Source organism: Paramisgurnus dabryanus, chromosome 23 (genome assembly GCF_030506205.2).
Source record: "Paramisgurnus dabryanus chromosome 23, PD_genome_1.1, whole genome shotgun sequence".
NCBI lineage: Eukaryota > Metazoa > Chordata > Actinopteri > Cypriniformes > Cobitidae > Paramisgurnus > Paramisgurnus dabryanus.
The window spans coordinates 28,654,416-28,798,594 of record NC_133359.1 but is presented as its reverse complement, the minus strand read 5'-3'; the positions used below and the strand labels follow the sequence as shown (position 1 = coordinate 28,798,594).

General features: G+C 38.8%; 2 protein-coding genes, 2 non-coding genes and 1 pseudogene across 4 annotated transcripts; all 5 read left to right on the top strand.

Moving 5' to 3' along the window:
- The first annotated feature begins 1,059 nt into the window (after positions 1-1,059).
- Positions 1,060-19,159, top strand: cd44b (CD44 molecule (IN blood group) b). Its single transcript, XM_065291172.2, has 7 exons — positions 1,060-1,242; positions 9,384-9,549; positions 9,677-9,810; positions 9,894-9,986; positions 10,559-10,822; positions 10,971-11,049; positions 18,381-19,159. Exons 1-7 carry the CDS (start codon positions 1,176-1,178, stop codon positions 18,511-18,513), a joined length of 936 nt encoding a protein of 311 aa, XP_065147244.1. The 5' UTR covers positions 1,060-1,175; the 3' UTR covers positions 18,514-19,159.
- Positions 19,160-40,403: 21,244 nt separating this feature from the next.
- LOC135781650 (C-type mannose receptor 2-like) lies at positions 40,404-41,983 on the top strand (annotated as a pseudogene).
- Positions 41,984-46,345: 4,362 nt separating this feature from the next.
- On the top strand, positions 46,346-94,662 carry slc1a2b (solute carrier family 1 member 2b). The gene is made up of 11 exons (XM_065297957.2): positions 46,346-46,531; positions 79,740-79,879; positions 80,940-81,092; positions 81,860-82,110; positions 82,193-82,343; positions 82,438-82,564; positions 82,644-82,877; positions 83,778-83,972; positions 88,297-88,431; positions 88,522-88,753; positions 91,309-94,662. The coding sequence occupies exons 2-11, from the start codon at positions 79,750-79,752 to the stop codon at positions 91,369-91,371; spliced, it is 1,671 nt and encodes a 556-aa protein (XP_065154029.1). The 5' UTR covers positions 46,346-46,531; positions 79,740-79,749; the 3' UTR covers positions 91,372-94,662.
- Positions 94,663-96,840: 2,178 nt separating this feature from the next.
- Positions 96,841-96,981, top strand: LOC135781957 (U4 spliceosomal RNA). Its single transcript, XR_010545361.1, has one exon. It is a non-coding gene; the product is annotated as a U4 spliceosomal RNA (small nuclear RNA).
- A 592-nt stretch (positions 96,982-97,573) lies between these two features.
- trnak-uuu (transfer RNA lysine (anticodon UUU)) lies at positions 97,574-97,646 on the top strand. Its single transcript has one exon. It is a non-coding gene; the product is annotated as a tRNA-Lys (tRNA).
- The last annotated feature ends 46,533 nt before the right edge of the window (positions 97,647-144,179 follow it).

Below are 144,179 nucleotides of genomic sequence, written 5' to 3'. Positions count from 1 at the left end.
AAAGATTTTAAAAAAGAAATTATTAACTATTGCAAAGGTCCTGTGCAATCTGTTTGCTCAGAAAACACCCACAGTTTGTCCCATGACACTGTTGAGGTTTCATATTAGGGGAAACCTTAAGGTGAATTTCTCATATTAGGTGACCTTTAATCTCAATATATTACAGTACAACTATAAAGACATTTAAGAAAATAATAGTGTAAACATTTTTTGACTAATACTCATCCAAATACATCTATTCATTCTCCAAAAACCAAATTATCCTCTGCAGGGGTGAGGGAGGGCTGATGTTTACCTCAGTAGACAGAATACATCCCAAACTGATGACCCATCGCTGCGAGAGAAAAACAAACTTTAGTATGTCTCATTTAAATCATGAGTCATCTGTGCTTCTTTTTTAATGTAGTCATGTTTAAAGTGTTCAAAAACGATTTTGTATTTTAGTATACAAACAATTCTGAGATACTCTATCAGTACAGTATCAATCACATCCAAGGGTCAGGGATATACTGACCAGAGGTGGACAGCAGTGAAGTGTTTTTACTTTCTACTTAAGTAAATTTTTTAAATATCCGTACTTTATCTATGAAAACGTGTACTTCACTACAATACAAAGCATATTATCATACTTATAACTCCACTAATAATAAATAATAATAAACTAAAAAAGCTTATAATGAAAAAGCTTATAAATACAAGTTTTTTTGTTTTATATTTAATAGTTTAATATATTAAAAATCTAGTACTTCCTTACTGAAATAAAACTTTTACTTATTTTACTTGAGATAAAGTAAAAGGGCACTAGATTTTTTAGAGAGTATTAAATGAAATTGTAGTGTAAAAATGTAGCGAAATAAAAATAGTGTGATATTATAAAGTTTTCAAGTATCTATTTACTGTACTGTACTTGATTAGAGTAAAAATACCTCTGATACGGATTAATGTAATTATAATATACAGAGTCGCTCTATAAACACAACAGACAACATCGAGAGTGAAAAAGGGGAAGTGTACTGTAGGTTAAATTGAAGTGGATTATGAAGAAGGAAGGGAGGTTTAGAAGGGTGGGACCATACATACCATCATCTCCACTGATCTACATTCATTCTCTCTCTATTAATGCTCTGAAGTTTCAAGCCTGTCGTGAACTCTACATTCAAACACACACAATCAGGATGTGTATGATATTTTTGGGAATCGTCTTTGGGTTGCTGTCCCTCTCCAGTTCAGACAATCTAACAGGTAAGAAAAATATTTTGATTGAAAATATAAAGTGTAGACTGTGTGTAGACTTGTGTTAGAAGTTAATAGAGTGTTGCAGTGGTACTTATCTGTGTCACTGTATGATGTATAAATACAGTACATGTTGATTTTTTAGTTATGTACCTGGACCAGTTGGCAGCTATTACTAAAAATGGTGTTATGGTCCCTTGCTCAGGGGCACCACAGTCGCAACCCGCCAGTTGAGGTTCACCATCACGGTTTACATGTGGCTAAACTACATTTTAAAATAAAGTGATAGGAGAGACTGCAGCAATGAAATGAAACTTGTATCAAATTGTTTCTTTTTAACCCCCTAAAACTTTTCTCTTTTACATTGATTTACCTCTGTGGGGGATTTTGAGGTTATTTTCAGAAAATGAAAGTGAATGTAAGAGATGTATGCATGTTTTGAGGGGATGGTGTTAAATGCTTGGTTGGTTTACTGCCCATGAGTTTTAACTAAACATCCTCATATTTCCTCACACATATCCCTACAGACTCACAGAAACACAGAAAGTTGTGCTCCACTGAACAGTTTCTCTATAGAGACTCTTACATTAAATTCTTCCATCATACAGTAGGAGAGAAAAGAAAGAAAACAATTTTAAAAGTCAAAGTGTTATAAAAGTTGAATAAAATACTTTCTGGCGAAAAGTTGAATGTGAATAAGGGAAGATTGTGGTCACTGGATGTTTTTTGCATTATGGCAATGAAAGCTGCTCCACAGATTTATCATGCTGTAGTGACTGTATGAAGATCAATATAATTATAAATATTTTCCTGCTATTGAGAAATATTTAAAAATGGAAAAAGTGTAAAACGTCTATTTTTTGAGGAAAATTAAGTCAAATTGTTAGTAGTGAATAAATCTGATGTCACCTCCATTTTAGACTCTACTACAATATCCTCATATGAGCTTTAGTCATTTATACTTGACGTGCTCCCCATTGTACCACTGTCTTTAAAACAACAGGGGGCGATGAAGAGCAATGTCCTCTAAAGACTACTTGGGGATGCGTAGGTATCATTTCAAAACTTTGGGGAGGATGAAATGGCTAGTGTTATATCTGTTTTTTACCCTTGTGTAAATCTTAATTTTTTTTTGCTTTATATGCTTTAAAAATACAACAGCTTGCCACTGGGACAGTACCCTGTAGTTAAGATTAGGTATTAGGTAGGATTATGGGATGCAGAATATGGTCAGGAAGAATAAGGAATTAATAATGTGCTTTCTAAGTAGCCTACTATTAAACAGCCAATATACAAGCTAATAAACGATAGCTAAGAAGTTGTTCTTCTATTACTAATTACACCTTTTTATGATTGGCCCAAGTAACGGCTGAAGGCCTTTATTCACAATACAGGACTTGCCTCGAGTACCTTATTGCTTTTATTAAACGGTTACCACACAATATTAAAGTAAAAAAATGTATTAGTGCAACTTTCTTGAAGTTAAATCAATAAAGGCATTCCTTCTGCTAGAAATAATTAGTCCTTGACCGTGAACAACAACGTTCTTATGTGTAATATGCATGAAATCTCAAATAAAAATAACAAACCATTTACAAACTTTGCTAAGGGCGCAGTGATAAATAGAACCGTTGGGTGAAGCGGTCTAAGTGTTTTATCGTGAATAAAGCACAGCTATTGACCAATCAGAATCAAGGATCGGAACTAACCGTTTTATAAAATCCTACAAACACTTATGTATTAGTAGATTTTATACAAGGTATAAAAATGCAATAGCAGACAGGTGTTAAAAGCCACATCTGACAAACCTAGGGTGTCTGTTTCTTGCTCATTCTTGACAACATATAAAAACGTAAAATTAGTGCAATAATGAAAGAACACCCCATAAATTAAGATCATTCCTATCAGCATACTTGATTGAATTATATTATGTAGAATTGGCAGAGTTAAACATGCTGTAAACGCTGTTAAGGAAAATACACAGAAAATCGGTGAATGTTTGTCCAAGCAGCTTTTGTTTCCCTATATTTTACATCAAAACTTGCTAATTAGTAAACAAGAGCAAAAGGGGAAGTTACTTAACACTGGGCAACACAATTCAGATACCACATGCTTACGCTGCTTGACTTTTTCGTAAAAAAAGGAGTGAAGAGTTTTTTGCTGCTTTGAACTCATCGCAACCTCTATAAATGTTGAATACAGTGCGGACCACGGATGCTAGCTATGGCATGTGATCTTCTTCTTCTTCGATGAGTTTTACTGGCAGTTTGCATGCAATCAATGTGCATTACCACCATCTACTGGACTGAGATGACCGCCATCATTGGGGTGGGAATAATACTAAAAAGAATAAATTTAAAACTAAAAAACTAAATTCTACTTGCTAATTGGAGCGTTGATGACGTAACCTCCTTGAAATTCTGGCTCCTGAGCATCCTCCATGACATTGAGAAAAACCTCAGGTGTTTCTCAATGTCAAGGATACTTTCTTGGCAGGACTGGTCTTTCCATGTCACTTCCTTCAGAGGCTAGGAACAGGGTAGCAAGTGCACGTCATTGCGTCATTACGTCAGTGAAAAGGTCTGCTTTCAGTGCTGCGCGCATAGGATTGTGGGTGATTTGAGAGCGCGAAGAGCGGGAAGGATACACATATGCATCCTTTCCTGTATATGGGAAATTTTTCCGAACAAAGGACTCAGTCCTTGATTTACATTCTGAGGATCCTAAACATTGGATCAGCCCTTCTTCAGATGCCGATGACATAGCATCTTCGAAATTCTGGCTGCAGAGTATCCTTCCTTGACATTGAGAAACACCTCTCATGTTTCCTAGTGCTTGAACGTCATGTATAGACTATCTTCATTTTAAATCATTTTGCATTTATATACATTGCTCCATTAAAACCTCAACATGTCGTGAACACAACTTTCCAATAAAAAAAGTGTGGGGGACAAATGCACTTTTTTATAAATGGGAGCGGGACAGGTCCCCCGCGTAATCTACACCCCTGGTGTGATCGTGTGCAAACCAGTGTGAGATCATCATTCGATCAGAGCTCACCAAATCTGTAAAAAAGCCCAGGATACATCAAAGAGGCTCACAGATGCCTCACCGACCCAAGACAAATATCTAACATGCTAAATATCTGGAGCTGTTTTCTGACTTGACATCCTGAGCGGCAGCCAATGAGAGCATGGGTTTATGTTATGTGAAGATAAATAGCTGAAGCAACATACTGTCGCCCTTTTGAATCGATGTTGAACATTTAGAAGTTATTTTGTAGGAGGGAATTAGAAAACAGAAAAAAAGATGTTCTTTTCTTTTATGGAGAAAATTGCTTACTGAAAAGTCATATTTTCCTTTTAAATCATATTATTTTATATATTAAGTTTCCAGTTGATTAATGAAAGTGGTCTCAGATTAAGTCCAATATTACCAGTTTTTATTTAAATTTAAATTTATTTTGAAACACTAAAAAGGCTTTCAAATCCTAAAGATCAGGACTATGGACTATCACAATGCTTTAAAATCATCTTATAAAAGAACTGTATTAAGGATATGCAAAAATAGTGAAATATTCAAAAATTCGATCTGCAATAATTATTCTAAAAGAAAAAATGCTATTGACATGATGTGTTCATTTGTTCATTTGAATGTTCAGGTTTTTATGCGTCACCGTAGGGTTTAGGAATACTGTCACAAGTCCTGTCTAAGTCTCCCCTTTTAGGGCGTTTTCACATCAGCACTTTTGGTGCGCACCCGGGTTCAATTGATGTCAGAGTTCGGTACATTTGGATGATGTGAATGCTGTCTTACGAATTCGGGTGCGTACCCGCGAAACGTACTCGAGTCCGCTTAAAAAGGGTGGTCTGGGGTCCGGTTCATGTGAACTCCAGAACATTTAGCTGCTGATGTGAGCGCAATCGTACCAAATTGCGGAAGTGACCCGCTGTTAATTACGTATTATGTGGAATGTCCCCAAGATACCAAAACAGACGTGTGTTTGTGCGTGCACTTACCTTGACAACAAAATGCATAGAATGCTTGCTTGACTTTTGTTCTTATTTTTTAAACGTTTGGTTTTGTTTTCAAAGAAATAATACAGAAACACACTTGTGTCTGTCTGCTGCAAATATACTAAAGTCGTTTCGACGACAACGGGCTGTCCGCCGACGTCAATTTTTGCGGAGGCATTAAGAAATCATCTCTCTGCTTGCAGTTCATCAATCACGCTTGTCGTCTTCTTGTTTACAGCGGTTGCCAAGCAACATGAGTCCACGCCGTCTGCAGCTTGCAAGCGCCCTGCGGTTCAGATGCAAAAATAATATGTGAACACAGTCCATGGGGGGCATGGGGAGGGGGGAGCAATCGAACTTTGGTTCGGACCAGGCAATCGCACCAAATGTGAAACCGCCCTCAGTGTGCCTTGTTCCTTTGTTGCTCTGCCCCCTTGTTTGTTGCCATGGACATTAGCCATTTCTCAATGTCAAGGAAGGATCCTCGGAAGCCAGAATTTCGAGGATGCTACATCATCGACGTCCGTCGAAGGACTGTTCCAATGTCGAGGATCCTCGAAATTTCAGCCAAGGACTGAGTCCTTTGTTCGAGAAATATCCCATGTACAGGAAAGGATGCATATGTGTATCCTTCGTGCTCTTCCGGCGCTGAAATCACCCACAATCCTATGCGCGCAGCACCGAAAGCACACCTATCATTGACGCAATGACGTAATGAAGTGCACTTGTTAGCCTGTTTCATTTAACATGTTCTTCTAATGCTTAAGAGGAGCCTCACCTAGCCTCTGTAGGAAGTGACCTGTAAGGACTAGTCCTGCCAAGGAAGTATCCTTGACATTGAGAAACGACCATTCACTGATTCTCTACTCCCTCCTTGTTTTCTGTCATAGTTATTCATTGTCTCTGCTTTGTGATTGGTTCTTGTAAATACCCTGTCTATTCATTGCATGTTTATCAGTTGTTGTTAATGTTTGCTGTTTTGTGTTCCTGTCTTGTGTTCCTGCCCGTATACCTGTGCCCTATTTGGATTTTAAATAAAACTCTAAGCTGCATTTGGATTCGCCACCTTGTCTTGCCTTCCTGTGACAAATACAGTACTTCTATAGAGTGCTCATTAATGCTTTTTCACTTCATTTGTACTGTCTTTTACAGAGTGTAATGTAAAATATGCATGGAAATGTTGGCAATTCAGATTGCAGACTAATTTAAGTATTTGAAGTTTTAACACTGCCGGGTTTTCTGATTTTTTTCTGGCTCGTGTGTTATTTAGACGTGCTCCACATCACCACATCATGAGAGATTTGTTAGCTTGCTGCTATAGTTATTTAAGTTAATACAATATAGAGCTAAACGAGAAGGACACTGAGAACAACATTTATTATATGCTGTGTGGTTAGAATGAACCAGATTAAGTTAAACTTTTTTATTACAGTCACAGTCTTTTCAAGAACCAGAATTTTTAAAATGAAAATACAGTATAGGGTAAATATACACATTTGTTCTCTTTTAATAGAAAATAGTCTTTTTGTCTTTTGTCATTGCATGACTAAAATATAAGTTTAATTGCAGTTGAAAGCCATATTCTTATTATAAACAACAATTGAGTGGATAACCATCAGAAACAAAAGCTAAATCAAAGCTAATCAATAGTAAAATAGTAATCCACAGTTTAGAAAGTACTGAAATGCTCTGAGTAGGTTGCCAGAACAACACTTTTTACAAAAGAGCAAAATACATCAATATGAGAATATCTATCTAAAATGTTCCAGTTACATATGAACAGCTCAGAACCAAAAGCCAAAGCAGTTTTTATCAGACTCTTAAAGGTCCCGTTCTTTTTTGTGTTTTTGAAGCTTTGATTGTGTTTACAGTGCGCAATATAACATGTGTTCATGGTTCACGTGTAAAAAACGCTATATTGTATAGCGCCGTTTTCACTGTCCTCAAAACGGGCTGATGTCTTCCTTGTTCGATGAAATCCCTCCTTCAGAAATACGTTTCGAGTTCTCATTGTGTAGTTTGTTTAGTGTGTTGTGAGCATCTTAGCGTGCCGTTAGCTTAGCTGGTGACTGACGGATTTCTGTGGGCGGAGTTTAGTCAAAAAACTGTTTGCCTGACGTCATTAAAGCAGGAAGTAGAGTTCTGTAGTCCAAACCGGCCATTCGCTGTAGGCTTTGAAAGACGAATTCTTTTAAAGAAAATATATTGCCTGGCAGTGAACTTTGAGCTTTATCATTTTGCAGGTATTATTTATGCTACTATAGCAACATTACACACTAACTAGGGTTTAAAAATGGGATCATGAAGAACATGACCTTTGATTGATTCTCCCAACATGTTTTTGAATGGACTAAGGCTGGGATTAAGCGAACTGAACTTTGCAGCAAAAGTTTTTTATGAACGTATAGTATCTACCATCAAGAGAATTGTGACGAGAGCATTCAGTTAATATTCTGTGGGTTCTAGAAGCTTTTGCATCTGAGTTCCTCATATGTAACCTCCTTCCCTTATAAAAACACTGTGGCGAGAAATGACAATAAGGGTTTGTTCTTGTGAGTCCCAATTGCCTGCGATATGTATTTAGAAAAGGCCAATAAAATTTGAATATTATATAAGTAAAACAGAATATTATGGTATAAATAATGCTATGCGATAGTCTAAACATATAGCAGTGACAATACAAAAAGACAAACCTGCTTAATCAACAAAACCGCAATCAAAATGTAACATTGCAGACTCCTCTTACAAATAAAATAGTTAACATTTTACAGTAGTAAGATAATACACTTTACGCCTAAAGACTAAAACACATGTTTGAGCTGTCTCAACTGAAAATAACTTGCACTGACAGATCTTAAAATATGACAGCGGCATTGATTTGTCTCAAGATACACATTAGTAATGTTTTTATCTAAGGTATGTTAATGCTTAAACATCTTAATGTAACTAAGGCATAGTCCTGGTTTTATCTAGGCCTTGACTGTGAAACCAGACCTTGGCAGATGTAATTTCTAAATAGCATATTTAATGATTACAATCTCTACTCACATTCATCCTGATCTGAAGGGGCTGGACAGTCCCAGTAAACTCGCCAGTGTTGCCCACTTTGTTAACAAATCAACAGTTTCTCTCACTGTTTTATGGTTATATGTGGTTTATTGTTACAAGTCATGGGCTGGGACCTCAATATTTAACCAAGCTTTTAATTCCATATACTTCAAACGGTGATGTTATGGTTTGAAGGATGAACCCAAATGCAGACCGAGATGAAGAACACTTAAGACTTTATTTGTACAATAAACAGAAAACAAAACCCACGAGGGGGCAAAACAACATAAACAAGATACTAAATGAACACTAAACTAGACAAGACTGGACTGTGACATTAAACACTAAACTTGACAAAACACTATATGACTCACACTTGACTATGACTAGATTAACTGAGACAGCGTACTCACAGGTATCTGGAAACACAGAAACAATGCACAAGCACAGGACAATGAATACAAGAGGATTAAATAGGGTAACAAATCAAGAGGGGAACAGGTGATATAAATCAAACAATAATGAGGAGGATGACAAGGGAGCGGGGTAAAAGAGACAAGACACTGGGAACACGTGGTCCAGTAAATCAATACTAAGACCACGTGAACCCACACAAAACATGGGTCTGTCATGATTCTGCCACAAGACTAGATTAAATAAAGGACAAGATGGCAGAACCATGACAGGTGATCTTCTGAAATCATCTGGTCTCCTAATTGTTCCCTCAACTTGTTTAAGATTGATGGGAGACTGGGCTTTTTCTTCATAAGCTCCAAAACTTTGGATTTCTTTACCGATTGACATTAGGCAAGCTATATCTCTTGGTATTTTAAAATCTTAGCTTAAAAATGATTTCTTTAGGTTAGCTTTTAATTGATTTATGGTCTTTTTCTGTTTATTTTACAGTGTGTCTCTTTAATTTTAATCTGTTTTTGTGCTGTATCTTTGTTGTTTTAATTGTTTCTGTACAGCACTTTGAGATGTACATTTAAGGGCGCTATAAAAAACAAAGGTTATAATTATATTATTATTATTATTATTATATAATAGAAAAGCATTATTTTTAATATGTTTGTCTGCCGGTAGTGACGTCACGTAGCTGCAGTTATATGGGAGTGTTTCATGTGGAGGGAAGAGCTCGCTACAATCTGACGTATGAAGATGCCAAGAGGTTGTGTGAACACCTGTCAGCTACAATAGCACCAATGGACCAGCTGCAGAGAGCTTATAATGCAGGACTGCAGACGTGCAGGTTAGACATTAGTTATTCATCTACAAGTCCATCCAATCATATCTAGAGCCTTTTTATTTAGTATTATCATGTACAGTATACTGTGAGCATTGATTTTATTGTCATATTTGAAAACTTTTCTCTGTAGGTACGGCTGGATAAATAACAGTCAGCCGGTGATCCTCCGTCACAGGCCATATAAACTCTGCGCCGGCAACCAAATCGGCATTGTAACTTGGGAAAACACTCGTCGTGCTGACGCCTTCTGTTACGATAAAAACGGTCTGATTTGTGTGACTAACCATGTGATGAACCTTGTAAATGTTCAGTTAACATTTTATTAATGAAACCAGTTTTATTTACAGATTCATCAGTGAAAGACTGTTCAGCTAGGTCTGGGATTTATTTACCTGGATCTGCGAGTTCAAATACATCAGATGGTGACTCTGCATCTGCAGGTATGTTATTTCACAATAACATTTAAAGTTCACATCTAGCAAGCTTTTGAAAATCGAGCCATGTCATGGATGGTTTGTTATTATGAGTGTATTGTTGTTGTTTTTTTAAATATAATTTAAAATTCAATATTTATCTCTTCAGGTGCAGGTGTTGATAGGGGCATATAGAAATATATATAAATAGATAACAGCATTGGTATTTGATTTTTGATTACGTATGTGGTCGAAAGATTTATACAAAGGGACTCATAGTACCATCAAGCTATGCATTATGCAGTACTTACATTCACTGGGAATTAAACCTAGCTATAGCACCATGAACTACAAGCAACTAATTTTTTACTGACAGAAAGCTAAAACATATTTAATGTTTAAATAATCATTTAATACATTTCTTCTTTTAAGCTTTAATAGGAATAAAAAACACAATAATATGTTTCATTGAGGTGGAGATTACACTATAAAATAAATGTTTTTATCTAAAACACACTGGACACAATTAATGGCACCCTTACAGATTTTTATGAGCAAAATAGGTTACACTTAAGGCTTTTTTCCCTCTGATTTCACAGAAGACCATTCGAGTGTTGAAAGGACCGACCATGAAAATGCAACTGAAGTTACACATCTGGAGAACGCAACAACTTCTGAGCCGACTACTGCAGTCCATTGGCCCACTAATGGTTCTGCGTCTGTAAACACCTCACAGGGTTTTGCAAAGAATGATGTGACTGATGAAACAGATTACACAAAACATCCACAGTCTACACCTATAAAGCCTGATACAGATGCCACAAGACCGAATATGCATCAGGCACCCATCAAAAATAACTTAGGTGAAGGCAATAAATCAGTTCACATTTATTTTAGTGGCTTACTTCTTTTACTTTACATTTTACAGAACATTTGGTTGTACTCACTACTTCCACAACTGCATTAATTACTACTTGATCTGAAAATATAATGTCATTTTTTATATTACAGATTGGCTGGTCATTTTACTTGTAATTTTGGCTGTTCTACTCATTCTCCTTGTATGTGCTCTGGTAGCAACCAGAAAAAGGTATGTTTTATGAAATACAAGTACATGAAATGGTATTGAAGGCCATGAAACAGCAATAATTTTTATGGATTTTTATCTTGAAATTAACATTGAACACCACAGGATTTCAGTGTAGAAGTGATTCTTAACCAGAGGTGTAAATAGAAAACTGCTGGCAGCACATTCTTACTCTCAACTCATCAGCAAGTTAACAGCAACTGCTACATGCACATTGACCTCATTTTTAACATAAAAATCACAGAAACTTTGATAAATGGCTGATTGATGGACCATAGACAGTGTAACCGACACTCGGACAGTTTGCAGTCATTGTTTGGATGCCACACATCCAGAGTGCACACTCAGAAATATGTATTTCAGGCTATGCGCAATTAATTAACTTAATTCTTGTTCACGTGTTGCATTTCCTATAAAATGATGTCAAAATGAGTAACATCATACATTTGCCCTGTTATGTCTTAAGTGAATGTAAACAGCTAAGAAAAAAACACACGTAGAACAGTATAATGCATGCATGCATTAGGTCTTTAAGCGACCAATGTATGTGAGCGAAGAGGGAGAGATTTGAGTAAGCGCTGTGACCTGAGCAGTGTTGTGGGGTTATGTGCATTACGTAATATTATTACTTTTCTGAAATAACAAGTAAAGTAACACATGATTTTATAAATGTACACATTCATATTTTTATATGTTTTTTAAGTAATGCAAGTTACTTTTCAGTTTAATTAATTCAATAAAAAATACATGTATACTGAATTAAACTGAACATAGTCACGTAGAATTACACACTCTATGTTTGCGCGCCTGAGCGGGAACAGTTTGAGTCAGAAAAGGAGATGGCAGGCCAGAGCTTAACAATACTTTCTAAAACAGCTTTGTAAAACAGCATTATGACATACAGATGTAATCTATGTAAGAAGTACAGTCGTTGCTCTAGACGAGTACAAACCAATTCAATATGTGTATTCCATGTAAGTGAACTCTCTATATACACACCCAGATACTTGTAGGTCTGTGACTGAGTAATATAATGTTTGTGTATAACCACTGGTTGATGGTCACCAATACATTTTGGATTAAATACAATCCCCTTTGTCTTTTTTGTGTTAATTACTAACTCATTTTTATCACACCACTCAACAAACATGCTTATTTCTACCTGATAAATGGTGCTAATATGATCATCCCCGAGGAGTAAACTTTAAATGGCTGTGTTGTCTTAATATTAAGTAGTAGGGGAGAACTGGGCCAAAGTAACGCAGGACGAAAGTAACAAAGTGATTTTCTCCGGGCCCTGATTACATTTACATTCTAAACTATGACAGCATCTTTAGCACCCTTGACGGAACTGACAAATATCACATTATTTCGCCACTGTGTTGTGAAAGATGTTTTTGACCATGATAAGTAAATTCCTAAAGTGGTCAGCGTTTTTGTAATAGATGTGCTGAGTGATTGACACATTTAGCCACTCCCATTTGTTTTATACGGGGTTTCCCCGCACACCCGGAAGCTTTCAGTAAAGAACTTAGTAACATTGCAATAAGCAATGTCTGTCTACTTTCTTCTTTAAAATATCACAGTATATCACAGTGGCAACGAGGATGGGATACTTGTAAGAACTGTAAGCTGCCAAGAAACACTTTGTTGCACTTGTCGTAAAGAAATCTTAAGAGAAGGAACAAGGCACGAGTGAAAAGGTGCTAATAACCATGGCAACGATGCAGTTTGGCCGTGTGTATGAATATAAGGAATCAAAGGAGGATTTTGAATCATAAAAAAGGTCAGTGTGTGAATTAACGTACAAGGAGCTGAAAGACGCGCTGTTAGCGCATTACAGACCCCAAACATTACTGATCGCGGAGCGTTTTAGGTTACAAAAACGTAACCAAAAGGAAGGGGAATCAGTGGCTGACTATATCGTGGCTTTGAAACAACTGATAGTGAACTGCGAATTCGGGCAGTATTTGAATGATGCGCTCACAGATTTGTGAGCGGACTAAATTCAGAGTCGATGCAACGCAAATTACTGAGTCAAAAGGATCTGACTTTCAACCAGGCTTGCGAAATAGCGTCATCCATAGAGCTGACATCAAAGAACACACTGGAAATCGCGTGTAAGACCAAGGAATTATAGTCAGTGAATGCAGTGAATGAAGCAAAACTTTTTCATAGAAGAGAAAATGGGAAGTTTAAGAGAAGAGATGTTCAGACAAAGGAAAATACCAAAAGAAAGAACAAAGAAAAGAAGAAAGTTATAAATGTTAGAGATGTGCTAGAAAGCATTCAGCTCGAGACTGCGGGTGTAAGAATGAAAAATGTCATGTGTGTAACAAAATATGACACATTGCAAGAGACTGTAGAAATAAGAGATCAGCTGGACGGACACAATATTTGGAAGCAGAAAGTGGTAATGAAGGAAAAGATGATGAATTTGAGTTATTTGGCATATATACAGTCTACACAACCTCTATTGGACAGAAAGGAATTGTGGTGAATGTGAAATTGGATGGAAAGGGCATGGATATGCAGCTGGACACAGGAGCAGCAGTGTCACTGATATCGGAACTGACATACAAAGAGTCCCTGTCATACATACCTATAAACAAAACAATCATACAGCTAACTGCATATTCAGGTGAGAAAATTCCATTACTGGGATCCATAAATGTACCAGTGCAATATGGAAGCCAAAATGAGACTCTGCCATTGGTTATTGTCAAGGGAGAAAGACCAGCCCTGCTGGGCCAAAATTGGCTGGAGAAGATTCAGTTAGATTGGCAAAGCATTTTCATGGTGGAGAAAGCTGAAGCGATCTCGGATCCAGAGTAAATGCAGTGCTGAGACAACACTCAGAGGTGTTTTCTGATAAGCCAAGTGCAATTAAGGATTTTGAAGCTACCATACGAGTCCGTCCTGATGCAACTTTAATTTTTCGGAGAGACAGACCGGTCCCTTATGCATTACGAGAAGCAGTGAAAGAGGAACTTAAAAGACTGGAAAAAGCAGGTATAATATCCAAGACAGAAAGAAGTGAGTAGGGAGCGCCTATTGTGGTCGTGCCTAAGAGTGATAAGTCCATCTGCATCTGCAGTGACTATAAAGTCACAATAAACCAGAACCTGGAAGAGGAAACATATCCACTCCCGAACACAGAGGATTCCGCACTCAGAAAAATACCTGACCATTAATACCCATCCGAGGCCTGTACAGATATCATTGTCTCGGACTTACGGAGTGGCCAGTGCTCCTTCAATCTTTCAGGTTGTCATGGACCAAATTATACAAGGGCTAGATCAGATCACCTGTTTCCTTGATGACATTCTTATCACTGCCAGCTCAAAAGATGAGCATATTAAAAGACTGGACGAAGTTCTTTCTAGACTGGAGAGATATGGAATCAGAGTAAAACTTTCAAAGTGTCGGTTCATGCAAAGCAGCCTTGAGTATTTGGGGCACTGCATTGACAAAGAGGGTCTGCATCCAACTGAGGAAAAAGTGGCAGAAATTGTTAATGCCCCAAAACCAAACAATATGACGGAGCTTCGTTCTTTTCTGGGCTTATTACATTACCATGGAAATGGACAGCTGCTTGTGAGAACTCTTTTGAGGGAGCTAAACAGCTTCTGCTCAGTAATACACTACTGGTGCATTATGATGGCAGCCGACCTTTGAAGCTAGCATGTGACGCCTCACCTTAAGGGGTCAGTGCTGTAATTTCCCACATTATGGAAAATGAGGAAGAGCGCCCCATAGGTTTTGCATCCCGGACATTGACCGAGACAGAAAAGAAATATACTCAGATAGAACGGGAAGCCCTGTCCATCATATATGGAGTAAAAAAGTTTCATAAGTATATCTATGGGCGTAAGTTCACTCTCATAACTGACCACAAGCCTCTACTGGCAATAATGGGTCCAAAGGCAGCGATACCAACTCTGGCAGCCCTTCGAATGCAGCGTTGGGCTTTGGTGCTAATGGCTTATAATTATGACATTGAGTACCGCAAGTTGGCTGACCATATGAATGCAGATGCAATGTCCAGACTACCAACCGTGGGCAAAGACTGTATAGGAGAGGAAGGGAATGTTTTCTACTTTCTAAATGGTTTGAGGTGGTTCCAATGTCATCAATCACCTCTTCACTGACCACTGATGCACTCCGAGGATTCTTCGCAGCTTACGGGTTACCTGAGGAGGTGGTGTCTGATAATGGACCACAAATCATTTATTTTGAGTTCACTGAGTTCCTAAAGAGAAATGGTATAAAGCATACCAGAGTGCCTGCCTATCATCCAGCCTCAAACGGTGCTGTGGAAAGGTCTGTTCAAATACTGAAACAATCACTTAGAAAAAGAACACGGTTTTCACTTTTGAAGCCTGATCTTGCTAAGCATGTTCAAGAGAAACAAAAACAACAGAAACTAAAGAAACAGCATGACGGAGGAAAAAAGGTTTTAAGATCTTTTGTGGAGGAAGAACTGGTACGAGGACAGGAAAAATGTAACAGTGCAACAGTGATTGAGCGGAAGGGCCCTGTGAGTTATTGTGTGCAGGAGGGTCAGAGAAGGCGTACTGTACATGTGGACCAGATGTTGCCAAGAAACTTTGCAGAAGGATTTCCTGTGCATGAGAAGCCAGAGAACCCAAATCCAAGTGTCACTGATGACAATAGGGTACCTATGAACTTTCCTATAGTCAGAGACAGTTCTATGCAAATCAATGAGCCTGAGATATCTGAGAACCCAGAGCCTTTGAAACACCCTCTGCTAAGGCAGTTCGTAGATATCCACAGAGGGTTCGTACTGCTCCAAAGAAGCTAGACTTATAAGTTATGGTAATATACGTGTTCGAATGCTGGTGTTTTATGCCTAAGGAAAACAAACCAAAAAGTAAAGTAAATGTTACCTAAACAAGGCTAATTGTAACAGTGGGGGTATTGTTCTTGCACTCAGAGCCGATCGGCCCCATAAGCGTACTACGCAGACTGCATAGGGCCCCGCAAATTACGTAAGGCCCCCCCTCCTCCTGTTTTACAGCGCGTGTTAATGTTTACTGAGATGACAATATGAACCGGAGCTATCCATCTGACCATTAAAAAAGAAAAAGGAAATAAAATGAGAGTTAAACGCGAGAACGGCAATCAGGTAAACTTGTGTTCTCTTCAAGTTTGATGTCATGTCAGCAAGAGCAAACAGTAAAGTTAAGTTGATGTGATTCTGTCTCTCTCTATCTGACTTGCTAAATTAGCTGTGTAGTGTTGCCAGTGCATCTCTTAGCCTGTCTGTTACACAACAATTTATTGCGTGAATATTCGCGTGAATAAATGCCAAAGGGCAACTGTGTTTATAAACGAAAGCGCGATAACCGCGCCACGCGTGAATTTGCGTTCATATGCGCGTGCAATCGTGCACGAAATGACATGCGCGCTTTCCAGCAGTAACATCTGTGTGGAGACCATAACAAAAATAGCGTGATAACACTCCTAAATGACAACGTTAATGCAATATGGAAACCAATGGATTTACATTGGAATGAGTATAATACCAATGATAAGGTCAAAATGAATGCACATCCCTCAGTAAATAATAACCATCAGGGATCAAGTATTGCTCTTATGCATACTATAAACAGTTATACGGTATGGCAAGCCATTTTAGATTTTATACATTCACATGATATGGATTTTTGAAATCAAGAAGTCAGTTTTCACTACTTAAAATATAAATATTAAGAGTGTGATTTATAGTAGTAACCATATTTTGTATGTAGTACAGAGGTGGGCACAAATTCATCAAAAACTATTTTGTTACAAACTACAAATACTGGCTCATGAAATGTAATAAAATAAAATACAAAATACTGATGTGAAAACTGTATTTAAATAAAATACAAGTAATAAGTATTTTGAAAATACAAAAATACTCCCACAATAATCTTTTAAGTCTTTTTTATAAAGTTACTGCAGAAAATGTTGGAGAAAGGCTAATTCAAGGGGAAAAATAACAGACCGAGAATTTGTCACAAAATCAAAATTCCATTTTAATCATAATATATATGATTAATTATATTAATCATAATATGTTTGGGTTTGTTTTACACACAAGACTCTACTGCCCTGACCTTAGTACTGCCTTTTCCATAGTAGAATCACGCTGCTGAATTGAAATAGTGCCCATGTCTGTGTAGTTTTTAAATTACGTTTTCTGAAAAATTTTACTTTCGCCCCTGCTCTCCCTTATCCTTAGCATTAAAATTATGCTGATGGGCAATGACTAAAAGTCAATGGGGCAGTTTCCCGGACAGGGATTAGACTAGTCCTAAACTAAAATAAATGTAAAATCTGTCCAAACTGAAAACAACTTGCAATGACTTATGTTAAAATACATCATTGCCCTTTGTTTTGCCTCAAAATGCACACAAGCAATGTTTAATGTAAGGCCTGTTTGTTAAAACTAGTTAAATTTCATAATTAAACTAAGGCCTAGTATTGGCTTAAACTAATCCCTGTGCGGGAAACCACTCCAATATGTGACGTGTTGAGAGTGAGAACGTGTTGGTCTACACTGTCAGAAAAAAGTTACATAGTGTTCTTTTTTCTGTCGCTGGGGTAGTACCCTAAAAGGTACCTTTTTGAATCTTTATGGGTATAAAACACATTGAAATGTTGTACCTTATGGGGTACAATATTATACCCTAAGGACCAATTGTGTACCTTAAGGAACAATTTTGTACCAGTTAAATTTTAGGGGTATTTTTTGATGAACAGAATTATGCTGAACCCCACTGGAGTCATGTGGATACAGTAACTTAATAATACATCTTTGGGGGGGGTGGAGTTTGTAAGCAAATAAAAAATCAAAATGTTTGTGATCAGCTAAAGAAAGTTAGAATTTGAGAAAGTGAGAATTTGTGTTTTTTTATGTTTTTTTTTTTTAGTTTTTTACAGACAGCAACAGTTTACAAAAATTTATTGTTTTGGCAACTCTTCTCAGCATCATGTCTCTTTCATAGATTAAATAATATTTCCTTTAAATGATAGATGTCAATGATCACAATTGTTGAAAGAGAGACAAAAAGTTTTTAAAATTGGCAATTTTTTAAAATAACATCTTGTGAAATCTGGACTTCCTGTGTAAATGGAGATGTCTGGTAAATGAATAAGGCTACTTTAAATATGTCTGTGCTCTAAAAGAAGAAATCTGATACCTCAGGCCAGGAAATTAATGATAACTCTTGAAAAATGTTATATGAAAATAGTTGCTTTTATTTTTCTTGCATGTCAAAGTTGTTAATGGGCTTTAGTAAATGTGCGTCTTTTTCCTTCTACAGATGGTGTGGTAAAAAAAGAACTTTGATTATCACAAAAAAGAGCAGCAGTGACCAAAACGCTAGATCAGCATCATTTACTCAACAGCAGGAGATGACCACGCTCATGAACACTGAAAAAAAAACCAGCGAATAACTTCAGAGTTTATTAACATCAATCTTGATAAGCCAACAGAGGAAATCCAGCAGCGATAAGAATTAAAGCTAGAGAAGATCAAAGTGACAGTCAATAAATACACTGGAAGGACCAAAGAGGAAATCAGAAGCCGGAGTAGCTAAGAAATTGAGTCATACGCTGGTTTTAAGAGTTTTGGGAATTATGTAGTTTAGAAATTTTGTATTGAACTTTTAGAAATTTTGCTTACTTACATTGCATGATATTATTGTTTTGAGGATTGTATTTTGTATGTGGTAACACTTCACAACAGATAATATAAAATCTTTTTCATTACCATTAGTTAAGAATAACAGTGATTTTTTTTACTTTTTTAATCAGTGTTAATGTAAATACATTTGTTCATTGTTTCTTCATGTGCATTAACTAATGTTAAAAGGCACTTTTAGTAGATTAATATTTCAACCAAGAATGAGCTCTAGTAGCTCTAATTGTCAAACCATCTTGACTTTGTACACCTGTTTACCAACACCCCTACTACAGTTTCAGTGTCCTTTGCAGCACATTTACACGTCAGTACACAGTTTTCTCCAACTGTTACATGCAGTCTGGCTATTCTTATTTTAATGTATTTTTATAATAAAATTAAAAATATAAAATGCAAAAACCCTACTTGTTTTCATTTTGAAAATATGAAAATGTGGTTCAGGCAACACATGCATATGCTGATTAGCTTTAATGTATTTATTACAAAATGAAATATGATATAAAACACAACCATTTATTTTAATACTACAAAATATTTCTACCTGAAATAAACACAAGAAAAAAATCCAGTCAAAGGAAAAAAGACATTTACTACAGAGTTAAGATTATATAGAAAATATATAATATATGGTACTGCTCAAGGCTGCCCATTATGCCCAGCGTTGTTTGCGATGGCTATCAAACCCTTGGCTGATAAAATAAGATGGACAGATAACATAACTGGTATCACTTTAGGTAAAAATGAATATAACTTAAGCTTATTTGCTGATGATATGTTATTGTACTAAAGTGATATGGATATTTAAATACTGAGTGTAATCAATATATTTCAAAAATTTAAAAGTGGCAAAACAGAAATTTTGACTTCAGAAGTATTTAAACAACTTAAAGTACAAAGCTGTGAAATTAAATATTTAGGTTATTATATCAGTGCAAACAAAAAACAGTTGTATAAGAGTATTTTTTAACATTGAAAAATGATTTAAAACATATGTGATTTAAGTTATGAAACATCACTTTAACATCAGTTAAAAAACATCTCTTAGCTTCAAGAGTGGTCACTCCAACGAGACTGCACTGATCTAAGTCATTGAAGCCCTAAGGCAGGCAAGAGCAGCCTCCATATCATCTGTACTGATCCTACTGGATCTATCTGCTGCTTTTGACACTGTCAATCCCCACATCCTCCTGTCAACCCTATGAGTGTCTCTGGAATGGCGCTACTATGGTTCAAGTCTTACCTCTTAGGCAGGTTATTTAGAGTATCGTGGAGAGGTGACGTCTCTGAACCCCAACATCTTAATACCGCAGGCCTTTACGGCTAAGTGCTTGGACCACTGCTATTTTCTATATACATGACATCCCTGTGTCTGCAATTTGGAAACATGGCTTTTCCTACCACTGCTATGCGGCTGACACACACTTCCACTTGCCGTTCCAACCCGATGATCTAATGGTTTCTGCCCGCATCTCAGCATGCCTGAGTAACGTCTTACTCTGGATGCAAGATCATCTTCTCCAGGCTGAACCTTGCAAAGAGAGAACTGCTTGTCATGTCTTCTGACCCTAAGATTCATCACAATCTTTCCATTCAACTAGGTTCTTCGACCATTACGCCTTCCAGGACAGTCAAAAACCTGGGAGTGGTCATTGATGATCGGCTCAGTTTCACAGAGCATGTTCAGGCCCCACCCACTCCTGTAAATTCATCCTCTACAACATTAGAAAAATTTGAAATTTCCTATCTGAGCAAGTCCTAGTCCCGGCCCTTGTCCTATCCATACGGACTATTGCAATGTGTTACTGGCTGGACTCCCAGCAACTTTTTTTTGCATTCTCTCAGATTTGGTTAGGTAATTATATTATTTGTTATTTGTGCATCGAGTATTGAAAACATGTTTGAATGCGCTCTTGCATTTACTTTCACTTTCCATTCGCGTTTGCTCGAACTGTACAGGGAGAGGCAGTACTGATTTGTCATTGATGCTCTGGACCTGTTGCGCACAATTTCCTCGAACCAATTATTAGGATATATATGTTTAATTTTTCAACACACACACACACACACACACACACACACACACACACACACACACACACACACACACACAAACACACACACACACACACACACACACACACACACACACAAGCTGATATTATATGATTGTGGTTTGGACTTAGTATTTATTTCGAGACTGTACAGACAAACTTATATAAATTATTTGAATGTTTACACAGCTCAAGGATTCATTTAAGAACGAGTTGATTCACTGAACCACTCACTTGCATTGAGCTATTCGTTTTTAGCTTAGGGCTGGCACGGTGGCTAGCACTGTTGCCTCACAGCAAGAAGGTTCCTGGTTTGAGCCCTGGCTAGGGCAGGTGGCTTTTCTGTGTGAAGTTTGCACAGAAAAGAATGACCCAAGAAGACCTCTACCTTGTACTAAACATCTACACTTTAGAAAAGCCGCAGTTTCAACATACTTACCTGATGCCCACATTTGCTGTGTGTCTATAATATAATATATCATACAATAGAGTAAGATAAAAAGTATATACATACATTAAGCCTTAAAATACTGAGGTGGGGGACAAAGATCCTTTCCTCCTATAAGTCTTCCAGGGTAAAGTTGTAATAAGCTGGTTTTAACTGCCCCCCACACATGGAATTGGTGTGTTTTGAACCAGAGCTGATAGAAGTTATCACTTTATTTCACCCACTTTGAATGCCCCAGTTAGGACATTAATACTTGAAAGATGGCCACTCTTGCAGGGCCTCATTCTCATGTTAAAGGCAAAATTTCCCAATAAGAGTCTTCAGATAAAAGATGATGAATGTAATATCTTGTAGAGCAGCTGATTGCGGTCCCAAGACACCGAAGGCCCCAAGGATATCCAGATCATGAATGTAAAGGTATGTTTTCAGGCCAGCTATATAAGGGTGGACAACCTACGATGCATGACAGCTTATAAAACTTATTTCTGGGTTTTTTGGCTTGTTAGCTGTACAACTTTTCACACAGCAGCTTTTAGGCATTATTCTGTTTATTTGTTATAAGCCAGAAATGACAAGGAGGCGGCCTCTTGCAATACAAAGTCAACAGAGACGGTTGGATTGTTTTCCCCCAGTGGGCGTGGTTTTTAAATTAGCATAACTGCGCTTGGTCTCTATACCTTACACAGGAACCTCAATTAAAAAAGGCTGCTGTTTAGTATTGGTCAGACATGCAAAGTATGCTGATTTCAGCGCATTAAACAGATCTTAATAAATAAATACATTTAGCACACCTGCTCCATTACATGTAGAAGTTGACATGTGCTTTTGACAGATTTTCGTCTGGAAGGTAAACATCTGCCACAAATCTGTGTTTTTTCTGTGCTTATAAACAATAATAGCATTTTTGTGAAGGAATTTTGTTAGAGATCAGATTCAGAACGATTATCAAAACATACACAGAGATTAAAATAAGTAAAAAAAAATTTTTTGCTTCAGTTTTTTTATAATTTGGGTAAGTGCGCAACTAGTGGATAATCACGGTATTACAGATGAACGTAAAACCTCATCAGAAACATGTTTTTTTATGCAAATGTTTTCTCTTAATTGACGAGATAACTCGTCAATGAGTGTGAAAGAGTTAAAAGAATCAAATTACTGCACATTATTACCTCAGATATAATTAATTGTGAATGAGAAGAAGAAAACGACAATGTAATTAAATTACTATTACATTTTAAAGTTACTGCCTTGAGTGTTGCTGTATGATTTGCACTGTTTCTGAAATATAAATAAAGTTCTTGATGTTCATCCCAGAAAGTGGCCATGTTTCTTACAGTACATCATTTGATGAGTCCTTGCAGGCAAGGGCTAATCTGTGGGCAACACAAGCCACAGCCACAATTTTTGGGAAGCTGCACTGTAAACATAAATGCTGTCTTTACTTAAACAGTCAAGTAAATATAACTTAAAGTTTGTGTTTTGGAAAATTAACTTAACATTTAAATTCATTCAACTTTTTAATCTACAAAATCCATAAACTTACAAAAAGTACAAAGTAATGTGAGAAATACATATAATGTCTTGAATAAGAAATGATTGGGCACTTAGATAGTTGTTAAAAAGAAGTTGTGGTATTAGAGCTATAGGTGATCTATTGGAGGACGACATATTTATGTCATATGATGATATCAAAAGGAAATTTAACTTGGAGGGTAGTGACCATTTTTGGAAGTACTTACAAATCAGAGACTGTTTAAAAGAGACCTATAGACAGTGGTTAAATTGGGCCGGAGCTCACCGGAGCGCAGCTCCGCCTCCTCAGGTCCACAACACACCCTGCCGGAGCTCAGCTCCGTCTCCTTCAGCAATAGGGTTTAAATTGGGCCGGGCCAAATATTTGTTTTGACAATCGGGTTGTGGTCGGTCGGGTCATTTGAAATAAAGATGCCATTTAAACCTTTGTAATTTTGGATGGGATTAGTTTTACAGGGGGACCTCTGAGCAAATCAAGCTTCTCAGAGGTCCACTGTGATTTTAATTCCGTCCGAATCGGCCATGTCTGTGTTTTTCTCTGCAACCTCTTTAAAAATTCCAAAGCAATTTACTTACTGTTTTTCGCCAAACTCAGAGGTCTTTTGATAAATGTAATCCCGCCCGGATGCAAATGTCTGTGTCTGCTCGCAATATCTTTTGAAAACGCGGTTCTTTTGGTGTTTTGGCCAACGCAATCTGTCGTATAGGTCTTGAGTCCCATTCATTCAGCAGATATGGATGTTTTTTTTCCATTTTGCGGAATAAAATAATTAAATCAAGACGAGCTGAATATCATACACTGTCAAGACAAACACTGTAATATCAGTAACGTTATAAGGTATGAACTCAACCTTATTTTGTTTCACTCTGGGCCGGGTTTCCCAAAAGCATCGTAAGGCTAAGTAGATCGCAAAAACGATCGTACGAATCATCTTAGAATTACGGGCCGTTTCCCAAAAGCTTTGTAACTTAAGTAGCACTTGAAAATCATCGTAGATCTACGAGTGCTCTGGAGTAATCGTTAATTCATAAGTGCATCGTAAGACAACAGAGTTACAAGGTCACCTGCAGGACAACCAGCAAATTGCACTCCTGCAATGACGATAATGTAATGTTTTAAATGTATGCTATATTTATTTATTGGGTTCTTCTTTCTTTATTTTATATTAAATATATAATATAATATATAAAAAAATTCAAATGGGAAATCAAATTTAAACGACTAAACATAAATTAATAAAAAAGAAAAACGTATTTGGTACAAGTTGGTAAAAGTTTTTTTTTTGTATTTTGGTAAAAGTTGGTACTAGCAAATTGATAAATGGTTCCTACCGATTGCTGCCATAATTCATCTAAAAAAATTTTGAAGGGAAATGGCATCTAATTAAAGAAACCAAATAAATATTTACAGTACAATGCAATAATCCATAATAATAAATAAACATAGATAATAAAAACAAATAATAATAATAATTATATAATATACAAGGCAGAAGGCATTTCGCGGTGGGACCTAACTAAATACGGAAAATAATATTTCATTATGCACAAATTATTAAAACATTTCATAAAACAAGTCACTGAACAATTATGAATAATAATATTAAAAATGTTAGTGCACATCGGCTAAAGATGTCATGGTTCTCCTTTATTTAATCTAGTCTTGTGGAAGAATCATGACAGACCCATGTTTTGTGTGGGTTCACGTGGTCTTAGTATTGGTTTACTGGACCACGTGTTCCCTGTGTCTTGTCTCTTTTACCCCGCTCCCTTGTCATCCTCCTCATTATTGTTTGATTTATATCACCTGTTCCCCTCTTGATTTGTTACCCTATTTAATCCTCTTGTATTCATTGTCCTGTGCTTGTGCATTGTTGTCTCATGCCTGTGTATACTCTGTCTCAGTTAAGTATAGTGATATTCAGTGTTTTGTAGAAAAGTGCTGTCAGTTTATTGAAAAGTGTTAACCAGTTTAGTGTCTTAGTCTAGTCCTGTTTCCAGTTGTGTGTTTATTCTGTCTTATTAGTTATCCGGTTTATGTTGTTTTGCTCCCTCGTGGGCCTTTGATTTCTGCTTAATAAAGTGTTCGTGTTGGGTTACCTCCAGGGGCGCCGTTAGGGGGGGTTCAGAGTATGACAGGCATATGGGCCCATAAGTACGCTAGAGGGCCCCACCGTCATCACTTTTCCTTTTTTTTTTTTTTTTTTTTTATTGTACACGTAAATAATAACACTGTAGTAAAATGTAAAGTAAATTAATATAAAACTTATGGGAATGACGTTGTGTTAAGTAAAAGTGAGACACTTTTAAAAAAACAGCGTGCAAGCATGACGATGCAATTACATATTTGGCGGGTCTGGTGGTTTTTAATTTGATTGTGCGGGTATGGATATGGGTGAGTAGGCAACATTTTGGTTTGGGATCAGTTTGGTGGGTTTGCTATGCAAAGTTACCAGAAATAGTCGACAGCCCTACAGTTTGACATTTCAAGGTAAGATCTCACATGCCACTAAAAAGCGTTCATGCTGATCCCAAACTGTAGGCTATGTTTCATGAAAAATAAAAAATATTTGTGTTAATACAATATTAGCATAGCGACTGCTGATAACTATTGCATTTTAAAGACGGACAATAACTTAATAGGCGTAGTTAAAAATTGTATTTTCTAAATAAACATGAAATGGGAGAATTGTCTAAGCCATAATTGAGTTAAATTTTAAATGACTAAAAGCTGGTTTTAATGTGACAGCGAATCATTTTCAAAGTGAAAGTGATTCATTTTTATTCAGGTTTGCAACGGAGGTTTTGCCCAAAATAGTAAGTGCAGCTATTATAAACGCTATATCAGATTGTTTTTAACATGTATCCTAATAAAGAATGTCTGTTTTATATTTATGTTTGAGTTTTGTTGTGTTTAAATATTGTTGTAATGTTGTTAATGTTTTGTTTTAATTTAATTCCATTATTAAGACTCTAATATTAAACGCCATTGGGCGTTGCAATGGTTTGAAGGCATAATATGACGATACAAAGGGGGTTGTAAGACATCATTTTAAGTTTAAATTAACTTTTGTTTGCTTCAAATATTTGCTTCAAATGAATTTCGTTTAATATAATTTGTCTCTTAATTTTAATCAATGTTTTGTTGATAAGTGTTGTGAATATTAAAGAAAAAGAACATTAAAAAACACCGTGCATCTCATTACGTAACAAATATAAACTACTGCAATATACTACGAAATGCCAAAACATGCAGTATTATCTTTAATCGCTTTTCAAAAAACAGCCTTCAGTGCACAGAAATTAAATTTTCATGCCCATCAGCAGCACATTTGATTGCGGCATGCTTTTGACTTTTAAAAATCAACGTCATATTTAAAACTTTAGACGATTGTGCTTTTTGCAATTTCTGTGTCACAGGCAAATGGCGTGCGCGTGCGAAGCGCATACTCTTAAATTTCAAGGTAATATTAATTTTAATTTTGCCGGCCACGCTTTATTGTCATGAGCAGAGGACGGAATACCACACATACATACAGAGAACAGCAACATAAAGAGAATTTAAGTTATTTTGTGTTTTTCTGACGAATACAGTCAGTTCGTAAGACAATTTTAAATGGACTATATAAGATCATCAATATGAACTCTGAAGAATGAACTAGCCTATTATAGGCTAAACATAATTGTACACATTTAGCTTCTAAAACTAGCTTCCATAGATTTCCATAAATTCAGAAATGCCTCTCCATTCATTATTCTTCTTTTAGTGACCTATTTAAAATCAATTGAATGTTTTCTGCCTTTCCAGATTAAAATGGTATTCGTTTTTCGAATAAATCTTTTTTTTTTGCTTCATTCATTTATTTTTAGTTGCAAATGCGACCTGTAAAACTAAATAAACGCACTCAACTGAGTAATTTTATATAGCTACACATTATGGTATAAAAATCAAACATTCATCTAAAGGAAGGGGCCCAAAATTCTGTCTTGCATACCCCCATTGAAACTGTTCATTGCGCCCCTGGTTACCTCTGTCTGCATTTGGGTTCGTCCTTCACCATCATAACAAAAGATCATTAGTCTAAACAAGCTTCTGCTACAAATTTGAGTCATTTTATTGGTGACATTTCAGCACTTGACAAACGGATAGCGACTCGTAAGTAGCACTTAAAACCCAGCTGCGAACGATCGTTATACGTGCATCTTTGGGAAACGCACGTAAATGAACAACGAATGTTCGTTAAGTAGCTCGTAGAAAGCGCTCTTTAGTTCAATCGTTATCGGGAAACCCAGCCCTGGAATGGTAATGTTAATTAATAAAGATAATAAATTGTTATTAATCATTATTTCTTAATTTCTTTAGGTTTTTTATAAGCAGCAGTTATATAAAACACGTAGGCTACTTTATATGATTTGTATAAGTTATTTTGATTTGTTAAAATGAAATTAATAAATTACATGTTCTGTAGGCTAATAATTTTACATTTAAAGCAAAATATCAAACATTAGGCTGCAAACACGCATATCCAGAGCACGTGATCTGTTGCAACGCCAAAACGCATGAAACAGACGCTCCTTTCTCAGGAATAGCATGAGAATTTTTATCCCGTCCGAATCGGCCAAAATCACAGACGTCTTTTTTGCGGTCCAAGTTGCGGGCGGGTGCCGGTTGTTAATACATTGACCCGCGCATCACTGGTACGCAGCCCCGCGTCTCACTCAGATCATCAAGAATGCGCATTCTCACATGATGACATTAGACATTGTAGAGATGAGAGATAGAGAGGTAAGAGTGGTGCACACGTCGAGAAAACTTAATAGAAGTCTAGAAACAAATTATCAAAGTATGTATAGCCATATCACTCATCTCATTACAATATGTTAAAAGATAACACTGAACTTATTGTATAGTTTAATAAAATAATGTATTTTGATACAAATCAATTACAACCTAACTATAGTGATTGTTTTACTAACTGCTGACCAGCTTATCTCTATGGCTAATTTATAAGACATATTGATGCTGATTCAGTAAGTCGTTTTTCTTGTTAATTTAATCTTTTGGGTTATCTTATGCTTAGAATTAGTCAAGGAGGTTGAGTCTTATACCTTCTTTCAAAGTTTGATCAATTGTGCATAATAACATGTGCAACAAGCATATAGGGTGTCAGACTCATAGATTAGCATAATTTAAAGTTCAGGTTTTAAAGTTTGGATCAACCTCTGGCACAGCTTTAAAGCTGAAACTTGTAAGTGAATTTTAAAGTATTTATCTTTGTTTGAATAGCTACTCAACCTTACCTTACACATAAATACTGGAAAAAGAGCCCCTTTAGTGTAAAACACATTAAGTAATTTTACGGCGTAATTTTGAATGATGACTATTTACCGTAAATAAGGGCTCCCCCTCCCTACAAAAGCCAATTTAACCACTGCCTATAGAGGCCTTTCTGCTACTACCCCCACGATTGTGCAAAGCATCAAAATGGTATAATATTTGCCCTGGATTAAAAACAATACAAGTAAAAGTCTGAAAATAATATGGGAAAGAGATTTAGGATGTACAATGGATGATGAGACATGGGATTCAATTCTGTCAAACAGTGGGTTGCACATTAGAGAAGCTAGGGGTAAGTTTATTCAATACAAAATTCTTAACAGATATTATTATACGCCTTCTAGGCTTTAAGATAGGTATTGGCAGAAACGATCTTTGTTGGAAATGCCAAATAGCTAAAGGCACTTTGATACATGCTCTTTGGGATTGTCCTGCGATTTCTGTCTTTTGGAGCAATGTTTTAAGTTACATGCAGGGTTGGTTATCCTGTAATCTGCCCAAATCACCTAGACTGTGTTTACTCGGAGACAAAAGAGAAGTGCCAATGTTAAATAAACATACTTTAAGAGTGTTAAATACTGCTTTGGTAACATGTTCTCGACTAATTTTGACTCTGGAAGGACTCTCATGCCCCAACACTTAGAATGTGGAAAGAAAGAATGACTGAAAATGCTGAATGTGAAAAGATGTTGGGAAGACTATATTGTACGAAGGAAACCATGAAGGAACAATTGGACAGTTTTTGCACATACATTTCTACAATGTAATTTGAACTGTTTATAGAGATTTGCATTGATCCTCACTGTTTTTTTATATAAAATAAGAAAACTCAATAAATATTTGAATTATAAAAAAAAGAAGTTGTGAAGGTTTAATCTCTTAGTTACATAACAATATTACTGTCTCTGACCTGTAATGTGTTACATTACTTTTGTTTTACTTTTGAGTTACTTTCATCAAATAACAAAAGTATGACTAATCATTTTAAAATGTTAAAATGTAGTTTATTGCTGCTTATAAATCCAGAATGGTTATGTGTACACCATTGAGCCTACTAAAACATAACCTAATATTCACAGTGAAGACTTACAGCATAATACAGTAACAATCACTGTCAGAATCATAAAAATAGACAAATGATCCAAGTCTGGTAAATTTTGGTACACATACTGATTCTGCCATCTTGTCCTTTGTTTAATCTAGTCTTGTGGCAGGATAATGACAGACCCATGTTTTGTGTGGGATCACGTGGTCTTAGTATTGGTTTTCCTAGACCACGTGTTCCCTGTGTCTTGTCACTTTTACCCCGCTCCCTTGTCATCCTCATTGTTTAACCCATGTCACCGGTTGTCCTTATTAGTTCTCCTCTATTTAAGGTCCTTGTGTTTGTTACTCTGTGCTTGTTCATTTGTTTCCATTCCTGTGAGTATTCTGTCGAGTCGAGTCGAGTCTAGTTTATTGTATATTTAGTGTTTGGTCAAGTTTATTGTTAAGTGTGATCCTGTTTAGTGTTATAGTGTAGTCTTGTGTCTTTTACAGTTTAGTGTTCATTTAATTATCCTGTTTATGTTGTTTTGCCCCCTCGTGGGTTTTGTTTTCTGTTTTCTTTATATAATAAAAGTCTTTTCGTTAGTACCTGCTGTCTGCATTTGGGTTCTGTGCTACCACTTCACACCACACCATAACAGAACCATAACACATACCAAACACAATAGACCTCAAGCCCACTGTTATGCAATCTATAGCCTAATAACATGGCAAAACACACAACCTCTTTTCTTTTTATTTCTATTCATTAAATAGCTCTTATTAGAGAAGGGGTTTTAACATTAAGCGGCATGGCATCTTATGCACAGAAGCCAGTGGCACGTGCCACTATGTTTTGTGGCACTTCCGGTTTCAATTGGCTCGTACCAGTGGCTCGTCGAGTGGCACTTCCGGTGTCCAGTGGCTCATGCCACTCCGTTTAGTGGCTCGTCGAGTGGCACTTCCGGTGTCCAGTGGCTCATGTCACTGTTTAGTGGTGGCTCGTCGAGTGGCACTTCCGATGTCCAGTGGGTCATACCATTCCGTTTGTGGCTTGTCTACTGACACATGTCAGTAAAACTTAGGTCTGTTGGATCGAGGCATGTGGCACTGATATTCACCGATCGATCATTACAGAACCGAGAGTAACTTACGCGTGCTGCTGCTATGTTCATTCAGTTGTGACACAATGATTTTGTGTGTCCTTTTTGACTGTCTGGTGTTTCAGGTAACCGAATGCGTGAAATGCATCGAGAGCTAAATAGGACATCTTGATGATCGTATGATCATAATTCACAATTTAAGTATTAAAAATGTAAATATTTAAAATGGGAAGGCAAATATTTTATATATTTAATAAAGCACAACATTTGTCTGAGCTATATTGTATATTGTATAATAGTTTTAAATATAAATTTTCTAATTGTATTATTTGTGAAAATGTAGTCTGTGAGTGGCATGTTTTTATTTGTAACCAGTGCCAATGTGTTGTATTTAATAAAAAGTGTAATTTATAAGAATCTCGCAGAATATTATAATATTTTTTTTCTGCAAAGTACCGCATTTACACACATGCACGCCAAAACAGTAGGTGTCAGTCTAACCATGTTTATGTTTAAAAACAATGTCCTATTACATATTTTACAACTTGATATTTATTTTATTTTTTACAACTTGATATTTACACGGTGTTGACAGTGCAGATACGTCACGTGGCCTTTAAAATTACATTTTATATAGTCTATATAGATTGTTGTCTATAAGAAATAAGGGTTTGAACAAATTATTATTTCACAACATTTATGAGATAGTAATTATTTTAAATAAATTGTTGGATTATTTCAAAGCAAAACAGATTTACAAAACACTTAGCAAAACACTTTACAAATGATTAAATCAAACACAGTTTTTTCCTTTATTTTATGCATTTCATTGGATCTAAATGTTGCCGACAGTATGCTTTAAGAAGGAGTCAGTTTTTTTCTTCGATCTCGTCTTTCATTTAAAGGGTATCTAGTAGACTCACTTAAATTAGGCATACTACTTAAAAAAAAAAAAAAGATTTACAAAAACTGATTAAATATTAAGAAAAGGCACAATGTTCACACGACCATGGCTCAGACAAATACTGTGCTTTATTAAATGAAAACACTCAAAATATTATGCATTTCCATTTTAAATATTGTGATCATACAATTCCTTTATGAACGAGCGTCAAGATGATATATTTAGCTCTCGACTCAATTTACGCATTCGGTTACCTGAAACATCAGAGTCAGAAAGGACACACAAAATCATTGTGTCACAATTAAATGAACATAGCAGCAGAACGCGTAAGTTACGCTCGAATCTGTAATGATCGATCGGTGACTATCAGTGCCACATGCCTCAATCAAACAGACCTAAGTTTTACTGACATGTGTCAGTGTACGAGCAACCAAATGGAGTGGTATGAGCCACTGAACATCGGAAGTGCCACTCGACGAGCCACTAAAAAGTGGCATGAGCCACTGGACACCGGAAGTGCCACTCGACGAGCCACTGGTACGAGCCAATGGAAACAGGAAGTGCCACTAAACATAGTGGCACGTGCCAGTGGCTTCTGTGCGTAAGATGCCATGCCACTTTATGTTAAAACTGCTACTGCCTTATTACGTTGCTAAGAGGGATGTTACTGTATTTGTGTATCTGTTGTAAAGCAATGTGTTTACGTGGTTTATGGTTCAAAAACCACAATATTTTCCACATACTGTACATTATTGTTGCTTCCCTATGCCTCAACTTTCTGAAATGCATCGATTTCTACAAAGTTCATTGTTCTGGCCAGCTATCCAGTAAATTCTTTAAATATTAAAACATAAGTTACTTACAAAAGCAGGAGGAATTATGAAAATGTGCATCTGGTCCACGTCAACTCGCTGTGGAAATAAACACTGTATATAGGCTACCATACAAAGGCTGGTCAAATTTTAAATCACAAATTGTTTAAATCGGATTAATTATACTTAGATAATCATGTTGTAGTTTAGGTTGCTTTTCTTATTAGCATCATAGTTCTCGTGTTAATGCAGTGTTATGCAACTATCAAGCACAGGTTTACCCAATTTCCACTGACTGCGGAAAGGCTGCGGATCCGCTGCGGAACGGCCGCGGAGTCATTCGGTTTCCATTCAAATCTATGGGCCCTATTTTCACGATCTAAGCGCATTACAAACGGCTCTCCGAACGTTTCAGCACTTGGACAGCGGTTTTTTAAGCAAAGAGTTTTTTTAAGCATTACTTAAAAATGTTTCTCATCTCACCATATCCACAGGTACAGAGGTATTATATACAATAAATCTGTGAGGTAGCATTTTTAAAAAAACATTTAAAAACAGATGCATTTGTTTAAGCATTTATTTACTTACCAGGCTGCAGGTGAAGCAGCTCTTTGCGCCTTCTAACATCTCATAATTTGTCCTCATTTATTTCCAAGAGACTCAATAATAATCTTTTACGTTTTAATTCTTTAATCTTTTTATATTTGAATAGCGTTTTTGTGCTGCTGAGCATTCATATGTGATAAGCAAACCTGCGTTTTCGTCCCGTTTATATAGCGCATATTTCTAACGCGCTCTTTAAATAACAAAAAACATATTGCTAGTGACCAGGTTTTTGTTGGTCAATGGCGTAGTCTATTTTAGTTGCCTCAAAATAGCAACACGCCAACAATGCGCCTGAACACACCTTGTTTTTAGATCAGAACACCCATGGGCGCAAACATGGGCGCAAATGCATTTGCTATTTAAACAACGTGGCGCTAAACGTGAAAATTATAATTGCGCCGGGTCGAAACTAGCAAAATACACTTGCGTCACGCTTTGCGCTGCATTGCGCCGGGTGTAAGATAGAGCCCTATGTGTGTATTTCCACTGACTGCGTTCCGAATCCATCACAGCTCCGGCCATCTGCAGCCCTCCGGCACAAATACGCAGAGCTTCTATTTTTGACGGATGCCAGACAGCTCCGCAGGGCGGAGCAGAGCCATGACTTTATAGCATGATCATACCTGAATTTGCGAGATCTCGTGTTGTGATCTGGGCTGGTAATATCCCAAAATGTCTTCTATTGAAACTACTGTTAACTTTTTTATTTTATATGCTAAATTCTTCATCCACAAACAAAAATGGCTTAAATCCTCCCTGTAATAAGACCCATTGTCTCATCTCTAAGACTTATAAAAAAAAAATTATGCTATTTTTTGAAACGTTATGATGATGATTTATTTAAAGATGTGGCTTAAATTATGCACTTTTTCTTACCAATGTATAGAATTTACAACGGTATAGCTTAACCTCATGCAAACCAATTACTGATTGTGATATTTATTTATCTTTTATATTTTTGTATTGTTACTCGAATTGTCTGTAATTTAACGATGCTTTTCTTTCCCTGAATGTATTTTTCCTCTTTATATTCGTTAATAAAAAAAAAAAATAATAAAAAAATAATCTGGGCTGGTCCAGCTCGTTATAATTTAACGTCATAATGGGCGGAGACAGAACTAGATATCGCGCGATCATCATGTGAATTTGCAAGACCTCATGGGTCCTCGTCACTTCAGCACGCAGCTGCTCTGCAACAAATACGGATCTGGTGGGTATTGGCGGACGGCGGAGTGCAGAGCCGGAGCGGAGCCGATCTGCAGGCGCTCCGCAGTTGGTGGAAATCCGGCGTAAGACACTAAACTGGAAAACGCTTCACAATAAACAGACAGAACACTAAATCTGCAAAACACTGAAAATGACTAGACTTAACTTTGACAGAGTATTCACAGGCATGAAACAACAAAGAACAAACACAGAACAACAAACACAAGGACCTTAAATAGGGGAGAACTAATAAGGACAACAGGTGACATGGGTTAAACAATGAGGATGACAAGGGAGCGGGTTAAAAGTGACAAGACACAGGGAACTTGTGGTCTAGTAAAACCAATACTGAGACCACGTGATCCCACACAAAACATAGGTCTGTCATGATCCTGCCACAAGACTAGATTAAAGGGGCGGTGAATTTATCGATTTTATTGTTTTATACTGTTGTTTGATGTCTACTTATGATTTTCGCGTGGTTTTTACATTCAAAAACATCAAAAGCAATAAGTAATAGGCTATTTTGTAACATGGAATAGTGGCTGTCTGGAGAAATGCTTCGTTTGAAGGGGCGGGCCGCACTGAAGACCTGGACGTAAACACCCACTGCTATGATTGGACAGCTTCATTACCCGTCATTACATGTGGGCAAATGTTTTAAAAACATTAATGTGTAAAAATAGCAGCCGAACACATATATGTTTGAGCCACAAAAGATTCTGGGTGCTAAAGATGATACACATAAATGACAATACGTATAGTAAAGTAGAAACAAAAATTTAAACTCGACGTGACTAAATTACCGTATACAACACAGTAAGCGCGCATCAGATTATAAACTGCGACTGATAACTCCTTATCAATAACTTTGTATATTTCTATTGTGCTTGTGAGGTTGCTCTTAGATACACGTAATGTAACATACCACAGTTATATGATAAAAAAAGCTTTGTTGAGTGTTGGACCTTTCAAATGCAACTCACCTAAATTACCGTATACAACACAGTAAACGGGCATCAGAATCTAAACTGCGGCTGATAAATCCTTCTTTATCAATAACACTGTATATTTCTACCGTTAAATTACAGTCGTGTTGTTAAGTGGTGTATCTTTATTAATCGTTTAATGTTTTTAGTACATTAAAACAGTCAAACATACGTGTTTAGACACGGATGTTACAACAGACATATAAAGCGATCTCTTCTAACAAAGCAATAGTGAAACGCAGTAACTTAAATAAACTTACTGTGTACTGCTGTGTCATTTTGTCAGATCCAATATTAGTGGTGTTTTTAATCACAGTCTCTCTGCAAATCCAGCATCGACTTCTTTACAAATGAATCCGTGTACACAAAGTAAACACTCCCCACTCGAGCTGGAACTTCTTCAAAAGCAAACTTTATACACGCATTCCTAATGTTGAGACTCCGTTATCCAGCGTCTGTGTTCTTCCCATAGACCGTTATTCCACAACCGAAAATGCATTTCCATGGTTACTTCAGATCACCGCGTCAAAATAAAAGTCTCTCTGAAAAAATGTATTTAAAAGTCATTTTGGTTACATTTGGCAATCTTTAAATACATGTTTACTTATTGTTGACACACGTGTGTCACGCGAAGCTGTGGGCGGGGCTACAAAAGTGGTCCTTGTGTTTGGCTATGGGGAGGTGCTTCAATTCTACTTTGACGTCATACTTTTCCGAATTCCACACTGGCTTGTTTTACTGGCTTGGTGCCAAAAACTGTTATATTTCAGTAGCACGGACGTTTTTAGTTCTGAAACTTGCAGGATGTTCATTTAAGTATGATGACCTCTTATATAACAAATTATCAAGTTGAAATTGAGTATTTGATTCACCGCTCCTTTAAACAAAGGACAAGATGGCAGAATCATGACAATCCCAATTCAGCCCAAGCTTCTTTAAGCAAGGACACCAGTCTCTATATTCTTATATTCCCTGACATGCCGTCTGTGCTTGGATCATTCTCCTAAAGATGGCCGCCATACTTAAGCCTCTCTACCCTCAATTCAATTCAATTCAATTTTATTTATATAGCGCTTTTCACAATTGTCAATTGTTGCAAAGCAGCTTTACATGAGTAGATGTAGAGGAGAACACTGAAAATCAATACATAGTATAAGAAGTAGAATAAAGCGGCTATGGATAAACCGTGTAAGCGAGCGTATTAATAATGTCACGTATACAGTAAAGTGCTAAGTTAAGCCAAAGTTGGCTGACTCTCCCTGGGACTAAAAAACCCCCTTAGGAGAAAACCCGGTGGGAAAAACTCCTAGAAGGACAAAAAACCCTAGGGAGAGATTAATATATATATATATATAGACACGGTAGGGATAGGAACCGGGTAAGCGGATTAAACTGGTTCAGCCGGTGGTCGTTGGTCGCGCATCGGCTGGGCATCACGTTGAAGGACAGATCAGTGGTGCGATAACCTTCACAGCAACAGGAACTGGGTCTGTTTTAGAGCTGTAATCGGGCCTTAAAAGTTAGGCCCGAAATGTCCGGAGCCCGACAGAATGCAGCCCGAACCCGAACGTACATTTAGATTGACAGCTTTTTAAAAGCCAGAACCCGTTTACAGCCCGACATTATTTAAATGTGCGCACACACACAGCTTTTGTCAAGAATGAGAAATTTACACAGGTTTTAACATTATTTATTCATGACTAATAATCTACACGCCACTTGGAAGTTGAAACAAAGAAATAAGTAATCTGTAACATTGTAACATCTCATTCTAAATAGGCTTATGCAATACACTATAAATATGCCAATAAAATTATTATTTCTTAACGAATCAAATTAAGATAATACATTCTGAATTAAGATGGGTATTTGGCAATAACGAAATTAAGAGGCAGGCTCTGCGGGATTTGCGTCGGCACTTCTCTCCATTACTGCCAACATTAGTCTATATCCTCTGTCTAAATTATGTAAGACTCGATTCATATTTAGTTATACATTGAAAAACCTACTCACCAAGATTAGGCTACATGTTTTTGATGAGGAAAATCATTAAATCCACTGTAAATGAATTCAGCGCGATCCTGCGCTACTGATTTGAACTTGACCGCTCATTTACCTCACAAAGCCGGAGCGGAAGCCCGAGCCCGCCCCGAGCCCGTGTAAAATGTTAGAAATGAAGCCCGAACCCGCCCGAGCCCGTCGGGTCCCGACGGTCCCGTCGGGTTCGGGCAAAGATCTTCAGCTCTAGTCTGTTTGTCTCAATGTCCTCAGGGTCGAGGACGAGACAGGGAGACAAAAACAGAATTCTATTAGCGTAGGGGCCGTTCGCATGTAATGCAAGTGTCATACATTATAGTGGTTTAATTCAGCTCGGTTCCAGACAGGCTAACTATTGCGGCAAGAGTAAATTCCCCATATGAGGTATGTGAATGCTTTGTTCTAGACAAAATAACAACCTGATCTCACGAATTTCCGTGGCACAGTCACGGAATTTTTTGCTCATTTTTCCGTGGCATTCTCACGGATCTCCTCATATTTCCGTGGCCCTGCCACGGACTTTCTTTTCCGTGGCATTCTCACGGATTGGTTACTCAACTGTTTTGTCCTATTTTCTTACCATTGTCGCTTCGGTTTAGGGTTAGATTTACATAAAATGACATCCCTACCCAAACCCAACTCTAACCCCAACACCAGGCGACAATTGATTAAAGTTTAGAAAATATAAAAGAATACATCAGAAAAAATAGTATAAACCAATACTTAAAGTGACATACTAACGCAAACACCAAATCTAACCCTAAACCGAAGCGACAATGGTTTGAAAATAGGAAAAAGCAGTTGAGTAACCAATCCGTGAGAATGCCACGGAAAAGAAAGTCCGTGGCAGGGCCACGGAAATATGCAGAGATCCGTGAGAATGCCACGGAAAAATGAGCAAAAAATTCCGTGACTATCCCACGGAACTTTGTGAGATCATGTTGCAAAATAACTACTGCGGGAAAAAGTACATTTATTGGACATTCTATGTGAATGCTTTGTTAAAGAAGAATGTCTTAAGTTTAGATTTAAATTGCTCGACTGTGTCTGATGCTCGAACATTTTTTGGTAAGTCATTCCAGAGCTTAGGGGCCAAATAGGAAAAGGATCTACCACCTTTAGACACTTTTGATATTCTAGGGATAATTAAGTAACCAGAATTTTGTGATCGCAGTTTACGTGGTGGATTGTATTCTGACAGTAATTCTGTAATATACGAGGGCGCTCGGCCATTTAATGCTTTGTAGCTGATTAGTAATATTTAAAATTGTATGCGATATTTAACTGGTAGCCAGTGTAAAGATGCCAGAATTGGACTAATGTGATCATCCTTTTAGATCGAGTAAGCACTCTTGCGGCGGCGTTTTGAACCAGCTGTAGCTTGTTTACCTGATTTGCATTGCATCCCCCGAGTAACGAGTTACAATAGTCTATTCTAGAGGTCATAAAAGCATGGATAAGCTTTTCTGCATCTGATGCAGACAGCATATGGCGTACAGCGCAACTATCCTGTTTAAAACAAATATTGCCTTAGTGTACATATTACACACTGGCTCTCCCCTGCAATGATCTTTCCAATCGAAGGCGGGCATCTGGAAGCCCGCAATTAAGCCAGAGCGATCCAGGACTGAGGCGGAGATGGAGGGAGGAGCCCAACAGAGCTGGTGGGATGGAGCGATGAGTAGAAGCCAGAGGAGTGGAGTCCTGAGGAGGAGTAGGAAAGACAATTGACCAAGGCGGAGCCGGAGGGACAAGGGAGCCTGGCAGAACTAGAGGGAAGACGGGCCACGGTACAGATGAGGGAGCCAGGAGCCAAGGTGAAGCTGATGGGGCGGAGGGCCGAGACATAGTCAGGGTCTTGGAGGATGGAGGTGGAGACTTGGGAATCTACCCCGAGACGGCTGGCAGATGATTACGCCCAGTTCTTCCGACCCTGTGTTGCCTATATGCTGAGGGTGAGCTGTAATTCTTAGCTGAATTACTGACTGACGATGATAGAGGTTGAGGGAGGCTGGGTGGGACTTTCAGGGATGAAAAACATTCAGGCAGGACCAGCGAGGATGAAGGACAGCTGGTTGGGACCAGCGAGGCTGCAAACAGCTGAGAACATCATCAAAACAGTCAAACAATTGTCCAGAGTACAGTGTAAGCTCACCCTCAGAGACAGGAGTGTGGGTGGAGTTTCCCTCAAAGCCCACGTTGACACAGTGTAGCCAGTTTACCCACCTGGTCAGACGCTCCGAGAGGCTTGGGCTCTGGGGTGATGTTAGGCTCGGTCGCAGTATGCTCTGGCTCTCGTGTCCCTGAAGGCTCGGGCTCTCTGTCTGCGGTGGGGTCAGGCTCTGTGCGTGGGGTGATGGGTGGCTGGTCCCTGGTTCAGGAGTGGGGCTGGAGTCGTCGTCAATGGTGACTGGAAATCCGCGGGACAGCAGCACCCACTCCATGAATGCGGAGAAGCTCCCTCAAGAAGCCTTCCTGGACAGCTGGGCTCCTGTGGTGGTGTTCAGTCTAGCGAGCAAAAAAGTACAGAGGCAGCTGTTTGGAAAGGTGGTGAATGGAACCATCTTTAGAAAGTCTAAGGTGTTTCTCGAGGAAGAGATCTCCCCTCTCCAGGCACAATAGTTGTATCACAGGGATGTCCATGACAGTGAGGGGGGAAACCTAAAACTAAACACGACTAAAACTATAGACAGAAAACAAAAAACACTGACCAAGGACGCCACTAAATACTTACTCAGCCCAATCTTCTGTTATGGTTATGTTGTGTAGAGTAACGATGACGGATTACAAAACATATAACTTTAACATATAACACTATGAAAAACATAGAGCAAACATAACACTAATGGCAAACAAACGGTATGCAAACAGGATCTGACAAGCACTGCACTAAGGCAAGGGTATAAATACAAATGGAGCCAGATGATAACAATGTCGATGATATAATTAACAGACGACAGGTGCAGACAATAAAACATGAGGTAAAACTAAACAATAAATACTATACTTTAATAATTGAATAGAGTATAATCAGTGTTAGATGTATAAACCTGTATAACTGACATTGGTTGACACTCATGTTATTATTCAAATAAGGAGACACTGGCGATTTGTTTCTGTCAAAGGAGTAAAAACATGGAAATGTAAGGTATGTGGAAAATACACCAACAAGGAACTAAAATATGAAAATGTTACACAAATGAAGAGCAGATATAATATAATGACATACTGATAAACACACAGACAGAGAAACAAAAGATTCAGGAGAAAAACACAAAAACTCAAAAGTAAGAACTTTTATTCTCTCATTCATATTAAAATAATATTTATGATATATGTTTTAAATGAATTTTGTATTATTGTTAAATGACTATTAAGAAACTTTATAAAGAACTGATGAAGACTTACTGAAGAGATGTTAACTTTTAGCTTCAGTGACATTTAACAGCTTTAATATCATATTCTCATGTTTGATTACTACACATTAAAATAGTTTAGCCATTATAAATGAATAAATTTATTGTGTTAGAATTGTGAACAAACAGAATAAAATCAGCATTTGATGTTTTCAATGTGTTTGTTTTTCAGAAATGGCTCAAACTCTGTATTTCAGACTTCTTCTCATTGGTGAGTATGTGTTTCTGTTTCTATGTTTGTTTTATAATCTCATGAGATTTGACTCAAACTCTTTCTTTCATAGCTCTCTGTTCGTTATCTGAATGCATTCAGCGCCGTTATCACCATATAAACACAAAAAAACCTGGACTGAAGCGCAGAGATACTGCAGAGAAAACTACACAGATCTAGCCACAGTCAACAACATAAACAACATGAAACAACTGATCATGAGTGTAAATAACAGTATGACTGATGGTGTCTGGATTGGACTGAATAAGTCCAGTGTTTATAAATGGAAGTGGTCTTTGGGTAATCCTATAAAATATACAAACTGGTATAATGGAGACTCAAATGGTCCAGATAATTGTACTTGCATGAGTGATGGATCATGGCATCATCAGGATTGTAATATGAACATGAGATTTATCTGCTACAATGGTGAGTGAAGCTTCCCAAAATTGCATCAAACCTTTACTAAACAAAACATGATCAACAATATTAAACATCACAGAAACCGAAATATCATTTAAACTTCTGTAAACTACAGCAATTTACACACATGTGTCTAAAAACACTGAGATCAGTTTATTCTCTAATCAAGAGTTTAATAAGTCAAGAGTTTCTAAAGCTTCACATTCATACTGTTAGTGTAGTAAGAGTCAAAGGAAAGCATTAAACAATCTTTATTTTCTTAAACAGAGAGCAGTAATCAATACATTATTGAAACTTCTAATAAATCATGGAGAGAAGCTCAGATCTTCTGCAGAGAGCATCATACTGATCTGCCCAGTGTGAGGAATCAGACTGAGAGTGAACAGATTCAGAACATCATTAATAACAGTCAGATATCTGAAGTCTGGATTGGTCTGTTCAATGACTCGTGGGAGTGGTCAGATGAGCGTGACTCTGGATTCAGATACTGGGTGTCTGGTCAACCTGATAATTACGGTGGTATTGAAGATTGTACAGAGGTTATTATGAGCAAGCAAGGCCAGTGGAATGACATAAGTTGCTGCGAATCTCTGACCTTTGTATGTCATGAAGGTGAGTAATAAAATTCAATTTGTGTTTCATGACAGAAAATGATATTAAAATGATCTCAGTTCATCACACAGTGTTTGTCCTGTATGTTTGTCATGATCTGATGTGTAGTTTGTGTTTCTGGTTTGTTGTGTGTTCAGATAGTTTGATATTGATCCAGAAGAGTCTGAGCTGGTCTGAAGCTCTGAGATACTGCAGAGAGAATCATTTGGATCTGGTTTCAGTTGATTCAGAGAAGATTCAGGGCTGGGTGACAGACGTGATTTATCAGGCCTCAACTGATGCTGTGTGGATGGGCTTACATCACTCCTGTGCTGTTGGCCTTTGGTTCTGGGTGAATGGAGAGATGGTTTGCTATCAGAATTGGACTCCAGGGAACGAAACCGCTGTGGAAGACTGTGACCATGAAGTGAAATCTGGAGCAGTTCAGTCTGGAGGAGATCATGGCTGGATCAGCCTTCCTGAATCTCACCAACTCAACTTCATCTGCATTAGAAAAGATGATGAATAAAACGATTTGTGTCTATCACTTTCTTCTTGTTTTTTTTTTTTTTTAATTTTGTTTTCTTTAGCTATAGAGAGCATTTATAAACATATCATTATACCTTATTTCAGAATCATTTTATGTATACAAAAAAAAAAAAATTCAATGTTAATCTGCTGACACAATATCTTATATGTTTCTTTAATAACTGTTTAATTATGTGAAATAAATGTGTTGGTTACATGTATGTTTTGGGAGTGGGTAAAAATATTTAAACATCAGATGTGTTACTTCTGTTCTGTTTTATGTGTGATTAATAAAGATTATGAGTTCATATCAGAGTTTATTGAGATTTATTTCTGGATCTTAAATGAATCAAATTAGTTTATAAATTGATTTCGTTACAAGTCCTGTCTGTGTTTCTCCTGTTTTTAGTGTAATTTGTTTCCCTGTTGTTTCTGTGTTACTCCATCCAACTTGTTTGTTACCATGGATATTGATTGAAACCACTCCCACCTTGTTTGTTGCCATAGAAATTCATTGATCCACCACAATCTCACCTGTGTATAAATAGCCCATGTGTTTCAGTTGTCTAGTATTATCAAGTGTAAAGTTGTTCCTTCTTTTCTGCATTTACTTCGAGAATTTGTATGTTTACTTCCCTGTGTGTATATTAAAAAAATCAAATATTGGGACGGTTGTGCTGTTTCGTTTTTTTTTAGGGGGGGGGGTATGGGGGGGTATGTCCTCGTATTTCTCTATTGTGGTGCTATATTTACATTTAGTCATATATATTTACATTTAGTCGTATTTCTATTTACATTTATACATTAAGCAGACCCTTTGTTCAAAGTGACTTACAAATGAGGTAAAAATAGAAGCAATTAGAGCAACACAAGAAACAGCAATACAGAAGTGCACAAGAACTAGTCTCATCAAATCTAACACTGTATAGACCCTTTTACAGCCCACGTGATCAAATAGCCTGCGCACGCAGTTTGGCAACGAAAGTGGTGTTATTCCCCAGTGGTTCTAACATGTACGCAACTAAGAAAGTTTATTTTATCGGTTTCCCAGAATCAAAATGTCTGGTTGTTGCGTTTGGTTGCACTAATATACGTATATATGTATCTAGCCACTTTATATTTGGCCATCTGCTAACATCTTATATCCACTCCACTATAGTACATGGATCTGGTAGCTGTGTTGAAAAAGTTGATCAAGTTAATTTTTTCAAGGAACTTTCTCTGTCTTTGTTGCTTCACTGCTAATTCTTGCCATACTTCCGTTGCCAATATGCGCACGCATACATTGCCACGTAATCATTGTGAACAAACAGTAAAACGGTCAGACAGCCATGTGTTAGTATTTTTTATATTTACATATACTGACAAATGTATATTTAATTATTACATGACTCATTGGATTGCATGATTTTGATTGGCCAGTCACAACATTTGCAGGTTTGTTTTTCCCAGATAACAACCACTAATAACAAAACCAATAACATGGTAACCCGGATGCTGCAAATCATTTTGACAGATAAAGTTTAAAATTACACTAAAAATAAATATAAATATTTTTTTTAATAACATATATCATTTTATACAAATGATTAACACAAATAGTGTGTTTGTGACATTTGAACATTTTGTCTTATCTTAAAACCGGACGTAAACAGGTTTTCCTTTTGGAAGGTCTGCATTTGTTAAAAATAAGCAATTAAAATACCTTACCTTACTTATGAGATAAATAACCATGTAATAAGTGGGATAATGTACAGGCAGCAGGTTGTTATTGCGAAATAAAGCTCTTCAGTGTGATACAAGACTCCCAGCTTCCTGTCAGTCCGGGGCTTAATTCTGCGATAACAACCGGCTGCCTGTACATTATCCCTTATTTAAAGTCACCATTTGTTTTGGAATATTTTGGTATTTTTTACCAATGACTTATCTGTGAGTGTCATTATTTGTTTTTAAGTTCATGTGCCCTCATAATCTTTAGTCAAAAACACAAATCTCCTTCCCTCCTCAAAAACATTAGGTGTGTTCGAGATCATCCGGCGCTGCGCAGACCGATCGGCGAGGTTTGCCCCTTGCAATCGCGGGAGGAGCTGAAGACGGAGCCGTCAAGCCGGACACCTGCTGCTTGCCGTAGTGACGTGTGCGCCATGTTTCCTTTTTTTTAATTGCGAATGAAGTGAATTAGATGGTGAATTTGATAAAAACAAACCTATTATTAAAAAGTTGCATCCAGAATTGATTTTTTCCTTTTTTTAATTGCTGCTTATACTGTATGACTGAAAATACTAAAATACCAATATAGTTTGGTGTTTTGCTTCTTTTTATTTTATTACACAACACAATATAACATATTTATGCATATTAACAGTTTTTTTCCTGTTATAAAAACATGAATTTATAATGTTTATTAGTGGAACTAAAGATTGGATTAAACTTGAAACGCACATGATCATTGTCATCAGTGAGGCAACCAATCACGAAGAGCTGTGTCGTCGTCACAAATCCGTGCAGCCACTCTGGAGAGGCTGCACCACCTAACCTGGCTAGCTATTCTCGAAACGCTCTTGCGGTACTTTAAAACCATATGACACAGTCACGTGCATTCAGCGCCAGCTCAAGTTGGACAAAATTACTAACTGGCATACACTGCTTCAAGTAAGCCGCCAATCGGTCTGCCCAGCGCGGCATGAAGTCGAACACACCTATTCTCTCTTTACTTCTGGTCATATGGTATGGCAGGTGGTGGGCGGGGTCCGGGAAAAGTTTGCAGCAATTAGCAAAACGACCCAACTTCAAACAATCAAATCAGTTCTCGATGGACAAATTGAAGTCCAGCCCTGCCGGTTTTACTTACGTTACCACGGGGAAAAAAGACAATAGGTGTGTTCGACTTCATGCGGCGCTGCGCAGACCGATCGGTGGCTGACTTGAAGCAGTGCATTCCGGTTAGTAATCTTGTCCGACTTCAGCTGGCGCTGCAGGTACGTGACTGTGTCATATGGTTTTTAAGTACCGCGAGAGTGTTTCGAGAGTAGCCGGCTAGCTCAGCCGGTGCAGCCTCTCCAAAGCGGCTGCACGGAGTTGTGATGACGTAACAGCTTAACGTGATTGGTCGCCTCACTGATGACAACGATCACGTGCGTTTCAAGTTTAATCCAACCTTTAGTTCCACTAATAAACATTATAAATTCATGTGTTAAAACAGGAAAAAACCCTTTAATATGCTTAAATATGTTATATTGTGTCGTGTAATAAAATAAAAATGACAATAACAAACTCTATTGGTATTTTAATAATATAGGCTTGTTTCCCGTTATTTTCGGGTATACAGTATAAAATATTCTATATAAAACAGCAATTAAAATATTCTATATAAAATGTTTCTGGTTGCAACTTTTTATTAAAAGGTTTGTTTTATCAAATTCAGCATCTAATTCACTTAATTTGCGATTAAAAACAAGGAAACACGGCGCACACGTCACTACGGCAAGCAGCAGGTGTCCGGCTTGACGGTTCCGTCTTCAGTTCCTCCCTCGACTGCAAGCGGCAAACCTAGCCGATCGGTCTGCGCAGCGCCGGATGATCTCGAACACACCTAATCGATATTTTTGTTTCATGGCGTCTTTATCTTACCAGCACCACCTTTATTTACAGAAAACAGAGAATTAATAACAAAAAACCCAGCACCTACCATTAGCACATCAAAAAAACATTTGGTAGACCTTACAGAACCTTTATTATTATACAGCTTGGTTAATTGATACACCTATTATGATTTTTTTTGTAACATTGACAATACATTTCAGAGAAAACTGGACGCTACACTAACTACGACTTTTGCATCCCTCCCTAAGCCGTATATATATAGCCTACGGCTTGCCAACTGGGTGTATAAATAGCAATGAAAACACATTAAGCCTTTATTCTCTGAAATGTATTAGTATTATTTATTCATTTATTTTAATTGCTCAAATAATACTTCTTTTATGCACTCTTCTACTAAAAAAAACTGTAAAGTTGCTTTGAATCAAGGCACATTATGAGAAACACGAGTAGAAGTGAATTCTCTGCATGTAATGTCATCATGTTCTTTATCCACAACTAAATGTCTTTGTACACTTAATCAGATGTAAGTATTTTATCAGCGCAAACTGAATCTTAGCAATCAAGTGAATGCTAAACTGATATTGGCGTTGTGTTAACGAGTTAATTTTAATCAGAGGAAAATGTGCATATATGATGAATGTGAAAAACCATAGGATTATTTACAGTAGTCTGTGTTTCTGAAATCCTGCACCAGGTGCATACATCAGGAGGGGGCACGAGGCGGAGCAGATGCATTGTAAACACAGTCCGTGTGCTCTCAATGAGGTAGTCTTGCTTGCTTTCTTCAGAGCGATCGTGCACCGGATTAACCAAACCGAGAGCTGTGAATGCGCGTCTATTCTCCTGCGCGATCCCAACGCGTCGCGTCGCATGAAAGAAACAGAGCAGAGAGCGCAGAAAACATCAACATTTATCTGTTTGTGAATCTTCAGGTCTGACAGCAAAGGTGAGAGCTGCACAGATATCTGTTTTAACAACTATGACTTTATTATAATACATTTACCATTAATAGAATATTAATAGCATTAAATATACTGAGGTGATCTTTCAGATTGTTGCATTGCTTGTGTGGAATCCTTTCTTTCTTTCTTTCTTTCTTTGTATTTACTTGTCTGGATAAAATGGAATATATATTAAATCAGCAGCTGCATTTATCATTGAGCTGTATTAGGATGTCTGTTATTTTGATGTGTCGTAATTCATTCACCTGTTACCAGACACGCGTCGTGCAAATCTGCACATTGTTTTGCTTAAAGCTGCTGGTGAAAAATACTTTCATTTAAAAATAATTTTTTACTTGAAGTTGTAAATAATCTAAAAGAAATGTAAAAATGAAAACCCGAAAGACTGAGAATTGGTTGCTGAAATCGAATTTAACAAACCATTAAATAAAATATGTGATTGAGCAAAACGGAAAAAAATGGCAACAAAATCTATTCATACCCTTGATCCTTTGTTCTTCAAAAATAATGTATTTGATCATTTTGGAATCATTCCGCACTTTTACCTTTTCAAATTGTAAATATTTTTAAGGAATCCTGATAAACTATTTTATTTTAATATTACAGCTTGACTTATTTATTGAATGAGCTTTTATTACTTTCATTCTATCAGAGATCAGAAGCCTCAGCCTCATTCACTATGTTCAAGGACCTGTATGTGTTTAACATGTATTCACATTTTTTATAGAGTTATATATACATATTATTCAAACCTCAAAAATCTAAAAATATGCAACTACAACAAATCAAAATTAACAGTTTTAGCTGAAAATAAGAAATAAATTTTTGCATGCTGTTTTAAACTTTGATTGATGTTAACAATAGGTGATGGAGCATTGGTAGTAAGATATAAAATCCATATATGAGGCCCACCCTATGTTGTTTTAAATCACAGCTGAAGGTCAAAGGTTAGCTGTGGCGGGCAGGTGTGGTGGGGGTGAAATGAAGCCTCGGGTTAGATGTGTTAGGTCACGATCAATGTAATAAAGTATCACCAGGGAAACAAGAGCATTCATCTCCATTAAACCAGCTGTAAAGATGAATTAGGGTACATTGCTTTTGAATAAGGAGGTTATATTCAGGTTATGATATTGTCTGTTAATCTGTGAAGATAGGCTATTATATGAGTGATTGTAGGAGTAATGAATGGAGGTAAAGATGCAGTCATTTTGGTAGGCTTTTGTTTAGAGTGTAATGTGGGTATTGAAACCATGCATTTTGAACACATTTCCTGAGATGAAGAACGTTATTCCTTACATACTAGGAAATGGAATGAGACTGATTAAAAACTGAAAAGCAGGATGCTAAAAATGTGGATAAATGAAGAGACATTTTAAACAGCTTGAGGGCTGTTAGAGGTAATAGAGAAAAATCCAATGTATATGTGTGTTTCAGGCCTTAGTAATCCTCCTGGGAACAAGCATGTGCTGCCAAAACGCCATCCAACTCCTTTCTCATTGCTCTCTTCATCACTCCTTTCTGTGTTTTTCACCTCCCCCATTCCAGCTCGTCCACGGCCTGTGCGGGTTGTAAATGAATTTGGTCATTAGAGTTGGTAGAGACGGTGTCTTGCTCTTTTGGCCGTTGGATACATATCGGCATTCGAAATGCTAAATCCATTCCCATGGGCTGCACTGACTGATGGGATTTCCCATCATTTTGAACAGGTGCACCATTATAGTCTTATGGCTGGAGGCTTTTTCATATATCTCTGTGATATTCCCATAAAAATTCATTCAAAATGTAGCATTTATATTAATGATGGCCCATTTTGATTATTTTTTGAGTTGTTTTTTTTTATAAATTAGTAAAATAGATCAGAGGCAGGTCTGTGATGTCCAATCATCAATTAGCTTAGGTATTAAGTGTTAGCACAGTGATGATCAGCAGAAACAAGGGAAATTATAAAAATGCCTATAAAACACAAGGACCTATATGTTTTATATGTATTTGGCTGTTTCTGTTTTGTTTTTTGTTTTATTTTCAAGGAAGCAATCTCAGGCGCTTGTTGGCAGCCTCTCAAGTGCCTCTCCCAAACCCCAGATTCATGAACCCTCTCTTCCTAAACCATCCGTTTTTCCTGAAGTCTCTAATGGGCCTTTAAGGTGTCTTTGTGTGCACTGCCGGATATTGCGGGGCATTAATTTCACTCTTGAGTAAGAAAATGTGTGGGAGCGGAGAACTGTTACTCACTTCATTCGAAAGCTTTATCACCCTCGCTCGTTCGTTCTAAACAGACATAGGCTACATGGGAATCTCAGCCCCACACACAATGCCAGCTCGCACAATGGAACCCTGTGAGCATCTCCATTAGCTTCCGGAGGGCCTCAATCTCTGACTCTTTCGCTCCCCCTTCTCAAAATGGCCTGGTCGTCGCCGCCGGGGGAACACAGAGGCGCGCTGTGTTTACCTCCGGCCTCAGCCAGCGGAACACCAAACAATCCCGTTCATCGCTTGTTTGCGAGCCCTGATTTTGAAAGGCAGAGAAAAAAAGATAGATGAGAAAACAATGAAAAGCCCGTGGTGAAGGTTGCACTAACAGTTTCCCAGCTCAGAGAGCCTGTGAACAGGCACAGAGCCTTTAAACGGCTCCATTATTTCTCAGCACTTGGCATGGCGCAAGAGCTGCTTGTGTTTGAATGGCCAGTTCCACACAGAAGCCTTTTGTGGGAAACTTGGCTAGGCTCACACACATTAGTTCATTAAGATTGTCATTCATTTGCTCTATCTGTCCGTTCTACTGTTTGTTTAGCGATCGGTACAAATTATTGGATGGCTTGTTGTGGTTTTCGTGGCTGTAGTATATCCACCTATATAGCCGGTACCAGAATTCTAAAGCAATAAATTTTAGGAAATCTTAACATTATGTAGTTTTCACTCTCACTGACATTCCAGTAGATTGGAGTTAACGTGGAGTGAATAATGATGAAGTCAGCGTGGTGTTTTTATATAATGTCATTCTTATACTGATGGTAAAGTGTTTCAGCCACTCTGCAGCAACCAGTATTTACAGTTTTTTATGCAAAAAGACGACACATTGATTGTCTGTTATTTACAAAAACTTTAATAAGCATGTGACTTATGTTAATCTCACCATTCAGTTAAATTCACAGAGCAGATTGTTTAGCTTTTTTAATGTCCCAATGATTTTTACTCATAAGCAAAACAAAAAAAAACTAAATCTTTAATTTGATTTCACAAATTTTTTTGTGCACTGTTTTGTCTCGAACAGAAGTGTGGCTTTGTCAATATCCAGCCTTCTTTAATTAGACTCTCCTGAAGTCTGTTTCCCTACTCTCTGTATGAATGTGTGTAGTATGGGAAGCTGGGGGTTGGGGTTTGAGGATTTAATGAGCTCCTCTGGGCTTCAAGCTGAGATGATCAAATGCTGCTCTTCACTAAACTCAGATAACAGATGTGCCACGTTTAATGATGGGCCGAGCCGTCGTAAACCATTCTTTTATGAGATGAGAGGATGCCATCACAGGATGCCTACATTTTAATATCTATATGTCTACATCTATGTCTATATACAGCAGCTGTGAATATTGGTTATTCTTAGTAGGCACAAATAATTAAACTAATACATATTATACTTAATCACGTTTAAAAATACAAAAATATCAAGTAAAAACAAATCCGGATACACAAAACAAAAGAAATACAACAGCTTTACAGTAAATATAGTAAAATAAACATATTTAAATGAAACACATATGATGAAATATATGGGTTATTATAGTATTATAACTCACAAGTAAAAAAAAAATCAGCATTTCCTAAAAGCATAATAAATCTACACTCTCAGAAAAAAGGTACATGAAGGTACAAAAGTTGTCACTGGGGTTGTACCTTTTCAAAAGGTAAACGTTGATGCAAATGGGTATCTCAAAGATACATATATGTACCTAAATAATACATATTAGCATCATTTTTAAAGGTACTGTTCCAGTGACAAAAAGGTACAACATTTGTATCCGTTTTCTGAGAATGTATGTAGATCGTTAAAAAGATCATACTAATCATCTTAGACTCTTGGGCTGTTTCCCAAAAGCATTGTAGTAGTACTTGAAAATTATTGTTGAACTACGAGCAGTCGTAAGCAATCGGTTATCCATAAGTGCATCCAAATGTGACATGAGTTTCATGGTCATCTGCACGGACAATCAGAAAATTGCACCTTTACTCCTGTGCAAATACGATTATGTAATAATTGAAATTAATATTTATTTATTGTGTTCTTCTTTGTTTATTTGTTTAAATGAATTTTATTCAAAAATTAAAGAAATACAAATAAAAAATCCCAATTAAATGACTGAACATCAGGGTCCGAAATTAACACCCGCCAAGCAACAAATGCGGGTAGATTTTCCGTTTGGCGACTAAATTCAAAAGGCTTCCCGCCACACTGGCGGGTGATTTTCATAGCAAAATATTAATGCAATATATTGTGTTTGCCATTAACAAATCTGGGAACGAGGTGAGCTAGCCACAGAACGTCTCTACGCTCCAAGTCTCGCACTAGAGACGGTCTGTTGCTAGCTAGTACTGCAGGGAACTTGCGGTCTGCAGCTTTCTGCTGCATATTAGCTATCAAAATGCATCCCCGCCCTGCCCGTCGGGCTATCTTGACTTATAGGGGGGGGGGGAATATATTTAAATGCTTATGCATTCTTTCACAGACTTGGATGAAATTAAGACATTGGGTATTTAAATTACGTTTGAATGCGCACTCGAGTTTTACTTTCACTTTCGTGATCGCGCGAAAAGACACAGTACAGGAAGCAATCCGTAATGATTTGTCATGGATTTGTTGGGCAAATCCTCCAACTTCGTCCTGTCAGTCATTACTATCCTCACGTAAGAAAATTAAATCTCTCGCAGCAAGCTTTAAAGTGATATAGATTGTACGGGCAGTGAAGAGAGTGACTCTGTGCAGAATCGCTCTTAAAGCGACAGTAGCCCCTGTTTTTCTGATCGAAAAAATTATCCAATCTGTAACTGGATGATCCAAACTGTGAGTTTTGTGACCCACTGAACCACTTTTAAATGGTGAGTATATCTGGTGTGGGGATGAGCAGGAAAAGTTGGTTTACATGGAAATCCAGTCTTTTTGTTTGTTAAAAAAACAACAGCATCAAAACAACAACAAGAATAGCAGATTAAACATTGTGGTTAGAGGCCCTATTGGCTTTGTATTGGCAAAATTTGGCCTGTGGTAAAACTAATTGAATAAGCCTGTGCTATGCCCACAAAGTCAAGTGGCATTTTCTTATCTGTGACTTTAGTTAATATTTCAGATTCAGAATCTGATGTATAGATATTTCACTTCGGTTAGAAGAAAAATTTGTACTGATGATTGTTATGTACTGAAAATTGATATGTGTTATTTGTGTTTTGATAGATGTTTTAACTAAATATTCTACATTAAAAGTAATGTATTTTTTTTCGGGCTACTTGCATTCATTTCGGGCTACCAAAAACTGAAGAGTGCCTGCCCGAAGGGCTACCAGGGATTTTGAAATTTTGCGAGCCCTGCCATGAATACAGCAAATGAAATTAATGATTTGTCATGGATTTGTTGGGCAAATCCTCCAACTTCGTCCTGTCAGTCATTACTATCCTCACGTAAGAAAATTAAATCTCTCGCAGCAAGCTTTAAAGTGATATAGATTGTACGGGCAGTGAAGAGAGTGACTCTGTGCAGAATCGCTCTTAAAGCGACAGTAGCCCCTGTTTTTCTGATCGAAAAAATTATCCAATCTGTAACTGGATGATCCAAACTGTGAGTTTTGTGACCCACTGAACCACTTTTAAATGGTGAGTATATCTGGTGTGGGGATGAGCAGGAAAAGTTGGTTTACATGGAAATCCAGTCTTTTTGTTTGTTAAAAAAACAACAGCATCAAAACAACAACAAGAATAGCAGATTAAACATTGTGGTTAGAGGCCCTATTGGCTTTGTATTGGCAAAATTTGGCCTGTGGTAAAACTAATTGAATAAGCCTGTGCTATGCCCACAAAGTCAAGTGGCATTTTCTTATCTGTGACTTTAGTTAATATTTCAGATTCAGAATCTGATGTATAGATATTTCACTTCGGTTAGAAGAAAAATTTGTACTGATGATTGATATGTACTGAAAATTGATATGTGTTATTTGTGTTTTGATAGATGTTTTAACTAAATATTCTACATTAAAAGTAATGTATTTTTTTTCGGGCTACTTGCATTCATTTCGGGCTACCAAAAACTGAAGAGTGCCTGCCCGAAGGGCTACCAGGGATTTTGAAATTTTGCGAGCCCTGCCATGAATACAGCAAATGAAATTAATGTACATGTGACAAAAAAAGGCTGTTTATTATTCTGGCTGGTAAAAAATATGCTTGGCTGGTGGATTTTTTCATCTACCAGTCCCAGTGGCAGGTGAGCCAAAAAGTTAATTTCGGACCCTTCTTAACATAAATTAATAAAGAAGGAAAACAGATGTCACGATCCTCCATCATTTGGCCTCACCTTCGGAATTCATCTCCCTTTATCCTTCGCACCCCGTCATCTGCCATCACTGATTATTGTCTTCACCTGTTATTATCTGGACTCTGTATTAAGACTGCATTGTCTTTGCCATTAGTCAGTTATTGTATGTGTTTGCATCTGTTTGTATTTCTAGTTACCTGTTGATATTATTTATCATGATTTATTCGTATTCGTCGTCTTCCATTTGTGTCAACATAACAGAATTACCAACCGAAAAGTGAGCAGTGTTTAATATGGTGTTTTTTGTTTTCTGTGTTCAGTTTCGTGTTATAGTTTTTTTCCCGTCACCGTCACACATGGACCTCCTTGCCCATTTGTCTCATGTGCCTTAAGGGGAAGATCGCTCCCTTGAGGAACACTTATGTGAATTTTTGGCTTGAACACGGCCTACCACCTTACCAGAGTACTGCCTTTGTACTTTTGTGCGTGTTGGCCTCAACCCGCCACACAAGAGCAGTTGTCTGGGGAGGATCCTGCATACGTGGAGTGGGTGCTTGTACTATTGAGGACATCCCCAGGCCCACTTCTGAACCAGAGGCCAGTCAGCCATCACCTAACAACAGAACATGAGCCAGAAGGAGAGCCTGAGCCTGCAGCAACATTGAGCCAGTGTATACTGCGACTGAGCCCATCATCGGTCCAGAGTCTGAGCCTTTCCAAGAATCTGACCAGGTGCGTGAGCCAGCAACTCAGTTTTGCTGATGTGGAAGTTCTAGACAAGTTCAAGGGTTTAAAGGGAAGTCCGGCCCACACTTCTACTGCTGAGTGTGAGCTGCAAGAGTTCACCGGCGTTTGTGACTATTTGATGACTCATTTCCACACTTCCCACCCAACTTTTGTTCATCTCCACTGGTCCTGCCCAGCTCTCCTTCGTCTCTGCTGCTCCCGCCCAGCTCTGCTTTGTCTTTCCAGTCTTTAGCCCTTGGTCCGCTGGCACCTAACGACCCCTCAGCTTATCCTCGTCTGCTCTGCCCGTTAAACTGGTTGAGCCTTAGAATCTCCATCTGCCAGTGAGTGGTGTTTTACATGTCTCCACCTCCATCCTCTGAGACCCGGACTCCACATCGGCCCTTCGACCTACCAGCTCCACCTTGGTTCCTAGCTCCCTCGTCTATATTGTGGCCCGTCATCCCACTAGCTCCGCCAGGCTCCCTCATCCTTCCGGCTCTGTCTTGGTCAGTCATCATCCCGCCTCCACCTCAGGAATCCACTTCTTTGGCGATGCCTCGTCATTTCATCCCACCGGCTCTGTTGGGCTCCTTCGACGTCACCTCAGTCCTCAGTCGCTCTGGCTCCAGCACAGGCCTCTGGATCCCCGCCTCTGTGTCAGTTTCCTGAGCCTTCAGCTCTGCCTTGTCCCTCTGGAAACTGGGCTTACCCCAGGCTCTCCGTCTGCATTGGTCTCCACTAGGGATGTCCCGATCCCATATTCTGGATCCGTATCGGGGATGATCCGAGCTTTTTGGCTGGATTGGTAATCGGATCGAGGACCGACAACATGACCGATCCAATTCTGATACTGTGCGTTAGCCTTGGTTGTTACTGACAAGCTATTAAAAGGACAAAGTGTTATAAAAGCACCATAAACGTTTTATGCACTATATTCAAAGTCTTTCAATACACTCAATAGCTTCATGTGAAGGAACAAATGCACATTTAAAGATATTTAAGTTCACAGAAACACTGTACACTCTTACTCGCAACTGGGTTAACGCACTGGTGAAGCGGACAGAGGAAACGCGTCATTCACACACGTAGACACAAGATAACTGTAGGCTATTTTAAAGATCATATTTTCTAAAGTCTCATTAAGCTGTTGCTGGGATGCAATTCACTATGTGCTGAGCACACAATGCATCTTTTCTCTTTGTGTTTTAACAGTTATGAACTTTCCATTGCGGAGCGAGCATTCCTATGAGAGGACTCAAGGGCATCAGTTCTGCACCCAGAAAGCCCATAAACGTAGCGTGTATATGATTTAGGCGCATCAATTCTGCTCCCGGAATGTGCATAAAAATTCCGGTCAAGCACATAATTCCCAAATTAACTATCTGCACACTAAAGCTTTTTTACTATAACAGTTTTACACAATTAAGGAAAAAATATTTAGCATACTTAACTGATCAAATGTACCTTTTATATGTTCTCCTAAACACTGCCATGATTAATAATTACTAATGTTTTCTGTAACGTGTAAATCATTTTAAATTATTGATTTCTACATTTAAAATTATACTAGATGTAGAAGAAAACACTATACATATTTAATTACAGTAGTATCGGGCAGGTATCGCTGATATTCGGAATTCTAGTTTTGGAATTGGATCGGAAATGAAAAAGTGGTATCCGGACATCCCTAGTCTCCACCACCCATCACAATTGCTCATCCCCAGGTTTCCACCCTGGCTTCTCCCTCCTGCAAAATCGTCTTGGGCCTCATCCTGGCTGGTCTCTTGGCTTACATCTGGGATGTTTCTCAAACACGAGTCCTTCTGACGGTTCAAGATTAGAGTCTTTCACAACTTTAAACGCTAAAATGTGACGACTTAATAAGTGTCCATGGCAACGTCATAATGGTTCCCGCCAGTCGGGTTGTCATTTATCCAGTGGTGGGCCTCAGGGCAAGCGAAGCCTTCTCTGCTGTCCTAAACACTATCAGAATCACTGATTTATATTTGAATTATTTTTTTCATGAGTGTGTATTAAAATAATCCCATAATAGTCTATTATTTTATTTCATAGCTTATCTCTTGGGTGAGCTGCTTCCTGTCGTGTATATTTATTATAGAGCATTTATCCAATCATATTTCAGCCTGCGGCTGACACCATGTGTTGCCAGGGTGAAAGAAATCTGCCTAGGCCTTCAGAACGAACAGTTTGGGCACCTTCAGCTTAAGATGAGGGGCAATGAAATCACTGCATTAACCAATCAAATTTCGAGTTGATGTCACTGGTAGGGTTGAGTATAATTTTAATTTGAGCAATTCCGATACCAATTCCTCTTATCGAATCCGGTTCTCAACGGTTCCTGGTTCTGATTCCAATATTTTTAGTGAGAGAAAAAAGAGCAAATACTTTCAAGATTCAAGATTTTTATTCTTGCCACATTAAGTATAACCTGTTGGCTGTAACTGTTATCTGTGACAATTCATCTAAAATGAAATAAATAACAATATTAAGGAATGATTAGAATCAAACACACAACAAACCAAACAATACAACATAAAAGATATATAACAGGCAGTTTGCTTTTGAAGGCAGTAATGTACAGTAAGAGAGAAAAAACCTACATGGCTACAGTGAACAGATTCTCTTTAAATAAAACTACTGAATGTACACTAGGTAGCAACAAGTGACCGTTTAAATTTTTTTTACTGAATCATCAAGCTTATCCATTAACTAAAGCTTTCTTATGAATAAAACACTACATTTTTAAAAAGTGCCAGAATGAATGATAAAAATGTATATAATTTTAAATAAACGATGTTGTCCTGTAGCTGCCTAATGTTTTTTATTGTGATAAAAAACATGTAAACAAAGTGATTGTCAGTTTATCCAGAAGTATGCAGCTTAAATTCGAAAGTGAATCTGTGTTTTGTACCTAAGTGTGAGATGCTGCTATTGCTAATATTAAGTGTATCTGGTGAGCTGTAAGAGGGCTCGCGACTGAGATAAACATGGTACATTCCTTCAGATTAACAAATGTTTCAGCATATTAGAGGTATTGCCTCCCTTACACTAAATATCCTTGTCACATGTATTGTATTTGTCAATACTACAGTATTTTTTAACCAAACTTTTGAACGTTTGCTGCGGTCAGTCATAGTGCTGAGTGTAATGACCTGTGCTAGGGTGACCATATGTTCCATTCTTCCCAGACGCGTCCTGGCCAGGATTTCGGTGCGTCTTCCGGAATTGTATTTGTTGACCGCATACGTCATTCAGTTAAAAACATAAGACATACAATCATAGTTTCATTCTTACCTTAAAATGTAACGGTTGCTTTTCTATAATAATAATAATAATCCTCTATGACGTATGAGGTCAACAAATACGACTTCCGGAAGATGAACCCGAAATCCTGGCCAGGACGCGTCCGGGAAGAATAGCACGTACAGTATGGTCACCCTCACCTGTGGTAATGAGTGTAATGACAGAAGGTTCTTGTGGAAGGTCCTGCCAGATAGTTAAAACTGTAAAATACTCACTTGCTGTTCGCGTGCAAGAATGACTGAACAAGTCATTAATCGATAAACAGAATCGAAATGCACACGGCCTATATATTCCCCTTTTTTCCCCTACATTTGGAACCAGTTCTAAAATGGAACCAGTTCTCGATAACCAACCCTAGTCACTGGCGCCATCTAGCTGGCCTACAATGACGTCAGCATTTTCATGTCATTTGATTGGATTGACCCCAGCAGTCAAACATACAGTACCAGAAAAAATTCCTGCAAGCGTTCTCTATCTTAGTCATGGAACACTATTTGATCTGTCCCAACTAAAAACAGAACTGGCTATAATGTATGTCAGGACAGATTTTGAAGGCAAAAATATCCTTAAATATTTGTAAAATGTAAAATTTGTGAATATCACTTTTGTAATAGTAAACCTTTGAAAAACTATTTTCATTATCTTTGAAGACTGCCAACAAGGTAATTTGTTATACTTTTGATTCTTCAAAACACCTGGTAAGCTTTTTTAAAGAACCAAAATTAAAGAGTTTGCCTTCATTTCAAATACCATTCAAACGGGTTTCTATATAATATCAACTTTGTCTCATTTTGTATTGTCTTTTTAAAAAAAAGTAAAATTTGACTGTTATTCCTTGAGGTGTAAAATACAGTCATTTCTATTTGACTTAGTCTACTGGAATTAAACTGTTGATGTGTTTTTATTGTTGCGACGTCATAACAATGGTATTACGAGATAGATTATTTCATGTAGGACTGCACTAAAGGCCTAGGTGTTAAATGCATGGACTGGCACTGAATTAAACCTATGCTGGTATACAATAATTTTTAGTGTGTACCAAGTAAAATGGATGTGTGTTCAGTTCTGGGTAAGCTAATTGTAAAATATCAGCATAAATACACCCTTATTTACTGTATGTCAATAATGAATATAAGAAAATAATCCATACTACACTGTGTTTCAAATTATACATGTCCCATATCAGTAAGATTTCAGTAAAAAATAGGTTTTAAAAAACTAGCTTTTTGTTTTATTATTTCATATTTTTTATCTAAAGGATATCAATCTCGGACATGTTTCTTCACAAGTTTGCAGATCTTCACTTGTTGGAAGATCTTAGTTAAAAGGAAACCTACTTTAAAAAGTTGTTTCACATTATTAAGCAAGCTGTAGTTCTCATACAATATGTGTATGAAAAATATCTTTCTAAAGACAAAAAAAGTGCATTGTCTTTTTAAACCCCCAGGGGTCCAAAAACGCGGGGACGCGTTTTGACGTGTTTTCTCCTTATCATAGCAGAATCAACTTAAAATACTCCATCATTAATAATCAAACACTTACGTGTTTGACATCATTTGAAACTCTGAAGGGTCCTCTTTAATAAGTTCACATTCACAATAACAAGAGATCTTTGTGTTTTTGTCAAATAAAGAAAATAAACAGGGTGCGCATTCAGACATTTCTGTCTCAGCCAGCTGTCTCTTAAAACACGTGACAAAAATCAGTTGAAACTCAGCGAATACTCGTCACACAAACATAATACACATATCCAAAGAAAGCCTGAAATGTCTACTTTTAAACAAGCTAATTATAATCAAAAACAAATATTTCCTGTTTATATAATCTGCATTGAAGTAAAGAGAGTACAGTTTTTCCTGGCTGAGCTCATTATCTCTAATGCGGCCACGCCCTCAGGCTGTTGACATGGTAATGAAGAGACAGCAGTTCCAACAATAATAAACAAAGCGTGAAGTTTTATCAGATTTAAAGACTTTACCGCATGTTTGGATTATAAACTTTATACACACACGTGAGGAATATCTTCATTTATGTTTGGACATTGAGGAAGAGAAGCGTTTATCTTTAACGTTACCTAAGAAGAGGAACGATGGAAGACGCATTGGAGAAGGATATAACTTATTCCTGAAGAAACTGTAAGTCATTTGTCTTCATTTATATTTGCTATCATGTAATATGTTATGGCTTGTGCAGTTCAGCCTACATAAGCAACATTAGCAGACTGCACGCTTCGGATTTAAAAACGTTCGCATTGTTTACAAACGAGGGCGCGTGATTTCACGTAATGGCGGATTTCATTGATAACGTTACATGCTGTAAGTTACAGTGTTAGACAGAGTTATTCACTTTCGTATCCTTCATGGCAACTTTGAGTAATGCAGCTGCACTGCTGTATCTTTTAAGTGTGTGCTGTAATATGATTCCATGTTTACATGCTTGTTTACAAACGAGTAAGTTACGCGCGTGATCACGTAATGGCGGATTTCATTGTTACATGCTGTGTACAGTGTTAGACGCAGTTATTCACTTTCGTATCCTTCATGGCAACTTTGAGTAATACTGCACTGGGGGATCTGCTGTAATATGATATTGTTTACATGCAACGCATTCCATACATTGTGCTTTACACGCGACACTGTTTTATTATGAGCTCCGCGTTGTTTACACGGAGACGCGAGCTCGCGCACATCCATTTGCGATGTGTTTTTGAAGTTCATACTCGCTTACAGAAACGCGTTTAAAACAGAAGCTAGACGATAAGGGGATGGGCATCTGAAAACAGTCATCTGAAAACAGCTTTTTATATAACTAATCATTGCAGATGTTTATTTGAGATACTAATTTAGTTTATAATAGTTTATCTGAATGTAGTGCTATCATTTACCCATCAGTTATGTATGTAAGGGTATTTCTGTGGACAATTTGTGATGACAGCTGTTCATAACTCTCTTAGAGGTCTGCATCCCTCTCATCAGTACAAAACTATGAAGTGGAAAAACATATTCACACTCTTTGGACATAAAGTTATATGGTAACATGAGCCACATGAACTTTACAGCTCTGTTGTTTATCAGTTTCTTATACAAGTTCAGTGTTTTAATAGGGTTTGTTTCCAAATAAATTGAAAATGTCCTACTGACCTTCATTTCTATTTTGATTATATTGTTAACTTCTTAATAAACCTCAAACAAACATGTCCATTTGTCCTCACATTCTTTACTGTAGTTCCCTCCATTATTATGCAGCTCATTATGCGAGCCTTTGTTTGCTAGCTGTCAATCAATCCTTCTCGCATACGGCCACTCTAAACAAAAAGTGTCTTACAATTTCTAAAATAATATATTGGTTTATGTGAATGAGTAGGCAGGATGATTTTCACATCATTTTAAAGAAAAAACTCTAGACTACTAGATTATGTTTAGGAAAGTCTTGTTAAACCATGTTTAGTATGGGTTTTGTGAACTTATATCAGTGACTTAAAAATTTTACTTTTTTAAAAACCACGCATAAACCCTTTTCTCTCAAAAATACAAACATGTACATACATGTAGCTCATATAATATTTTAGCCCAGTTTGTGCTGAACACAGTGGTATGAGACACTTGCCATTATTATGTTTTAAAGCAACTGAAAAAAGACCAAATGTAAGAGCATGTCAGAACCTCTGAGAGTGTCCCAAAATGGTTGGACCCCAGAGGGTTAAAAAGCGTTATGAGTGATTTACAGTACAGAAGGATTTACATATGATGGCTTATTATGCAAAATACTAGGAAAAGGCAGCAATAAAAATGCCATTGCTAAGAAGCAAACATGTATTTAAAGCTGCTGGTGTCTCTGGAATCCCAAGAACCCCTCAATATGGGATCTTTCAGTGCATAAATCTGTATTTCTACCCCTCCCCCAAACCAAAAACATACAACCCAACTGGCTGGGTTCGTCCGTTTTGACTCAATGGTAGAAATAAATGTCATTCTGGATTGTTGGTGAATGCCACTGCGTTCAAACAAGGCTGTAACTTTAAGGAGAGGTGGCAGAATAAAGATTTGGACTCGAATATTGTGAAAAAAAAAGGTAGATCCCTTTAGGGTCACTGAGAGTCTCAAAATGACATCTGTGAGATATGTAGAGTTCCTTACAGTTGTTTTTCACTATAGGGTATGAAAGGAATCATGTCTTCTGAAATAAAATTTACTTTCATAAAGGATAACCCAGGTGAAAAAGTAGTACACTTCCATAGTGTACTTAAAGTGCTTTATTTTCACACACTAATTTTGTACTTAATATACTAAATATTCAGATTTAGTACTTCTTAAGATGTTCTTAAGATCATCTAAGTGTACTTCACTGTGCTATTTTGGGACACCATGAATATGAACTAAAATGTGCTAAAATGTATTTAAAAAAAATTTTTATGTACCACTTGTAGCAAACTTGAACCCATCTTTGTATGAAAGTTGAGTTCAAATTTAATGCATTTTTTAATACAGAGATTGTATGTTAAAATTGCATTTTAGTTCATAATCATGGTGTCTCAAAATAGCACAAATAGGTACACTTAGATAATCTAAAGAAGTACCAAAGATGAATTTTTAGTATATTAAGTACAAAATTAGTGTGCGAAAATAAAGCACTTTGGAAGTGTACTACTTTTTTACCTGGGAATACATCATCCCATGCTGCAATAGCACCACTGACTTTAATGTGTTGCACGTTTGACATCTGTTTTTGGATCATTATAACCCACTGAATTTTGTGCAAAAAAGTGCATTCTGCATAATAATTTGGAACAGCATACTTTGCATAAATTAAAATATCTTTTGACATTTCTATTTAATCTAAATACTGTATAATAACACCCACACTGTCATATAACGGTTGATGGTAAAATAAAATGAGTAAACCTACTGACAGTATTGTAAAAATAAACAAAATGACATGTGCATAATTATTTGGAACACATTGTAAATACAGTTATCCTTACATCTACTAGTCTTGGTCTCCGGACAACATGTAAGAAAGAAAGAGAGACGCATGCAAGAGACATGTGAGCTAGAGAATATACCACTATTCACTTATATTTCATTTGGCACTAGTACAATATTATTTACATTCCATTATTTTTTCAAGATTATTTGTTCTCCCTATACAGTGTTAAGAATTATGTGATTAATACATCATGACAACATACCGTACATTACTTTAACTCATCAAAATAAACAGTTTCAACTCTTTTATTCTAGTCAACACTAGTCAAGATTTAAATTTGTAAGTAGTGAATGTACGAGTGCAGTAATGTGTTATTGTAGTAATCGTGTACAATCATGCCATAATATTTGTTGAAGAAATGAATCTGTTCAATCTCAAAATCATTTTAAAGTCATTTACTGCTTTTCTAAATGGATGTCAACTTTACCTCATGTCAACTTTGCTTTACAGATGAGTGCATTTAAGGTATTTGTGCACAGTTGTCAAGTGAAAGTGATTGGGTTTACGTTCTAAACTAGTCATGACACAAACATTGTGAATATAACTATACCCACACAAGGTTAGCAAGGGAGTCATCGCATGAGTCTCGTGCTCACATGTGTTATTGTGTGATTGTGTGAAATTCAACAACTTGGCACAGGTGCTGTCTATAAACATGCTGAAAATAAACTTTAATATTCCTGAAATTATAAAAAGATATGAAGAGATATGAAGTAGGAGATGTAGACTAGGTGAGTAATTGTGATTTGACCTCTCTTTCTCTCTCTCTCTCTCTCTCTCTCTCTCTCTCTCTCTCTCTCTCTCTCTCTCTCTCTCTCTCTCTCTCTCTCTCTCTCTCTGAAAACCTGATATCCCTTCATCCAGAATGATCTGTAAACACATCATTACTGCTCACATAATATCCCACAATGCCCTAATCACCAACTCATTACAGTTTTCGTGCACAATGAAAGTGCGACCATGCACACTGATAGAGCACATGGTTCATATGGGTCAGTCATGTGTTTGTATTTATCTCACGCTCCCCATTAAACTCAGACTTCTTTGTGTTGCTATTTTCTTTTTTAAGTAAGAAATATGCAGTAGCGACTGGTAAATAGAGGGCGATAGGGCACCACCCTCCCTTGGCTACACACACAATAACATAAATAAATTATATAAATTGATATTTGTATGACATGATATGACAGAATATCATCTGTGCAATATTACGCTTTCCCTACATGTGCCTTCTGTCTGTCTTCATGTCTGAAAATCATGAAATCTTTTGCGCCCCACCCACCTCCTTCATAAAATTAAACGCCAGCCTCAACTGCAAATACGAGTTCAGTTACAAAGATATTGTGGCTTAAATCCTTGTGATGTTTTTAGCTATTTTTAAAGTGATTTGTAGTGTAGTAATTACTTTTTGTTTGACTGTAGTTTAAATACTTTAGTTTATAAATGTTTATTCAAAGAAATTAGCATTGTATTTGCTCCTATGATTCAGTTTTTTTTTTGTTTTTACCTGGTGGGAACATTGTGTCCTTGTGTGTATGTGTGTAACATTTGACCTCTGTCTTGACTTTTGTATTCATTTTTGCCTTGAGTCTTGATCCAGGACATACTTTTTTGCCCTGTTTGTTTGTGTGTGTGCTGTGACAGAGCTTATGTCCCTACTTTAACTCATACTGGCAGCTTAGGTTACTAGTTATGGTGTATTTTGCAAGTATTTTTAGGGGTCTTTTTCAGCCCCAAAGGTGTCTGGGCATCATAGACTAAGTTGTAGAGATACCAAACTTGTTGTAATGGTTAGAAATCCCACCACTACCCAGGTGCATCTGCATGTTTGTTGTGCCACTTTTGTTTGCCTGATATGCTTGGAACTTGGCAAACATCACCAAAAGGCAAAAAGTTTTTAAAATCATTTTGATCAGTCAAACCCTTTAGCACAGTGGTTCTCAACCTTTTATGGACCAGCACCCCCTATCTAATCCAGGTCCCTTACTGGATTTATTTAATACTTATTTACAGTAAAAATCTGGGAATTTATTAATTAAGTAAAAGCAATTAAAAAATTTACTTGGGTATTAAAGGTATATTTTATGGCTAAAAGTATACTTGAATATATTTCGTGGCTAAAAAGCACATTACTTTGTGTATTTGGTGTAATACAATGTGTTTGCATGGTTTATGGTTAAAAAATGCCTTACATCCAGCCTTGTACTTCCCCTTGTTCACAAAGTAGTCCTCTGTAATATGTGTAGCACACAATCAAACATCTGGGCTGTACTGTTCTGGAACAGTGTTGTAAATAAAACCTTACCACAAGTTAGTGTTGGGCAATATGCCCCATTTTGAGCTCGTCCTATCGTCAGCCTGTGAGATCGGCGATACAAGATAGTATTGGGGGGCTGTTTACTCTTTACTTTTTTACTCATTATGACAAGTCACTTGATTGGTGGACAAAAAATAACAAGAGCAACACCGTCATGACCGCAACCTTCTTAAAACTGATGCCATTAATCTGAGCGCGTCATCAAGTGCTCTAAAATTTCCTGCGTCCCAGGGAGCGAGACTTGCTGGTTTTAACCCTCTAGCTAGGACTGCTCAATTATGTGAAAAATCATAATCCTGATTATTTAACATGATTACTTAACTCTTTCACCGCCAGCGTTTTTTAAAAAAGTTGCCAGCCAGCGCCAGCGTTTTTCATGATTTTCACCAAAGTTGAATGCCTTTCAAAAAATGTTCTTCTTTAAATATATAAACATACAATATACCAAATGAAAGAACAGACCCTCTGCTTTCAAAAAAAAAAAAAAAACGTTTCATCCTACCTTCAGTGGTTCTTTTGCAATCAGCTTTTGAATATGGGTAGGTTTCTGCAAAAACACCACATTTTGAGCAAAAAGCTAATAATTCCATTTTTGTGACGGACTTTTCATAGAGATCCCATTCAGAGCGATCTTTAAAACAGACACGGACATGCAGCCGCTTGCCATAGGGCATACTTCCGGGTTTAAAAAGTTGCGGATCCACCTGGTGGATAATAGCGGTATTGCGGAAAGACGGAAAATCTCTTCATTGGCGGGGAAGCGTTTTCTCTTAATTGACGAGATATCTCGTCAATGGCGCTGAAAGAGTTAATGACTGTAAAAACATGCGCCTGCGCACACACATGTGCACGCACATATATACAATTCAATGCATTTGTTTAGTGCTATTGCAGAAGGCTACACGTGTCAAGCAGTGGTGCTCTCGATCAGAGGTGCCTTTTTGAACGCATCGGTCCAGCGGAATGCGATCATATTTCAAACACGAGGGATGTGCTACAACTCCTTGAAATGCATATCATACGACCTAGTAATCTGACTTCGGATAGAGTGCAGCTCTCTGCACGTCAGCGAGAGTGAAAGAGGCGCCAATATGCGGGTTATATTTTAAACAAAAGAGATAGTTTGCCTCAGCTCGCATGAAACGCATTAAACTGAACAAATACATAAGGATTACTACTTTAGTTTATGTTTAGACTTCAGACAGATGCGAGAGCGCGTGCACGTGAGACAGAGAGAAGTGCAGCTGTGACGCGCTGGATTTCGGTGCTAGAAGGAGTCCAAGACGTGCGCATTAAGTACAGGTGCGTGCAAGAAGGAATCCTCTCTCTACAAGCTCTCCACGTAATGTGAAGCCCACAAACCCTCATGCGAGAAAAAGCATGCAATGTGCATGTTAATGTTAAACTATGATAATAATAATAATAATAACCATTCGCCAACTATCGTCATGACTATCGCCATGAAAGCCTTCCATTGGCGATATGGCTGAAGATCGTCGATACACGATACTATCATCTATCGGCACAACCCTAACACAAGTTTCTTAATGTTTCCTTTATCGAAAAAAACACAGCGTCTCAACAACATGGCGGCAGCAACAATATTACAGTGAAACAGATTAAGTTACACCCTCCATCTTTGCCTATACATTAGGGAGGTGTTATGCAAATGCTCTTTTCCGTATGACATCCAACACACACGTATGACACACTCCCGCAGAGTGTGTTTGCACGAGTCATTTTAGGAAGGCATGGATGAGGCTTTACTTTCAAAAATAGGATCATTTTGGGTTTAAAACTTTAATTTGTATAACTTTTCAAGTTTTCCCTGCTGAAAAAAACAGCATGGACCAGCATGGGAATTGTGCTGGTCTATGCTGGTTTGATGCTGGTTTAGCTGGTGGTCACCAGCAGTATTGCGGAAAGACGGAAAATCTCGTCATTGGCGGGGAATGTTTTCTCTTAATTGACGAGATATCTCGTCAGTGGCGGGGAAAGAGTTAACAGTAATCATTTTTAACACCTGGGGGTGGATAATAAATAGGCAAAGTGTTGTATCGCTATTCTACCACTAGAGGCTCTGCGTACGCATACTCCGAGGTGTGCGTATATTTACACACATTTCTACGTATATGTGCAATTTGATAAATTCCACACTTTGCGTAAAACTGTTCCTACGCACACTTTACGCACACTTCTGTTCGTACGCACGCTTGATAAATGAGGCCCCAGGTATTTAGCGGAGGTGCGGGGTCCAATGTCAGTCTGGGATGGGGATCTTGTCAGGCCACCATGTCTGGCTGTATGCTGATGTTTAGGATTGGTTCAGCTCTGGGTTGCTGATGCGGCTGTGCTGGGGTTGGTGCAGATTTAGAGTGTTGTTTGGGGCGGCCGACATCAGTGGAGGAGCTTATCCTTTTCTGCAAGAAGTGGCGCATAGCTTGTGATGACTTCTGAGCCTCAGTGAAATGCTGTGTGAACACTTTGACAGCAGCGCCAAACAGCTTGGTTGGAGAGATGGTAGAATCAAGGAGAGACACAAAATCCACGTCCTTAATCTCTGTGATGTAAAGCCTGAGGTGTTGCTTTAACACCATGTGACTGGCCATGGGGTGGCCCACTGCTTGGGCGCTGATCTTGGTTGCACACTGAGCCAGGTCTGTTGCACTGCACAAATCTTTGTAAGATTCAACCAGTTTGTAAGATTCAACTGGAGGAGTTTGGCCTGGTAAACTTGCAGCACTGCCATCATGTGAAGGGCAGAAGGGCCATGACCACCAGCAGGGTATGATTTGGATTCCAAGGATGAGGTGAGATGGCACACTTGGAAGGGTGGTTAAAGTTTTGATCTCCAATTGCTGTTCTAAGAAGGGCAGAGGTGGGCAGCTACCAACACTTCAAAGACTGGGAGCTTGGTGTAGCTGCATGTGGAGTATGTTGCACTGCAAGAGTGCGTGAGCTCTTGGTGGACATCTAGGATGAAGGGAATGGGTCTCTGATGGGAGGGCTGTTGATGGCTGGAGAAACCAGCCGAACGAACCACACCGGTGACACCCAGGGGGGAGGGGCAGTTTCTATTCTGGCCACTAGAACTGGTTAATGGTGAAGAGGAGAAAGTGTACGCTGGAGCTGGGCCGGTGTGAGCTCATCATCAGACCATCATTCTGGCTCATAGCTCCGCTGCGGTTTCCGTTTTTGCTGTAGAGCAGGGGTGTCAAACTCAAGGCCCGCGGGCCAAATCCGGCCCGCCCCCTCATTTCATCTTTCCCGCGAGAGTTTACAAATTATGTTAATTATGTGGCCCGCAAGAGTTTACAGATTATTTTAATGTTATTATAAGTTTTATTTTTTGCAGGTTATTTCCTACATTGATTTTATTAGCAGCCACCAAAAATAATTTTTGTCCCGCCAAAGTCTTTTTGTAATGTAATTATAGTGATAATGTTTATGATTGCATGAGAAAGAACGAGCAGTGCCCCGCACGCGCGCACTACTAGAGTGGGCGTGTCTGAATGCGAACGCTGCAGCCTCCGGAAGTCGCATATCCAGGCTGCATACGTCATCAAGACTGCCTTGTTTCAGAATATTAACAATTATAAAGTTAAATATTATTCTTTGTTTATAGTAAATAGTTGTAATATGCGTATGACTTGCGAATGTAATGGTGAGTTAACTTAAATAAACCAGGTTTGATGACGCTGCCTATGGGACCTCCGCAGGCTGCAGCCTTTGGAAACGGACAGTATCTGCTCGTTCTTTCTCTCCCTCTCTCGCGCACGCTCACGCGGATCCAGCGAGAAAATGTTTTCCGTCTCGTGTACAGAAATGTTTCGCGATGTCCAGCTGGGATTGGTTTACAACGCGTCTATTCCCGCTAAATACGCGAACTAATGACTCATCTGAACCGATTACGTTTAATAAACGATTGAAACTATTGATCTGTAGCCTACAACACTGAACTCATGAGACGTCAGTCAATCAGTCAGACACTCAAAGCCAGGTAAAAAAATCACAGCTTTTTTGTAAAGAGGGCAAGAAATGACAAGCCAGAGTATATGTGTCTAATAAATGCATAGGCCTATTGTGGTGGAGTTTGTAAAACTCTTTATTAGTATCTTAAAATGCCACTCATTTTCTTACCTGCACAATGAAGGATAACAGAACATTTTGAGTGCACTCACATACTACATGTGTTTTTGTTACCACAATTATTTTTTAAATAATCTATTCTGTACTCTATACACTTTGTCATTATTTGCCTGGGCTTCTACTTTCAAAGCTAGATATTAATTGAGGTATTTAAAAAAACCAATAGTAAGCAAATGCAGAGAAAACTATGCAATGTACAGTAATAAAAGAGTTGATACATTCATATAGTCATTCAAATACAACCGGCCCTTTGAGATTAACCGTAATGCTGATGTGGCCCGGGATGAAATTGAGTTTGACACCCCTGCTGTAGAGGGACCAGCAGGGGACCACGGGATGCAACACACTGATGGGAAGACACTTGCAGTGGATCTAGTGAGAGCGATCTCTGCATATGCTGGTCCCAGGCAGGTGATGCACTCCGTGTGGAAATCTTTCAAGGGCAGAGGGGCTTGGCATGAGCTGCAGTGCCTAATTGACATTATATTAATTGGCTTAGCTCTTTCAGAGGTGATCTTTTAAAGGAAATTATTTGTTTTTTCGGAAAGCAGCAGGGGAAATCGCTTGAAACTAGAATTCCACTGCAGGGCTTTCCGACAATAAGTGAATAGGCTTCTTCTTCGGAACAGGGAGATGATTGCGCTAAAGGAGAAAAAAGGTAATGAATGGCATTAGACCCAGACTTATATAAGCGTAAGCTGAAATGGCTGGCTTTGGTCTGTGAATTTCACAGACGTTAACCACTACGCTTCAATATCGAAGTAAACAGGAGTTTACCCCATAGCAGCAGCTACTGACGCAATGTAAAGTGAACTGTATCGAAATGTAACAACAGCTAACAGAGCCTATGTTATTTTTAATTTGTCAGACATGAGATTAACATGAAGTGGATAAAGTTTTCTAACCCTTACTCTCAAGGGTTTTGTCTTAGACAGATAGTAAATGTAATGGCTCATATAAAGGACTATGTTAAAATACCTGCTGTAAATTAACACACTATTAATAAACCATATGTTTCCAAGGTGTTACAGGTATAAATTAATATTTAATTTAGTTCACATCTATTATGGGCTGCTTTCTCTTCATAATTCAGTCAAGTAATTCATTTCAAATATATATATTTTTTTACTATAATGAAACATATTGGGGCGGTTTCCCAGACAGGGATTAGACTAGTCCTAGACTTAAACACTTTCAAGAGCTCTTCAAACTGAAAACAACGTGCACTTACATATCTTAAAATACATCAGGTCCCTTTGTTTTACCTCAAAATGCACACAGGTAATGTTTTTAGTAAGGCATGTTTGTTAAAACTAGTTATATTTCCTAATTAAACTAAGGCCTAGTTCTGTATTAAGATAATCCTGGTCCGGGAAACTGCCCCATTATATTTTTAACTACAGTAGGTACGGAAAGTATTCAGACCCCTTTAAATGTTTCTCTCTTTGTTTCATTACAGCCATTTGCTAAAATCAAAAAAGGTCATTTTATTTCTCATTAATGTACTCTCAGCACCCCATCTTGACAGAAAAAAAGGCATGTAGAAATGTTTGTACATTTATTAAAAAAGACAAACTGAAATATCACATGGTCATAAGTATTCAGACTCTTTGCTCATTATTGAGTAGAAGCACATTTTTGAGCTATTACAGCCATGAGTTTTCTTGAGAAAGTTTTTCACACCTGGATTTAGGGATCCTCTGCCATTCTTCCTTGCAGATCCTTTTCAGTTCTGTCAGGTTGGATGGTGAACGTTGGTGGACAGCCATTTTCAGAGCTCTCCAGAGATGCTCAATTGGGTTTAGGTCAGGGCTCTGGCTGGGCCAGTCAAAATGGTCATGGAGTTGTTGTGAAGCCAATCCTTTGTTATTTTAGCTGTGTGCTTTACGGCCATTGTCTGGTTGGAAGGTGAACCTTCTGCCCAGTCTGAGGTCCAGAGCACTCTGGAAGAGGTTTCGTTCCAGGATATCTCTGTACTTGGTAGCATTCATCTTTTCCTCAATTGCAACCAGTCGTCCTATACCTGCAGCTGAAAAACACCCCCATGGCATGATGCTGCCACCACCATGTTTCACTGTTGAGATTGTGTTGGGCAGGTGATGAGCAGTGCCTGGTTTTCTCCACACATAACGCCAAAAAGTTCAATCTCTGGAGCTCAGCCACAGTGATCTTTGGGTTCTTCTTTACCTCTCTCACCAAGGCTCTCTCCCACGATTGCTCAGTTTGGCTGGATAGCCAGGCCTAGCAAGAGTTCTTGTCTTCCTAAACTTCTTTCATTTAAGGATTATGGACACTCTGTACTCTTAGGAACCTTGAGTTCTGTCGACTCCAAAACACACTTGTAGCCAATCAGCAGTAAGGGGTGTGTCTACTTACTGACATCGTTGTCTGGGTTGTGTATGGGTAGGGCAGGTCTATTAAAAAGAAGGTCCAGATTCTATTGGGGTAGGGGCGTGTTTGTTTAGATGATTTCAAATATCAACATTAGGTGTGTTCAACTTCCTGCGGCGCTGAGCAGACAGACTGACTTGAAGCAGTGCATGCTGGTTAGTAATTTTGTCCGACTTGAGCTGGCGCTGAAGGCACGTGACTGTGTCATTTCGTTTTAAAGTACCGCAAGAGCATTTCGAGAGTAGCCGGCTAGCTCAGCCAGTGCAGCCTCTCCAGAGCAGCTGCACGGAGTTCTGATGATGACAAAGCTCTTCATGATTGGTCGCCTCACTGATGACAACGATGACGTGGGTTTCATGTTAAATCCAACCTTCAGTTCAACGATTAAACATTATAAATTCATGTTTTTATAACAGGAAAACACTTGTTCACATGCATACATGTGTTATATTGTGTTGTGTTGTAACTTTTTATTAGAAGGTTTGATTTTATCTAATTCACTTCATTCGCGATAAAAAAAAGAAACACTGCGCACACGTCACTACGGCAAGCAGCAGGTGTCTGGCTTGACGGCTACATCTTTAGCTCCCCCCTCGACTGCAAGCGGCAAATCTTGCTGATCGGTCTGCGCAGATCTTGAACACACCTATAGACTTTCAGAGATCAGGCACTCCACCTTTAAACTAAAACTAATTTAAAAAAATTAGACATAGCCTAGGTTTTTTAAACTTCTGAGCCATTTTTACAGCTGAAGTAGAAAGGCATGTTGGGTACACACCACAAAATAATCGGGGCTGAGTTTGGGTCGATTTTCCTCCTTATGACAATCCTAGGTAAAGTCCCAATCATCTTCGTGGTTGAACCAATTATCCTATCAGATTTTCCTGTGGTGCGCGGTGTGTTAAGAGCATCTAAATCTGCTCGGAAGATCTATCTAAGTCTGGGTCGCTCAAATTGTAAATATTCCATATGTTGATCAGAAATCTTGTTGTGTGTAGAAACCCTATAGACCAGTAATTCTCAAAGTGTGGTCCGCGGACCACTAGTGGTCCGCCAAACCCCCCAAGTGGTCCGCCAAAAGATGACCTAAACTAGGCAAATGTTTATACAATCGTCACTTATTTAAGTAGATTTTTAAAGCACTTGCGAAACTGTGATATCAGTTCTTGCCATTCTGTTTTAATAACGTAAAAATTGATCGGTGGCTAAACCAAAGAGGAGTCAAAAGAAAAGATCAAGCGTCAACTGAATACAGCTAAAATCCACAGATCTATTAGTTTTGTAATGTACTACTTTTTGTTCATGTGTAAAATCCCTGTAAATTCAGTGATTTTGGACATTAAGGGGAACATTTTTTTCAGTATTTTATTGTTACCATAGTTAAAACCATAGACTTCATGTACCCACCACCTCAGTTTTAAACTAATGGCTCTTTGGAATGACATTAAGTGGGACCTAGGCTGTTATACTATGTTTAATTGCAGTTTTTTTTTCATATGTGCAGTTTGTTGTTCATATTAAGCTGTAAATCATTTCACATTTACTTTTTCAAATGAAATAAAATTCATATAATAATTTCTGAACATAGCATTGCATTTGCTTTAAAAAAATTAGTTTTTGACTTGGAACAGTTGCATATTAAACTTAAACTTAGTTTATCCTTCCTATTTTGTTGTTTTTTGGGGGAGTGTTAGAGCGGGATTTTGTTAGGTGGTCCTCAGAAAAAAATTGGAAGATAAAGTGGTCCTTGGGCTGAAAAAGTTTGAGAAACACTGCTATAGACAAAGCACACATGCTGTAGATTGTAACGTGAAACAAAACGATACCCAATCAGAAAGCAAGCTGATAAAAGATAAACCCATAACAACTTAAAGGGGCGCAGCAGGCACAGTCCAAAGTGAGATAGACATTGAAGATGTAAAAAAGCAGTCCATTATATTAATGCCATTTCTTTATTCCAGTTGTTCACCATGTTTGTTGTTTGTTTACTCTGAAGTCATGTTTGGCCGTGAGAAGCATTGCAAGATTTCGCGAGATTTCCTCTTTTCTCAGCTGAGACTTGCATTGTTTGTGAAGTTAATTTGATTGTGCGTGGTGTGCTGACATGACCACATAGCGGCAGTCTACACACTACAAGTAAAAACGTGTTAAATCGTTGATTGTTTTCATCATGTTTATATTTTAATGAGGCCCTAGCTTTAGCTGCACATGAGTGATCCTGCCGCCCAAGTAGCAGTGCTTCGCCTTCTGAGACACGGTGTGACTATACAAATCACAACACATAAATAGGAAAATGTTTGCGTTATTTTGTCACTTATTGGGAGCAGTATGCTAGCTGGAGCTATTTACTTCCAGTCTTTGTGCTAAGCTAAGCTAGCAGGGGCTGCGTCAGATAGAGTTACAGCACGCACAGAGATGAGAAAGGTATGTATGGAATTATCTAAATGGTAAATGGACTGCATTTATATAGCGCTTTCATAGACCAATGGCCATCCAAAGCGCTTTACAATTTTTGCCTCACATTCACCCATTCACCCATTCACTCACACATTCATACACAGACGGCGGTATCAGCCATGCAAGGCGCCATTCAGCTCGTCAGGAGCAGCTGGGGATAGATGTCTTGCTCAAGGACACCTTGACACTTGGTCAGTTGGAGCCGGGGGGATTGAACCACCAACCTTCAGATTTGTAGACAACCTACATGAACCACTCAACCACTGCCACCCCAACCACTATCTAACTCTGGGGGATTGGGTAAATAAGCTAAATTCTCAAAATGTGGGTGTGTTCCTTTAACTACAGATCCTTGAATTCTTACCTGGCTGACAAAATACACAAAGCCATTGTCTTTGGGGAAACCAAAGCACTTTATTTTCAACAAGGGTCATTTTTTTCCAGAGGTCATGTTAGCCCTTAGCCAGACTGATAAACAAGCACATACTGGAAGTTACAGTTTTTTTCGATTGCTAAACGACAGTGGGCACAACTGGAGTCACATGTGCAAAACTCTAACTACAGTCTGCACAGCAGCAGTTCATGTGGACCAAACTCTAGATCATTTTTCATTGCTTGAACACAGTTTTCAAAACTTTACACACTTATCCCATGACTTTAACCACAACCTGCACAACACTGTGGATTTACAGCACTTTGTTCAAATGCTAAAACACTGCTGTCAAAACTGTGAACCACACATTCAAAACAGAAAAGATTTCAGCCTTGTGCCTTTCAAACACTGCTGATTGCAATTTCATATAAATATAAATTTCAATTTCATATATGTATTTCATTTATATATAATATTACCTTTCATGTACTTTAAGTTTCTACCTTTTTTTCTCATTACTGTAATTCCGTAAATTACTACAGACAACTGAAGCAAACTGCTAATTTTCATTTACCTTAAAAAATTATGGTGTTCTAAAAAAATAATGTGATAAATCAATAAATAAATCATTCTTTAAAGAAAACATTACTTGGTGTGACATCACTGAAATTGTTAAAACTGTAAAGATATAAAGTTTGTATTTTGTGTATTGGTGTTTGATGTTAGTGTTTTTCCTCTCAGTGTGTTCTGAGTGACAGTGTGTGTTATCTCAGTGAGGGTTGTGTTTAGTGTTTGGCTGCACGGAGGTGTTTTGAGCCATGTGTGTAGAGTTGTGCTCATGTGACTTTTGGTATTGCAGACTGTAGTTAGAGTTTTGCACATGTAGCTCCAGTTGTGCTCACTGTCGTTTAGCAATCGAAAAAAACTGTAACTTCGGGCCAGGCTCATAACCGCGGAAACGTGCATGCGCCCATTAAAACTTATGGCTAATAATATTCTAAGGTAGAATTTTTAGCCTTTAATGGGGGATTATGAGATTGAAGTCTTTGTGTTTCAAGCAAGGCAGAAATGTTGTAAAGGCTCTCAGAGAGAGAGAGAGAGAGAGAGAGAGAGAGAGATACAGAGAAAGTCGGAGAGAGAAACTTCACTCAGGGAAGGTAGGATATAGGATAACCATTATCCATTGTGCCACACAGTTTGCTGCCATAGCAGAAAGATTTATTTATTCATTCATTCATACATTCAAAAAGAGAGTGGGTGGGGAAGAGGAGAATGTGCCCTCATCCTCCTTTGAGTCCATTCGCTGCTCTCCCACGGTAGGCATATTCATGACATCAGCGGGATGAATGTGGCTGGCATTCTCCTGCATCCCTCTCACTGCCAGACTGAACCCAAAGCTTTGCTTAGGGGTGGTGGTGGGGGAATGGAGGGCAGGACAAAAGCCCTCAGATGAGTAGACAAGTAGCCAGGGACTTCACATGGTCCCAGCCAAGTATGAGAGAAAAAGGTAATGAATTCTACATTACCTTTCAGTGGCCTCTTTTGGCATGGAAGTCCCAATTACATAAACAACACACTCTGCATTCCACCTATGACTACTCTCAAACGCGGCGTGAACGTGTGTTTAAACCAGAGGAAGCCTATCACGGTATCTTTAGAGAGTGAATGAATTGCTTCGGTCTGGCTGTTGTCCCCTCACAAGATAGACTGTTGTCATGAAAACATTTTTGATGATCATTATGATAGTTAACAACAATCAATTAAGGACTTACAAAAGTGAAAAAGTGAAAGTGACAAGCATGCAACACATACTCGAAATGTGACTTCTGCATGACTTCTGCATGCACTACATGTCATAAACACGCATGCAACCGGAGCCATGGGCAGCTATCCGAGCGCCAGGGGAGCAGTTATTTTAAGTTGCCTTGCTCACGGGCACCACAAAAATCAGTTTATAAAATCAGCATTCTTTTAATGCCACAGATGGGTGCAATGAAAAAACAGAAACCCAACAGAACCTTGTTTTTTTGCAAATTAATGTTTTGTTGTGCATTTAATTTTAAACTTAATTCAAAACATTAAGCGTAGTCTATTCAAAAAATAAAATGAGAAAAGAACACTATAACAAAAACTTTAACAAGCCAAGTCAATTTTGCTTATTTACAAAATTATGCCCTTGGTTGCTGGGAAGTCATCTATATGGCAGCAAGAGGATGAGCGTCACACTAAAATGGAATTTAACCTGTCTGTCTTGGATGTCCTCGGTGAAACGAGGACAAGAAACAAGATGCTATTAGCATAGAGGCCGCTCACATGTAGTATTAAAGCCATACATTCATACAGTTTAATAGATGTGTGTCTGCACATGCTTACTAATGTGGCATACATATGTTTAAAAGCTTGTTTAAAGAGATGAGTCTCTAGTCTAGACTGAAACTGATCAAGTGTGTCTGAATCCCGACCATTACTGGGTACATCATTCAAGAGCTTAGGGGCCAGGTAGATCAAGCACCTTTAGATAAATTAGATTTTCTAGGGATTATTAAGAGACCAGAATTGTGCGAACGCAATGTCCGTTATGGATAGTAAATAACTATCAGAAAACAAAGGTACAGAAGTGCTAGGCAATTTAAGGCTTTATATGTGATTAACTATATTTTAAAATGTTATATTTAACAGGCAGCCAGTGTAGAGATTATACTTGATGAATCTTGTTTACTTGATTTGCATGACATTCCCCTAGTAATGAGTTACAAAAGTCAATTCTTGAGGTCATAATTATGTGGATACATTTCTTGGCATCTGGAGTAGGCAGCATGTGAAGCATTTTTGAAATATTTTTAAGATGAAAAAAATGCTGTGGGGCAAAGATTGGAAATATGTATGCCTGATGATTGTTGTTGTGGTCTATATTATGTCATATTTAGCACCATTATTTCACATGAATTAATTTTAGCCCAGATTTATGACTGACTTTGAATAATTTATACCACCCCATCAACCCTTTAAAAGAGGCTCATGTTTATAATAATAATCTTGTGCTGTGGATTCATTTAAATGTAATGTAATGTAATTATCCATTTTAAGACAGGTTTTTGTCAAGCAAATCACATCCAAATTTTGGTCTGTAATAATATAAATAATAATTAATTAATAATTGACTCTGGTCCTTTGAATTACTTGAAAATAATGCACACCCGTGGTGTAATGGTACTCCGCTTTGCGTTTACTCCTTACATATTTAATAAAGGATCAGCTATCATTTTGACATATGGCTTAAAACAATAAACTGTATATTCACATAAAACCATACCCACACTGCTAACAAGGTTAGTAGCCCTAGCTGTGATTTATGTGATCTTGACATGTCAAGACAGATAACAAAATAGTGTTTAAGCCAATCTAAAGTCAGCATCCTTTGAAGACCGAGTCCCTGCCTTTCACATCCTTCAAAAGAATCCAGCCCTTTAGATAGTAAAGCAGGTGTAATATTTATTTTGATTAAATTTTCCATTTATTAAGTGTCATTTCTTCCATCCCAAAGCACCAAGTAAAATATAACATGATGGGGTGGAGACTTGAAATAGTTATGATAAATAAAGTTTTAACAGTGTTCTGGACATGAGGGTCAAATGTAAAATTAGCATATGGGTGTTACCAGCATAAAAGTGCAATTTAAAACCAAGAGATCCAAGCAACTGAGCAAGGGGGAAAAAATCAAAATTGATCCCTGGGGAACACCAAATTTGGCAATTTGGGACTTTTCATGGATCCAACAATGATCAACAAATGTTAACAACAGATAAAACTGTAGTCAATGTATGCTTATTATCCTTGAGCTTTTATTCTTCTATGCATTTTTGTCTATTCAAACAAAATCCATAATTGGTGATATGCTATAGTTTGCTGTTTTGCAAAAGAATGTTTTTTTGGCCATTTTGTACCATACACCTCATATTTTAATGGTTTTATCTAATTTGAGGGGACGTTGAAATGCAAATATTGTATACCCCCCCCCAGAATTTACTTTTGGTCACTACCCCTTTAATCAATATTCATATCGCCTGATAAGTGAACACTGGACTAAACTGACAAATATGGCACAAATTTAATGTGATGTTTGAATGGCATAAAAACTTCCTGTTGTATTTCTTTAAGCAGATGAGATGACCTACCAACTAGTAGATAATCATTTGATCAAAACAAAGACATGTGCCCATGCTGTAAATTCATCTAAACACATCAAGTTGCATCCAATTAAAAATGTGTATAATTACACAAGATAATACATAATGAACCAACTTTAACACTGTGATATATGAGAGAGAGTGGTGCTAATGAACTTGAGGTCTACAGTTTTACAACAGCTTTTCTGCCCTTCTAATTATCCAGTAAAAATGATATTAGAGATTTAATAAGTGGAATAAAATGATTTTATTTAGTTGGCTTTACAAAAAATTAAAGCTCATCCAAAATGATTTGGATTTTTATTGAAAACATTAAAGGCGGAGTCCACGATGTTTGAAAAACGGTTTGGAAAAGGAGACGGGCCGACTACCAAAACACACTTATAGCCAATCAAATCAAATCAAATGCCGGGTTGCGTATGTGTGGGGCGGGTCTATCAACAGAAGGTCCAGATTCTATTGGGGTAGGGGCGTGTTTGTTTAGGCGATTTCAAATATCAACACTGGCTTTCAAACATCATGGACTCCGCCTTTAACAGAATTTCCAGGACTAGGTAATTTTTCGTTCTAAAAGCACATTGCAGCACATGATACCTTATTACATAGTTTAGCTTGTGTTTTCAATACTAGTATATTATCAGATCAAATAAATTGATTATTTTAGGACATTGTCTGTTCATATTGTATCCTGTTTTGTTATTTCAAAATAAATTTGTATGTGTGTGCAAACTCAGACCTAAAAGAATTCATCTTTAACGTGTGTTAAATGTGTGATTTACTTAAATTATTTTGTAGAACATGTCTTTTTTGAGATTTTTCACAATATTCAAAACACAAAATGGAACCTAATGGAAATTATCGCTGTGGAAATTGTGCACAATGTAACAACACCTTCAAAACTTCTTTTTTTTGTCATCCTAGAACCGGAAAAAAGTTTGACATTAAGTCAGTAATTACTTGTGTCTCTAAACACGTGATTTATTTGATACGCTGTCCTTGTGGTTTGAGATATGTGTGAAAAACAACACGTCAACTTAAGCTAAGAATTAGTGAACACAAAAGTTCAATCAGAAGAAAGGATATGAATTACCCGGTAGCGACCCATTTTAATGCACTTAATCATGATGTTTCCTCACTACGCTTTTGTGGAATTGAAAAGGTGAATATGCCACCTAGAGGTGGTGATATTGATTTACTATTACTGAGACATGAACTCTATTGGATCGATACTCTTCAAACTTTATCACCTTTAGGGTTAAATGATGAAGCACTTTTTAATGTGATGCTTTGATTTGTGTATTAAACTTACATATGAGTTGTGTATCGGGTTACATATATTAAATGATATCATGAGTTTATTGAATTGAGATGTAATCATGTGACTATTTTGAATGATGCACCTATCATGTGATTTGTTTTTCTACATTGTGATTGGACATTTGTCCATTTATATTTTATGATGTTTGTAACAATTGCAGTTGCCTGATGAAGATCAGTTGATCGAAACGTTGCAACGCAACTTTCATTAAAATAAATTTTTTCAGCAAGCAGAAAGTGTGCGGGAATTGTTCTTTGTACAATATTCAAAACAGAAAAAAACACAAGCTCTTACCACCTCACACTCCCAAACACAGTGGAAAAATGTACCTGGAATATTATTACATTTAAAATACAAATCAGGGTATAATGGTTAAATTGTTTAACCTTACAGGGGTTACATACGTTGATTTACTTAAATTTACTGTAATTCTGTTTATCTCTGCAGCTCTGACATCATGCCGAAGCACGTGGAGGTGAGAATGCACGACAGCCACTTAGAACCTATAGAAACCAGGCCGCGCTCCAAATTGGCCACAGTTTGCCAGAAGATGTGCAAGAACCTGCTGCTCACACTGACTGTGCTGGGTGAGTGTCCTCCAACAGGCCAATGCCTTTTCTTTTACCAAACCTATCCTCTGCAATTATAAAGTTTTCTCTTTTACATTGACAACGCAAGTAAGCATACAGGTGCTGGTCATATAATTAGAATATCATCAAGTTGATTTATTTCACTAATTCCATTCAAAAGGTGGAACTTGTATATTATATTCATTGATTACACATAGACTGATATATTTCAAATGTTTATTTCTTTTCATTTTGATGATTATTACTGACAACTGAGGAAAATCCCAAATTCAGTATCTTACTTAAGAGCAAAACAAAGAAAGGATTTTTAGAAATCTTGGCCAATTGAAAAGTATGAACATGAAAGGTATGAGCATATACAACACTCAATACTTAGTTGGGGCTCCTTTTTGCCTAAGTTACTGCAGCAATGCGGCATGGCATGGAGTCGATAAGTCTATGGCACTGCTCAGATGTTAATAAGAGCCCAGGTTGCTCTGATAGTGGTCTTCAGCTCTTCTGCATTGTTGAGTCTGGCAACTTCCTCTTCACAAAACCCCATCAATTTTCTATTGGGTTTGGGTCAAGCAAGTTTGCTGGCCAATTAAGTACAGAGATACCCTGGTCCTTAAAGGAAAACACCACAGTTTTTCAATATTTTACTATGGGTTCTTTCCTCAATTTAGACAAATTAATACATATCTATCTTTTTTCAATGCGTGCACTTTTAATCTTTGTACGGTGCCTTGCGAATGTGTTAGCATTTATCCTAGCCCCATTCATTCCTTTGGCTCCAAACAGGGATACATTTAGAAGCCACACAAAACTTCCATGTTTTCCCTATGTAAAGACTTACATGAGTAGTTACACGAGGTAGTATGGTGGCACAAAATAAAACTTTTACCAATTTTTTAGTACTGCATACAAATAAAGAGACTCTAATAAAGAAACAACACTTCTAATAGTGGAGTGGTGGCCTAAGACTTTTGCTGTATGATTTGTATTCTTTTTATCAATTGACTAATTAAAGTAAAAATAATAATTTTAATACATTCTCTCTGACACTGTACTATCATAGGTGTGATTTTGGGAGCTGTTTCTGGCATGCTGCTGCGTATTGCTTCTCCGATCGATGACAACATTGTCATGGTCATTTCCTTCCCTGGAGATATTTTGATGAGGATGCTGAAAATGCTCATCCTTCCCTTGATCATCTCCAGCTTAATTACAGGTAACACAAACCTTCACAAACTATCAACAATAAAAAGATTGAAAATCACAGAAACTATAAAGAAGTTAAACAGATAAACAAATCTGGTTGTAATATATAACTGTCAGGGTTCTGTCGTGTCTTGTGTTCAGGTCTTTTATTTTAAAGTCATAGTTCTCATGTTTATGTTGTTTTATTTTGATATTGTTCATTGTCATGGTTGTCTCTAGTTTCCATGTTCCCTTGATGTGTCATGTTCTGACTGGTTCCTTGTCTTTACATATAGCAATCATGTTCCCATTGTCTTTGTCAAGCTTTGTTAATATAATTTTCTTCAGTTTGTTGAGTTTTCATGCTATGCCATGCTTTGTTTTTTCTACATTTAGTTCTTGTTCATGTCTTTGTTTTAATAAACTTGGGTTCTCAAATTGCTCACCTCATTACAACGTTACAATACTGTAGTTTTAAAGAAAACGCTATGGGCACATATCTTAAAATACACCAGTGCCCTTTGTTTTGCTTCAAAGTGCACACAAGTAATGCTTTTAGTAAGGCATGTTTGTTAAATAAATAGTTATATGTCCTAATTCAACTAAGGCCTAGTACTGGCTTAAACTAATCCCTGTCTGGGAAACCAACACAAACTATGCTGAGAAAAGAATTAAGAAAATGTGGCAAACTGTATATTCTTGTAGAAATAATAGCAGTGAATGTAAAAGAGTACATTTGGCTTTATAAATATGAAACCACAACAGTGTAAAATAATCTTCTCTAATTTTTAAACAAAGGTCTTGCGGGTCTGGATGCAAAGTCAAGTGGTCGTCTGGGTTCCAGAGCCATGATATATTACATGACTACTACAATCATTGCTGCTGTGCTGGGTGTGATTCTGGTGCTCCTCATTCACCCTGGAAACCCAAAACTCAAGGAGAATCTGGGAGAGGGAGCTCAAAACGATGAAGTTTCCAGTCTTGATGCCTTTTTTGACCTTATCAGAAACCTCTTTCCCGAGAACTTGGTCCAGGCTTGCTTTCAGCAGGTAAGATGCATGCTGCTATATGCTCCCATAATGTACTTTTAGAAAAATGTTGAATACAGTTGAGTGCTGTTTGAATACACAGGTCCAGACTGTTGTTAAGAAGGTAGAGGTTCAACCTGATTTTGACAACACCAATAGCACTATGGGTGACTACCTCGCTAACGCCACCAAGGCTCCCCCCATTTTCAAAGACAAGAAATCCCTGCAATTCAAGAGTGGAATGAATGTACTTGGTAGGGGGAATATTTCTGAGATATTTACAGATACTTCCTTATCATTTTCCCTTCTTTTAATTAGTTCACTTTTCTGACTTTTGATATGTTCCAGGTCTAATTGGATTCTTCATTGCATTTGGTATTTCTATGGGTAAGATGGGAGAGAAAGCCAGGCTTATGATTGAATTCTTCAACATTCTTAATGAGATTGTGATGAAGCTGGTTATCATGATCATGTGGTAAGTTTTTAAAATCTGTAATTGTAACATGCTTAAAAAGAGTGTGTAAACTTTACATTGATGGACTCTAATCTTATAGGTACTCACCCCTTGGCATTGCCTGCCTGATCTGTGGAAAGATCATCTCCATTAAAGATTTGGAGGTAGTGGCAAGGCAGCTGGGGATGTACATGGTCACTGTTATCATTGGTCTGATCATCCATGGTGCTATATTCCTGCCATGTATCTACTTTGCAATTGTGAGGAAAAACCCGTTCACATTCTTCATGGGTATCTTCCAGGCCTGGATCACTGCCCTAGGCACAGCCTCCAGGTAAGAGATTAGACTAAATAAAAAACAAATAAGCACTGATAAAAGCATGTGCTGAAACATCTGCTCTTGGGTCTTTTTTTAAGACACTGTGCACCTTGCATGTGTAAAAAAGCAATATTTCTGATTTCTGAGACTTTTTGGTCTCTTTGTATGTTTTTAGTGTGCTGACAGTTTTGGCTCCTTCGAAGAGATTACACTACAAAATTTTTGTAACAATATCAGTTTTATACCTGATATATTCATCAATACATTTGTTAATACATTATTTCGTAGTGAGTAAGGTTAATATACATTCTCTGGGGAAAAAAATCGCCATAATACCCTGTATTCTATGTATTTTCTAACTTTACTATGTTTTCCATCCACTCTCTTTCTTTATTTAATTTCTATACCGCCTTTACTAAAATGTATTTACTGTAAAGCTGCTTTACACCATTTCAAAATTGCCAAAAGCGCTATAGAATACCTTTAAATTGTGCTGATTTAAGCATACAGTAAATAAAATTTACATATTTAAACCTGCATGAAGGTAAGAAAATTAATGACAGAATTTACTTTTTTTTAATTGGGATGTTGACTCATTTAATCTGAACCAGTAAATTACAGTGTCTTTGTTATGTCATTATGTACACATATAGGTGTATGTGTGTTGTATGTACATAGTAACAAACCACTGTGTGTTGCCAAATAGTTTAAAATACATTTGTAGAATAATTAATTTAACAAAACCAAAATACTTCTTACTTACTTGCTTACTTTTTAAAATGAAAAAGTCTGTGGAAAATTACATACCTGTGTTTCATCTTAAGCATCTTAAATTGGAAAAAAATTCTGATAAGCTAATTGTTGAGAAACAAATGCAAGCATATACATATGATCATTTCTATTTTCTTCTTATAGTGCTGGCACTCTGCCTGTAACTTTCCGTTGTCTTGAGGAGAACCTTGGTATAGACAAAAGAGTTACACGATTTGTGCTTCCAGTCGGAGCAACAATTAACATGGATGGTACGGCTCTTTACGAGGCTGTAGCTGCCATCTTTATTGCCCAGATGAATGGAATTGACTTAGATCCTGGTCAGATCGTCACTGTCAGGTAAGACAGAAAATTTATTGTAACTGTATTATAAACAAACTTATATTTAATCCTTCTTCAAATATTTTATGCTGGTACACTAACAAAACATCACAGTTGTACAAATACAACATAAATAAAAAAAAATCTTGGAACCTGTAGATATGCTCAATAGAAATGTATAACCATTTGAAGCCTCTTGACCTAAACATCCAAGACAAACCTTATAGAATTCTAAGCTGACATTATTCAAAAAACTCAGTTTCACCTGAACACTGCAGCCTTATTGCATGATGGCAGTAAAATAGTACTCCTGTTTAAGGGTGGGAACAGGGAGAGCTTCTATTGCTAACTAATACGCTGCATAGCCTCAGACATCGCTGTTGTGGATGAAGGACAGGAACAAAAAGACCCTCCTGCACCCCTGTTTTTCCGTCTTCAACGATCCCGTGGAGACCTTCGCTGAGTGCTTCACAGAGGCTCAGAAACACTATAAGGCCTTGAGCCATTCTTTCTTGAGACACCACTATTTACTCCCCTAGTACTAAGATGCAACCCCATGTCAAAGTAGTGTTGCTTCAGTTTCATGAGCTGAGCTCTGTCCTCTTGAGGACAGATATTACCGGAGAAAACAGTATTTGATGCAAACCACCCTGCTTCAATGGTGTGATCTCATCAACTGTCAGTGCAAAGTGCGCCAATACCATGTTTATACATTCACAAACTCTTTACAATACATACAACAGAAGAGGTTCCAACTGACACAAGAGTGCCTTTTACAACTGCTATTTCCTGAAGAAGTCAAGGCAAGTTGTTTTATGTAGAACATTTCGCACATGGGTAGTACTTTACCACCATAGAAATAGTTAAATACTGACTTAATCCGTATATTATCTGAGTAATCCAAGATGTATTTTGGGGAATCCCAGTAAATAAATTACTCTGCTGGTGATGAAAGCATGAACAAGTTTCTCTTAAGTCCTGTCTTGAGACAAAATGTTGAATTCTGGCAATATTTCTGAGATGGCAGAATAGTAGAATTTATTGTGCGTATGTCCGTGCCTTTAGAACATTTCTTTAAAACAATTTAGAGATAGGGGAAGCTAAAGGGACATTGTGTTCCCGCTTGTTCTGCAAACATTTATGATTGTTACTGCTGTCAGAGAGGAGACCCAGGAGGCTTTGGTGGTTGTGGAGCCCTTAGTTTCTTGGTTGATATTTGGGGACTCGCAGCAATAGAGTGTGAGAGCTTTGTTCCTGCACATATCAGTTTTCTCTGAAAAGCACAGAAGTGGTGATGTTGGAGAGAGGGTGTTGATTCACAATCCAGCTGTAGTGAGGCATGTGAGTGGGGTTCAGCCTGATCTGTGTTAATGAACAGTAGTTGTTGTGGCTTTTATCCTTGTCATCTGAATCTCCATCCCGATGCTGATGAAAATCTTATGGTCATTTAAGCCATTCAGGAGTGGATTTGCACATTCCTGATGTATGATGAAGGAAGAAAAATATATTGTCCTTAAACAACCTAGGACCAAGTTTGTTTAAGTGGTGGGCATGTTATTTCATGGTGCAGGTTTTTTCCAGCCATGTATTTAAACTGAGTAGCCGAGAAAACATTTGTTTCTCTGGCTAGGAGAGGTCCACTGATGAATGACTGATCGGTCTTCCAAGTGTTTCAAAAAGTTCATTGAAATCCCTCTTAAGGATTTCCAAATTCTTATCACAAGTGGTGTCTGTCCGACTGACAGTTATGTTTGATCAGAATGTTGCATAGTTCCTTGTTAAAGGAATATTCCATTTTCTTAAAAGAAAAATCCAGATAATTTACTCACCACCACGTCATCCAAAATGTTGATGTGTTTCTTTGTTCAGTCGAGAAGAAATTATGTTATTTGAGGAAAACATTGCAGGATTTTTTTCATTTTAATGGACTTTAAAAGAGCCCAACATTTAATACTTAACTCAACACTTAACAGTTTTTTAAACGGAGTTTCAAAGGACTCTAAATGATCCCCAACGAGGCATAAGGGTCTTATCTAGCAAAACGATTGTCATTTTTAACAAGAAAAAAAAAAGGAACTTTTAAACCACAACTTTTTGTCTAGGTCCTTTCCTGCGTGACCTAACGTAAATGCGTAGTGACGTAGAGAGGTCGCGTGTTACATATATGAAACGCACATTTGCGGACCATTGTAAACAATAAACTGACACAAATACATTAATTAGTATCATTCGACATACACCAATGTCGGAACGGTCCTCTTTCAACACACTTGTAAACACTGGGCGTAGTTTCGCGTTCGTCCTCTGTGACCTCTTGACGTCATGACGTATTGCGTGGGGTCACGCTGGCACATCACAACCGGATCTAGACGAGAAGTTGTGGTTAAAAAGTGCATATTTTTTTATTTTTCTTGTCAAAAATGACAATCGTTTTGCTAGATAAGACCCTTATGCCTCGTTTGGAATCGTTTATAGTCCTTTGAAACTCCGTTGAAAAAAAACTGTTAAGTGTTGAGTTAAGTGTTAAATGTTGGGCTCTATTAAAGTCCATTAAAAAGAGAAAAATCCTGCAATGTTTTCCTCAAAAAACATAATTTCTTCTCGACTGAACAAAGAAAGACATCAACATTTTGGATGACATGGTGGTGAGTAAATTATCTGGATTTTTCTTTTAAGAAAATTGAATAGTCCTTTAACATCAGAAACCATTGCCTGAGGAAAACAGTATGTATGGGTAGACCTGCTTCTGATGTTTCTGATAATAATAGTTGAAGCGCTTTCCAGTTCATGAAGTTGACAAAGAAGTTTAAATGGACAGACCCCTTGTTCCCTCAATTTGAACCGAGAGAGTAAATCTGCTTCCCATGTACTGTCATGACTCGGGAGGAGTGACAAAACATGTCACGGACTGGCTGTGACATAACCCCTCCCTCTACGAGGGGCTACCAGACACTCACATAAAAACAAAACAAAAACAAAGTCTGGTAGCGAGAGACCAAGGGAGGGATGGAGGGCTTGGGGACCCTGGCGAAGCCGGCAGCCGCCGGGACAAAACCAACACAACACAACGGTGGGCCGGACTGCGCCAGGAGAACCTGAGCGATCACTCCGAGAACCAAGGCAGACGAATAACCCCCCTTCTGGGAATCGTCAACGATCAGATGCCCCCTGGAAGTCATCTCCCGTCCCCTCGCGGAAACGGAGACCCTCACTCGGTAGCCACCCCGGGGAAATGATTGGGCGTGGTCCGTTCCGGATCCCCCTACGAGGTGAACGGTGGTCCTCCGAGGGACCGTTGACGACGACTCAACCGTTGGGGGACTGCCTGGGCCGATCCTCCTCCCGCAGGAGTGAGCGATAGCTCACAGTGGTCCCCAAGAGACATCGGGGCTGATGGGGAATGAACCCCGATGTCACTACTCCCCCTCGACAAAACTCTTGGGGGAGCCGCCCTCCGTGAACTTTCTGCGTCCAGTTGGGCCGGACTATTCTGTCATGACTCGGGAGGAGTGACAGGACGCAAACGCAAAGTTCAAAAATAAATAACATTTAATGGTAAAAACACGAGGAATGACACGGTGAAAACAGGGAACACAGGAACATCAATACAGGGAACAGACGGGGTAGCAATGACAATAATCCGGCCCAGGCTGACAGAAATAAGGCGTATAAATACAAACACAATCAAACATACAACAGGTGTGGTGTGTTGGCGTAATGAGTCCATGAGAGTCCTGGTGAAACGGATAAGTGCAAAACACAAAACATGTCACGGACTGGCCGTGACATGTACACTTAAAACTGCTCCACAGACCACAATGCATCTGGATTGTGATGTCACAACAGCAACTCAGAGGGTTTTCAAATTAATCTTACGGTGCTTTAACATCATAAACTGATCAGGGATTAGGGCATTTTATTTAAACCCATGTTAAGTGTTCCTCCAGTAATGGGCACCTGTGCAATGTAAACAATGACTTAAGTCTGAGTCAACGAGACTGAGGAAAGATTGCAAGGGAAGGACATTAACACAGTGTGGAACGCAGCCCAGGTCTTGATTTAGTCTAAAAAATCAACTGCTGATTAGTTAGACCTGTGGTTCTCAATCCTGTTATTTTGTCCCCAAGAACAGGATTGAGAACCATTGACAACAGGGATGTCAACAAAGTCCTTTGAAACCAATTAAACACACCTCATTTAGCTAATCAAGGTCTTCATTACTAGCTGAACAAAAACATTTGCATAGCTTGTGCATCAAAGGGTTAAAGTGCCTAAATATAGTTGACTAAAATGTAAATATGAATGAAAACTAAGTTCTTGCAATCTTCTGTCTTGAATTTAGTCTTACAGCAACACTTGCCAGCGTGGGAGCAGCGAGTATCCCGAGTGCTGGACTCGTCACCATGTTACTCATTCTGACAGCTGTAGGATTGCCAACTCAAGACATCAGTCTGTTGGTTGCCGTTGACTGGCTTTTGTAGGTTTTCTGAATCCAGTTTCAGAATCTTTATTAAGTCCATATTTACTTATCCAATTTAGTAATACCTGCTGTTCATTTTCATTACAGGGATCGTTTCCGTACCTCAGTCAATGTGGTTGGTGACTCATATGGTGCTGGCATCGTCTACCATCTGTCCAAGGCAGAGCTTGATGCTCTGGACGCTCAGCATGGAAAATCAGATGACATTGAGATGACCAAGACCCCGTCCTACTACGATGATCTCAAAAACCATCATGAAAACAACTCCAACCAGTGCGTCAATGCTGCTCAAAATTCAGTGTTTGTAGATGATTGCAAGGTACAGGTCATACTAACACATCTAACACCTCCCTGCATGTTTACAGTATGTATATGGGGTTGGGATGATAAGTTTACATATATCTCGAGGAATCTGCAAAATATAAAAAGAGAATCATAATTTTATATTCTATCTATTTCACATATAAAACTATTTTACATGCTCTCCACAAACACACATTATTAAAAAAGTAAAACAGCATGTCAACATTTCAATGTATCTCCAGTCAAGTTACATTTATTTATTATACTTTCTTACAATGTTTTATTGCTTCAAAGCAGCTTTACAAGAAAGATGTAAATAAAACAAACCAGTATCACGCCAAGCGTGTAATACACACGCTGGTCTACTACAGGATGTGTGTGTCACACTTTGCCTACTCTAGGCGTGAAAATGACACACATCTATGAGGCTGTTTACACTTGGCATTAACATGCGTTTTCGTCGATCGGATCACAAGTGGACGACATTAATGCCAGGTGTAAACGGTGTTCAAAACGTTTTGAGCTCGTCCACTTTCGACCACTTTCAACCACATCCAGAGCCACACGCGACACACACGTGTTAATCTTTTCAGTTAATCTTATACATCCCTGCACCACTTTTATTAGATTCTTTGGAAGCTACTCTATTTATGCCTTACTAAACTGCATGTTTTTCATGCAGCTAAATATATAATATGTTCTTTAGTGTTTTACCAGATTTACCAGGTCATATGTGTAGTCTTAATTTAGGTGGTTAATCTGCATTTGAAAGGGTTTTAAATCTCTATTGGGTTTATTATCTCTAATATCTATGTCAAAGGTGCACAAGTAAGTACCGGAACTTGTTTTCCCCCACTTCAAGCACTGGTGCACAAGTGAGTACTGGAACTTTTCCCCCACTTCAAGCACTGGTTTTAACCCGTTGTTGGGTCAAATAAAACATTTTCTAGGTTAATTGTAACCCAGCTTCTGGGCTCGTCCCTTTTTGATGAAAATAACCCAGAGATTTTTACTATGTTGGTCTGTGATAGTTGTTCATGAGTCCCTGACACACTTACTCACAATAGTAAAGAGATCAAATTTTTCACATAAGGGACAATCGAGAGACTCGCCGAATGATGGATGTCAGTTACTTACTAAGTTTTAGCATGTTAATGGTTGTCAGTGTATTTGTTATTGGCAGAACTAGATATGCTTTTGTTGCTGCTACTGTTATTACTTGCTGGCATGCTCTTGATGCACATCTATAAACTAACCCAATTTATCTACAAATGCAAACCATTAGAAAAGCAAAGAAATACAGTACTCGCAAATACCACAAGAAACTTCATTGAATATTAGGTATCAGTCTGTGTATTTGTCAAGGAGTTATACTTTTTATATGCAAGTACCCACTTTATATTTGGTGTCTTTAACTGCATTCATATACTTTAAACACCAACATAGCTACACAACAGCCGTGCTGTATACATTTCCTTATAAATAAAGAATAGTTAAACTCCTAACCCTGTCACTAACCCTAAACCAATTAACACAACGCCACCCAGAACAAACACATATATGCAAAATAAGTATAATGTGTCAAATGTTATTATCTTAAAGGTATAGGGGAAGATTTTTTTAATTTAAAAAAAAAATGCACATGCGCAACACTCTACCTGCTCCAGAGAGGGAACGCCTATTAAACAAGTGCAAGAGAGAGAGAGAGTATGCTGGACCCTAGTTCTTCTCTTTGCTCTGTTTACAAGTTGCTGTCGGCATGTTTACCGTGTCTGCGCGGTTCGTGACTTGTGCCAGGGCTAGCATCGCTAATCATAGCTTACATCAACTTTTACTAGCGGTGATTTTAAATGGATTTCTCCAAATAGCATGACAAACTTTACCTGTTGAGTAGAAACTTCGCTATACCTTTAAGTATGGACACATTATATTTAGAGAAGACAATTTATTTTAAGTGGCCCAAAATTTGATCCTAGATTCTTTACTTTAAAACTCCAGACATCATTTACATGTGAAGAGTTCAGATGCAAAAACTGCTAAACACCACATCTGTGGTAATGAGATAATGATATTACACAAATCGTGCATATTAAAAGTTCATCAAATACTAATCCCAGATTCAGGCCATTCAGAACTTGGGTCCCTTGTGAAGACGTGGACCTGAATACAACAATTCATCTTTGGCAGCTACTTTTTAAAGTAGAGGATTTTGCCAAAAAAGCACTCTAAAAATGCTATTGGGATTGGGTCATTTTAACCCAGCAATGTGTTCTGTCCAATAGTTACCCAGCCCTGGGTTAGAAACAACCCAGCATTTTTTATAGTGTGAAAGTCAAATTTGATAAATACCAATGAAATGACTAAAGTGACATTTGTGAAAAGGCCTTTTGATTACTGACTACTGTAATGACCTTTTCATTGGCATCAAAGTGAAATGACTGAAACTAAACATAAGTGTGAATAAAAATTTTCATTTACAAGAAGCACTTAGAGGGTTTTGCATCTGAGCTTCTCATGCTTTGTTGAATATTATCATAGCTGTGCACTTATATTTGTTGATAATTTTTTCAGGTAACCTTGGGAGCCACAAATGGCTCAAACGCGGAGTGCACGCTTGTTGAGGAAGACCCTTGAACAAAACCATTCAATTCAAGCACATGGACCCCAGCTTGCAAAACAAGAGAGAAAAAAACCTACAGTATAATCATCCACATAGAACAAACGATGGGTTTTATAGTTTATTTCTATGGTTTCTGTCCTTCTTTTAACATGTTTAACTATATATCTGGTTGTCTGATGTAACAAGAATGTGAGGCTCCAAGCTCACACATGCAGCTGTTACGTAAAACATTCACAATGCTAATAAATATGTACAGTATGAACTTCCAAATTTCTATATGATGAGGAGGAGTGAAATATGAGGTATAAAGAGAATATATCTCGGTTTACTAGATTAATTTCCTGGCAAAGCTGCTCTTTATATAAAGGCACAATAAAAACCTGTCCCAATCCTCCGTTTCTCGCTGTGACAACCGCACAACATTATTTTCAGAACAGAATCACTGTTGTCATGGAGGCTCATGTGTGGTTGCTAGGATACAATAGGAGGGAGGGATGGCATGGCACATAGATGAAACGTAAGCACAAGCCACATTTGGCAGAGCTGTTTTTATAACGTGGGATTTATTCTGTCAAAGAAAAGCACAATAACTTTTCAAAACAATTAGCATATTTACCATATCAGGTGTTTAAAGCAACACTATGTAGTTTCAATGTAAAATTGACTTACAGCTCCCCCATGTGGTTGAAAAGCGCAACAGTTCCTGGTATCAGACACTCTTCTGCAGGCAGTGGGAGGGGCAGGGCTGTGTGCTCTACCCTCCACCGCCACTTTCAGAGAGTGCTTGTAGCAGCTAGGAGGCTGCTCAGGTTGCAGCAACAGTACAATTTGTCCAGTTAAAAGTTGTTCTATCACTGAAATAATTTTAGAGACATTATTTAAAGGTAAACAAACTACATAGTGTTGCTTTAAAGAGCCCCAATTTTTTAAGTGAGCTGTCTGACATTTACTGAAACATACTGAAATATGCAATGCATTGTTTTTTTATTTAAAAGCAGAAACTGTCTTATTTTTTGTACAACCAAAGCAATGCCTGAGGTTGTGTCATAAAATGAACATATGGTTGATGCCACGTGACCATTTGAAATCCACAAGTGCTAATAAATTGTGTGACTATTTGTAGATGCTGCGGTGGTTTGGAATTCAAAATTTGGATGAATCCCATTTGTGTGTGTATGGGTGTGCAGTATTATTAACTACAGCAAATACACAAGGTTTGCATAGACTGTATTTTGGACTAAATGACCATCATATGATGTTGAAATATTACTCAGGCACATAAGATATATATATAATCATTTAGTCAGGGACAAAACATTCCTAATGCAGCCAGATGAAATCATTTGTATTGAGGTCCTGTTACTAAACCGCAGAGAGCTGTTCAATCATTGTGGATTTACACTTTTCTAACCTAGTCCACTGCTGACGTCTGCTTTTATCATTGTTTACAACCTTTTTAAATGACTTCTTACCTCAAATAGAAATAGCCAAGTCTACTGTTATTACTGCACATATGTGACCCTGTCTGTAAAATTCAGTCTGAAGTTTCATAATCTATTGATGCTTGATTTCACGGATTCATTTCATTTTAATTTATGATCTTACTTCAGTATTAAAGATATCAAGATTATATTTTCGCAGAATAATCTTTACTATATGTAGGATGATTTTATGTAGAAAACAGTAAAAAAGACTTTAAAACTGGCTTTTTACAGACTGGGTCACATAAAACCAACAAAATATTACTCTGCAAGGGATAAATTACAGTAATGAGATGATATTGCATATGTTAAGCACTATTTGTGTATGTATTCATCAGAGACCTTTTAAGCATTTATCTCTTATAATACACTTGACTGTTTCTTAGCCCAACAATGCTGCAACTTATTTTCACTTCTTTTCAATCTGACCAATCAGCACACACACCTCACGTCTTTACATACCTCGCTATGCCACTTAGAGATTTAGGCAGATTCTTATTTCTTTCAAATGAGTGACAAATTTAGATGGATTAATAAATTAGAGGCATATAGAAATCCATTACGGGATCTGTTTTCTTATTCCTTTTAGATAAAAATAAATGATTCCTTTCTATATGAGGTACAGGTGAGTATAATCTATACATTTACATTTATACATGTATCAACAATACTACATCATTATACATGAACAGCGTTTTGATGTTTCAGTGTTATATCCTTTGCCAAGAATATGAATTCAATAAAAACACAAGTTCAAGTTGCCACATAATATAAAGTTGAATGATTTTCAGATGTCGCTCATCTGGGCCATCTGCTAAGCAGGCAGCTGTTTTGAGATATTTAAGAAGTTTGCTAGTCACTGAGCCACGGTTTCATTTTACTTTTGTAATTTTTGCACCAGTTTAGTATAAATATTGTGGGTACTGTAGCATTTTCAAATGTAGAAACATGGATTTGGTGTTTGTTGTGACAATTTAACTGGTGATATTGTGTAACCCTCTATGCTAGATCTATAGTGAAATGTATAGAAAGGTAATATATTGGTTGATTTTAATTCTAAACAGCTTTATGTAGCTTTCTCAGACTCATTTGTTTTGTATCCATTCTTGTATCTGATCTGTATTTGGAATGTTTTTTCCTTTATAAAGTTACCTATTATAACAGATACATTAAACATATTTGGGTATTGTGTAATGCATCTCAAAATATATTTGCATTTTGAAAAATATATATAATTTGTGTGTGTGTGTGTGTGTGTGTGTTTCCTATATTCACAAAACATTTTCCAGATGTTCAAAAAAAAAAAAAATTGTAAAAGTTTGGTATAGCAACTTATAAAATGATCTGATTTTGATATTATAAAGCATGCTATATTCATTCTGTGTTGAGACACATCTACAGTATCTGTAAAACTGTTTATTTCTCCATTCTTTGCTGCTTCTGTGACTCACATTTTACTTTGTGTCAGTGCACACACACAAAGAAATTTACAGACATAATTTCTCATGTGAAATGTTAAATTTAGAATCATATTAATATAAACTCATTCTTATTCTTCTTACCTAACTGATTATTTTAAAGCCATCATTAGCAGATGGTTACATTTCTTACATTGGTCTTACATTTAAACCCATCTGTTCTGTTACTTTCTTCTCTTATCATATTTTGATGTTTTTTATGTAAAAGGGAGAGAAAACTAAAGTCAAAAGGAAAGTGTTACATTTTATCCTTTGTCAAATAAAATTTATGTTCATGCACATACATGTGTTGTACCATTGGTGTACATACAATTATTATAACTAATAAATGTTGATTATTAACTAACTGAAGTTTATGTTTTTGACCTGACAGGATAATTTAACAACATAGGTGTACTGTAACATGTAGTCCAAGAAATCAGCATAAGGCGGATAACTTTAATAATTAAAAAAAAAAAATGAAAAAATGAATCCATGTTATGGCATAGGAAAAACAATGGACAAGATAACTACACATTAAGACGAACAATAACCGACAAGAAACAATGGCAAACACTGGGGTATTTACAAATAGACTAATATATGATAACAAGACACATCTGGAAATAATTAACATGGGAAAACAAGACAAGACTACAAAGACCATGAACTAGTAAGGACTACAAAATTGCTGCCTTTTTAGTATTTATACTGTAGTGATCTTCACATTGGCACCAATTGGGTAGTTTGCCATACACAAGACACTGGAGTATGTGTGTGTGTTTGTGTCAGATGACCCATTATTTTTAGCTTATTTTAATTTCACCTTTTCCAATTCCAATTGTATCATTCACAAAATAAGAAAATATCTAATTTATCTGAAGGATTTTGAGAGATTCTGGCTTACTTGTAGAGCCATTAACTGTATTATCAACACAAGGAAATATAATTTATTAACAAAAGATAAACAAGAATAACTAACAAACTACTAAATGATGCTAAAATACTAAAGGATAGTAAGGATGGAAACTTAAGTGCAAAGAGTAGAATATAAAAGTGACTGTGTTGAAATTATTTCCTCTGATTCCTCTCATAAAACAAATTATTAAATAATTATTTGGTTAACACTTGGAAATGGAATACTGTAAAGCATCTATGTTAAACATTTACTGACATAATACACCAATGCCAAGGTGTATTGAGCGAGAGAAATGGGTTTCAATGGACGCAAACTAATATTATGTCCGCTGCTTGTGTTGTAAGCAAACATGCTGCACAGTTGTTTTGTACATGCATATGTTAAAGCTTTCTCTGATATTTCAGCGCAGTTGATGAAATAAGATCGCACAACTTTCACGCGCTCGCAAACGAAACTATTGAAAGACGCAGAGATCAGACACTTTAGCCTTACGAAAATTAACCATGTTTTTTTTGGTGTATTGATTACTATAAGCAAAACCATGGTTCCCTTTCAAGGAACTCGAGCTGCGTCGCCATAGCAACGCTTTGGGGAACGCATCGGCGTGACTGATCTGAAGCACGTGTAAAACATAATTAATAATTAGATGATTGGAAATAGGCTGGATGCCGCGCGGACCAGGGGTATAAGAAGGCATCCCAAACAGACACACTTTGTGCCTCAGCAAGTGACTGCGTGTACGTTTGCATAAATCTGAAGTATGTTTAAGAAGTTCAAGTATGTGTATCTCCCTGTCGGCGCGATATCACAGACAATGATACACATGTATATGTGTCTTCAAGCGCAGCACGCACGGTTGGCTTTTGAGGAAACTGGCTGTGTGCACTGTGACTATTCCCGTGCACGTGTTAAGCCTTGTTTATGGTCGCGCTTTGGTCCGCAACGCCAGCCTCCGCGGATCGCGCGCGCGTCTCACCGGGAAAGTCTGTTGGGGTCTTCCCGCTCCTGCCCCTTTTGTGATCGGCTGGTTGCCGACTACGAGTGTCTGTTCCCTGGCTTTGGCCTCTCTCTTGTTGGATGTTCCAGCTCACGATTTTCTTTTATTTCTGCAGCTCAAGTTGGTACCATGGGTTGCACAGTGGGAAAACTATGCAGCCTTTCATAGTTTCTCCTGTGTGTGTGTGAGATCGGCTCTGTTGTGAAGTGATGTGGCTTCCATTGTCATTTTGACCATATACTGCACGTGCAGCATGAAACCATAGAAGAGCTGGAACAAGACTTTGTTTACAACTGTTGTAGATCGTCGCTAATCGAGTTGATCCTGACCTGAGCAATTTTCTGAGAGGTTAAGGACTATGGCTCTACCCTCTTTGTTTTCAGGATTCCCACAATTCTCTCCCCCGGATTGTTTTCCTTAAATAATTCAAACATGTATTTGCACTTTTGCTTTTCTAAGTAGAAAGCGGATAATGAACAAACTTTTTTGTGCAGATCTCTCACCTGCTGAAAAGGCACAACATGCAGCAAAGCAGTACCTGAAGTCTAATTTCAGTTTTAAAGCCTGAATACCACCCTGTCGTCCAGCGTCCGGGTATGTGCACAGGAGAGGTCGTGACCTTTTCCATCATTCTTTCGCAGAGGCAATATCGTAGCCTATGAGGTTTATCCGAGGCGTGATCATTGCTGGTTGAAAACTTTACCCAATACCCCGCCAGGATGACTTGAAATACAGTCAGCTTTGGCAATTTTTCACAGTCTCTTGAGAGACTTACGAGTTTGTTGCAAAGAGAAGTTTGTTGTGTGTGTTTGTTTGTTTTGATGTTTATAGTCCTGAGGTTAAAAGCGTCAAAGTTTGATTCCGGTACTTGACATCGCATTGATTTCCATCCTCTGTGTGGCAATCAGTACCAAGGACATCACGATGATGTTTTCAAACGACACCGTTTATGTATGTTGGACGGTTTTATGTAGAAAAGACCAAATCACAAAAAAGATTTTAGCTGGGTTTTCACGGGCAGGGTCACGTTTTGTCAAATGTGCTTTTTCTCGTGCAGCTCAAGAGTCACTTCGGCATGTTACGTAGATGTAGCTACATTTTCTTGAGCTTAGAAACGTTGCCTCTCTGGTGACGTTTTGGATGAAGAGTGCTTTTCCTGAAGTAAAGAGAGTCTCATGCAGAAGCAAGATTTCTCCACTTAAATAGATAATACGCACTCTGTTTGAAGACTGAAGCAGTTTCCTGCTCATTCTGGCATTCTAGTAATATTTAACCTGTCCATAGACCAAAAAGTAGCTAACAGGACGTGGTACTGAAGTCGCGTACTTGGCTGAGGCGTGAAGCCCTGGAACTCAGGTGCGAGCCCGGATAGCTCAGTCGGTAGAGCATCAGACTTTTAATCTGAGGGTCCAGGGTTCAAGTCCCTGTTCGGGCGATAAGTAGCCTCGATCGCCTTTTGTGCTGCTGTGTCTAGAGCTCCGTTTCGTAGGGAACGGGGAAAGGATAAAGTTTCCCAACAGCGACAGCATGTAGTCGTGGCCGTACCCTCCACTAATTGGACCGCTTTAAGAAGTCCTAACAACTCCTAACAAATCCGAACAGAGTCCTAACAACAGCGTGGCAAATGAGCCAATCATCTGCTTCGAAACAGTTGCCGCTCCAAGGGGGGCAAAAGAGCCAATTATATGCGTCGAAACAGGTGCCCCGTGCAAACAGTGTTCTGATTGGTTACTGACGGAGACGATGTTACAGTTCATCCTCAGGTAACTGTATTTACCGTCGGCGAATATCTCTAGACACTAAAAGTAAGTAGAACTTACTAAATTATCTGAATTTAATTATAAATCACTGAAGTGAAATCGTAAAAGTATTTGTTGTGTTTGTAAATACTTCTGCTCTGATAAACGTTGGATGTTTTTTGTGAAGTCTGATAAGACGGTCACAAAACCTTAAGGGATAACGCTGATCGCTATGTTAATTATTTTCTTTACTTGACGTTTTTAAGTGTCTTTTGTGTGTCTGTATTTGGTCCATCAAATTAAACTAGAACAGAGATGCTCAATTTTGTGTCTGTGTCGAGTGTTTATGTCGCTGCTAAGTTTGATAAGACGGTCACAAAACCTTAAAGGATAACGCCATTAATTATTATTTAATATGACATTTATACTATTTTTAACAAAATATGTTGTCAATAGATAGATAGTCACAAAAAATGACCAATATCTAATATTTTATACCTCATGAGTTCTCATGAAATTAGTAGTTTAATTAGTTATATCCTATGAGAATATGTTTTTTATTCTATTTATTTCTAAATTTAAATTGTATGGGTTTTTCATTGTACTGAGCAAGACCATATGCTGTAAACATATTGTTTTATGTCTATTCTTTGACCATTTAAGTACAAATCGTTTAAATACCCATTATTACAGTGTAGTAGAGTATTAAATTATTATTCATATGATCTTTTTTGTATAATATTAGTCTTTCAGACAAAACACTGGTTACACCACTTGACCATAACGTCTGCAGCAATAGGACAAAAGATTGAAACAGAAAATAGCCATCAAGGTAAACTGAATTGGATATTTTGTTATATATTCATGTCATTCATCATATTCTGTATCAAAAAAACATTATATGAAGAAACAGGATTGACTTGTGTTGTGATTTTAGTTCAGTTATCATACAATAGAGAGATTGTGAGTGAGAGAGTATCATTTTTCCCATTTCTTTCATCACTAAACTGTTTTGATTACATTTTTTAAAAACCGACAACCATCAGGGTGAGTTCTAATGTAATCTTAACAAAGTATTGCACATTAACATAACAATGTAAATGAAACAGTGTCTCAAACACTTGAGACTTCCTGGGCCTGTATGTATAAAACTTCTCAGAAATGCTCTTAAGAATAGTCTTAAGCTATGACTTAAGTATCAAAAAATTCTTAGTAAGGAATAGGAGACATTTATAAAGAGCCTGAAAGCCACTTTCAGTAAAGTATAAGACTCATTCTTAAGTGCTGACTTAAGTGCTGCAAACTGAGGACTACAATGATTTCAACCTAAAATGGCCGCCCTTAACCTCTGAATCAGCCCATAGAAAGCCGGCAACGGTACATTCACAGCAGCATGTGACACCATACATTCATGAATCATGAAGACATTACAATTATATTAGTATTTAAATATATTAATTTAAATTTGCTTCAAGAAATGTTTAATAATATTACAAATAAGTACATACGTTTATTTTACAAGATTTTGCACCATTTTGATTAAGATTTTAACATGTTAAAACATGTTAACATGTTACAAACGTAGTGCTATTTAAAAAATTAAGATGATGAATCATATCATTTTCATTTCACTGACAAGCTGTTTAAGAAAATACTAAAGTTTGCAAACACTAAGATAAAAAAAATACTTGTGATCAAGCCTGAACAAGATGATCAAGTTAAGCTGGATTTCTCCACTTAAACACAATTGTAATTTTTGCCATCTTTCACATTTGGTTTGCTCATTGCTAACATTATGCTTGGGGTCAGGGTTTTATACTCTTTGTCATGATTAGAATGAGAACGAACCCAAGCGCAGACAGATGGAAAACAAAGATGACTTTATTAATAAGGGGGACATGGGCTGGGAGCCCTGTGTGGTCAAACAAAGAGCAGAAGTCCTTAGGTTATGGAACCGCCTTGTGTGTTTACCAGAGGAAAGGCTCACACGAAAAGTGTTTAACTGGGATAGAGCCCACGGACATCCTTGGTCCAAGGAGGTCTTTGAGATCTTCTCAGTAGCAAATTTACAATACTTGTTTTTTAATAGTATACAGTGCAAGATCCCCGACATCAGACAGTTATTATTTGAGATTTATAAAGAACATTGGAAACTAGAGATGCTACGGAAGCCTAAATTAAGAAGTTATGTACAGTTTAAGGAAAAATTTTCTACCGAACTTTATGTCAAATATAATTTGAAAAGAAGACAGAGGTCTTTATGTGCTCAGCTCAGAGCGGGAGTGTTGCCCCTAGAGGTGGAAGTGGGGCGTTTTAAAGGAGTCCCAGAGGAGGATCGGTTATGTTCCGTATGTGATTTATGTTTGGTGGAGGATGAATTTCATTTTATGTTTTATTGCCCAATGTATAATAATTTAAAAATTGAGTTGTATACTATGATGCAACAGAAAAACCCGGATTTGTTTTAGATGCCGGAAGGTGAAATTATGTTTTGGTTATTTGAAATTGAATTTTTTTGTGTGGCAACCTTTGTTGAGAAGGCATGGACATTGAGACAAAAAACTTTGTATCCTGGGATAATATGATTTTGTGATGTGTATGTCAGGATGTTGTGGTGTTTGTTTTTTTTCCTTGTTTGATGGTCATCTTTCCTAATAACTGGATAGTGTCATATAAGCCCATGTGGGCTGGGCACCTATGAGTGCATGACACTTAAATAAAATACAATCAATCAATCAATCAAAATAAGTAAACAAAAATAAACAGAGCCCACGTGGGGGCAAAGCACATTAAATAAGAAACAATAATTAGGACTGACTAACACTAAACTTGACTAGACTTTGACATTAACTAGACTGAACTTGACTAGACAACACAATAACAACATTCAAAGAACTTGGCTTACTAGACTTGACTTAGCACAGGAACGGATCAAGAACAGCGCTAACAATACCAGACAGAACACAGAGCACAAGGACCTTAAATAGGGGTAAAATAATGAGGGGAACAGGTGACAAGGATTAGTCAATGAAGGCAAGAGGATGACAAGGGAGTGGGGATAAAGTGACAAGACACGCAAGCACGCAGCCCAACAAAAAGGCCACGTGCAGGCACACAAAACATGAGTCTATATCCAGCTAGTCACCTCCTTAGGCCTCTTCCTTCAGGTAGACGCCTTAGAGCAATTAAAACTAAGACTACACGTTTTTTAAATAGTACCTATTGTAGGATTGTTCATGCTCTCAACTCTTCTGCAACTGTATTTAATTCCTTATAATTGTTTAGAAATATACAGTTGTATATGTATGTGTATGTAACAATGTATTTCAATGTATTTAAATGTTTGACACTATTGTGGATGAGCTCACCAAGAAAATTCCAAGGAATAAATCTTTGGCAATAAATAAATAAATAAATTCTGCCTCAAGACTAGAATAAAGCAATGACAAGAGTGCAGAATCATGACACTATTAATATCACTTTACATGTAATGATGTCACTGCAATCTTGTAGATACTTTGCAATTTTTGAGGTTGATAATGCTATTGTAGATATTATTTACATTTTATGGTATTTTATTTACCTGTCATAAACTGTAAAAACAAAAGCGTCTCTACTTAAAAAACTTACTTCAATTAGGAACACCTAATATTAAACATTTTAACTTTAATTATTTCACTTAAACTCATATATTAAACCCTATACTCTTTATATTTCATAATGTTATATTAATTCCTATCTACTGTTTATATACTACCAATATGTATTTATTGTACATTTCTGCTCTGCAACAATAAATTTGTCAAAAGTGCTAAATAAATACATTTGAATTAAAGTAATTCTAACACATTCTTTGTTGTAAAGTGCATGATCTTCGCCTCTCTGCTGCCCTCTTACTCTAAACTAGGTTAAGAGACCTCTCCAGCTCTCTTAAATAATTTAGGAGCTGAGACCTAGTCTTAACACTTAGGAGGCTTTATAAATCAAACTTATGCTTAAGTCTAGGAATAAGAGTAAAATGACATTATTCTTAGAATTTTGACACACTTAAGACTAAAATTTTACTCTGAACGGCTTTATACATACGGGCCCTGACCAGATAAGTTAAGACTGTAAAAAACATACAACCTTATATTTTAGCTGCTTAATTTCCTATCAATCTATCTGTCTGTCTGTTTATCTGTCTGTGCATGCAGGCCTACATGTTGCATACAACAACATAAATGACTACCTCTTGTCCTATAGATGCCAAAGCAAGGAAAGCCAGATTCATTCTGGACCGGTGTCATGATGCTGTTTGCCCAGGGGAAATATAAATTTTCCACTGGCCAGAGACCTGGGAGCAGACGTTGGAAGGCAGTGTTAGAGAGGATAAAGAATTGTCCGCTGACCCCTGCATATGGCCTAACGGTCAGAAAAAAAGATATTTTTGGGAAAACGATTCCCTGCAAATGTGGCTACCATGATGTAAGTAATGTCATTGAATCCTTAAGCATAAGATGTGAGACAAAAATGCTGACAAATGCTTCCTTTACAGCTGTTCCCCATGGCTGGTTCTTCGCTGTATGTGCTTGATTCTTCAAATGACTTGTTTTGATGCAGAGTTTTGTGTGATTTAGAGGATAAGAGTATATAGAGAGTAAATACAAAATGTTGTTTCTCCCAGTCAGGACAACAGACAGGGGCTGCAGCAGGTGCACAGCAGACAGGGACCGCAGCAGGTCCACAGCAGACAGGGACCGAAGCAGGTCCACAGCAGACAGGGACCGCAGCAGGTCCACAGCAGACAGGGACCGCAGCAGGTCCACAGCAGACAGGGACCGCAACAGGTCTACAGCAGACAGGGACCGCAACAGGTCCACAGCAGACAGGGACCAGTGATAATAGTATGACATGCTCCCTTTGTGCTCAGGAAGTGCTCTCTGACCAGTTTACACAGCATCTGTCAGACTTCCATGTCCAGGAGCAGTGTGAGCACTGCGGCACAAAGGCCATGGGTGCTGTCATGTTATCAGAGCACCTTGAGAAGTGTCATGTCTTAACCTCACCTTCAACCCCTTTAGCCCGTCCCTCCATTACCCCAGCCCAAGAGATGACACCGACATCAATCGTCTCTCCCCGAGATCCTCCAGCTACAGTCTGCCTCACAGCCCAGGAGACAACACCAACCATCTGTCTCCAAGTCGCTCCTGCTCCTACCCCTTCCACACTATCTGAGATGGCACCAGCGACTCAGAGTGGCACACCACTTCCTTCTTCTCCTGCTTCTGCTCCTCCTCCAGCAGCACCAGGACTACCAGTCCCTCTGCGCTTTCCAGAGGTAAGCCGGGCCGGGTTTTTACCAAAGCCCTTCCTCAGGGTTCGAGATGCGAAAGCTATCGGCCTTTCATGTCCATCCGGCATCAAGTGTGAAAGTACTGCTCCCACCCCATACGGCCATGGCCGGACTTACCATTGGGCTTGATTGGGCTTGAGCCCAGGGTCCCCGGCCAATAGGGGCCTCCGTGCTTGCTTGCTTGCATTCGTTTGATTTGTTCAGTCGTTTTCATTTTTTTTTACAGCCTAAGAGCCTATTGGTTGGTGCGGAATTGTTTGGTGCTGCGTTTAATTCGTTAATATATATATGTCAGTCATCTTTGTGCTGAATATGACGCGCTGAGTTTACCGCTTTTGAAAACCATAGATGCTAGTATAATAGCGAATACGCGAAATGGGAGTCATGAATGAGCTTTACAGATAATGGGCCCTATCTTGCAGCCAGCGCAATTGACTTTGTCAGTGACGCATGTATCATTCGTATTTTGCACCGGCGCACAGCGGGTTTTTCCCCCCATAGATGCACGTCGGCAAACTAGGGAATGAACATGTGCTCCCTGGGCGGTTCAGTGCAAAAAAGGAGGCGTGTTCCGGCGCAAACCATCCCTGGTGCTATTTTGCAGTTTCAAAAAACAATTGCGCCACTGACCAGAAAAAAAAGTTTAAAGTCAGTGGCGCGTTGTTCATTATGCTATTTAAGGGCGCATGCTTGACCATAATGTATAGCGTGCACAACGCGCACACACTTTGCTTATCTAATCTACACAGATGCAACAGTTATTTTTGCAAATCATAAATTTTTACACTTAAAAATATCAATACACGAGATAAGGGGAATCATAGTGGTGAGCATTGTGGTGATAGTTTTTATTTATTGTGACTGCGGTAAAAAATTCTCATTCAAATAACGATTAAAATATTTTCATAAGTTTGTTGTGTGGCTGTATTACGTTTATTGTATGTAAATAATAATTACAATGTTTTCATAAGAAACCTTAATGTATATGAACTTGATTTGTAAGAGTACTTTGGGGTTGGACCTTGCTTGCGTTTCTTGGGTCCGATTTCAAAGCCCCCAAACCCTTTCAGCGGTGAGGGTGGACGCAGCGATGTCCTCTGCTGGCGTCAGGTCCTGTGTAGAGGCAGATCAACCTCCCGTTACACGGCGTGCCCGTTTTATGCTGGCAAGCTTGGGATTCCCCCGTCTCCTGACATCATTGTAGTGCTTGGCGCAATGATGGGGATGCCAGCTGATGAGACTGTGGCTATTTCCTCTCAAGCCTGTTTAACCGACGCTGATTTGGGCTGGTTTCTTTTATCCACATACAAAACAACTTCTCTGTCTTTGACTGCTCTTACAAGAACGTCGGTCTCCTCGGCTGTGTCACAATCATAGCAACCCGCCATGGAACTTGCGCCCTTGCGTTTAAAGGGAATGTTGGATAGCGTTCTGATTGGTTTATTTGACATTACGCCCAAACCACACCTATGAATAATGAACCTACTTCAAACCAACCTCTTATTGATTTGCGCCCGGCGCAAGAGTTATTTCTCACGCCGGGAAAATAGCAACAGGGCCCAAGATCCGCCCACAAACTCACTTGCGCTTTGCGCTTCGTACTTGCGTTTCAGATCGTTAAAATAGGGCCCAATGAGAAAGAGCAACGCGAAAATGAAGCGCTCAGTAAGAAAAAGATTACTAGAGTAGGCTATGGTCTTGTAACTCTGTTTTTTCTTGTTTGTTTGTAATCTAACGTGATACGCCGTTATACGCAATTGTAGCTGAGGTGCTGCCAAAGGGTAATCTGTTGTAAATGAACATTCCTTTGTGAGTAGTGATCATGAGATATTTGCGTGAATCCTCAAGTACAGGAATCTGCACAAGGGTTACATATGTAACCGAGACGTTCCCTTTCAGTCGGTCACTACGACGTCACGTCGTGACCGACAAATTGGGAATCCCTACCAAAGCGCCACTGAAGCTGACCCTTCCAGTGCCTGCGTAAACCCTCCGACTCTCCTCTTTAAGGGAACGGAAATGGGGTTGAAGCAGAGGCCGGTCACTACTTGTTCCTTAACCCACGATAGTGACTAGGCGAACTGGGAAGCGAACTCGTCAGGCGGGACTAAGATCGCTGCAGAAAAAACCCCCTCTAGGGGTCTACCACTAAGGTGATGGATAAAAAGACACGAGGTCTATAAAAAATACACTCTCTTAGCAACACTAGAGAGGCGCAGAACGAACTCCGCTAAGGGAAACATGGTAAACAGAAACTTTCCACGGAAATACTCACAAAGAAACCACTAGGGGGCACAATGTGGGCGCTAGCCTCACCCAGATAGTCAAGGATACATCTAGTGAGAGGCTGGCAGCCGATGCTCCGCAACATCGGCCACCAAGCGGTGGAGAAGACAAAACACATTTTTTGTAACGTTTTTGCCTTGATGGCCTTCCATAATGGTGCGGTTTTTGCACAGCTCCAAAAAAGGACGGCTCCAAGCCGACACAGGAGCCGTTCCTCTATGTTCTCACTGATCTGACGAGAGAACTCGAGAGGATACCGGCTCAACACGAACACTATAGAATCTAGTGAACGTATTAGGTGTCGCCCAGCCAACAGCTCTACAAATATCTGAAAGCGAGGAACCACGAGCCAAAGCCCAATATGAAGCCACGCTTCTGGTTGAATGGGCTCTCAAACCAAAAGGCAAAGGAATGCCCTGTTTCTCATAAGCCAGGGAGATTGTGTCTACAATCCAATGAGACATCCTCTGTTTAGTGACAGCTTTCCCTTTCTGCTGACCACCGTAACAGACAGAGAGCTGTTCTGAGGTCCGAAAGCTTTGAATGCGATCCACATACACACGTAATGCACGCACAGTACATAACAAAGCCATGGCTGGGTCTGCCTCCTCCGAAGGCAGCGCTTGTAAGCTCACCACCTGATCTCTAAAGGGAGAGGTGGGAACTTTAGGCACGTAGCCCGGCCGGGGTCTCAGTGTAACGCTGGATTCAGCCGGCCCGAACTGAAGGCACGAATCGTTGACCGAAAATGCATGAAGATCCCCTATCCTTTTAATAGAAGCCAATGCGAGGAGCGTCAAAGTTTTCATAGTGAGAAACTTGACGCTCACCATCCGCAGAGGCTCGAAAGGGCAGTCCTGAAGGGCTTTCAGCACCATGGACAAGTCCAAGGAGGAATAGAGGGAGGGCGCGAAGGATTCAGCCTCCGTGCACCTCTTAAAAACCTAATGACCAGATCGTGCTGACCCACAGATCTACCGTCTATGGGTAAGTGATGCGCGGATATTGCAGCGATATCTACTTTAATGGTAAGTGGTCACAGCCTCTTCTCCAAGCGGTGCTGGAGATATGAAAGCACAATACTGATCGAGCATTCCCGGGGGTCCTCTCGTTGAGAAGTACACCATACAACAAACAGGTTCCATTTCAGCGTATACGCCTGCCTCGTAGACGGCGCTCGCGCTACAGTGATGGTGTTAGATACCGCCTGGGGTAAATCACCTAAAACCTCCGCGCCCTGTCCAGAGACCACACATGGAAGCTCCACAGATCGGGGCGAGGGTGCCATAATGTGCCAGGGAATCAGCCAGGGAGGGACTGTCGCGAGGAGAGTGAACTCTGTAAAACCAATTCCTAGTTGTCCGGTACGGCTCAACTAATAGAATGCGCTCCTCGTCCTCCCTGACTTGCACAGTGTCTGTGCAATAAAGCTTACTGGGGGGAAACCCCGTGGCCAGCTGTGTGCCAGTGCATTCACGCAGAGTGTTCCCTCGGATAATGAATAAAACAGGCGACAATGGGTTGTCTCTGAAGAATCAAACAGATCTAACTGCTCTGCCAAAACATTTCCAAATCAGCTGAACCTACCGGGGGTGGAGCCGCCACTCGCCGGGGCGCGCTGCTCATGAGAGCGCGTCTGCCGCTGTGTTCAGTGACCCCGATATGTGAATGGCACGAAGAGACCTCAGATACTTCTGACTCCAGAAGAGGAGATGCGACAGGTGACGAGAGCGCAGACCGCCTTGGCGATAGATATACGCTACAGCCGCAGTTTTGTCGGTGCACACTAATACATCTTAAGCATCGAATCACGTTGATGAAACGGACGAGCGCAAGATATACAGTGCACAGCTCGAGGCAATTTATGCCAATGTCGCTGAAATGTCGACCAGACCCCCGAAGCGACAAGCCCGCCGTACGTAGCTCCCCACCCCGTTGTAGAGACATTTTTGCCAACAATAGCATGCCTGGAGACCTATCTCAGTGGCATCCACACCCTGAGAAACGCTGGGTCTGACCACGGGGTGAAAGTGTGATGGCATCTCGATGTAATTATAATACTGTGAAAGCCGGTGAGCCACGCTCTCCTCGGGACTCGGTCATAAAGCCAACACTGAAGCGGTCTCATATGGAGCAGCCCGAGCGGTGTCACAGCCGCAGCTACTGCCATATGCCCCAGAAGTTTTTAAAATTATTTTAGTGGAACCGCAACCCTGCCTTTAAATGTTTAGGCAAGTCAGAATTGACTGAAGACGCGCTTCTATGAGACGTGTTGTTAAATCGACCAAATCCCGTTATATTCCGAGAAAAGAGATCCTCTGCACGGGGCAAAGTTTACTCTTTCCCCAGTTGACCTGAAGACCGAGACGAGCGAGGTGTTTAAGTAAACGATTTATGTGTGTGCACAGCATCTGACAAAACTGAGCTATTATGAGCCAATACGCCAAAATGCAAACACTGCTCTCTCTCTCAGGGGCTGCAGTGCGCCCTCCACAACTTTCGTGAAGACACAGGGAGAGAGAGAGAAAGCCCGAACGGTGAGACTTTGTACTGATATGCCCACCCCTCGAACACAAAGCGGAGAAACGGCCTGTGTCGGGGAAGTATGGAGACATGAAAGTACGCGTCCTTCAGGTTGAAGGCTGCAAACCAATCCTATGGGCGGATGCATTAAAATATGCTCCTCTGCGTAAACATTTTGAACAGCATTCTAAGAATGTGAATTCTGTGAATTCTCGACTCAATACGCAGATCTAGGATCGGACGCAACCCGCCACTCTTCTTGGGTACAATGAAGTAAGGGCTGTAAAGCCCCGACTTTATCTCGGCTGGAGGGACCGGCTCGATCGCGTCCTTCGCCAATAGGACAGCAATCTTCCGCACGCAGTACGTGCGCATCGGCAGCCTTCACCGTGGTGAAGCCTGAATATTTGGGAGGTAGCCGGGCAAATTGAATGTATAACCGAGATGGATCGTGCGTAAAAGCCAACGCGACGGGCTGGGAAGCTTTTCCCAGGCCCCCAGATACCGAGCAAGAGGAAATTAACGGCACGATGTGTACCCGTGGCGAGCGGAGACGGGGAACTCAACGACGCGTGCTCTTTGGCCGCATTGTGAGATGTTGTGTGTAATGAAACACTCACCCGAAACCGCTGATGGATGCTGAGCAAAGGGGGCTCCCTTGTAGATGTCCCGCTCGATACATCCGCTGGCGAATGAGGAAGAGTAGAACGTAGGGTTTTGAGCCCGTCCGAAACTCCTATATGCCTCCGGGGACCTGGAGAAAGAAGAGGAATTCGCTCTTTGAGGTTAGTGGGTGCCGATTGAAGTCGGCGGAACACAAAACGAAACCAAGGATTCCCCACCCGGCCCTCCTCCGGGGTGGGGGGGAGCGATGTTTTCACCATCTCCTGACGAGCGATCCTCTCCACACAGACCGTCTCCGCGCTCCCGAGCGTACATGGCCGCCACTCGGGGTCGAGCACGGGAGCCCTACCCAATCCGAAGGCGGGAGTGGGTCAGAGTCGGCGACCGAATAGACGACCCCCTCTCCGATGCTGTGACAGACATAGAATCCTCGTGAGGACTGAAAGAGGATGAGAGCACGTAGAACACGCGCCACCCGTCTCTTACGGCACCTCTGGCTGTGGATGGGGGTGCTGAGAGTCACTGGACGAACCAGCTAACCGATTCAGCACCATTTATACGGAGATAAGATTTCCGGAGTTTTGCCACCGCACCTTTAACGGGGCTCCGCAACGGAAAAAAAGGGGTGACGTTCCCGGAGGTACGAAACCCGTCTCCGCCATCCAAGAGGTTCACGCTCTCTTAGGAGTATGAACCCTCCACGAACGCCGCCTCAGCATGCACTCTTGCGCACGGGAGAGGACGATCGTGGCCACCCGGGGACCCATACATTTGCCGCATCCAGAAACACGGACGGAAAGACATCTTTAAAAAGACGCTCCCGCCTCAGTGCAAGTGAAATGCTGTCTTTAAAAAGACGCAGAACACCGCAATACTCTTTTAGAGGAAACACTCTTTTAATGTGCTGATGTTGATGAAGCACACAGGGGAACGGCTACGCACACACTCAACTAAGAGTGAGAAAAAAGTCAAAAAATTAAAAAGAGAGGTGGAACACCCGCGAGCCTCCGCTGAAAGGCTTTTGCCCAACCAAATCAAACACGCAGAGTTCTCCAAAGAGCAGAGAGTAGCTTCTCATGAGCAGTCAGTCTGCCAGCTTTCAAAGCTAAAAAGCTGATTCGATAACTGCACCTGCCGCTCATTAAATACCTGTGCGGTGGGGCGGCGCCGGCAGATGCAATTATCTGCATGCCAAGTTCATTGGCGTTTTAAAGGTTTCTCGAAGCAGATAGGTCACCCGCGAAGCGGTTCCCAATTCGTCGGTCACGACGTGACGTCGTAGTGACCGACTGAAAGGGAACCTGGTAATACCCTTTTAGCAAATCAAATTTGCTCACATACCGAGCCGCCCCTACTTGGTCTACACAATCTTCTATCCTAGGTAGTGGATACAAGTCTGGTTTTGTTACACTGTTTACTTTTCTGTAATCTGTGCAAAATCTATACGTTTGATCAGACTTTTTAACTAACAAACAGGGCGGAGCCCAGCTAGAATAAGACTGTACGGCCAAACCATTGTCCAAAAGATATTAAACACTATCATCCATACTTTTACGCTTGTCAGGACCAGTGCGATAAAACCTCTGGCGGATTGGCTTTGCATCACCCACTTTTATGTCATGCTCAATTAAAGTTGTACAGGTCGGAGTCTCTGAAAACAGACAAGGAAATTCAAAGATTAAAGCCTTCAATTCTGTTAGCTGTTGGACATCTAAATGTTGTAAGACTCCCTCTAACTTAGCTAACGTCTCTGAATTATTGAGAAGAGCATGCATCATGGAATCATCAGGGCCCTGCACGTCATCATCTGCCTCTAGAGAAGCTATAGATGTTCTTGCCACAACTAAAGGGCGATTTATAGTCGTGCGTAGGTCATACGGCGTAGCCGCGACGGCGTAGGTTCCGCGTCGGTTTTCATTTATACTTTTGTAACGTTGTCTGCGTCTACGTGCAAACACACGCGAAACTGCTGGTTGGCAGTAATCACGCATGTAACCACAGTAGCAGCAGAAGTCGTCACAGAAGAAGAAGCTAAGCAAGTTAACCCACAAACGAAGAAGAAATAGCAACTTGTTGTGTATAATTTGAGAAGACCAGCTATGATGGAAGTAAGTAAACAGCGCCTTATGTTGCAGTTTGAGTTAAATCACTCCTCAACTTTGTTTTCACTGTCTCAAACGGAAATACCTATGACGCAGTTTTTTTACCTGACGGGAGGGGTTCTGGTGGACATTAGAAATTTTGTGAGGTTCGCGTCAGGCTACGCAGAGCTACGGCGTAGGATCTACGCATAACTATAAATCGCCCTTAAGACAGATGATTTACCCTTACAATTAAGTGACTGTAAAGAAGCATTATATGACTTAAGTAAGTTGATATGACATAACTGTGTCGCCTTCCTACGGTCCGGTGTAGCAATTACATAATTGGTCTCTGACACTTGGCGAACCACTCTGTAGTGTAGCGAATCGGGGGGGGGGAGAACGGCATTTTTTAAAACACTATAAACCTCCAACCCAACCGAAACACTATGGAAATTTAAGGGAATTTGGGGAAATTCCCAGATTTAGCTCAAATGGAATAATAAGTACAATTAACGGTAATTAATTATACAAATTATTACGATTTTAACTGATTTAGCAGAATAATAATAACAATTAATTAATGTATTTGTCCAGCAAATACTCATAATTGTGCATTAAGAAGTTAATTCCGTGGCCTTTAGAAAATAACATTCTTACGGCTATAAAGTTTTGTTAAGCACGTAGCTTTAAGATCTTAAAGGCAGATTAAGTGACATTGATTTCATGAGCATTGAACACAGAAACAATTCAATTGTGAAATGCAAAACCGGTTTATTAAACTACGTTACACTACAAAAAAAAACACACGATACTAACTACACATATAAACAAACAAACGAGAAAAATATATGAAAGAGAAAGAATGGAAAATTAAGAGAGAGAGAGAGTAAAAGAAGGGCAATATCACTATAGACTTAACTTCTACACAAACCATCAGAACTCTGAGAAAAACCTTAATTAATAAGGGACAATAACTTTTTACAGCAAATGAACAAGCGATACTTGCGTTGGCTTTTGTGATGCGCATGTGCACGTCCAGCTGTGGGTGCGTGAAAAAGAGTTCCTGAGTTTGTGGTCACGTGACAGAGTCCTGAGGTGTCCGTAGGAGTTGTTCCTTTTTGGGTTAATCCGTTGGTCTGGTTAATCTGTGGCGATTCATTTTTCCAGTTTGTCGAAGTTTGTCCATGTGTCAGGGTGCCCGTGAAAACTATCCGAAGAGAGGGACAGGTCTCACTGGGCGCCACGGCCTCGCTGTTGAGCAGCCGTGTGGCGTGCTGTGCGCGACTGAGCTGTGAGCTGTAAGCTGTGAGCATCGATGAATTGAGGTGCAGGCCTCTTAACCTGAGCTTAGACCAACCACTTTAAAGTTCAGATGACCAATCCGAAAGGGTGTTGATCGAGCGGGAAGACAAGTCTTTGTTCTCCCAAGACTTAATCTGCATGGTTTGTTTAATGCAGAGATGTTTCAATAATAACTTGGATTAATCTTAAATGAGTTTGATATCAGTTAGAATAAGATGATGCACATCATTGATCAGGAGAGGAAAAGGGCATTATTTAGAGTGTGGACAAGATATTACTTAAACACACATCAAATAGTTATCTCATAAATGTGAATTATGAGACATGCTAAGATAAACAAAACATCCCTACAGTGTTACAAGAAAGTGGTTCATTACAGATACAAACATGCAATACAAGGATATATAATATATACAATTTAAACCAATTTATTTTGGTCTTAGCTGTGATCTTAGACAGACACATTTTTGTGCCATGGCTGCTTCGTCTCTGGCCACGGTTTGAAGATTGCTTTGAGGTGTTAATTTGCTTAGATTGGTGCAATAAATACAGCCAGAGAGAGTCGATAGGTCTGGAAATGTGTGTTATCAGGAGATTATCAGTCAAATTTTTGGTTGCCATTTTACATGCTAAAAATAACCTGCGTCGGAAACCATGCACATAACTGGACAAACTTTTGGGTGGTTCAGTAGAATCCAAATCACCTGACAACACAGACAATGGGGTACGAACCTTGTGACCAAATACCAATTAATTAGGACTATAACCTGTGCTTTCTTGCACAACCGCTCTAGCCGCTAACAATAACCATGGTAGACCATCCTCCCACTCCCGTTTCATCTCTATGCAGTACGTGCGCAATAGAGACTTAAGAGTGGCATGGAAACATTCCAAAACCCCTTGACTTTGTGCATGGTATGCACTACTCAAGTTTTGCTGAATACGCAGCTGTTTTAATGCTGCTGCGAATGTTTTTGATGTAAAATTTGACCCTTGATCACTTTGAATGATCCTTGGCAAACCACATACTGAAAAAAACTGTGACAATGCTTTCACCACAGATCTTGTAGTAATGGTCCTTAAAGCATACGCAGCAGGATAGCGAGTTGCCTGGCACATGATGGTAAACGGATAAACACATCCAGATTTTGACTGAGGTAAGGGGCCCACACAATCAATGATCAATTCAATTCAATTCAATTTTATTTATATAGCGCTTTTCACAAAAGTCAATTGTTTCAAAGCAGCTTTACATAAATAGAAGCAGTGAAAAGCACAGAAAACGACAGATAGCACAACAGAATACATGATAGCATGAGCAGTTAAATTTTCTGCGGCTATGACTCAATATTATAATTGCACGTATTACTAAAGCAACGTATAGAAGAGGAAGCTAGGTAAAGCCCAAAAAGGCTGCCTCCCCGGGGTGAAAAACCCCCTAGGAGAAAAAAAAAACCCGGGCTTTTATCCGAGGAAAAATAAGTCCTAGGAGGGAAAAACCCTTGGGAGAACGGAAATGGAGATTTAGCGGAGATTAAGCGGTTCTGCCGGTGATCGTTGGTCAGGTATCAGCTGGGCATAACGTTGAAGGACAGCCAGTAGATCAGAGGTGTGCCGACTTTCACATCTACCGGGACTGGGTCTGTTTGTCTCGTCCTCGGGTCGAGGACGAGACAGGGAGAGAAAAACAAAATCGTATTAGCGTAGCGGCCGTTCATATGTATTGAAGTGTCACACAGTGATGTGGTTTAACTCAGCTTAGTTCCAGACAGACTAAATATTGCGGCATAATTATGTTATCCACAGTTGAGGATTTAGCAAATTGGGGGCCCAATGCGAGGGTATATATGGTAAATAAGGGTCACCTTCCGATCTTTAAGAGAAAATGAAACCTGACGACCCGTTTGACTAAGGCCTAAAGCCCCACTGTCGTCGTTAATGCAGGTTCAGTGGCAAACGGGTCTATATTGTATACCATTTACAGGACCAGGAGAAAACGCCAAAAACATCGCAACCCGACCATACGTGCTAACCCGTTTGACTAAGGCCGGAAGCCCCACTGTCGTCGTTAATGCAGGTTCAGTGGCAAACGGGTCTGTATGGCATACTATTCATAAGACTTACGATAGCGCCAAAATCGCAACCCGACCATACATACCAACCCGTTTGACTAAGGCTTGAGGCCCCACTGTCGTCGTTAATGCAGGTTCAGTGGCAAACGGGTCTGTATGGCATACTATTCACAAGACACACGAAAGCGCGAAAAACGCAACCCGACCATACATACCAACCCGTTTGACTAAGGCTGGAGGCCCCACTGTCGTCGTTAATGCAGGTTCAGTGGCAAACGGGTCTGTATGGCATACTATTCATAAGACTTACGATAGCGCCAAAATCGCAACCCGACCATACGTGCCAACCCGTTTGACTAAGGCTGGAGGCCCCACTGTCGTCGTTAATGCAGGTTCAGTGGCAAACGGGTATGTATGGCATACTATTCACAAGACACACGAATGCGCGAAAAACGCAACCCGACCATACATACCAACCCCTTTGACTAAGGCTGGAGGCCCCACTGTCGTCGTTAATGCAGGTTCAGTGGCAAACGGGTCTGTATGGCATACTATTCATAAGACTTACGATAGCGCCAAAATCGCAACCCGACCATACGTGCCAACCCGTTTGACTAAGGCTGGAGGCCCCACTGTCGTCGTTAATGCAGGTTCAGTGGCAAACGGGTATGTATGGCATACTATTCACAAGACACACGAAAGCGCGAAAAACGCAACCCGACCATACATACCAACCCGTTTGACTAAGGCTGGAGGCCCCACTGTCGTCGTTAATGCAGGTTCAGTGGCAAACGGGTCTGTATGGCATACTATTCACAAGACACACGAAAGCACCAAAATCGCAACCCGACCATACGTGCCAAACCGTTTGACTTAGGCCGGAAGCCCCACTGTCGTCGTTAATGCAGGTTCAGTGGCAAACGGTGGCAAACTATTTAATGCAATTCATTTTAAGTGTTCATGCAGAAAAGGTTTTTATTTATTTATTTGGTTGGTCTGTGTTATGACCGTGAGTGCTTTGTTCCGTGAAAATAACTATTGCGAGTTAAGAACCTTTACTAGACAAATTATGCGAATGCTTTGTTGAAGAGAAAAGTTTTAAGTCTAGATTTAAAATGATCGACTGTGTCTGATTCTCGGACATCGGTTGGTAAATCATTCCAGAGCTTAGGGGCTAAGTAGGAAAAGGATCTTCCACTTTTAGACACTTTTGATAGTCTAGGGATAATCAATAGGCCAGAATTTTGCGACCGTAGTGTGCGTGATGGATTGTATTCTGATAGTAATTCTCTAAGATATGAGGGTGCTAAGCCATTTAAAGCTTTGTAGGTGATTAGTGATATTTTAAATTGGATGCGATATTTAACTGGTAGCCAGTGTAAAGATGCCAGAATTGGGCTTATGTGGTCATACTTCTTAGATCGAGTAAGTACCCTTGCCCTTGCAGAAGCGTTTTGAACTAGCTGAAGCTTGTTGACCTGATTTGAATGGCATCCCCCGAGTAGCGAGTTACAATAGTCTATTCTAGAGGTCATAAAAGCATGAATAAGCTTCTCTGCGTCAGATGTAGACAGTATATGGCGTATTTTTGAGATATTTCTAAGATGGAAGAATGCTGTGCGGCAGACGTTGGCGATATGACTATCAAAGGAGAAGTTGCTGTCGAACATCACACCTAAGTTCCTAACCGTGGAAGATGGCACCACAGTACAGCCATCTATGTGCAATTTGTAATCTGACATATTATGTTTGTAGCGATTTGGTTCAATAATAAGTACCTCTGTCTTATTGGAGTTGAGCTTAAGAAAGTTATGTGCCATCCAGTCACTAACATCGCTAATGCAGTCTTTTAGTTTAGAAAACGTGTGTGTTTCGCTGGGATGCGAGGAGATGTAAAGCTGGGTATCATCCGCATAGCAGTGAAAACTTATGTTATGTTTCCTGATAATGTCTCCTAGGGGTAACATGTATAACGAGAACAGGATAGGACCTAAAACTGATCCCTGCGGTACACCGTATTTAACCAGGGAGTGATATGACTCTTCCTCATTTACATAAACAAAGTTATAGCGATTGGTTAGATATGACCTAAACCAGGCTAGCGCCTGACCACTGATACCAACATAGTTTTCTAGTCTATTGAGTAGGATTCTGTGGTCTATTGTGTCAAATGCTGCACTAAGGTCTAGTAATATAAGAATTGAGATTTCACCACGATCGGATGTTAATAGGAGGTCATTTGTAACTCTAAGCAACGCTGTCTCTGTGCTATGGTGGGGCCTGAATCCTGATTGGAACTTTTCATATGTACTATTATTTGTCAAGAATGTGCGTAACTGGCTTGCCACTACCTTTTCTAATATTTTCGAAAGAAAAGGGAGATTTGAGATTGGTCTAAAGTTATTAAGTTCTCCTTGGTCAAGCTGTGGTTTTTTAATCAGCGGTTTAATAACTGCTAGTTTGAAAGCTGTTGGAACGTATCCTATTTCTAGCGATGAGTTAAAGATATTTAGAACCGGGGTTGACACTACAGGGAATACTTCTTTAAGTAGTTTTGTGGGAACGGGGTCTAATATACAGGACGATGATTTGGATGATGTGACTAGTTTAGAGAGCTCATCTATTGTAGTAGGTTTAAATGAATCAAGATGTTCGTATGGTAGTCTAGTGTTAAGTGAACTAATGGGTAGAGTGGTGGCTGCCTGGGTAGCTACGATGTTTTCCCTAATAGCCGAAATTTTGTTATAAAAGAAGTTCATGAAGTCGTTACTATTGTGTTGAAGTTTACTATTGGTTTCTGTTTGTTCTTTGTTTCTAGTCAGTTTCGCAACTGTGCTAAAGAGGAAACGAGGGTTATTATGATTCTCATTTATAAGCTTGCTAAGATATGTAGATCTGGCGGTTTTAATAGCCTGTCTGTAGTGTTTAACACTCTGTTTCCATGCTGCGCGCCATACTTCTAACTTTGTGCTTCTATAATTTCTTTCCATTTTTCTAGCTGCCTTTTTAAGAGCTGCTGTGTGATGGTCATACCATGGAGCTGGCGGTTTTTCTTTGAATCTCTTTTTTCGAATGGGAGCAACGGCATCCAATGTGTTAGAACAGACATTGTTTAGGTTTTCTATTTCAATATCTAGATCGTCACAGTTATCTGCTACATGTTTCATTTGGGACAGGTCTGGAAGAGTGCTAATAAAGCTATCTTTAGTGGTGGAAATTATTGTTCTGGCTAGTCGGTAGCATGTTGTAGATTGAGTGATCCTATCTAGAAGTACAGTGTATGACACAAGGTAATGGTCAGAAACTGCATCACTCTGAGGTGATATTTCGACGTCATTAATATTGAGTCCGAGTGACAGAATTAAGTCTAATGTGTGATTACGAGTATGCGTTGGCCCTGTCACGTTTTGTCTAATATTGAGAGAATTTAGAACATCTATAAACGCACGTCCTAATGCGTCTTTTGGGTTGTCCACATGGACATTAAAATCACCAACAATAAGAGCTTTATCTACAGTGACTACAAGCTCAGATAGGAAATCTGCTATTTCATTAAGGAAATCTGCATGGTGGCCCGGTGGTCTATAGATTGTCGCTAAAGCAAAAGAAAGCTGTTTGTGGTTACGATCAGTTATTTCCATATTTAACAACATTACTTCAAATGATTTAAATTTTAGCTCAGATTTTTGGTTTACTTTAAACATTGTGTTGTATATTGTAGCTACACCACCCCCTCTCCCCTTTAATCGAGGTTCGTGTTTATAATAATAGTCTTGTGGGGTGGATTCATTTAAACTAATGTAGTCGTCTGCTTTAAGCCAGGTTTCTGTTAAACAGAGTACATCTAAGTTTTGGTCTGTAATTATTTCATTGACAATAGGTTCTTTATTGGTAAGCGATCTAATGTTAAGAAGGCCGAATTTTAAGATTCGAGATTCATCTGTTAATGTATTGTTTTCTAATTTTATTTGAATCAGATTTGTACCAGATGTAACAAGCGGTGCCCTGTATTTATTTGTTCGGGGAACAGATACAGTTGAAATGTGCTGATATTTCGGTAAGATTGACTCGAAGTGCTGGGATATAAGTGGTCTTGACATATCACGGCAGCTAACAGATGGACGGTTAAGCCGATCCGTCTGTTTCCTGACCTGGGCCCTGGATAGTCATACTATATCAGAATTAAGACTATTGATCAGATTTTTAGTGAGTATAGCACTTCCTTCCGATGACGGATGAAGGCCATCTCGGGTTAGGAGAAATGGTCTTCCCCAGAAATGCTTCCAATTGTCTATAAACCCTACGTTATGCTGAGGGCACCACTTTGACATCCATCCATTGAGGGACACTAATCTACTATGTGTTTCATCTCCCCGGTAGGCGGGGAGGGGACCAGAGCATATTACATTGTCTGACATTGTTTTTGCAATTTCACACATCTCCTTAATATTATCTTTGGTGATTTCCGACTGGCGGAGCCTAGTGTCATTCGTGCCGGCGTGAATAACAATCTTAGAAAACTTCCGCTTAGCATTAGCCAACACTTTAAGTTTGGATCTAATGTCAGACGTTCTGGCTCCCGGTATACAGTCGACTATGGTGTTTGGTGCCTCAATGTTAGTGTTCCTGAGTATAGAATCTCCAATGACCAGGGCACTTTTAAAAGGTGTTTCAGCTGGTATACTCCTTAGGGGGTCGAATCTGTTAGAAATTGTCGTTACGTTATGGGTCTTAGAAGGACGCCTTATATGACTATGCCGCCTAACAGTCACCCAGTTTGACCGCCGACTTGACTCTGATGACGGAACCGAGCCATGTGTATTTTGATAAACACTATGCGCGCTCGATACAGTATTTGTAATATTTATATTAGCATCTGATGTCGGAACCGAGCCATTAGTCTTTTCGCTCGATAGATTATTGGCGACAGTAACATTAGCGGTTTTGCTATCCTCAACTAGCGTTCGGATGCGCGATTCTAGTTCAGCAACCTTCTCAGTTAACCTTAATACTTCAATACACTTAGTGCATGTAAACCCCTCTATGCTAACAGCAGAAGCTAAACTATACATGTGGCAAGTAGTACATGTTACAATAACAAGCGGAGTCTTACCGCTTTCATGCTGGGCGATGGCGTCTTCGTTTACCCGAACGCGGTCCCCGGAGCTGCATCGCGTGGGGTGTTCGGTTGTGACATGCCTCGGTCGCCTGCGAACGTCTGGGGCCAGGGTGATGTTTGGCTTGCCGAATCTACGAAGGCCGGGCAGCGGTTCCTCCACAGCTTCCCGATCGCTTTCATGTCGTTCACGGTCCGTGAAGCTGCATCGCGTGGAATGCATGTTTGTTGCTCGCTTGTGGACGTCGGAAGGCAGGCTGAAGTGGGCGCTGTACCTCGCCTTGGATCTGCTAAAACCGGGAAACAACTCCTCCACAGCTTCCCGCTCAGGTGAGGATAGGTCAGAAAAGCATATATCAGATGAATCCGCCATTAGATCGGAAAATGCTAGCTTCAGCCTCCACCGTGTGGATGCTAGCGGGCTATATGCTAACAACACTGGGTGTTTATTAGTGATAAATAGTTTCACGTGGTAGTACTGCTCAATAATCGTCACGGTAAAGTATTCCTATGTAAAACTAATAAGTTATATTATATAAATAGGAATAAGATGGTAAAAAAAAGCTTTTAGATGATGAACTCGACGGAGCTACGATGCACGATCTGTTCAGCGTGACGTCACAAACCAACACACAACCGTTTCATTACGCCACAGGATAGCGAGTTGCCTGGCACATGATGGTAAACGGATAAACACATCCAGATTTTGACTGAGGTAAGGGGCCCACACAATCAATGATCAAATGTTCGAAAGGCTTACCAACAGACTGATAGGCTGTAAAGGCGCAGGCTTAATGACAGCATTTTGTTTTCCTGCCACCTGACAGACATGACACGTTCTCACAAATCGTGCAACGTCCCTCTTTATTCGTGGCCAATAGTAATGTTTTAACAATTGATTGTATGTTTTCTTTACCCCAAAATGACCCCCTGTTTCACCATGAGCAGTTTTTAGTGCTATTTCACAAAATTTTTCAGGCATCACTACCTGCAAAATCTGCTCTCTCACCTCAGTTCCCACAGTGGGTGCCCACTGTCTTAGCAACAAGCCATCCTTCACAAGATAAGAACAATTTAAATTGTTATCTGTAGTCAAGTCAAAATATTTCTGTAAGCTCTGATCACTCTTTTGCGCTTCAATCATTTCAGATCGAGAGAAGGGTACTGGTAACTGTGGAATAAATACCTGAGCAGACGTATTATTATGAATGAATGAATGAATGAATGAATTTTATTCTTTTCTTTTTTCTTCTTCAGAACATGATCATTAGTAACCAAACATATTATAACAGAAAATGAACAAATAAAAAGTGTCAACATGTTCAAAAGAAATGAAAAAAAAACAAGAAAGGAGAAGGAAGAAGCATAGCTTATATTTACCTTCCCCTTTTACACAACTAGCTTTGAAACAGCTACTATTTACTCTTGCAAAATATCATTATTTATCCTTATTGAGAAAAAGCTTAATCATTTGAAGTACATTTATCTGAAAATAACTCACACAATATAATTAAAAAGAATAATAATTTAAATACATAATGGCAAGAAACAAACTATATGGTATTCAGATCAACAACTTAAAGAGGAAATGAAATATTTATCCCATATTCACCTTAATTTTTATACTTTTCTAATACATACATTTTAAACCTTCTTTTGAATTGCACAATATGTTTGCTTTCCTTAATTGTTGCAGGTAAATTATTCCACAGCCTCACCCCGTTTACAGATATGCACATGCTTTTGAGTGTAGTACGTGCCATTGATTGAGAGAGATTTCCTCTCCTTCTTAAATTATCTCTACTATCTCTTTCCTTAAACCATTTTTGAATATTATTAGGGAGTACTTTATTTTTAGCTTTATACATAATTTGTGTAGTCTTAAGATCCACTATGTCTTTAAATTTTAATGTTTGTAAATTTAAAAATAAATCATTTGTATGTGCATAATAGCCAACATTGCAAACTATTCTCATTACCTTTTTCTGCATAGTGCATATTGTCTTTAGAGTGGTTTTATAGGTATTGCCCCACACCTCTGTACAATAGTACAAATAAGGAAGAAAAAGCGCGCAATATAAAGTATACATTGTTTCCTGGTTCAATATATGTCTCACTTTACACAGTATACCGGTAATCTCTGCCAATTTAGAACTGATGTGATTAACTTGTGGTTTCCAGCTGAGCTTATGGTCGATTACTACTTCCAGAAAGGAATTTTCATAAACTCTTTCTAGTCTGGTATTATCACACAGTACTTCAATAATTAAATCTTCAGGTATTCTTCGTTTCCCAAAAATCATAAATTTAGTTTTCTTTATATTAAGAGATAATTTATTTAAATCAAACCACAATTTAAGCTTAACCAACTCTTGAGAAACAGTCTTCATCAGATGTTGGAGATTCTCTCCTTCACAAAATATATTTGTATCATCTGCAAAGATTACGAATTTCAACAAATCAGAAGTTTTAACAATATCATTTATGTATAATATAAATAATTTTGGTCCTAGGATTGAACCTTGTGGTACACCATAAAATGTATTTTGGAGCTTTGACTTTACCTCTCCCATCTGCACAAATTGTTGTCTATGTTCTAAATAGCTTTTTATCCAATTTAATCCTATTCCCCTAATTCCATACATTTCCAATTTTTTAAGCAGAATGTAATGATCTATTGTATCAAAGGCCTTTTTAAGGTCTATGAATACACCTATAGCAAACTTCTTGTCATCAATACTAGTTGTTAATTCTTCCACCAGATCAATTAGAGCCAGAGATGTAGAACAATTTACTCTAAAGCCATATTGACTATCAGTTAAGATCCCATATTTATCAATAAAACTGTCCAATCTGGTGGAAAATATCTTCTCCAGAATTTTAGAAAATTGGGGAAGCAATGAAATTGGCCTATAGTTAGTATAAAGATTCTGTTTACCAGCTTTAAAAATAGGAACAACATTAGCTATTTTCATCTTTGTGGGAAAAAAACCCAATTTCAGAGAGAGATTAGAAATGTATACTATGGGATCTACTATTGCTACAATTACTTGTTTAATTAAAAACATATCAATATCAATACTGTCTCTTGATGTCTTATTTTTAAAGTTATTAACAATATCAAGTACTTCAGTTTTATCGGTGTCTCTCAAAAAAATAGTTGCTGGATTTCTTTCTTCAAAAAATTGTGAGACATCACCCTCTTGCGGTGGAATTATCTCGTCAGCCAAATTTGGGCCTACACTCACAAAGAATTCATTGAAGTCCGCCACGACCTCTTCCATGTTTTTAGTTATATTACCCTTATCCATAAATTCATTTGGAAATCCAATACTTGTTTTTTTCCTTCTGATAATAGAATTTAAAATGTTCCACGTACCCTTTATATTATTTTTATTGGTTTCCAGCAATCTACTATAATAATCTTTTTTACATTTTCTTAAGATAACTGTTCATTTATTTTTATATGTTTTATAATTAATTTCTTTCTCTTCAGTTCTGTACTTAACAAAGTCTTTGTATAAACACATCAGATGAGTTGACATCCTGTTTATGTGCCATAGCGCGTGTTACAGCGCATGCCATAAAAACATCTGGAAATATTTTTGACACTTATTTTTGACACTTATCTGACTCGTCCACTAAAACAGCTACAGACTTAACTACAGGAGAAAACAGTCATGAGCAAGATTATTACCCACAATCAGATCAATTCCCTCTATAGGTAAAGAAGGACGCACCGCAATGGTTACTTCCCCACTCACAAAGCCAGAAAACAACTGAATTTTGTGCAACGGTACTGGAAATGACTGGAGACCAATTCCCCGTATCAACACACAATTTCCTGTATCAGAATTAGACGAGAAAGGCAAGACAGATTGACAAATAAAACTTTCTGATGCCCCATATCTGGTAGAATTTTCACTGGAACCCGAAGTGTGTCTCCAACCAATGCCACAAAACCCTCCGTGACAAACGGTGCATAATCTGTTATACTAGATGTTGGAAAGCCGAACTCATCACATTGCACACTGTTCAAACCCTTATCAATTGACGCTGCACATTGTGCATGATCCAAGGCCTTTGTCAGAGTTGTCTTATTATTAGTCCCTGAGGGCTCAACAGGAATTAATGAAGTGCAAAGGCCAACCTTTCCTCCATCAACCTTCAACTTATTACGCTCCAAAAGTAATGGACATTTTTTTTCCAATGATTTTTCCCAAAACAGTAATTACAATCCGTTTTAAAATCAAAATCCGCTGGTTTACCACTGTGGGATTTGATTTTGTTTTACTAATCGTGCTGTTTATAATCTTAATTAATGTGTATTGTTACAACAAAGATTTCTGTGCTGAGTACAAGAAAGTTGTCTGTGTGGTTTCGGTTGGGGGAGAAACAGCATATGCTGAGGAATGTACGTCTGGAAATTGTTAAGATAAGAGAGAGGCCTGAGGGGGAAAAGTAAACAGGCAACCATGTTATTAACCAATGCTTTAATATTCACAGGATAAAATATGCAATTTATTTCTTACTTAATCAGTATTAATCACTGAATAGTTGATGTAATAAATATAAGATGTTGTCTTTGATAAATGTGTATTAACCAATTAAATGAAGGTTGCATACAGAATAACCTAATGGGGGCAGGGCAGCTCAACCTTGAAGAAACAGAATCTCCTGTGTTTGTTCTTTGTGTGTGTGTGTGTCATTTCTTCCCTAACAGATAGAAACTGGGTGTGGTGATAGAGTCAGATGGACCAGGGGAACGGCCTTTGTGGGTGGAGATTTTCTGAAGAAAGATCGACGTCACATATTTTATAAATATGCATGTTACTTCCTGAGCTGGTTGTTCGCCACTTGAGAGGACCCAGCGCGCTGTTTAACTTTTTCATATCTGATCAATAAATATTTGAACTTAGATATTTGTATCTTGTGCCTTTCCTCTAAATTATGAACATGCAATGGACACCTTTAAGTCCAACAATTGGTGACCGCCGACGTTTTGTGGAGGGAAAGGAGAGAGTGAGAGGAAGGAGGGTTTCACATTGAAGAAACCAGAGTAAGGGAGGGCTCCATTTCAACACAAAAAGAGCGCTCTACTAAAACAAGGTAAGCAGAAACCTGTTTTATGGAATTCTGCTATTTGGATATACCAAATTACTTGTGTTGATAAGGAGATCCGAACTGAATTACAAATTTACATTTTTGGAAATTGATCAGAGTGAAAAAGTTTTTGAAATCATTGAATTTTGTTGTTAAATAAAAGGTTGAGGATTCCTTTAACGCATTAGGCGTTATAAAATACCAACTCGGGTTGAAGCCCGTAGGGGGTTGAGAAACCAATGGGTGGAGGGCCCAGGAATCATCTAATTGAGTACAGTATTAAATTTAAGGGTTGAGAAACCTTTAGGTGAAAGTCCTAGGAATAATCTAATTGAGTACAGTATTACATTTAAGGGTTGAGAAACATTTAGGTGAAAGGCCTAGGAATTATCTAATTGAGTACAGTATTAAATTTAAGGGTTGAGAAACCTTTAGGTGAAAGTCCTAGGAATCATCTAATTGAGTACAGTATTAAATTAAGGGTGTGGGAACCTTTGGGTTAAAGGCCCAGGAAATTCCATTGTGCACTTGATTCTGCAGTTGTATTTGGGTATATTTCATTTTGACATTATATATATAGAGGAATTGTATTTACAGTTGTATAAAGAATGGTTGAATTTCAGAAAGAGTGTGATGCATATGTGTGTTCACCGGTGTATGTGCAATGGAAAAAAGGCTAGTAGTTTGGAAAGGGACCAACTGTAAAAGACTCAGAGAAAGAGTTGAGAATTTGGACGACATTAGCTCTGGTTGCTGCTGCCATGCAGGCTATTAAATCAAATAGAAAAGGGGAAGTTTACAGTGGTGCAGCTGCAAAGCAAAAGGAAGTTAAACAAGGAAACAGTCAGCCAGACTCAAGTGTGACACCTACGGCTCCTCTTCCAGCTCCACCCCCAGTGAAATCGATCTACCCCTCGTTGCACACACCTCCTCCTTATGAGAAAGCCAAAGCCCCAATGAAACAGCCTGTTTTTCAAATCAATAGCGGTGAATTGAATGTAGATGTAGATTTTATTTGTGTGAAAATGTAGTGTCTCTGTGATATAATGAGTCTGTTAAAACCATAAATGGGATTAAGCAAAATTTAGCAGGAAGACAGAAGCGAAGCTTTGAAAGAAAAACAACACATTAGAGAAAAGAGTAGAGACCAAGTTATTAAAGGTGGAAATACAGATGAAAAATAAAAAAGGACAGAAAAATTATTAAAAGGTGAATGACATAGATAAATTATACAAAGATAAATTATTGCAAAATGAAGAGGAGTCTTCATCTGATGATGGAAGGTGGTCACAAGATAAATTTTATTTTAAATTGAAAGGCAATATTTTGCATGGGTCAAGCTGAAACCTTGTGGGCTGATCATTCCCATCCTTTGACATTCAAGAAAGTGAATAAAAGCTGGCAATGAAAAGACAATGGCAAAAACTGTGTGTGACATCAAAGTGTTGGAGTTGCAAAGAGAGAAGTAACTCATAAACTGGACTGTGGACACATCCTATATGAATGGGACTATATGAAGCAGTGAAGGGGGCACTGCACAATGTTCAGAAAAAAAGACTGAGTGGAGTCCAGAAAGACTCACAAAGACAATAATGTTCTTGGAGGCAAGAGAAACTGGACAATACTTCACTGGACACTGAACTTTTTCATCTTCATACGAGCCTTTGAGTGAAAAAGGGGAATGAATAGCTGATTTAGCACTGTTTTTAGTATCATTTGGACTATTTTATATTTAATTGATTGTCTTTGTCTTTGTGGCATGTTTTTGGTATATATGTTGTATGTTGAGTTGTGTGTTACTGATAGCCATATCAAATTCCTGTGTATCTGCTGATACATTTGGCGAATAAAGTGATTCTGATTCTGAAAGAGTAAACAGCCGTTCAATGTTTAGTAAAGACCTTGTTACTATAGGGACACAGACAATCTTTATGAGAAAATCAGCTAGACACATTTAAAGGCTGATCAAGAACTTTGTTGTTAGGTGTGACTACCTGTTCTGAAATCAAATCAGACTCCTATTAATCTGACAGGAAGAAATGCATAATTGAATTTGGTATCTACAGAGGAAGTCAGAACTCCACTGATGGTATTTAGCTAAAAAGCAAATACAAATGGCATAGAACAGCTATGGCAGAAAGGAAATTAAAATAGATAAAAGAAATAAATTGAAAAAGAAAAAAAAGAACACCATAGAACACTATAAAAGGTAAACAAGAAAAGCTGTGAGAATAGAAAAATAACTGATTATTGTAACAAACTTTGTATTTAAGGAAATTGCCAGCCCAGACATCATAAATGTGCATGAAGGTGTTCACATGGCAGATCTAATCACTGAGGGTGAGCCACATGATTGCATACCATTGACTGATATAAAAATTATTATTATTATAATTAATTATAATTGTTATACCATTGACTGAAAAAGCAAACAAATTGAGAGATGGTTTGTTCGCGGTACCACTGACAACTCCCCAACCGGTAATCACACTGTTTACAGATGGTTGTTGTTTCAGAGCAGCAGATGGCACATTAAAAGGCAGGTTTTGCAATGGTTGAACAGGTTGAGGGTGATTTTGTGACTAGAGTGAGTGGTAAATTGGAGGGTAAGCAGTCAGCACAGAGAGCTGAAATGGTAGCTGTTATCAAAGCCTTGCACTACACTGGTGAAGAGAGGGTGATTGTTTATAGTGACTCTGCATATGTGATTGGTGCAGTATATATGGAACTGCCATATGGCAGATAGGTGGGTTTGAAACCAGGAAAGGCCGGCCTATAGTAAATGCTAGCAAAGCCTGACACATACTACAGGCTGTGAAGGTACCTAATGAAGTGGCTGTTGTCAACTGCCTAATAAACCACTTATTTCCCCAACCATGGTTTCCCAAGACAAAGTTAGATCTGACAAAATTGACAAACAAGCACTGGAATTGAAATATAGTTTCGGGGCTGCTTATCACCCCAATGTTAGAGCAAAGCTGAAATATTGAACCTGACTTCGACATTAAAACTTGACTTGACAAACTCTGTGCACAGACAAAAATAACATGGCTTGAGGCATTACCAATTGCATTAATGTCTATTCGCTCTTCTGTTAACAGGATTACTGGTTTCACAACCTTTGAATTGCTTACAGGTCGACAGTTTCCAGGCCCACGGAACGCCTTGGTGTAGGATCCAATCCTGCCACTAACTAATGCTGTTTATTTCTACAAACTAACTGCTATGATTAAACATTTTTCCTGCCAGGCTACCAAACAACGAAATTGTGAGAACGACCCAGCTGTTACAAATGATGTTTGGGTTTCTAACAGACACAGGTGTGGACCTGAGGACTCAGGTCCAAGAGAGGGAGAGTGTTGAAAGTGAAAGTGAATCAGCTGGAATACAGAGAGGACAAACAGGAAGTGAAACATCAGTGGTAACACTCACACAACACCAACAACAAAGTCAACAAACACACTGTAAAATTGTGCATAAAAAGGTGACATTTTTTTCCAGCCCAGTAACAGAACCCCTAGCACACTGTGTGAGCACAGATTGTGCCTACGGAGCAGGTATAGCCGTACAGTTCAAAGCGAAGTACGGTATACAAAAGGTTGTAAGACAGAACAAACACACAGGTGAATGTGCAGTTACCCATGAGGACGACGGCAGATTGATTTTTCATTTAATAACAAAACAAAATTGTACTGATTTACCAACATATGAGAATTTTACCTACAGCCTCAGATGTATGAGAGAGTGGTGTGAGAAAGAAAACATAACAAGTGTATCCACTCCCCGGCTGGGGTGTGGCCTGGATAAATTGGATTTCCACAAAGTGCTGGAAATCCTGACAGAAGTGTTTAGAGACCTGAATATCACAATTGCCATATATTCATTATAACCTGATTAACATTTTAATGCTTAAGAGTTTTGAGTTTTCTATAATTATTACATTTTACATTACTGTTGATTTTCTTAAAGTTTCGTATAATATTATAGTTTACTTTTCCTGTGTGGATTTGAGTCCACAAGAATGAAGTTGTACAGAACCTCGAGGAGGATGGAGAAGAAAATGTGTGACCTCTTTCAGAGGTCAAGAGAGGGAATTGTGGGATTTGATTTTGTTTTACTAATTGTGCTGTTTATAATCTTAATTAATGTGTATTGTTACAACAAAGATTTCTGTGCTGAGTACAAGAAAGTTGTCTGTGTGGTTTCGGTTGGGGGAGAAACAGCATATGCTGAGGAATGTACGTCTGGAAATTGTTAAGATAAGAGAGAGGCCTGAGGGGGAAAAGTAAACAGGCAACCATGTTATTAACCAATGCTTTAATATTCACAGGATAAAATATGCAATGTATTTCTTACTTAATCAGTATTAATCACTGAATAGTTGATGTAATAAATATAAGATGTTGTCTTTGATAAATGTGTATTAACCAATTAAATGAAGGTTGCATACAGAATAACCTAATGGGGGCAGGGCAGCTCAACCTTGAAGAAACAGAATCTCCTGTGTTTGTTCTTTGTGTGTGTGTGTGTGTGTGTGTGTGTGTGTGTGTGTGTGTGTGTGTGTGTGTGTGTGTGTGTCATTTCTTCCCTAACAGATAGAAACTGGGTGTGGTGATGGAGTCAGATGGACGAGGGGAACGGCCTTTGTGGGTGGAGATTTTCTGAAGAAAGATCGACGTCACATATTTTATAAATATGCATGTTACTTCCTGAGCTGGTTGTTAGCCACTTGAGAGGACCCAGCGCGCTGTTAAACTTTTTCATATCTGATCAATAAATATTTGAACTTAGATATTTGTATCTTGTGCCTTTCCTCTAAATTATGAACATGCAATGGACGCCTTAAAGTCCAACACCACGTACAGCTGAATTGGAAAACACAGGTTTATCCGTATTTACACTACTATAGCGACATTCTTTGTAACCTATGTTAGAACGCGGACTAAAGTCACGAGCTGAAGTCTTGTATGAGGGAAAAATTATAAGCAAGAACAGCAGCATCTGCAACAACTGTTCAGTTAAATCAAAAGTAATTTATTAAATCATTCAAGTTATTAATAAAAGCATGATTTAAATCAATAAATGTATCAAGTCAGTAAATGTAGAAAAAGAAAAGACTAATCAAAAGTGTTATGCAAATTAGTAAAGTGTAGACTATGTGTTAGGCCAAAAGACAAAAATTAACTGAGTATGATGGTGGCACTGCTGCCAGCACAAAGGCCAGAGCCCAGGCCATCAAAACGTGCAGAGCAAAGCAGAGAGCGAGCAGCTGGCAGGAAATGTCCTTTATAGTCCTGCCCATCAGCTGCTATCAGATGGACCTAGAAATGACAACTCCCCCTTCAGCCTGGGAGGGGAAAGACGGGCCAAACAAATTAGGTCAAAAAGTAGAGTGAGCACCCCAACACGGCAAAACCGGGCATGACACTACTCACTCACTTTCTTCCAACCTTTTAATTCTTTTTAATTCATTGTATTTTCTGCATTTCTGCCTCCGCTGTCTGCTCGCATCCTGTAATCACGCCACTTCTACAGCAAGGTCCTGATTGGTTAACGTGGCGCAGGAAATGTGTGTGTCATTTAGTTTTCCCTATTTTAAGTCCTTGTGTTTGGTGTCTTGTACGGGTTTGTTTCGTTCTGTCTGTGAGTACTTTGTAATTGAGAAGATCTAGTCCAGTTTATGTTTAATGTTTGATCATTGTGTAGATTTGGGTAGTTTAGTGTATTTAGTGTTTATTCTGTTTTGTTTGCCCCCTCGTGGGTTTTGTTTTCCTGTTTTTACCCCGTTTTGTTAAATAAAGTCTTGTGTTGTTTTCCACGTCTGCACTTGGGTTCTTCCGCGTCCCGAATCAGACACATTATTTTTTCTCTCGCCCTCCCTTTGATGGAAGGCAGACAACCATCAAAAAAAAAAAAACACTCTGCCCCGTCAATGCTGTGACTGTGAGTTTACACGAACCGTTCTGACATATATCAGACAGATCAGCTGTTTGTCTGCTTCACGGATCACTCGCTAGTGCGCCTATCAACACAGGCTATCTATGCCACTCTACGCGGAGTATGGCCTCATCTTGGGCTTGGTCTATATGGATTTCCATCTTGACATTTGCGACGCGGCCGGCTGGTCATCACCGTCTGCGTTTGCCAGTTTTTACAGCTAAAGATATTCCTCCCCTACAAGCGCAGGTTCTGTCAGCTTAAAGTCATACACATGCATCACTATGCACTCACTGATTCCACCTGTATGCCGCTTGTATTGTTGTATTACACGTCACGGTGCATTTAAGCCAACTCACCGTCATGTTTTCTTTTTACATGTACACACTTGCGGCATGCTCTGGGAACTCGCCGGCTTGTATACTATGAATGTTGCATCGCGGTGCGTCAATGGCTTCACCCGTATGTGTATCATTATGGTGCTTTTACTCAGGCTTCAGCATGAAGCCGTGTAGAGATTGATAATCAGGCCCCGTTCGGCGTCTCTCCAGTAAGGCACTTAAACCTTTGTATATGCACGGCGTGATGGGATAATGTCCCTCATAGCGTCAGCAACTGACGCAGTGCGAAGTGAACCGTATTGAAATGGAAAGATTAGGTTACTCACGTAACCCTGGTTCCCTGAAATAACGGGAACGAGCATTGCGTAGCTGGCCGTGCTATAAAAGTTGTCGCAGCAAGCTTTATTTGGCTTCGCGCTTCAGTCAAATAAGGTGAGAGAAATGGCGTTTCTACCCACACTTATATAGAGCGTAAGCCCCGCTCTTTTGCGGGTTCAAACACCATTGGTCTGTTATTTTTACAGACGTTAACTAATAGGCTTCAGTCACGGAGTAAACAGGAGTTTCCCCCATAGCGTCAGCAACTGACGCATTGCTCGTTCCCGTTATTTCAGGGAACCAGCGTTACATGAGTAACCTAATCGTTTTCTCCTCACCAAAACATAATCAACTTAAAATACTATATTTTTTTAGGTATTAGACATAATTTGAAACTGTGAAGGGTCTACTTTTATTTGTATACATTCACAATAACAACAAATCTTTGTGTTTTGTCAAATAAATAAAATAAACATGGTGTGCTTACAGTCATCTCTATCTCCGCCAGCTGTCTCTCAAAACACGTTACAAAAATCAATTGAAACTCTGCAAATATTTTATTTTCCAATAGAAAAAGAAAAGAAAAAAAAATCAACCTTCACTATATTTTCTTTCACATAAAGGAAATTCTATGTTAGAGTTTCTAAAGATGATAACTGTAAATGAGACAGAATTAACAAACCAGTAAACAAAGAGATTCTTCTGTAAGTATTTCAAAGTAAATTTCAAACTCACATGAAATAAATGTCAGCTCATAATATTTAATAATCACACATAATACAGAACTAAAGTGATATCATCTAATGTTAAAAATTATGACCTATTGCCCATTTACAAAAACACATTAAATTCAACAGTTATTGATTAAGATCACAGAATGTGAACTGTGTTAGCATCTTGTATATTACCATATACGCCCATGATGATGATGATTGACAGGCCTGAATGTTTAGGCTCCTCCCGAACCTACGTTTAGAACTGCATTTCACTAGTTCGCCTGCGCATTCAGGTCTTAATGATTAATGGTAAACAAACTTGGCTTGCTGTCCTCGAAGGGAGCTCTGTACCTGAGCTCTGAACCTTCAGAGAGAGCGAACCTGAGGCTGGGGCTCGAGCCACAAGTTCAACCCCCAAAAGAGTGTTTGATGGACAGCAAGTTGAGCAGGAGCCTGTGAGTAATTAAGGTCTGTAAGATTCATCCTCTCTCCCCCCCAAAAAAGGGTAGAATATCATCAAACCATTTCTTCTTCCTCTTACTGAATTACTACTGCGGTAGTAAGAGCGAAGATGAAATCACTGCTGCGGCAGTGAAAGAATTGTACAGAAAAAGATGTGCAAAGTTTCAGCTTAAGACTCCTGCGGGAGTCAATGGGAAGCGTGCGGCCTGGGGCTCCTGCGGGAGCAAGGCTGAATCACTACTGTGGTAGTGCAAGCGTTATGAAATCACTGCTGCGGCAGTGAGCAAAGTTATACAGAAAAGCGGTGCGAAACTTTTTGGCTTAAGACTCCTGCGGGAGTTACTGGGAAGCGCACGGACTGGGGCTCCTGCGGGAGCAAGGCTGAATCACTACTGCGGTAGTGCGAGCGTTATGAAATCACTGCTGTGGCAGTGAGCAAAGTTATACAGAAAAAGCTGTGCGAAATTTGGGCTTATTTTAGCTCTAGCTATAAACTCTATTTGCTACGCATCAGTAACAGGCTATGTATTGTAACTATGTTTGCTTGTATGGTCCCTGTCAAATAAATAAATAAATAAATAACTCCAGCGGGAGTAGGAAATGCGCTGTCTGGGGCTTCGGAGCGAGCGGGATAAGATCACTACTAAGGCAGTGAGAAAAAAGGTTGCGGCAACTGTTAAATAAGAGAGCGATCGGCTGGGATCAATACTGTGGTAGTATGAGCGGGACAAAATCACTGCTGAAATCAATGCGTATCGAGCGAAAGCTTGTTAGAGGCTGATTGTGGTTGGTAATTAGCCAACATGTTCATTAGATTTTTTGTTGACAAAAAACTGCGCAAAAAACACACGAACATTGGAAACAATCGTGAACACATTTTTTGGAGCAACGGACTATATTTATTTAGGATAAATTTCTATAGGAGGAAAAACGCAAAATAAGAACATCTTGTGACTATTTTGTGGGCTCGTCCGCTTACTTTAGAGAACTGCGTTAAGAGGTTGGTATCCGGTGGGACCAGCGGGACCCAACTCGAACCTTGTGAGAGCATGCAGCTTACCTTTGCTGCGGGTGGGACTGGGCAGATAAAGAAAGCTAGTGGTCCCGGGGTTTCTTGTTGATATAAGTGTCAACAAATAATAAAATTAAAACTGGAACGGAAGACTGACATTATTTGTTACATTTTTTGTTACATCGCCTCGCAGAGCCATCTGCATGAATTGAAAAAGCGTGAGAATATGTATAGAAAATATATGGATGTTATAGAATATGCATCTGCGGCCAGTCAGTTTATGGGAAAAAAGCAGTGTTTCTCGATTGTTATAATACATAGGCTACGCTGTGAGATCAAAGTCCAAAGACGTGATCCATTAGCTTTGCAGCTAGAACGGCACTGTTTAATCCCATAATAGCACAGGTACGACTGTAAGATGTCTGATAAAGATCTGGAGAACTGGAATACATTTGGTGTGTAAAAACATCTTATAAAGGTCTTAGAAAGAGCTGCTTTTCATACATTATAAACCAAAACATCTTTAATATGTCTATGACATCTTTTAGGAAATGTCCCAGAGACGTATTGCAGATGAGCAAACAATCTAAATAATGTGTCTTGCAGATGTAAACACAGACATCAAATAGACATCTTCGAGGTGTATGTGTGCTATCAGGGATGCGTTTGAAATAACACCTCTGGACACCTAGACAGCACGGGTACAACAGAAAAAGCATTATAAGGATCTGGAGCTCTGGGGAAAAAAAAATCTGGGTGAGTAAACATCTCATAAAAACCTGGAATAAAATTTCCCGGCAGCCTGCCGCCCAATTGGCCTGCTGCCATGGCAGCCAGCCGCTTGCTTTTATGAACCAAAATTAAACTTTCCGAATTTGGCATTCAATAGAAAAATCGTCGATCAGTTTCACGAGCAGTGCATTCGCGTCGCGCACGCACCATATCTCTGCAGCGCGAATAGTGAGAATTACATCTTGCAGGTGAAAATGTAGCGTAGACATCAAATAGACGTGTATGTGTGCTATCAGCAATGTAGAAGCACTCTCGTATGAAAAAATTATTACAAACGCAAGAGCAAACGGCTTGTTTGCCGGCTATCGACGGTACATGGAGACGCACCCACATACATGAATAGTGCGGCTCATCCATTGTTATAAGTTTGACTGTGCCCTGGATTGCAAACGTAAGGTGCTCTCGTTTTGTGGAAAATTGATCTTTAATCTGTGATCAATTCTCAAAAGTAAAGTTTAGCTAAACAAAACAAAAAATCCAAGAACGGAGCTAGAAGTTCATAAATTATATTTAAGACTGTTGATGACAGCGGAAAGTTCCCTCTCACCCCTGACATTTTTTAAATTAAAGCTTATTGAAAACTGGCCGTGAGGACGAAGGCCAGGATCTGCTGCGGTAAAGAGAAATAAAAATTCTGACAAATTATAGTGAAGCAGCCGAAATCACTGCTACGGCAATGAAGTAAAATGAATTTAAAAGTTGGGTGTGGTGACGAAAATCTGGACCACTGATTTAGTAGAGAAAATAATTTTTTTGACAATTATTGTGGGAGAAGCGGCTTGAAATCATTGCTGCGGCAATGAACGAAAACAGGAATCAAGGCTGCAGTAGAGAAATACAATTATAAAAAGCAGCCGAATCATTGCTGTGACAATGAAGTAAAATTTATTTAAAAGCTGGGTGCGAGGACATGAACAGGAATCACGCTGGGTAGAGAAATATATATATTTTTTACAGATTATCGTGAAAAAGCAGCCGAAACATTGCTGCGGTAATTAAATAAAATTCATTTAAAAGTTGGGTGCGAGGACGAAAACAGAAATCGCTGCTGTGGTAGAGAAATTTTTTCAACATTTTCTAAAAAATTATTGTGAAAAAGCAGACGAAATCATTGCTGCGGCAATGAAGTAAAATTTATTTAAAAGCTGGGTGCGCAGACAAAAACAGGAATCATTGCTGCGGTAGAGAAATATAAAAATTTTCTCTGACAAATTATCGTGAAAGCAGCCGCTGAAATCATTGCTGCGGCAATGAAGTAAAATTCATTTAAAAGCTGGGTCTGAGGACGCCAACAGGAATCACTTCTTCGGGAGAGAAAAATAGAACAGTTTCTGACAGATTATCGTGAAAAACCAGCCGAAAAAATAAATAAATAAATGCTGCGGCCGTGAAGTAAAATTAATTTAGAAACTGGGTGTGAGGACGAAAACAGGAGTCACTGCTGCGGTAGAGAAATATAAAAATGATCTTTGACAAAAGATCGTAAAAGAAGTGGCCAAAATCATTGCTCCGGCAATGAAGTAAAAATAATTTAATAAGCTGGGTGTGATGAAGAAAACCTGGATCACTGCTGTGGTAGGAAAAAAAGTTATTTTCTCTGACAATTATCGAGGGAGCAGCAGCCGAAATAATTGCTGCGGTAATGAAGTAAAATAAATTTAAAGCTGGGTGTTAGGATGGAGGCCAGATCACTACTGTGGAAGAAAATTTGTATATTTACTCTGTCGAATTATTGTGAAAGAAGTGGCCGAATTCATTGCTGAAGCAATGAAGTAAAATTAATTTAAAAGCTGGGTGAGAGGACGAAACCAGGATCACAACTGCAAATAGAAAAAAAATGACAATTTTCTCTGACAAAGTATCGTGAGAGGACGAAATTACTGAGGTGGAGAAATATCAAGTTTAACTGGAGCTGGTGAATAGTCGGAGTCCGAGAACACTGCTGCGGCAGTGAGAAATGGATTTTAACTGGCGCTATTGAGGTTGGTCAGATAACTGCTGTGGCCTATAGATTGAAAATGAAATGGATTGCGGGAGCGGTGTTTGTTGTTGCTGCTGCGGCTGAGGGAATTAACTTTAGGAGAGCCAGGTGGAGTTTATTCGATGGTAAAGGCTAATTATGTGCGCTTCTAGTAGAAACCGGCGTTTAGGGATGTCGTAGTCCTGCCGTTGGTTACGAGGTGAGTTAATACAGACAAATCTTCTTTAGTCCATAAAGTCTATAAAGTTTATCGGCATAACTCCCCGGCGTGATATTTAATGACCTGATATCAATTTAATGGTGCGGCGATGAGAGACAATACCGAATAACGATTTTAAATTGCGAAGCGTGTTTAAATGTTTTAATGAACACTGTGGTTTGGCTGTTGGACAAACATTGTGAATAGCAATGAGACGAGGGTTAGGTCGCCTGTTAATTAAGCACTAAGCATCAACCGAACCGCGTTTTTTGAGATGTTCTAATCAATTGTGAATAATATTTAAAGCAATGAAGAAGCAATATATTTATTGAATAAACATTATATGCTTATTAGGTTGATGAAAGTGGACTAGCTTACCGTGATAGTGCGAGCGGCGGTTCTGTAACGGAGAGAAAATTGATAATAGTAGGATAAATGTGAACCGAGATCCCTACTGCGGTAGAAATAAAGCGACAGAAAGATCAGCTTTAAATAATACTTAACCGGACTCGTGGCGAGCCTGTGTGGGCAAGCCTGCAATAAATCTCTTTGATCCATGCAATACAATGCTATTTAATGTATATGCGTCTTTACTATGAAGTATAGAAACTTGCCATTTAAAACACGAGATAGGCTATCTTATATTTATATAGAATGTACCCTGGATGAGGAAATAACTACAATCCGATTTCTGCATTGCTTGAAAAGTAAAAACGTAAATGAAATGAAATTTTAATAAAGACATTTATGAGATTGTTATTTTGTTCATGTTCTTATGTGTCAAGTTTTTGTGTTACAACAATAGGGTTGTTCCTACAAACGACTTTTCTATCCTTAGCTTTGTGTTGTTGTTTTTTTAACTCAATTGCTCAATGCTGTCGGCCAAAGAAAGGTGCAACAGTTAGCGCGTCATGCCTTTCGTTTGGGACGTGTGCGCAAAAAGCGGAGGCTCGTTGTAGACCATTGCGTGGGCATCCTCGCCCATCCGCGGAGACCGTCATATTATCATGTATGCATGCGGGGACAGTGGAATGCGGTGTTGCGTTGGATGGAAGAACGCGGGAGCGTGTAACAAATTCTTCTACAGAGCTGTGAAAAAAATTAATAAACTATCGAGAAGAGCGAAAAAATGAGCAGTTTGATTGAATTGATAAGGTAGGTTTCACTACAATTAACTCTGGATTATAAAGCTCCGATAATTCTTAGCTTTGGTGGAAAAGGGATTAATAAACGCGAAAACAAGCAACACAGTCCTGTAGGCCGCCATTGTTGTTTTGGTCGATCGCGCATGCGTAGACGGAATTAACAGAAGCGCATGATGTCACGTTGCCCTTGTCAAACAGCGTTTGCAATCGAGCATGCGGTTGTCGTGTAAAAGAACATCCGAAATGCAAAAATATTGAGCACAGCCCCTGACATCAACTACAGCGGTAGTGAGAGCGGGTACTACAATATAGCTGCTGCATTGTTATTTAAAAATATATTTCCCAAGTTTGTAGGAGCCTGGAGCTCCTTGTGTAGACGTGATTCCGGAAATGGGCGGGGCCAAAATCCGGAAAAGAAAGCAGCTGGACAGGAAGGCCTGAAGGCTGCCTTATATACGCCCATGATGATGATGATTGACAGGCCTGAATGTTTAGGCTCCTTCCGAACCTACGTTAAGAACTGCATTAATAATACATAAATGCAAAACATAAGTAAAAAAAAAAAACTTTGTACATCTATTCAGACATGTTAAGATGTTAAATCTGACTTTAGTTTTGTACACTGGCTGACTCTCTCTGTTTATGGCAGGCTGTTACATATTTTGCTGCTGTTGTGATCAAGCTGGATTTTTCTCCCAATATACATTTTAATTTTTCTGGGTTTGATAGTGCCATAAAATTTGGCATTATTTGTTGAAATGTAAAGTAGGCAGATCGAATGTTTTGATATAGCCTGGTATAACCAGACTCTCGTACATTCATTTAATTTGTACAGAGAGTCTGGCCACGCTCCATAGCAAAGCGTTACTTCCGTTAAGGAGGGTCCATTGTTGAAGTTTAAAACTATTGGATATGCCCAGAGTCACTCAGGATCTGCCAAAGCCAATCACTAACATGTGGTCGTGACGTATATCATGCACCGAAACCGTCCGGAAACAACAAGTCAGAATAATCAGACAAACAAAAGTTAGCAAACCTGGTTCTTGCTCCGGCTTTAACTTCTGTATATTCGGCAGTTTTGCAACAACGGACCGAATAGCTTTTCTCACGTCTTTCTACGCTGCCATTACTGAACTACAACTCAAACTGACGCACGACCTCAACGTCATCGTTCTTAGCCACCCCCATCTGTTCGCTGATTGGTCCTGCAGATTTTTGCAGGAGAAAACGAAACTCTATAGAGAAATCCCAGACGTACTGCTGAAGTGAAATGAAAAATAAGCGGAAGCACGTAGGAGGGCGGAGCCAGGCTAGTTTTGATAGTGATCACAGTGTAGAAAAAAAGTGTTCTTCTGTTTCCACAGCATTTTGTGCGCACAATAAACACAGTCTCTGCTCTCAAGGCTGCCATCTCTGTTTATGACGTCCTCTCTCTATGGCCAGATAATGATCACTCAATCTGTATTTAGTTTGTGTCTTTCTCATTTTATAATCTTTCACACAGTTCAGGTATTCTGCTGGCATGTAATCCTCTCTCAGTTGTAAATAAAGTTCCATCTTCTTTTGTGATTGTGTGACATCTTTCCAATAGGCTATGTATTTTTGCTTTTGTACTTTTATAATTTGGTTGGGCCAAAAAGGGCTTTGTTGGTCTGGATGTAGATCTAGCTTGAGTTGTGAAAGGCCTCCAGATCTGTGCAGGTTCTGCTCTTCACACTGCAGGACTTGAGCCTTGTATGAGCTTGGGTCACTGGATTGTAAGTGCTTGTAAAATTTCAGAGCTCTTTTTTGGATGGTGATCAATAAGCGGTATTGCCCTAATTCAGCTCTACATGAATTGTTTGGTGTTGCTCTATTTACTTTTAGAATGCTCTTACAAATTTGGGTATGCAGCGTTTCGGTTTCCTCTTTTTCTTATTTAGAAAAATCTTGAGTTCTTAGTGGTCCCCATATTTTACTGCCATATAATGCAATTGGTTCAATTATTGCCTTTATGATTTTTAACCATGTTTAAGTTGGAATGTCATATTGGATTGTATTTTTAATCATATAGAAGACTCTTAATGATTTTGCTTTTAGTTCTTTTATTGCCGAATTAAAGTTCCCAGTTGAACTTATTTTTAGTCCCAGATATGTGTATTCATAGGTGTGTTGGATAACTTGGTCTCCTGCTCTGAAGGTGTATTTATATTCCCTGCATCTGGACCGGTTTTGAAAAATCATTATTTTGGTCTTTGCCATATTAATTTTAAGAGTCCATGCTTGACTGAATGTTTCTAAGATGTCAAGGAGCTGTTGCAATCCCTCATTTGTTTTGGACAGAATGACTAAATCATCTGCAAAGAGGAGACATTTAATTTCTGATTCATTCAGGGTTGGGCCAGGAGCAGTGGAATTATTTAGGGTTTTGGCTAATTCATTGATATAAATGTTAAATAAACTGGGGCTTAATGGGCAACCTTGTCTGACTCCTCGTTGTTGTGAGAAAACTTCTGTGCGATTGTTGCCTATTTTCACCGCACATGAGTTATTTTTGTACATGCTACTGATTAAATCAAACATTCTCCCTCCAATCCCATTTTCCAGTAATTTTAAGAAGAGTCCCTCATGCCATATCGAATCAAAAGCCTTCTCAAAATCAACAAAGCAAGCGAAAACGTTGGCTTTGTTTTGGTGTACATGTTTATCAATGAGAGTGTGGAGGGTATAGATGTGGTCCGAAGTTCTGTGTTTGGGCAGAAATCCAATTTGACTTTTCTCCAAGATGTTGTGGGTTTTAAGAAAGTTTTGCAGTCTTTGATTAATAATGGAACAGAAGATTTTCCCCAGGTTGCTGTTGACACATAATTATGCCTCTGTAATTGTTCCGGTCAAATTTGTCTCCTTGTTTATAGATGGGCGTAATGAGGCCTTGATTCCAGGCGTCCGGAAAATATCCTACACTCAGTACGGTGTTAAATAATAAGATTATTGCAGTCTTAAATTTGTTATTGGTGTATTTAATCATTTCATTTAATATTCCATCAATGCCACATGCTTTGTTTGATTTTAATGCATGTAATCTATCAGTTAGCTCTTTCATTGTGAATGGGAAATCCAGAGGATTCTGGTTATCTTTATTTTTTTCTTTAAGGATTTCTAATTTAGTTTTGATTTCATTTCGAGCAGGATTTATCTCGGTTGTTTTGTACAAATGTTCAAAGTGTGTCTTCCATATGTTTCCATTTTGAATGGCCAATTCTTCTTGTTTTGATTTATAGAGAGCGTTCCAGTGATTCCAGAAGTTATTTGTATTTATTGACTCCTCCATTTCATTGAATATTTCTTCTGTATGTTGTTCCTTTTTTGCTTTGAGAGTTTGTTTGTATTCTTTAAGAGCATGATGATATTGATGGCGGAGTTCTTGATTGTCAGGATCTCTGTGTTTTTGATTTGAAAGCTTTCGTACTGTTGTTCTGATACTTTTACACATATTGTCAAACCATTTTTCTGTGTTGTTTCTTGGTTTCCTTTTTGATATTTTTTTCAATTTGCAGATTGATGCCAATTTGTGGAAAATATAAGTGATGTCATTAACAGCCAGATTTATTCCTTCTTTATTTTGTGGATAAGAGTTCATTATAAATTTGTCCAATAATAGGTTGATATCTTGATTTTCCATTGCACTTTGATAATTTTCTTTGGTGTTTTTTGTCCATTTGTAAGATTGTTGCAGTCTTTCTAATTGAGAGGGTTGTTTGTATATTGTATTGTTTTGAGTTTGTTTTAGGTATAGTGTAATTTTACAGTGGTCTGACAGAGGTGTTTGAGGACTGACTGTAAATGCTCTGAGAAGCACTGGATCAATGTCTGTAATGAAGTAATCTACAGTGCTGTTACCCAGAAAAGAATTAAAGGTGTAACAGCCGAAAGAGTCTCCTCTAATGCGACCGTTCACTATATACAAGGCCAGTGATTGACAGAGCTCTAGGAGACTTTTCCCAGTTCTGTTGGTGAGTTTATCATAATTATTTCTGGGATGGCATGAGGGCAGAGGGTGCATGGTGCTTGTAATATATTTGTCTCCCTGTGTATTGACAAAGTCTGGTTCATTTCCAGTTCTGGCATTTAGATCGCCACACAATATAAAGTTGCCTTTGGTCTGGAAATGGCAGATCTCATCTTGTAGGATGGTAAATGTGTCTTCATTAAAATAAGGAGAATCAGCTGGGGGTAAATATGTAGCACACAAGAATATGTCACGGTCCGTGGACACTCTGGGCCCTATTTTAACGATCTGAAACGCAAGTGCGAAGCGCAACGCGCAAGTGAGTTTGTGGGCGGATCTTGGGCGTTGTTGCTATTTTCCCGGCGTGAGAAATAACTCTTGCGCCGGGCGCAAATCAATAAGGGGTTGGTCTGAAGTAGGTTCATTATTTATAGGTGTGGTTTGGGCGTAACGTCAAATAAACCAATCAGAACGCTATCCAACATTCCCTTTAAACGCAAGGGCGCAAGTTCCGTGGCGGGTTGCTATTATTATGACGGATTTACCAGGCGCACGCCAGGAGCGGTTCACAGCCGAGGAGACCGACGTCCTTGTACGGGGGAATCCCAAGCTTGCTAGCATAAATCGGGCACGCCGTGTAACGGGAGGTGGATCTGCCTCAGGACCTGACGCCAGCAGAGGACATCGCTGCGTCCACCCTCACCGCTGAAAGGGTTTGGGGGCTTTGAAATCGGACCCAAGAAACGCAAGCAAGGTCCAACCCCAAAGTACTCTTACAAATCAAGTTCATATACATTAAGGTTTCTTATGAAAACATTTTAACTATTATTTACATAAAATAAACGTAATACAGCCACACAACAAAGTTATGAAAATATTTTAATCGTTATTTGCATGAGAATAAATAAAAACTATCACCACAATGCTCACCACTATGATTCCCCTTATCTCGTGTATTAATATTTTTAAGTGTAACAATTTATGATTTGCAAAAATAACTGTTGCATCTGTGTAGATTAGATAAGCAAAGTGTATGCGCGTTGTGCACGCTATACATTATGGTCAAGCATGCGCCCTTAAAATAGCATAATGGACCACGCGCAACGCGCCACTGACTTTAGACTAGTTTTTTTTGGTTAGTAGCGCAATTGTTTTTTGAAACTGCAAAATAGCATAAGAGATGGTTTGCGCCGCAACACGCCTCCTTTTTGCGCTGAACCGCCCAGGGAGCGCAAGTTCATTCCCTAGTTTGCTGACGTGCATCTGTGGAGGGAAAAACCACGCTGTGCGCCGGCGCAAAATACGAATGATACATGCGTCACTGACAAAGTCAATTGCGCTGGGTGCAAGATAGGGCCCAATATCTTTTTGGATTTTTAACCAAATGTAAAATTTTCCAACTTTTATAGACTTGATGGAGTCTGAGAGCTGTGCTCTGTACCATATAAGCATTCCCCCTGAACTTCTGCCCTGAGTTACCCCTTTCATTTTGGTTGATGGTAAAAGTATTTCTTTATATCCAATTGGACAGCCAGTGCACAAATCTTTTTGATTCCATGTTTCCTGAAGTATTAAAATGTCAGAATTCTGAATTTCTTTTTTAAAGTCTGAATGCTTGCTCTTTACACCAAAAATGGAGGACCGGAGTCCTTGAATATTCCAACATGAGATTTTTAAGGAGCTCATTAACTAATAATTTCTGTTATTATAAAAACAAGACAAACATCAGTATATCAAATTGACAAATTAAACAAAAAAACATTAAATATTATAATGTATTTTTCTTAAACAATTATATCAATAAAATAAATAAGCTATAGTACACCCACACATACTCTTCTATCAATAAAATAAATAAGTTATAGTGCCACACATAATAAGTTATTATACACACATACTCTTTCACACACACACTAACCCATTAGGTGGGAGCACAGCTGATTCAGCATGTATTGGATGTTTTTGAGGTCTGTGGATGGAGATGGGTTCAATTGGTTGTCAGCTGTGCTGGTGCTGGAATGAATCGGTGATTTGCTGGCTACTTCAGCATAGCTCTGGTTGCCCGGGTGCTGCTCCTGCTTATGTTCATGAAGATGAGAAGGCGAGGGGGCTGCAGGCCTGGTGGTGTGTTGTCTTTGGAGGGGAGACACTATCATTGGGTTTCTCTGGTCAGAGTTCAATCGGTGGAGGGGGCGGTGAGTTAAAGGATGACGCTGTAGTGGTTTTACGGGGTGTCCATGAGGTTGCTGAGGTGCTCTAGAGCTGCGGATTAGTGTGATGTCCTTCAGGGTTTTGGCAAAAATGGGGACAGCCTTTCTGTGGAGATGGACATGGTCATATAGACTGTTGAGATTTAGGGTGGGGTGCTGTGCCAAGTATACATTGGACTTTAGGGCACAGTCTCTGGACACTTTTGCATTAATATGCCTGATGGTGTCTTGGTGGGAATCTGAGCGCTGTAGCAGGGTGGACAGGATAATTCTGGAGTTAGGGAAGTTGGAGGATGCCTTCTCTGTGACGTGTATGAGAGCTGTAGCTACTCTCTCTTGCAGGGCTCTCAGGTCGTTGGTTCCGGTATGGATGATAATATGACTGGGGGAACCCAGCTGTTCTTCACATAAGAGCTCTAAAGCCTTCTGTGTGTTTGGGCACCATATTTTTTTAACATTTCTTTTTGGGAACAGTTTCTTTTCATTAATAAACTTCCCATTGGAGTCCATCAGAAGTATGATTTCAGGCTGTGTTTGACTGTTTGAGTCAGATGGAAGAGGACTGCTGTGGTTGATAGTTATTGGAGTTGATGAAGGAGTCAGGTCTTGACTATGTTGTTGTTCTTCTTCTTCTTTTTGTGTCAGCTGCTGCTCTTTTTGACCTGACAGTTGTTTTCTGTAGG

Coding starts and splice junctions, on each gene's coding strand:
- cd44b (XM_065291172.2), top strand. CDS start 1,176: ATGTGTATGATATTTTTGGGAATCGTCTTTGGGTTGCTGTCCCTCTCC. Junction 1,243..9,383: donor CAGTTCAGACAATCTAACAG/GTAAGAAAAATA, acceptor GTCTGCCGGTAG/TGACGTCACGTAGCTGCAGT. Junction 9,550..9,676: donor GCAGGACTGCAGACGTGCAG/GTTAGACATTAG, acceptor TTTTCTCTGTAG/GTACGGCTGGATAAATAACA.
- slc1a2b (XM_065297957.2), top strand. CDS start 79,750: ATGCCGAAGCACGTGGAGGTGAGAATGCACGACAGCCACTTAGAACCT. Junction 82,111..82,192: donor TCCAGGCTTGCTTTCAGCAG/GTAAGATGCATG, acceptor TTGAATACACAG/GTCCAGACTGTTGTTAAGAA. Junction 82,878..83,777: donor GCCCTAGGCACAGCCTCCAG/GTAAGAGATTAG, acceptor TTCTTCTTATAG/TGCTGGCACTCTGCCTGTAA.